The sequence below is a fragment of the Meriones unguiculatus genome, chromosome 1, assembly GCF_030254825.1.
Source record: "Meriones unguiculatus strain TT.TT164.6M chromosome 1, Bangor_MerUng_6.1, whole genome shotgun sequence".
Classification (NCBI taxonomy): Eukaryota; Metazoa; Chordata; class Mammalia; order Rodentia; family Muridae; genus Meriones; species Meriones unguiculatus.
Genome location: NC_083349.1, coordinates 176,589,316 through 176,711,211, shown reverse-complemented (window position 1 = coordinate 176,711,211; position 121,896 = coordinate 176,589,316). Strand labels below are relative to the sequence as shown.

Sequence of the window (121,896 nt, the reverse complement as noted above, 5' to 3'; positions counted from 1 at the left end):
TATGTGTATACATGTGCTCTCTGTGTGTGTGTGTCTGTGTGTCTGTGTGTATGTGTCCATGGAATCAAGAAGAGGACATCATCCCTCTAAAGCTTGTGTTATAGGCTTGTGGCTTCAGACACACAGTCAAGCATGGCGAGGCTCAGAGTGGCATAGTAACTACAGTGCTGTTTACTCATATCATGGAGGTCGGGGAGACAGAAAGGTAGGCCGGAGCTGGAGATGACTGTGACCTCCGGTGTCCCGTTCCCCATAGCCTGTGGAGACCAGCTAAGCACCAGGACCCAAAGGTTCCACAACCAACACAAATCAGCTGGAGACTGGATTTTAAGTGCAACAGCCAGGCAGGGACCTTCCGCACTTAAAACCTAATGGTAAGATCTTCCTTAATTGTCTGGAAAAAAAAATGATATCAAACAGAATCTTAGACTTTTAGACTGCAGAATAAAGAGTCACGTTGGGGCTGGAGAGATGGCTCAGTGGCTGAGAGTGCTCACTGCTTTTCCGGAGGACCCAGGTTCTAATCCCAGCACCCAGCGGCAGATAACAGCTGTCTGTAACTCCGGTTCCAGGGGATCTGATGCCTCCTTCTGGCCTCAGTGGGCACCAACACACAAGGTGCACAGACATACATGTAGGCACAGCACTCATACACATAAAAATAAAATTCATTAAATGAATTAAAGTATTTATCACATTTATATAATATATACATTTATTAAATAAATTTTAAAAGAATACTGTTTACATCTCAAACTGAGAGTCTATTCAGCCTTATCTTCACTCATGGAAACCTAGTCCAAATGAAAGAGTCTATCTCAATGAATGAGAGAAGTGAACCAAAACTGTCTATTTGCATATTTTAAAATGCTCATCAGGGCATATTTTTCTTAAAAACAAACAAGGAAGTTTTGTCTCCTGTCTGATTATTCTAGTGAGAGATTATCATCCTATAAGAGATGTTGAATACAGGAAAGACAGGAGGGAGAGTGAAAGGGTGGATAGATGAATTAGCAGATTGAAAGTAGGGTGTGCACATTTCAAAAGTGAATGAATGAATATATCTGATAACCACTAGAAATTGTTGTCCAAGTTAGAAATACAAAAAATCCAAGAAGCTTGGGCAAAAATTACCTAGCTCTTGTTTGCCTGATAAACTAGAAAAGAAGAAAAGAAAAGATGACCTCACCAAATAGGAACTTCCAAAGAGTTTTCTTAATCTTTCCTGCCCCCTCTCTGCCACAGAGTCTCATAGTCATTGGCTTACCATCACGACCCACTTGTGGCAGACCAGTGTTTACCACCAGCATCTCCTTCACACCTCTCCACAATGGACGTGACCCCTGTGGTCTCCAAGATGTTCCACCAGGAGGTGTTCTAGGGGCAGCTGACTAACAGGGGGCTCAGAGTAGGTGGACGAGGTGACACAAACAAGGTCACAGAGCTACAGCCTCCTCCCTTCAAAAGCCAGCGCGCACTTTAGAATCTACAGGAAGCTGTCAGAGAGTGTTTTCAGCACAGACAGTATGTGGTGGGGAGCTCTCAGCTTGCTGTTCTGGGTCCCGTTGCAAGGTAAGACTTAGAGCATTTTTGCTCAGCTGACTTAATGCTTTTGTCAAACCTACCTACCTGTCGGTCAACTGTGCTCACGGAGACAGCTCAGGTACTCTTGCCAATGCTTCTCTAGCTATACTCAACTCACACATCTGAGGGCAGTTACCGTGTCTATTCTGTCTTTTGTTCAGCTGCTCTTCAGAGTATTGGGGGACAGTATGGCATGCATCTGTGGGATCTGTTATGATGAAGGGTAACGGGCTTCCTCCTCTGTGTTCAGGTTAATCAGTTGGAAGGGCATCCATTTCAGATTTCAAAACTTCCTTGCTGTGTACGTCTTTGTCAAATACTCTAGAGAAATACAAATTTCTCTGAAATTCTGTTTTTTGCATCTTTTTAATTTTTTTTTTAAGTCCTGGCTGTCCTGGAACTCACTCTTGTAGACCAGGCTGGCCTCCAACTCACAGAGATCCACCTGCCTCTGCCTCCCGAGTGCTGGGATCAAAGGCATGTGCCACCACCAGGCTCAGGTTTTGCATCTTTCGATGAAGATGTTAATGAATGTTTGACCTGTCAAACTCCTCATTCTAAGAAAAATCTCAGATACGAAAACTCTTTGGCAGTGGTGAGGCACTGATCAATTCTAACTTACTTCAGAGAAATAAGAACCCAGTGAAAACTACTCACTTTTAGACACTCGTTTTACTTTCAGTTCTATTGTGTATGAGTGTTGTACCTGCCTGAGTGAGTGTACCATGTGCCTGCAGTGACCAAGGAGGCCAGAAGAGAGAGCTGGATCTTTTGGAACTAGAGTTACAAATGGCTGTGAGCTGCCCTGTGGGTGCTGGGAATGAACCTGAGTCCTCTTGCAAGAGCAGCGGGTGCTCTTAACAGTTGAGCCATCTCCCCAGCCCTGGAAGAAATCGGTTCTATTTCACATTTTGCTATAATTTGGTTCTGAAGTTTGGTTCTACTGTAGCATTAAGAGAATTGGAGAAAGATACAATGACCTTTTAAGCTTAGGTCAAATTATTCCTACCAGAGTGTGGAAGAAAGGGTGAAGGCTCATCCCCTGGTGTCCCAGGTCTCTGATGGCCCTTGTGTCTGCTGTGTAGGAAGGGACCACGGACAGAGCCACTGCTCAGCCTCACATACCTGTTTCCATCCAAATAGTGACTCTCTTGGTCTGCGTCTGGAAATGCTCCTATCCCTCTCATTTGTGCTCATTTCAGAATGGCAACTGAAGGACACTATTTGGGGGTGGGGGAGGAGGCATCAATATTTTTTATTTTACATAGTTTTATCAATTCCCTGATCTCTATACTTCAATCAGTGCCTTCCTTTCCATTCCCTGTACCCTGAGGCATTTAATAAGGGTTCTATTTTGCTAATGAGTGACATTAGTTTCTTCAGTAAGTGGCTTAAAGAACAGCTAATGCATTCTGAAAGGGTACATTTACACAGCCAAAATTAGTAGATTTCAATTACTCCAAGGTTTTAAGCCTTCAACTGACCTTAATTTTTCTAGGCTTCAAACTGTTCCTACATTAAAAAAAAAAAAAAAAGAAAGAAAGAAATACATTTTCAAATAAACAGCAAAAACAAAAGCATCCTATCTTAAGATGAACCTAATCTGAGTGTGACAGTGCACATCTGTAGTGTTACCATTTGGGACAGGAGTATCACCATGAGTTCAAAATCAGTCTAGGCTACACAATGGGTATCAGTAAATACGATACAATATAGCAAGACTGTCTCAGAAAATGAGGCAATAGAAAGATAAGCTTAAGACAAGTCCACTTGATTGTAACTTGATTGTATCTTAACATGGATGAAAATCTGAGAGTTGAACTGACTTAGACAAATTGAAAGAACCCAAACTGAAAATTCCCCCGTGCTGAGGACACAGGAGCTCAGCAGGATTTGAACAGCTGTTGCTCACACTGATCTAAGCCTCCTCAGTCCCCTCAGAGTCCCATGCAGGCAGAAGCTGCTCATGTTGCTTCCTTGTCGACACGGAGGCAGCAAAGCATCCACTTTGCCACAGCTGTGAATTGTCAGCCACCTCTAGCAAATTAGGCAGCAGGAAAATCATGGTGGTGGCTTCTGAGGCTTCCAGAGATTTGCAGACAAAAGAATTTCATGGTCTTGGACCATGCCCCTCTTTTCAAGGATCCTGCAATGAGTAATCTCTGGGGTGCATAAAATATAAGAAGAATGAGTCTGTTCTTTTTTTCTTTCCAAAATTCATTCTTCTTTCACTCACATTGTGGACGATGAAAAGGTTAAACCCAGCAAAATTTTCAACCCCCTTTTCTAGCTGCAGAAAAGGAAGGACCTCTGCAAACTGAAGAATTCTTTTGTTCTCTTGCATCAAGTCAGCCTCTTTGTGACAATCTGGAAAATGATTTGGCTTTGACAAGTATAATTTATTTTTATAACTATTTTCACATAGTTTTCTCTGCCTATTCTATCTAAAAATAACACACAAATCTCTTTTTGCAATGATCTTCACTGAAGTACATTTCTGCCTAACTCTCCACAAAAGCCATGGAAACAGGCCTCCAGCCTGAGAAGTCACTCACAATGTTTTAAGCCTTAAGTCAGTTCAAGTCTCCATTATTTGATGTCATAAGTACAGAAAAAATTAGAGTTCTGTTGAAATATTTATCTCTGAAGATTTACATTTGTCCCTTTTGCCAGTGAATTCAACAAATATCTTATTTTAAGAGTATGAATGCCTTGTCTGCATGTATGCCTGGACACCTGTATGCATGCCTGCTACCTCCAGAAGCCAGCAAGATCATTGGATCCTGCCATGTCTCCAAACCCAGGGAAGAATGTATCTATCTATCTGTCATCTATCTATCATCTATCATCTACCTATCATCTATCTATCTATCTATCTATCTATCTATCATCTATCTATCTATCATCTATTATCTATTATCTATCTATCATCTGTCTATCATCTATCATCTATCCATATATCTATTGGTTTTTTTGAGACAGGGTTTCTCTGTGTCATAGCCCTGGCTGTCCTGGACTCACTTTATAGACCAGGCTGGCTTCAAACTCAGAAAGATCACCTGCCTCTGCCTCCCTGAGTTCTAGGATTATAGGGGTGTGCCAGCTAAGACCAAGGATTCTTAAGAAGACATTGGCTTAACCTGTGTTGCTTCAGGAGGTGGGTCTGACTGCCACTTGCCCTTTGCTTGAAAGTTGGTCACACATACTTTAGTGACAAGCCATCCGCTGAAAGGAACAGTTTATTTATTTATTTTAGTGCATGGGGTGTGTGTGTGTGTGTGTGTGTGTGTGTGTGTGTGTACACTGTGTATGTTGGTGCGTTACAGAGGTCAGGAGAGAAACTGATGCCCTCCTCTCATGTTTTCTCCCTCATTCCTTTGAGACAAGGTCTCCATTAAACCTGAATCCCACTGTTTCAGTCAGATAGGCTGTCAGCTACCTCCAGGGATCTGCCTGTCTCTGACGCTTCCATCCCCCACACCCCAAACTTGGGTTACAAGCACATACAGACCACACAGACTTGCCTGGCTTTTTTAACTATGTGGGTGCTAGGGATTTGAACTCAGGTCCTCATGCTTGCAGAGTGTATGCTCTTACCCGCTGAGCCATCTCACAAGTCCAGGACCATTAGTTTAACCATGTGAGGAAAGAGATGACGAGCAGCCCAGGTTCCATTTTTATACAGTCTTGAACCATATGGTACTGGCTTGGTTGACAGCATACATCATACACTTTGGCCTATGAGATTACCATACAGTCTCCAAGTTTGTGTAAATACAAAGTACATAGGATGAAAAGGGGAAAGGGGGGAGCCTGGGGGATAACTCAGTGGGTTAAGGCACTTGCTGCCAGGCTTCCGACCTCCATTGGATCCCAAAGAGCCACATGGTGAAAGGAGAGAAGCAAGAGTTGATCTCTGCCCTCCACACGTACCCTATGGCATACGCACCAAATCCCTACATAAACAGAGAGAGAGAGAGAGAGAGAGAGAGAGAGAGAGAGAGAGAGAAATGTAGTGGGTTTTTTTGTTTTTTGTTTTTTTTAAAGAAAGGACAAGAAGAAAAACGTCAGCACCATGGGGTCACCCCCAGCACTGTAGAATAAGTATACTGCGTGGCATTTGCACAATGGTGAGATCTAACCGCACAGTCAGTAAGAAATGGGCTCCAACGGAGACCTCCTAACACATGGCCATTGGTGGCTGCATGCATCTGGTCACCGCAAAAACCAAACCCAGAAGCCAGTAATCCACTCAGTCAAGTACAGGGCAGTGAGACCTTACAGTCATTCATTGCCGAGCTCCATGGAGGACTGACCTGAGTGTTCATTCTCATCTCTTCATGGGTTGGCTTTCCTGTCTCGACACAGGCAGGAACACCCCCCCTACATACACACACCTAAACAGAGAGAAGCAGGAAGGGAGCACATGGCACTCGGGGCACGAGAAAAGTCAAGGGCAAGTGAGAACGTCAGTACAACTTTAGCTTCTGCGGAGAGGAAGTGGCAAGACGAAACAAAACCCCCACACCTCGTTGCTCTCTCAGCAGGTGAAAGTTTGGCTCCAAAGACAGGTGAAAGAAAAGTGAAAAGACGGCGGAACTTCCCCGTTAGCTTCCACCTGCACTAGGAGGACTACGCGTATCTCTGTCCTGGCAGGCTTCTCCCTCTAGAGACTGGGCACAGCGTTCCCTCTTGCTCCCTTCGGCGGGCCTAGGCATCCCGGATAATAATTTAAGTGTGACAGCTAAAGCAAAGCTGGGTGGGCCTGTGGCTTCACAGTGGGCTAGTCTTCCTTCCTACAACAATTTCCTGCAGCAGGATCAAACACAGGATCAAACATAAGCAGAGCAAAGCCCCAAGCAAGGAGTGGTGCTGCTCGCCACAATCTAACGGCAACATAAGAGTCTACTGACTTTATGCAATTCATGCCCATGAGATTCTTTCCCATGAGGACACCCAAGCAGAATTCTGGCTACAGGCCTCATTTTCTGTTTTTGAAAACACAGATGCCCTGATTAATTAGTTACTTAGTAATTGAAGCCAAGGTCTGTGGCATGCTAGGCACACATTCTACCAGCGGAGCTGCAGCTCCAGCTCCACAAATGAGTCTCTCTCTCTCTCTCTCTCTCTCTCTCCCCACGTATTTAAGTATGTGAGTTCATGTATGTGTGTGAGGGTGTGTGCATGTATGTGGAAGTCAGAGATGAACATGGAGTGTATTCAACATCAGTCTCTACCTTCTTTTTTTTGAGACAGGATCTCTCTTTGAACCTGGAGCTCCTCTATTCTGCTAGACTGGCTCTCCAGCAAGCGCCAGGGTTCCTCCTGTCTCCACTTCCCCCCCCCCCAGCACTGGGATTGCAGATGAGGACCCTGCATTTGTTATATGTATTTTAGCAGGTGCTGGGGTCCAAGCTCAGATCCCTCAGGATTGCATGGCCAGCACTTTACAGGCTAAACCATCTCTCCAGCTTCATAATCTGTCCGCATTGGCTGAGGGTATCGATGTTTCTCGATTGGAACTAAATTGTTTTCCCATGAAAGTGAGTGTGAATACAACACAAAAATCCTGGGAATTAAGGGCTAGGGATGGGATGGCACAGGAAAGGCTGCACTGTACAGCACTCTCCAAAGTGTTTTCCCTGGCACTTAATTTCTGTCTCAGGGACGCTGGGCACGGTGGCTCATATCTGTAACTGAAGCACTTTGGAAACTGAGGCAGGAGGGAGGATCAGGAGCTCACTGCCAACTTGGGCTATGTAGTGAGCTCAAGGCCAGTTTGGGCTACATGAGACATTGTCTCAAAAAAAAAAAAAAGATTCTTTTTCACAATGAATCACAAGGAAATAAACTTCCTTCCTGTTTTCTCCTCCTTCTTTTTCTTCACCTCCTCCCTCTCCTCCTCTTCTTCTTTTTGGGTGACGATAGGGCTGTAAAACATTTGCTGTTCATAATTTATATGTATAGTGTTCTTCTGGTTGGATAGTTTTTACAACCTCCTGGGTAAGAATTATATTATACTGAGGAAAAGCAATTTCTTCTAAAATGTGAAGCAGTAATGAACGATGATAAAATGCACCAATTCAGTAAAAACAAGCTTACTCTTCTTTTATTTTCTTCCTGGGACAATAAATTTGTCACTGCTTAGAGCTGGTTCTTCATCATTCTCTGGGGCATTGTGATTTGGGGAAATTAGACTCGTGTATTTGCTAGATAAATCACTGTGTGGTACTGTGTGGTAGAAGCTAGCTGGGGTGGGTTTATCTACTCGTGACCAACAGGAGCAGCATGGAATTGTGTGTGTGTGTGTGTGTGTGTGTGTGTGTGTTCCTATGTATGTGTCTGTGTCCATCTGTCTTTGTGTGTCTGTGTGATGGGGATACAACCCAGGCCTTCTCCGTTGCTAGAAAGCACTTTACTACTGAGCAACACCAGGAACTGCCCATTTTCCCCCCACAAGCTCATAGGTAAGCAATGAAGCTTGAACTTTAACTTGTAAGTCAACCATTTTATAAACTGAGGCCATGGTTCTGTGTCCTGGGGTTTATCACTCCGATAGGTCTATGTAGTTAACAGAGATGTGGAAGCCTACACCCCGATTCCAGTCCCATGACCTCTGTGACCCCTGAGCTTGATGAAGTCACCCATCTGTAAACTAAGCAACAGATCCCTTCTTTGGGGCCAGGTGACTGCTTTTGCTGCCGGGTTTGACAACTCAAGTTCAATCATGGGACTCACTGGGCAGAAGGACAGACCTGAGTGTCTGGGGTCGTCTTCTGACCACCACACCTCATGCACGCATGCGCCCTGACTGACCTTCCCGATCTCTCCCCCCACAGCAGCCTTTACGAACATGGAAGCCATCACGGTGGAGGAAGGCCAGACGTTCACCTTAAACTGTGTTACTTCTCTGACAAAAAACGCCTCTCTCCAGTGGCTGGCACCCTCAGGGTTCACCATTTTTTTAAATCAGCATCCTGGTAAGTGGGGTGGTGGGGAGAAAGAAAACGACAAACCTCAACTTAAGGGATTTCCAACTGCGGCAGGTTAGTGGGACAGAAGGCCCACATGAGTCACCCAAAGGGTGGGCTCAGGCCACCCACTGTTCCACGTGGCTCACACCTCGGAAGCCTGTTGTGTGACCCACAGCTGCTTTGGGGGAGACAGGAAGTGTGAAATGGAAAGCCCATCAGAAAAGTTGTTAAAGGGGGCTCAGATTACAAAGCACCTTTCCACACAGGCAGCTCACCCCCACATCACTTTTTGACTCTCAGTGACCAGGAAACACCCACAGCAAAGCCATAGGCAGGCAGCGCGCTGCCTTCCTGGACCTTCCTGTGGGGCTGACTTACCGTCTCCTGCCTAGATCCAACGGCAAGGTCACATTACTGAGCACCTTGTCTTTCCCTGTTGGACTTCAGACCAGGATTTCTAGGCCATGGAAATTGGCAGGATGCCCTTTAGTCAGGAGGCTGGTCATGCATTTCTCCATGTCACATATGACATGTTTGCTGCATGCTTGAGATAGAAAGAAAGGGACAAACGACACATCACATGGACCATGGACAGGAACTTACCGAAGACTTTTCATAATGAGACCATGTGATATCTCTGTGTCAAGTACTTGAGAAAATCAGAACCGGCAAGTTTCATTTATGCTCACAAACAGCCGCTAAAAAATAGATATGCTTTGTCAACACTGTTTAATTGTTAAGTACAAACTAGCCAAATAGATCGCTCTAAGCGTTACCTACTGTAATAACAGAGTCCAATGGACTAAGAAGATACAAGTTGAGAAAAGTTGTAGAGAAATAAGTAAGTAGGAATAGTTCTGTTAAAAAGTTTTTCTGTGGTTCTTGCTATGTTGTTTCTCTTTGGAAGAGGGGGTGAAATGTTCTGGGGTTTCTGCAGCTAAACCCCTTAGAAGGTTCGCATAGAAGGTTCTCCAGATGGACTCATCTTGCCCTCTGGCTGGCATTTGGCAGGGTCCGAGAATTGTTGGGGTTGTTACAAGTAGGGAGTGGAGATGCCGCTCTGGAATTTGGAAGTTGAGACCAGGCATGTGCTAAGCACCCCATCTCAAGCTGCAGCGGCGCAGTACAACAGAGAGCTCTTGGCTCCAGTGCCAGCAGAGATGAGGCTGAAAACTCGAAGTGCTGCTCAGAAGGCGTCAGATCTCAAGAGGCACAGCCATCCTTTTGGATGAGAAATATTCCCTGGGGCAGTCGGCCAAGGCTTGACTCTGTTCTCACGTGTGCACATTTGCACCTTTAACGGGGTAAAAGTGAATCAACAAACTGGCTGTTTCCAGAGCCCCTGCTTTGCCCGGGAATCTTTGACCTTACACAAAATTCCCAAGTCAGTGTGTAAAATAAGATGAAGAGGAACTCTCCATGTTGGGTTAAGACTTTCTGAGCTTGCTTTTTTTTTTTTTTTTGCTATTGGCTAAATCCCTGCAAGGAGCAAGTCAAAATCCACAGAAATCTTCAAATAGTAATAAACATTTTTTTTAATTAAAAATTGAAGACACTCAGCTGGTGTATCTCTCTTCCATTGCTGACATTTGTTGTGACAAGGCAAACCACACATCTATTGGGTTTCAAAGAAGCAAATCACAGCTGGGCGCTCATTAAAGCCACAGGAGCCAGGTGTGGTGGCACATCCCTTTAATCCTGGCCCTGGGGGAGCAGAGGCAGGTACTCCGTGAGCAAGCTTTCTTCATAACTGCTTCTTTTGTCTCTTGTACAGCTTTAAAGGGTTCCAAATACCAGCTTCTTCACCGTTCGGCTACACAGCTCTCCATCAGTGTGTCCAACGTGACTCTACAAGATGAAGGCGTGTATAAATGTTTACAGTATGGAAGTGTCGTGAGGGCGAAGCAAGTGAGAGTGACTGTGTTAGGTAAGTTGCCAGCAAAATAACTCCCCATGGGTGTGGTAAAGTGATCCACAAAATGCACCATTTTTATTTCTTTCTTTCTTTCAAAAAAAAATATATATATATATATATATGAGGATAAGCATTGCCATGGGGCTCACAGAGAAGTCGAAGGACAGCTTGCAGGAATCCGTTCTTTGCTCCCACTGTAGAGACCTTAAAGGCTAAACTCAGGTTGTCGGGCTTGGTAGCATGAACGTCTCTCTGCTGAGCCACCTCCCTCAGCCCACTTTAAAATCACCACGAGTCATTGGTAAGATTAATTTTATTTTTAATTATGTGTCCATGTCTGTGTGAGAGTAAAGTGTGGGTGTCCAAACAAGCCAGGAGGTACTGTCAGATGCCCTGGAGCTGACAGGTGATTGTGAGCCACACAACATGGGTGCTATGAACCTAACGCAGGTCCCGTGCAAGGGCAATACTCTCTCTTATCCGCTGAGCCCTCCCTCCAGCCCCTCGACTTACCGTGCTGAAGTTTGGCCTGTAACAAGGCGCTTCTAAGGGCATGTCTGCCAATCTCTTCTTGAAAGAAAACTAAAGAGGCCACTTTGTCTGGCAAGCTCTAGATTCCAACGTAAATTGATACATTTGCCTCGGACCTCAACTAAGTTTCCTTTTGAGGAAACTAAACAGAAGTAAGATTCCTCCTTTATAGGCTGTGTTTATGTGCCAGGCACCATACGAGACTGTAGGGAATCAAAGACGTAGGCATGATCTCTGCCCTAAAGGAGTTTGCCCACTGTCTATTTCTATGACTGAGCGACATCCTCAGCCATCTTGGCTGGTTATGATGGCTTCTGGACTGCCATGATGCGGTACAAACTCCCCTGGCATAGCCCTGAGCACAGGGTCAGTTCTGCGTTTCTTTTGATGCTACTAAGGATTGAACTCAATCCTTAGTATGAGCATGGTGGGCACGTGTTCTACCACTGGGCCACCACTCTGAGCACCAAAGCATGCTCTTCTAACTCAGTGGGCCTCAGCCTTCCTGACACTACAACCCTTTCTACGGTTCATGTTGTGGTGACCCCCCACCACCACTAAATTATTTTCATTGGCCCTTTGCAATTGTAATTTTGTTACTGTTTTGAAACATAATGTATATATCCGTGTTTTCTGGTGGTTTTAGGGGACCCCTGTGAAAGGATCATTCACCCACATTGGGTTGTGACCCACAGTTTGGGAACTGTTGTTCTAACTAAAAGCATAGGACTTAAGTCCAGAGCCAGACTATTAGTTCCTTGAAGGGTGTCTCTCTTCCATCTTCTTAGTGCTGACAAGTAATACATCTAGAGCCTGCCCGGACTCAGTCAGTGCTTTCCCTGTGTCTGGATGAATTCAATAAATGCAGACAAGTGCAGTTCTCCGTGAAAGCAAACGTAGAATTGAAGAAAGAAGTAGACCCAGCAAAAAATGATTGTCAGGGCAGAAGCACAAAGAGAGAAGACCAGTGAGTGCTTGAGAACAGAAATGCTCTTTTGATGGGAGGAAGGGGCATAAGACATTAACTTGGCCCTTATTCGCCTAGACTTATGAAAGCTTAGAGCTAAAACACCAACTCCTGTGTGTTACAACTGACATACCAAAAAGTTGGAGGAATTGTCGAATTTCCTACAGGTAGCTGGTGGCAGACATGGGACTAGGAATCAGGTCTCTCCTCAGCTAGCAACCAAACATAATGCTACGTCACATTCAGACTATTGTTAGGAGCTCTCAGGAACTAGTCACATACTCAGCAGCAAACATCCTAACTTCAGCCAGCTTGGTTCTTTGAAAGCATAACACGATTGGACTCCGGGGAAGGTTAAGCAAAGAAATATGCCCTGTGACTAAATAACTATAAATAATTATCCTATAGCGAACCCTAAGATGTGCTTTGCCAACATACACAGACCAGGTGGGTGGGGAGCTGCCTTGTTCAGAAAAGTGCTTGTCATGACAAACTGAGTTGGGATGCCCAGCCCGCTACCCACACAAGAGCTGGGCACAGCATCTTTAACCCCAGCATGGATGAAGGGACAGGTGCCTCCCTGCACCTCAATGGCCAGCCAGCCTAGCTGCATCCACACGCTCCAGATCCAGGGACAGTGATCAAAGAGTCTGCCTGAAATCTGCCTCTGGTCTCTACATGCCAGTGGCTACATGCACACCTACAACTAAGTACAGAAAAAATTGTCTTCTAGTGACTCCTTTCCAGCCAACTGTGGAAGCTCAGGTTCTCAGAAGGCAGAATGGAGAAAAACACGTCGTGCTGAAATGTTCCACGGAGAGAAGCAAACCCCCACCACAAATCACCTGGCTGCTGGGGGGCGATGTGGAGATCTCTGGTGAGTGGGGAGAGGTAGGGTTCTTTTGTTTGCTTTCTTCCTTACATTTCCAAAAGCTTTTTAAGTGTCATGGCGCCCTCTGGTGGTGGAATATGTCTAAAGACACCATTTTTTTTAAAGAATTTTATACATTCGCTTGTATACCAGCTGTAGCCCTCTCCCTCTTTCACTCCCAATCCTCCCCTTCCTCCCTCATCTCCTCCTTGCCCCCTTCCGAGTCCACTGAGAGGGGGTGTCCTCCTCTCCTTCCGTCTGGCCCTAGCTTATCAGGTATCTTCAGGATGGTTGCAATGTCCTTATCTGTGGCCTAGCAAGGCTGCTCCTCCCTCAGGGGGGAGGGAGTTCATGTCAGAAACAATTCCTGTCCCCCTTACTAGGGAACCCACTTGGATACTGAGCTACCATGGGCTATGTCTGAGCAGGAGTTGTAGGTTATATCCATGCATGGTCCTTGGTTGGATAAACAGCCTCAGAGAAGACCCCTGTGCTCAGATATATTTGGACCTTGTGGGGCTCCCTGTCCCCTCTAGGATATATTAATTCCTCCTTCCTTCCTATGATTCCCTACTCTCTGCCGAAGGCTTGGTTATGGGTCTCAGCATCTGCTTTGATGCACTGCTAGGCAGACGAAGGCACCTCTCTTTGCATCAGCTCCACTCCAGAGAAATTAACATGATAATAACCAATATTTTGTCTAACGTTAAAAAGGCTATCCCAAACCATGATTTCTTTTTAATTTATGGTAGACTTATTTATAATACTTCTTAAAGCTGACAGAATTCCCTAAAGTAAGTGTCACACTGAGCGTAGGCTTTGTCACAGTCATAAAATTGGAAACATGTTTAACATTGTATGAGTACATATGATATTCAGATTACCAAATGGCTGTGTCCCAAGAAATCCCGCCACAAGTTGAAATATTTTTCTTTTTAAAATTTTGCTTTTGTTTTATGCTCATTTGGTGTTTTGCCTGCATGTACGTCTGTGTGAGTGCCAAATCTTGGAGCTGCAGACAGTTGTGAGCTGCCATGTGGGTGCTGGGATTTGAACCCTGGTCTCTTGGAAGAGCAGTCAGTGCCTTTAATTGCCGAGCCATCTCTCCAGACCCCGTAAAAGTTTTCTTAATACTCCAATTCACTAAGCAACTTCATCAACCCAAGACACGCTTTGAACGCTTACGTTATCCTTCCTCGAGGCAACATCATCTATTACAAAGCCTGTATCATAACAGACTTCTGAGCAATGCACGTACTGTGTTCAGTTCTGTGCCGAGGTCAGTTAAAACATGGAACCATTGCCTGTTTCTGTGAGTGGCTATGTGTGTGCTTTTATACATTTTGAGGTTGAGAAGTCCTAAGCTGAGGCACGGTAACTCAGGAAGCGTCTATAATTAAACACCAAAGCCTTCCATATATATTGGATGCTGTGTTGCACACACGGAGACAGATGATAAAGTTATGAGAGGTGTGGGTGGGTGGGTCCTATGTGTATTCCCAGCCTCTGGAAGGATGGGGCTTGAGGGTTGTCTGTTTGAGGCCGGCCTGAGCTACATAGTGAGCCCTGGGCCAGTTTGAACTACTTAGTGAACCCCTCATTAAAAATGTTTTTAATACTATAAGGATAAGATGTTTTTAGTACTGTCTCTTCTCCTGAAACAAAAGAACGAATTGTGATTTGGGGGAAACGCTTGCATACTGCTTGCTGGCATTTCCGTACATTTTTACTAGCTGTACAATCCCCTCTGCCCCAAGAGCTGTGCACGGTCAAGAAGACTGAGGGCTAAATGGCGTCCTAAACAGATGTCAGACTCGGGCCTGCCTTCTAGTCCAGCAGAAATCCTCTTCATTATGAAACGCTTTCATCAATGTGACCTTCATTATGCTCTTGGGGCTTTGTGACATTAAGTCACCCCCTTGTGCAACCACCGTAAGCTTTGATCTTTTCCCCTGGTCGTAGAGGGTTTGCAGAGACTTGCCCGCTCTCCTTTACCCAGTGCAGGCTGCTTGTCCTTGTGGCCACGACCAAGCCACACAAGGCAGCTGGCTGAGCGTGAGACTGTGGTTCTGCTTGCCCTGGGACCTGCCCAATAGAGTTCCATAGCCATAACCTTTCCCGTCTCTTGAAACTGCTGCGTAGGTGAACTTCACCCTGAATTTGGACTGGATGGGAAGACATGTACCACCACCAGCAGCACCCTCACAGTCCACAGCTATGGCAAAAACTCAACAGCGCACTGCATTGTCCAGCACAGCGGCCTGCGAGGACAGAAGCTGGTTGCCCCCTTCCGGTTTGATGATTTGGGTAAGAAGAATGACTATGTTTAGTCGCCTTTAATTTGGCTTAATATGGCACTGTTGTCTTGATTTGCTTCCATGTTGCTGTGATAAAGCACTTACCGAAAGCAACTTACAGGAGGAAAGGGTTTATTTAATTGTACAGCTCGCACTCAGGTCATAGCCTATCACCGAGGGAACTCAAGGCAGGAACCTGGAGGCAGGAACTGAAGCAGAGGCTGCTTACTGCCTTGCCCCTCCAGCTTTGCTCAGCCTGTCTTCTTATAGAACCCAGGACCACCTGCCAAGGGGTGGCACAGCTTAACCTTCGGTTAGGCCTTCCCATATCAATCATCAGTCAGGACAATGCCCTATGGACACACCTGCGGGCCGATCTGATGGAAGGAATTTTTTACTTGATGGTCTCTCTTCCCAAGTGTGTCAAGCTGATGATCAAATCAGCCATCACAGCTACCTACTGACTCTCTAGGACCACGCCACATTTCCAGAAAAAATATTCAAAATGGGCCATGAGTATCAGCCATTGGTGGCTTCTATTTGTCTATTATCTTTTTTTAATCTTTTTATCTGTGAGTCACACAGGTAGTACAAATATTTTGTTCACCCAATCAGTTAAAAAACAAGCTTAGTAGCTGAGAAAGCTTTAAAACATGTTTACAGGTAAGCACTCAGACCTTTTCACCTGCGCTCTCTTCTGAGTGGGATGCAGGGAACATAAGGGCAGTCCTAGGAATGTGTCAGATCTAGGAATATGCAGATGTGAGAACAGAGAAAGAGGTGTTCTCTGGGGGACTGACTTGCTTCCTCTGTTTGGGATTCCAAATAAGGAACTTGTAGTGCCCATCGCTGATGTGGGGGTAGGATTTTACAGTATTGAGCCACAGCTCTCAAACGTTTTCATGTCAACATATCCCATACTCTGTGTGTGTGTTAATAATTAAAACTGAGAAATTTAAAATACATGGCCAAGTTACTTTACAATAAGAAATCTACTATATGTTAACAAATATTGCATAGTTTTATGAAAAATAACCATGGTACAAAAATTAGTGAAAAAATTCTATTTTATATACTTCTAAAAGATTGATTGACTGATTGATTATACAGCATTCTGCCTACATGTGTGCACCAAGTCTCACTACAGATGGTTATAAGCCACCATGTGGTTGCTGGGAATTGAACGCAGGACCTTTGGGAAGAACAGCCAGTGTTCTTAACCTCTAAACCTTCTCTCCAGCCATCATTTTATATTTTTTTAAAATACTCTTGATATCTGGCTTAATAGAAAACAACATGGTTCTCAGTAGTTTCTGTTTTTGGTTATTTCTACCATGTTCTCTTGCTTGAAATAAGTATATAATAATTCAGGTGAATCACCAGACATTCAAGCCAGCCTGGTCTACATGGCAAGTTCCAGGCCAACCAAAGCTACTATATACTATACTATACACTATATAATCGCAGGTAAAGGGAACGCCTGAAATATTTCCTTTAATGTTTTTTTCTGAAATTACTCAAAGTTTTTACCCACAATTCAGAGGGTTTTTTTTTTTTGCAACGGTTTAAAAATTACATATGCTTAATTCCTAAGATCACAATTTTGAACCACAAAAAAACTCTTCAATTGAATGAGCACTGAGAAGCATCCATAAGTTGTAGGAAATGATTCCCACCTGTCACATATTGTATTTTGGTAGGCACAGTTAGATGCCTAAACAGTTCATGCTTTCTGGATGCTGGCCTTTTCATTGACTGATGAAAATGATCCAAGTGGACTCTCTGGAAGTACCCACTGACATTTCTTTATGTTACTGAATAACATTTAGTGAGCATCTCTCTTAGTAAACAGGTATTGTACCAAACACCTTGTATGAATGGAGTTATTACTGCACACACACACACACACACACACACACACACACACACACACACACGAGGTAACAGCTAGCACCTGTATTTCACACATAAGGGAAAAAGTGCTGGATAAATTAAGCATTTGGCTCACATCACAGAGGATCATGCAGACAGTAGCACTGAGATTCAGCTCTGCCTGAGACTAAGAAATGGGTCAATGGCATGGAAGTGCATTTCCTCTGGAAATAGGAAAATATCCATAAGCAGATGGACAGACAGAGGAACTGATAGGTGCGTACAGAAGGACACAGCAAATGCCCTTTGCCTGCTACTGCCAAATGTCCTTGCACACAGGGGTCCCAGCATGCTGTACTCTCAGCCAGGTCACCTAGCAGATGGGCAAGCAGTGGGGGTGGGAGGGCGGGTGGGGGGGTGTCAAAACAGGAAGTTTGGGCTCCAGGTTTCAGCACAGCCCCCAGGAGTGGGTGGCAGGCAGGCTCTGTGCAGGGAGACACGGAGCGCAATGTGGCTAAAGCTGATCTCAGTGGTTGCGGAATTTTGTTTTTCCCCCTTTTTAGTTGCAGATCAAGAAACAGCTTCAGATGCCCCTGAGCAGAGCTCTCTCTCCTCTCAAGGCCTCCAGCAGCCCGAGAGTACGGGTAAGTCTCAAAAATCACTGAAACCTCAAAAAGAAATGCCTGGTTGTGAATACTTTTTTGTTGTTGTTGTTGTTTTGTTTTGTTTTTTTGAGACAGGTCTTCTTTGTGTGGCCCTGGCTGTCCTGGACTCACTCTGTAGACCAGGCTGGCCTTGAACTCAGAGAGATCTGCCTGCCTCTGCCTCCCAAGTGCTGGGATCAAAGGCATGCACTACCATGACCAGGGTGAATGCACATTTTCAATCCTACATTTAAATATTTTTAAAACTCACGTTTGTGTGTATACACATGAGCGTACTCACTCATATGCCCATGTGGAAACCAGAGGCTGATGTAAGAATTTCTTTCCCCAATCACTCGTTCTGCCTGTTTCTGATTGATTGATGATTGATTGATATTTGAGACACGGTCTCTTATTGAAGCTGTAGCTCACCATTTCAGTTTAGACTGGATGGTCAGCAAGCCTGTCAGAATTGTCTCGTCTCTGTTTCCCCGTGCTGGGGTCACAGGCATGTGTCGCCGTGTCTGACTATTGTGTGAGTTGTGGGTAGCAGAATTCAAGCCTTCATGCCTGCACGTGGAACACTTTGCCCACTACATGTCCCCAGCCTTTATACTTATTTTTCGTAAGACTGCGTAGACCTCTCTCCAGCTGCTCCCAGTTTTGTGGTGTCCTGGGATAGAGTCAGGTCAAGAATTCTTTATTTCACGAGCTTGGTGTCATAGGGCCTTATGAGGTCAAGAGATCTTTAGCTGGAGGTGTTTAAGTAAACACACACACACGTACACACACCTGCAGATATGACTGTGGTATGTGAAGTGAGCATGTAGCTGAAGTCACTTAGGGGACTTACTCTTGGTTTTCTGTGTACCTCATTCCTAATGTAAAGATTTCCCCCCTACAGCGAAAGAAGGGGCTGGAGCCGGAAGTATCGGCAATAACAATGAGCCCAATGAGCCCTCTCACCTTTGCAGGCACCTGATTGTCAAGAACGTGGTCACTTCCTAAGATTATTTATTATGTACATCGGTGTTTTTCCTGCATGTCTGTGTGAGGGTGCCAGATCCCCTGGGACTGGAGTGACAGACAGTTGTGAGCTGCCGTTCTTAACCGCTGAGCCATCTCCCCAGCCATGAGTCACTTTTGGCAGGGTTGAGCCATAAGAAGAATTTAGAAAGTCTTGTATTTTAGATAATGAATTCACTAGTTAACGGGGGGGGGAGGGGGAGGGGGAGGGGGGAGGGGGGAGGGGGGTTACCATGTAGCTCATTTTACTCTCCGCCGCCTTGTGTGAGGTAACAGTGGGTACTCAGAAAAGGCAGAGCAGGTGGTGTGTGAATGAATGAATGAATGAATGAATGAGTGAGTGAGTTTATCGGTGTTTTAAGTAAGAGGGTTATCTCCCCCAAGAAGATATGCATTCCTGAATGTTCTCTATAATAATTCCATCTGGTAGGGCAGATGTCTTTGGGTCATTACCATGTTCATAGTTTTGAGCATTAAAAAAAAAAAAAAAAACCTGTGTCCTGAACACTATTGAAAAGTAAATGTTTGGGGTAAACACTGAAAAATGCAATATGCACCGTACAGGTTATTTTGAGGAGCAGTGGAAATTGAGAGCATTACGAAGTGGGGCAACCACATCCTTGCTTTAATAATCTGGTATTTTTAAACGTGTTTAGAATCTGGCTGTTTTTAAATTGCCTGGCACCACCCCTGCACAACTCAATTTTCTGCTCCGCATTTTCATATACGATGTAGGATTTACGAGACGTGGTCTGTGAAATTCTTTCCAGCTTTCAATTTCTGCGATTGTATTACTGTTAATAATACCTGTTTTTGAGAACGGAGGCTTCATTCCCCTCGGGGCCACATAGTGGCGCTGTACAGTGGGCTGATAAAACCCCACCGCTGAGGGAGAGGGACCTGCAGGCGTAAACAGAACTCCGGAAAAGCTATCTTGTTGTTCCAGTCCATCTACAAAGGCCTCACAGTTCATCCTGTTTCTAAAAGAGGGGCATCCGGGCTTTAGACCGGCAGCTGAGACTCTAGCACAACACAAAGAGCCTTGCCGTGTGCATCTCTGGAGTTTTTCCCCAGAGAGCCTGGCTGCTGTCCCTGTCCCCCGGTGTGGTTCTCTTGATGCATTCTGTGGATGGTCCCTCCCCCTAATTGTCTTCACGAAAGAAGGCAGCATGAAATAAAGGCCTTGATTTACGTTCCTAAATTAGAAAAGTGGGAATTTTCTTGTTGACTCTGCTACTCAGTCGCTTCAGGACTAGGCCCGTTGCTAAACGCTCAAAACCTGTTCTCTCAGAACGGAAGTGAGATACCAGCACAACAAGCGCACACTAAACGGTCAATAAAGGCTTGCCCTTATCAGTAAAACAAAGGGAGTCTGGCCATTCAGGACTGCTTTTGTGAGAAACTGGTAGTTCAAGGCTGCGTGTTCTTCCTCATTTGTGAGAGCTAAAAATGTTGACCTAAAAGAAAAAGCAAACAGAACTGTAATTGTTATTAATAGAAACTCAGAAGGGGAGAGGGAGGAAGGGGGTTGGATAGTGAGTGCCAACAGGCAGTTGGAGATGGGGATTGAGTTCTGGGGTTCTGCAGCATGGTGGGGTGAACACAGTTTAGAGCAACCTCTCGCAGGGGCTAGGGGAACGGCCCAGTGGGCAAAGTGCTCCCTGCACAAGCCTGAGGACCTAAGTTCAGATCCCCAGCACCCACGTAAGAGCCTGCAGCATTCACTAACCTCAGCACTCGGGAAGCAGAGATGGGCGTTTCTTCACTGACCAGCCCAGTCTAGCAGGTTCTGTGAGAGAGACCCTGTCTCAAAAAGATGGAAGCTGGGCATGGTGGCACAGGCCTTTAAATCCAGTACTCAAGAGGAAGAGGCAGGAAGATTTCTGTGAGTTCAAGGCCAGCCTGTTCTACGTAGGGGATTGCAGGCCAGCCTGGGTTATGTAGTAAGATCCTGTCAGAGAGAGAGAGAGAGAGAGAGAGAGAGAGAGAGAGAGAGAGAGAAAGAAAGAAAGAAAGAAAGAAAGAAAGAAAGAAAGAAAGAAAGAAGGGAATGATGGAGAAGGTGACCCCAAAATCAAGGTCAGTCCATTAAGGGGCCACAGCCAGCAAGGGCCTGCCTGCTGTAGTAAAGAGAGAGCAAGAGGGGCAAAGTCACTTCCTTAAAATGAACCTGGTCTAGGCTGGAGAAATGACTCAGTGAAAAGCACTGGCTGCTTTTCTGGAGGACTCTGGTTCAATTCCCAGCACTCACACAGTGGCTCACAACCACATGTAACTCCAGGAGGTCTGATACCATCTCCTGGCCTCCTGGGGTACTTGGCACTCACTGTGATGCACAGATGGACATACATACAAAATACCCATTCACATGAAATAGACAAAATGTCAAAAGGAGCTTGTTCTCCTGTGATAGCATTAGTCCTCCCATGCGGATGGGGCCTTCTGGACCTAAACACCTCTTAAAGGCCCACATGTCCACACCATCACATCGCAAGTAAACGCCAACATGAGGTCAGAGGGACGGTCAAGCCGGAGCAGCTATAGGACGAGTCACAGATGTGTGATATGTATATATGTGTCTTCCTCTCACCTTAGTCTCAATGATGGAAAATTCCAGTCTACCCGAGACTGACAAGGAAGAGAAAGAACACAACTCTCAGGACCCTGACTTGAACACTGGTGAGTGCCACCCACTGCATTTAGAACAGATGACTTCTTAGCTGTGTGTCCAATGGCCTCTTCAGTCCTTGTTTTCCTTGACCGTCTATCCCGATGACAGGTTAACCACTCCCTTGTCCCATTGGACTTGGTTGTCTCTCGACTTCCTTAACCGGCGGCCTGGTCCTGTTATTTTTGCTGACCGCGGCATTTCTCCATCAGTCAACGAGTTCTATTTCTTCCCCTGGCTTCTTTGTTTTAAAAGGATTTCTTTTTAATGAACATGAGTGTTTGCTTGAATGTTTGCTGTGTGTACCACGTATGTGCCAAGTGCCTGTCGAGGCTAGAAAGGGACAATGGATCCCCTGAATCTGGAGTTACAGATCATTGTGGGCCACCATGTAGGCACCGAGGATCAAACATGGGTCCTCTGGGAGAGCAGCCAGTGCTCTTGACTGCTGAGCCATCCCTTCAGCCCCTCCTCCAAGTTCTTAAATATAGATGTCCTTGACCTCACTGCTTCACCTTGTCTTTGTTTAAAATTGGCCATTTGGGAATTAAACCCAAGATTTCACACATGGTATGCAAGCACTGACCACTGAGCTGCAGTGCCCTCCCTGCATCGTTTAGTTCATAGGAAGCTCGCTCATTCCTGACTTGTCTCTTGCTGCCTATATTTGGATGAGGTCCATACTAAAATGTTCTTCTGATGACCAGTCTCAACTCCAGTCCACGTTCCTTTTTCTAAAAGTTCACGACACGATTGCTTATTTGTTAACTTAGTTATTTGCTTAGTCGGTTAATTGTTTGTGGCAGGGGACATGCCAGGCATGTTGAGGCCAGAGGACAACTTTTGGGAGTTGGTTTTCCCCTTTTATTATATATGTCCCAGGAATCAAACTCAGATCATCAGGCTTAGCAGCAAGCACCCTGACCTGCTGAGCCATCTCACCAGCCCTTTCATTCTATGTTTCCCATGTCTTTAGTCAAACGTCCTCTCTCCGAAGTTCAACGTTTCTAAAAATTCAAGTAGCGTTCTTTTCCACAAAAAAAGTTTGTTCCAGGTATTGTATACTCCCAACCCTTCGTTTCTGTGGGCAAATGCAGATATGGATGCATACACATGCAAAGACATGTAGTCACCAATGGCTCCTGAGTTTTCTCTTTTAGGTGTTTTGTCGATGATAATAGTTGCTCCTTAAAATAGGCCCTCATCATCCTGTGACGTCAGCTCTTTCTCTTCTGGTTTTAGCACTATCAAAACATACCCTCGTAGCCTGCACACTTGTGTACTGAGGGCCTTTCTGGCCTCCCATATACCAACACACAATATAAGCCACATAAGTCCCGCTCTGCTCTGAAGGCACCATCCGGTCTCAACAGCCTTGCCCTGTCTATCCTTATTACCCCATGGCAGGAGAGCCTTCACCTTAATGGTCTTGCTTCAATAGCTGATGTCTATTGAAAGCTTTCCTGATGTATGCAGCCTCAGGGTCCTCCACTTGTCTCTGAATTCCTAAACACGATAGTCTATAAATGCACGTGATTCTAGAGGTTAGCATATATTACCTTCGTTCGCCATTTTAAATGTACTTATCCTTATGAACAGAAAATGATTCTCTAAAGCATATGGATTATGTCCTAAACAGAGTCAAGCACTATCTTCTCCACGTGACCACCATTCCTTAATTTGGAGCCTGATGGCCAAGGTAAAGGGCATTTAGCAAAATTAAAGACTAGTTTAGAAGGACTTTCAAGAGCTCATCAAGTGTATCTGCTAATGCCTTACAAGGACTGCATTTAACCTAGTCAAGGTACATGGCCTTTTGTTTTATTTGGATAGTTTTTTCCAGACTCCTTAGTAATCCCCTGTGCTACGGAGCTACACTGTGCTGAACAAGCATTTCTCAAAGCTACTTTAAATTCCTAGGCTGTCATTTAAGTCACCATCCTTGTGTGCTTTCTCTAGACATGAAAAAAGAACTAAATATGTCATTTAAAAAAAAAAAAAGCTTTTTAAGTCATATATGGGATTGCTTTGTCTCTGTTGCCCATTTGCTTCTTTCAGAATATGCAATTCATGACTTCTGGGGTAAATTTGGCTTATCTCCTGAGCTGAGCTGTCTTTTGGTCCATACTGCTCTAGAGAAGCACAGTATATGTTCTTTGTCCTGGCTGTAAACCCCACTGCTATGATAAGACACCCTTACACGGGCATCGTGAAGGGGGAAAGGACTTATTCAGCTTACAGTTCCAGGTTACAGTCTGTAAATGTGGGAAAGTCGAGGCCGTAACTTGGAGCAGCTCGCACCATTCACAGCTAGGAGCAGAATGAGAATGGATACCTGCATGCCTATCCCTCAGCTCGCTTCCTTCACTTTTATACAGTCCAGAACCCAAGCCCAGGGAATGGTGCCACCCACAATGGGCTGCATCTTCCCATCCAACTAATGTAACCAAGACAGTCTCCCACAGACATTCCCGCAGGCCACTGTGACCTAGTCACTCCCTCGCTGAGATTATCTATTTGCAGGTGATTCTACATTGTATCAAGCTGACAATTAACATTAAGCATCACAGCCAGGTGGTGTCACATGCTTTTAGACCCAGCACTAGGGAGGTAGAGACAAGATGGTTCCTGTGAATTTAAGGCCAGCCTGGATTTCATAGGAAGTTCCAGGCTGGCCAGGGCTGCATAATGAGATCTTATCTTTAAAAAAAAAAAAATATATATATATATATTTATGTATATATATATATATTTTTTTTTAACATAGAGAAATAAAGATGAAAACTAACCATGACATTCCACAGTGACCAAAACCAGAGGGAAAAGCCACAAAAGCCAAACAGCCTAACACTGTCTCATTCTCCTTTCAGAAGCCAGTGCTCTATACACAGGACTGACGAGGAGGAAGAGTGGCATTCTGCTGCTCACACTGGTGTCCTTCCTCATTTTCATCCTATTCATCATTGTTCAGCTCTTCATCATGAAGCTGCGTAAAGCACACGTGATATGGAAGAAGGGTGAGTGGCAGGGAACCCCCAAGAGGTCTGTAAGAGACTGTCAGTCAAAGCTCCTCTCTTAGCTGCTGTGCAAGCTGGCCAGTAAGGGTGGTCACTCCAATAAGCAATTATTTATTTCCTAACAAAGGCGGGCTGTGGACCTCCAGGGAACTTGCTCAAAAAGTGTCAGATAGACAGAAACTAGAGTAGCTGTGAGAGTTGGTGGGAAACTATACTCTCATTGACAAAGCCCTGAGGCAGTTCATCCATTCACTCGCCGAGCCTCAATGAGTGCTCACTGCATGGCAGCCAGCATTCCAGTTTCTTGGGCTAAGTGAGTCTGCCAGACAGGAGACCCCTGCTCTCCTTATGTTGTGGCTATGGATACATGTTTTGTGCCTTTCATATTTTCCGAGAATGTGCTCAGTTTCACTCATCCCTAAGACACCCTTTCTAATGAAAGAGTTACCATTAAAAGCAAAACAATAGCAACTATAATAATAACATGGTGATAACTAAATCAAAATAAAAATAGCTAGCAGAGAAGAACCCTATTAGATCTGATGTTTCATTTGTGCAAAAGGCAAAAGGCATAGTATTATTTCAGTCTTTCATTGATGATTGGTCACCATCATTCTGTTAGGGCTGCTGCAATTGTTCCTTTCTGAAGGACAGTGCTTGCTCCTATTCTGCTGTCATTTGGCTTTATCTCTTACAGTGGCCCTGGGAACCCTGAAAACACTGTAAGATGGCATATTGAGCTAATAAATACATGAGGCACAGGGGGGCATTGACGGTCCAAAAGTGGCCATGATGTCATCTTATTCAAACATCCATTTCTAATGATGTCTGCAATGTCAGAAATCAGTAACTTAGTTTCCTTCTCTTGCAGAAAGTGAAATTTCAGAGCATACTCTAGAAAGCTACAGATCAAGATCCAACAATGAAGAAACATCTTCCCAAGAGAATAACAGTCAGAGTAAGTCAAACCTGTGGCCTGAGACTTAAAAACAATGAGGCTCATTTGTGGGCTGCCTTAAGAGAAGTAGGGAGGGGACAGATTCAAAGCTTGATTTGATTTTATAGATTTTCATTTGTTTTACAGTTATTTAAGAAAGTTTGCCTTCAAAGATTAAATGGCAGTTAAATTCGTGTTGTGGCGGTGGAAGGCCTTCCACTTTCAGGAAGGCCAGCTCTGGCTCTGTTGTCACAATCAGGATCACTGTTTGGCTTGAGGTGTCCAGCATTCTACTGAAAACCTCAGCCAATGAAGCGCTTCCCATGCCGCCCTTCACTTTTGTCTGTCAGGCAGTAAACAGCCACTCATTCTGCATGATTTTCATTGAATAAATACATTCAAGGCTTAATTAATCCAAAGGGAAATATTTGGGACCTTCAGATGACTTCATTGCAATACTTCAAGCAAAATAGTGGCGAAGAATGCTCTAAAGGGGAAGGAAAGGATATGGGTGTGGCTGGTGGGTGGGAGTGTGGGTGTGCACAGGACACATGTATTTCTCAATAAAAATTATTTTTAGTAGGCAAATAGCAGGTCAATAGCAAGGCAAGAATTTTATAGCTCCACCTGCCATAAGTTCTCTGTGCAAATTGCCTTACTCTTCCAGGTGTATCAAGAAATGTATTGAGTTTATGGTTTGGTTCTGTCTGTCTGATTGAGAGTTTTTGTAAGATGGGTTAGTCTCTAAAAAAAAAAAAACAAAAAAACACCTGTGCAAAACTTTTTGTTTCCTTTTGACCTTTCCAAAGCATGAAATAGAGAAAATAGGCTTGTAGTGGGGAAAGAGACCCTGTGACCAGATGATGGGGAAATGTGTGGAAACTACCTACTGTCTGTTGGGGGTGTAAAGCAGAGGTGACCAGCACTGGGATGGATTGTGACTTGTGTAGATGCCTGTGGTGTTTTTCCTGGACAAGGGGAAGGTAAAACAGTGGGAGGAGAATCACAGTATTCAGCAGAGAAAGGAAGGCCCTCACCCCAGGTGCCGAGCAAGCCAACGGCCTCCCTGTTTTGGTTTTAAGAAAACAGAATAGAGGCCTGTGCTCAGGACTCCCTGCACAGACAGGAGCCATTCATTTTCATAAGCAGAAGGATTTTTCTCCTGGGCTCAGATTTCCATTTCCTTCCTGTATTTGTCAGGCCTATGGTTTGGTTTTTCATTACTATGGCCAATACCTGCCAGACAAAGGGAAGAAGGACTTACATTAGCTCACTGTGGTGGGGAAAGTGTGGTAAAATATAATGGTTTACATCGTGGCAGCCAGGAAGTGGGCAGAGAAAGAAAACCCATTTGCTCACTGGCTTCCTTGTTCTTTGATCCTTTGCTTCCCCCTGGGCCTTGGCCCGTCAGTTGGTGCTTCCCACATTCAGGATGGGTGCTTTCCTCCTACCTCACCTAGAAACAACAGATAAAACCATGCTTTACTGATCTTCTAGATGTTCATCAATCCAGCCATGTCAAGACAAGTAGTGCAATCCTCACTGTCTCCATGCCTCAAACCCAAGGCCATAGCCACTTTGTCTTATGCTTTCAAAGATCGGTGTCTGGGGCCATCTCCATTTCAAGGCTTTGTGAGTTCAGCCCAAACCTAAATTTTCCCACAGGCCTCGTTATTTTCTAGTATGTGGCTTGGCTGAAGGCAATGTGTCATTTTCTGCAATCAGTAGACAGCAAAATATCTATGTGTTTTATTTCAAGTTGATCAGCATATTATTTATGAAACAAATTGTTTCTTTTAATTAAGGCACAACAATGCATTTAGAACATTTGCGTATGCTAGACTGTTGTGGGTCAGGCTCTATAACTAAAACATGACCTCCAAGAAGCTTCAAATAAGTGAGTACAATGCTGTTCAAAACTCATCGTTAATATGTTTTTCTTTCAGCTTCCCAGTCTAAGCGTTGCATGAACTACATCACGCGGTTATACTCGGGAGCCAAAGCAAAGCATTGCAAACCAGAGGACAAGCACAGTCGTGTCCCAGAGAGCATTGTGTAGTGTTCCCTGCAATAGAAGATAGGATTTCGGGGCAGCCGAATCGGGCTCTGGGAAGGGGTGTAAGTACTGTGACATGGAAAAAAAATGTCCATTGAGTACAATTCAAGACCGTGTCTGTTGGGCCAAGGCAGCAACATGATGACCAAGCCATGGACAGAAAGCTCCTCATTGAAAGAAAAACATAGAAAGAACCTATTATGACTGACACTACCTCAGAGCTGGAGAACTCCGCTAAGTCTTTTGGATTAGGGTCACTATGACCAGTGAACATCTGACCTCGAGTTTTTAGATGTGGGGCTGCAGTGGAACTGTTTGAATTGATTGAAAATCTTTCCTTCTGGTCAAAAAGAACATAAGCCTGAGAAGCATCCAAAGACCTGAGATACCAGAAGCCTGCTTTCATGACAGGCTCTCAGGAAATTTCACATGGACAAGAGGGAAAAGTGGGACATCACAGCATGTAACAGACACGACTCCCCAGAGATTCACAGCTCTCAACAAAGACCTGCATTCAGCTGCCGAAAGGCTTCCTGACAGACAATTTTTAACCTAATTACACCATGGCAAAATCATGTAGAGAGCAGAACCATGAGTTTGACAAACTGTTGAACTCATGAATGGTTTTTGGAACTTTTTATAAAGACTAGAATGTGTCTCTTTAGAGGTTGTCGTGCTTCTTGACTATCTGGGTGAAAATGATAACTCCCTGTTATAAAAAAAAAAATCAATTTAGAGGATGTAGCAGACCCTGATGCTCTAAGAAAAGTTCTTTATTATTTCGATCTGAGAACACCAGTTTGAAAGTATTTCATGCACACACCTATGCATGTTTGTACACACCCATGCACACACCTCTACATACTTGCACACACTCATACATACAAACACATACAGACTCACACCCATATCATGAATGTGTTATTGTAGATACTAGCTCCTCCTGGTTCTATACATTCTGTGACATTTTTTTCATTTAACAAATCACAAAATTACAGCAAACTGTAAAGGCAGCACAGAGGACCTTCCTCACCTATTTGAGAGTGAATCGATGTGATGTTTAATACCCCTTAATTCCCCTGGGAGCCCCAACAAAGACACATATCACCACAAAGCAGCCATCTAAGTCAGGAAGGCAACACCGCTGTCTTCCCACTCATGGTCCACAGTTGCTGTGGTAGTTTGAGTGAAAATGGCCACTATCGAGTCATTTGTTTGAATGTTTGGTCACCCATTAGTGGGACTGTTTGGGAAGGATTAGGAGGCGTGGCCTTGTTGGAGGAGGTATGTTACTGGGGATGGATTTTGAAGTTTCAAAACCCCATACCAGACCCAATCTCACTCTCTGTGCCTGCTGCCTGCAGATCAGGATGGAAAGCTCTGAGCTACTGCTTTAGAACCATGACTGCCTGCTTCCCACCATGATGCTAATGGACTAATCCTCTAAAACTGTAAGCAAGCCCCCAAGTAAAGCCTTTCTTTTCTGAATGTTGCCTTGGCCATGATGTCTCTTCACAGGAATAGAACAGTGACTAAGGCAGACACCAATCAAGCTTTCCAGGTTGTCCCAAGTGTCCTGAAGGTCCCAGTTAGAGTCTCACTTCATCTTCACCTCTGTCTGTTGGGAATTATTCATCTGTCTTCTTTCTCTTTTCATGACCTGGATGTTTGCAATACAGGGTAATTATTTTATAGAGCAGCTCTCAAGTGGGGTTTGTTCAGTGTTTCTTTGGGATCAGGTTCAAATTACACTTGTACTGGACTCTCAAGGAAGCTCACTGAGTCTTATATTCTTGTGTATTATTTTATCCCACTTGACTTTTGATGCTCTGACTACCAAACTGATCCATTGCTAAGTTCACGGTCAAACTGTGGACACAGGCTTCTGTGTCCTCTTGGTAGGCATGCGTCCATTTTCAGGAATGCCGTTTGCTTTCTGACCCTAGACATTCAAGCTTCCACTGTGCCAGTCCTGTAGGCAGTTCTCTAAGGATTTCTAGTCCTGTGCGGTGGATGTTGTAAATTACAGAAGCACCGGAAACAGCAAGAAAGGAAGCTGAGACCGGCCGCTTCTCAGAAATGAGCTTTGTTAGGAGAGAGAGCCTTGCAAACATTGGGACCAGGAATGGGCTTTGGGGTGGGGAAAAATGAAAAGGGACAGCTTACAGAGAAAAAAAGAGAGCCACTGTGGACAACACTACAGGGGAACCTCAAGGAAGGATGGAGCGTGCCTTTGGAGAAATCACTTGAACAACAGGGATACCAAATTTTATGCTTTGGAGGGCCTGGCCGCAAATTCTACACTATATGATTTGGTCTGACACAGCAAACATGGCAAGGAGCCGGGTACTGGATAGGACTATGCATTTACCTTGCATCTTTCGGGGGGGGGGGGGAGTGGGCTTCAAGGCCTCAGCATGGCACAGCCTTATAACTCCATCCCAGAGAGGGATGGGCTGATTTGGGGGAGATGGAGAGAAGTTTCGAAGGGGTCTGCAATCTAACAGTGGACACGGGCGTTTAGAAACCAAGATTTGTGATAGCTGTCACCATTGTTTTTGGAGTATCATCATTGTCATGACCTCTCAACGTACAAAACTTTGAACTATTTTTACACCTGTATGTAAATGTGTGTGTGTGTGTGTGTTTGTATATATTTCAGTATGTCTCTTGAAACCATACACTTATTCTAGAGTCTCCCTTTTTGTATTCATGATTTCTTCCTCGGAGAGATGAGTTTTTTAATCCCTAATGTATTTGCCAACTTGATTGATTTGTCATCTCCCAGTTCTGCCACTAGTGGCCTGTTGTCCTTAGAATGTCCTTTTCCTGCAAAGGCTTCAACTTTTTTCTTTTGTTTTCTTTTTGTTTGTTTGTGTGTATGTGTTCGAGACAGGGTTTCTCTGTATAAGAAAGCCCTGGCTGTTCTAGATTTGCACTGTAGACCAGAATGGCCTCAAACTCACAGACATCTGCTTGCCTCTGCCTCCTAAGTGCTGTAATTAAAGGCTTGTGCCACCACTACCCACGGTTCCATTTCTTAACTTCTGTGCTTCCGTCCTCACTTCCTCCATACAGAGTCTCTGCCCACTAACCTAGCACTCTGACACCTCAGATCATGTGGCCCCTCTGTATGGAAGGCTTTGATGTGCACCCGGGTACACACACACACACACACACACACACACACACACACACACACTGCTGTGTAGCATTCTTCTCACCCGTTCAATCTGACAGTGTAGGCACTGCCTCCTTCCTAGGCCGGGGCTTGCACACCCTCTCTGGACCGCCACGTTCCTAACTCATACTCCTGTGGCAACCTGCTTTGTCTTCAGGGTGGAACTGTTTGGGGAAAGCACAGGGGTAGGAGGCTGAGAGAATGGGAGTGAGCGGGTACCTTGTTTTTCACAGGGCTCTCGATGTGAAAAGACACCTAGACCTGTCATGTCATTCATCGCTTTGTAGAATCTCTGTGCCAGTCATTCATCAAGCCACCAGCAGTTTGAAACTAGTCTGGAGGGAAGCGCTCTCCCCTCAGAGGTGGTGCTTGTCATGGCCGATTAAACGTATGTTGGCCAACTTTGAGTCTATGTTTGCAGCGAGTCCTCCCACAGGCTGCCCCCATTTCTCCAGATCCTTTACTAAGAACTGAATCAATGTGCTAACAATTCAGCAATGTGCAGAGTGGAGGAACGCTCTTATTGAACTGTCAGAACCCCCCTGAGAGGATTTCCTAAGATGGGGATCCCAGTTTATTGCCAGTGACCGGTGTCAGGAGACTTGGGGTAGAGTTTTACAATCAGTATTTTCTGAAAGATTCTACTGCAGCCTGGTAGGGGAACCCTGGTGGAGCACAAACCAAACATTTTCAAAGTGGAGCTGAACTGTCTGTCATTGCTTTGGGTGAGGTGATCACAATCTCCTGGTCATCACTTTAAAACATTTCTGCCAAGATTAAGTAAACTGAGGGTAGAAGTTGGGTCCAAGACAGCCTGGACTCAAGACTATGCCCCCTCTATTGCAATACTAAGATGACTTCAGGGGATATTTAAAATGAAATGAGATGTTGGGAGCTATGTATCTTTCATTTGCCCTAGGAGACTGATGATTTGGGTTATACCATCTCTCTGAGAGAATGTGAAGAAGCAACAGGTGAGCAGAGAGCACGGGGTACCCAGGATTAGCAGAACTGACTACATGCTGCAGCTAGATGTTGTAATCCTGGTCAGGTGTTTATCTATCTATCTATCTATCTATCTATCTATCTATCTATCTCTATCTCTGTCTCTCTGGTTCTGAAATCTACCTCCTTTCTTTACACTATCTAAGTGGACATTGCGGAATCCTGTGCAACCTTTTAATTTCCTCCAAAGCTTTGAATCTAGTTTATTAAATCCCTTACATTATCCAATCTGAGGGTGCCATCTGTGTGTACAGAGACACTGACCAATAAAACAGGTATGTTTATAGATTTCTCACATCCCAGTTCTTGATCTAGCTTTACAGATCAAATATCCAAATTAGGTAGAATCATGGAATATATGTCAAGCATTAAAATGTATTTTGAGGAAAACTAATGTCCTAGAAATACTAGTAGACATTTTGTGGGGGAAGGAAACATTTCCTGGGCTGGCAAGATGAGTCGGCGGGTAAAGGCCCCTGCCACAGACCTGAAGATTTGGATTCAGTATCGGACACCCACACGGTGGATGGAGAGAATGGACCCTTGAAAGTTGTCTTCTGACCCCCACACTCATCTATACTCACACAAACACAAAAAGAATGAATAAATAAATGTAATTATTTTTTAAAAGTTCCCTGGGGTCATATAAATTTGAGAACTATCAAACATTACCACTTCAATAAGATCTCCCTGAAAACCATCCCTCAGACCACCAAAATCTGAAGATTTTCAAGTCCCTGATATAAAACTGTGATATTAACTTATAAACCACATAATCCTTCTGAAAATGCAAATCACCTTCAGGTTATAAATGGTACTTAATGCAATATAAATGATATAGATATCAATTTGCAGCCTACTGTTTTGGGAATAATGACAAGGGTTGTACATGTTCAGTGCAAAGGCAACCTGTTTTTATATCTAAGATTTGTTACATCCATGGATGCAGAAAAATAGTACAATAAATGTAATAACATAAAACAACGCTGGCCCTTGAGACAGGAGTGAGTTCTTGGTAGGTTTCTAGAAAGTATTTTTGCTTATTTACGTATTTGAGACAGGATCTTACTATGTTGTAGCCCAAGACGGTCTCAAATGTACAAACTTCCTGGCACAGAAAATACCTTTCTTAGTGATAAAAAGAGAGGCCTTTGGAATCAAAGCATCCTTCTTGGAAAATGTAACTGCAAATGATGCCTGGAGCCACCATTACCTCTGCCATGGCCAGGCTATTGTGCCAAGGACACAGAAGGGACAAGAAAGGGAAATCCTGTGTCCTTACTGCTCTTGAGTTGCTGTGTCAGAATTATCATAGACTGGAGACCACGATGAATTCGATCTGCAGTTACCTTCACCTCCCAAATGGAGCAGCTTTAAATCCTAGAGTGGGTTGTTTTGTGCACAGTTATTATCCCGGAAAACACTGACCCGGAGTCATTTGCTTTGTTGATGGAGGTACAGTGACCCAGTCAAGCAAAGGTGTAACCAGTGAGTAAAACAGCTGGGATTAGGACCTTTAGCCTGAGGCGACATCCCGCCCTTTTCCTACTTAAGAGGTGGCTTCATGCTCTTGTCCTCTTCTCACTGCAAGATGAAGCCACAGAAGAACGAACAGACCCTTCTCAATGCTGCCTTCCAGGAAGTAAGTCAAAGAACGCTTATCATACTGCCTCATTTCAAGTATATGTATATTTATATATTTATATTTATATATTTATATATGTGGCTGCAAGTATCACCCATACCATCTGTCATTAGGTGAAAATAACAGAGAAAATGACAACCGCCCAACAGGCTGAGCACCCTGAAGTCACGAGGCTCCCTGCAGATGAAGAAGGTGGTTTGAACTGCTGACCGTTAATGAGCCCGCTAATTTAACCCAACAACATAATCTCCCATCCCTTCCTCTGGCTGAAGTCATGGTAATTTGCTATATTCATAAAGGGGTTTGATCTAGATGAAACGCGAATGGATTTTTTTTTAACATCCTGAACCTTCTGAGAGAGAAGAAGCCCTGTTCCTTCCTGTAATGCACTCACGAGCAGGTCTGTCATTGGGGTTGAAATATGTTAATTTCCCCCATCTTGTCTTCTCTGCTCCTTGTTTTCAGATACAAATAAACCTAGTCACGGGAATCAAAAGAGTCTAGTATTCTCTCCAAATGCACTATACAGTTTATGGTTTTGTTTTTTAAAGCCTTCCCACTTAATTTCTAGAAAAGTCTAAATTCATGGAAACAACTGTATTAAGATTTAAAAACAAAAACAAAAATAATCTGCCAGGGTGTTTTTGGCTTCACAAAACAATAGATCTTATTTATTTGTTTGTTTGTTTTTATGAAGGCAGGAAAGCTCAGGGCTAGAGAGATGGTGGCTCAGCAGGAACTCACAACCACCTGTGACTCTGGCTCTGGGAGGATCTGTTGCCTCTTCCCACCTCAGGTACTTGCAGTCACAGACACAATCATACACAAACACCACACACTAACACACACTCAAACCACACACTGATTAGCAGGCAGACAGAACTCCTGCAAACCATGTTTCTCCTTTCCCAGCAGACTTCTTGCTGGCTCCCCTGGTGATGGGCAGGAGAGGGAGGTGGCCTGGGTGAAGGAGGCAAAGGGACTGATTCCTCACTTTCTTACCATTTTTTCCAAGTCCTCTTGACAGAGTCTTTCCATACTCCTAGGGCTCAGTGTGCATTAGTAGCATTCCCATTTTGCTGTTCCCAAAGCCAGCTCTGTTAGTCCCATCTTACTCCCCCTCGAAGGCCTGGATCCTTGCTCCAAGCAGCCCTGTTCCAGGCTTCTCAGGTTTAATGATTTCAGGTTTATACCTGGGTTCCTCTAGGAGCATTCCAGGATAAGAGCCAGAGCTGCTTCCCATGGTCACTCTATCAGTGAGAAGTGTGTCCCCTTCCCACTTTGTATCCAATTAACTCCATTAAAACAACTGACATCATTTCTGACCCCTGACAGGCCCCACCATTTGTGCTTGTCATTCCAACTCTCAGTTACACCAAAGCGTAAGCAGGATGGTTGTTACAGAGTGGGAGGGCGGTGGGCCAAACTCCTGGGGTTCTTCACCAGTGACGTCTGGATCTTGACTCTTGGGGATCACACGAGGTCCCTGTTTTGTGGAAAGCCAGAAGAAATGTTCTTCAGATGCTGCAGAAAGCATTCGAAGGACCTGAAGACCCACAGTCACGAGTCGCACGGACGAGTGGCTGAAAAGGCAGGCACGTGTGTAAACGCTTCTCTCTTGAGTCCTCAGAACAACACACCTGGCAACTGCGTTGAAGATTGAAGACTTCAGCATGGGCTTCCGCCGCATGGTTGACGTTGTTGTAATGATAATTTGTGCAATGGACTGGGCAGAATAATACAAATGCTTCAGATAACTTACTTTTATTTGTCAGTGAACACTGGGGTCCGGCTGTGCATGTATAGGAGAGGTCCCTATTGTCAAAACAAAGTGGAAAAATAATCAGCTATAACAAGAACCAGACTGAAAAGTGGTAAAACTGGGTATAAGGTTATTTTCCCATTCTCTGTTTTCTATTATTAGTGAAGCAACTGGTCTGTAGACTTTATTGGCCCATTGAAAGCAGTTATTGAGGCCTACTTGTCTCTTTAATGTGAATGTAATTTCCAGCATTTCCTTTCTTCGTCTTTGAAAACTTTAGACAGCAAGCCATCCTACACATGTATAAGAGTATTTTAAATGAACATCAACCACTGAAGTCAAGAAATACAATCTCAAAAACACTCTCCTCACACTCTCTGGAGCCGGTCAGAGTCCTAACCTTGCAAAAATTTGTACTCAGCTTTTTTTTTTTTTTTTTTCTTCTAAGTCATTGGCTTTGCTCTGTGTGCACCTACAAACCATCTGAGTTGGATTTACCTCGTCTTTAATATTTATGTTCCCATAGTCTTCAGTTTGGATGCCCTGTGAGGTATCCTCATAGTTGTGTCAGTTGTCCCCTGATAGCAAGGGACGATTATTTCAGCTATGGCTTCAGTCCATCCGGGTGGGGAAGGGATGACAAAATATAAGGGACTAGCGTGGCACATGCTCTTGACATCATGGGTGACCGGAAAGCAGAGAATTCAGCAACGGGCTCTATCCCTCCAAGGCCGGTCCCAGTCAGCTACACAAAACGTCACCCCACCAGCTGGGAACCAGGTTTTCAAATCCACGAGCCCGAGCGGAACCTTTTAGACCTAAACCATCAAGATGCATGAAAACACGTGCTTCCTCCAGTGACTGTCTGAAGGCGAGGTTGCTGGGAACTAAGGTGTGCCTGCATATCCCAGAGAAGGCCAACCCGTTTCCAGCCCTTCACAGGTGGCCCTTGGAACCGGTGTGTTTATCTGCTTGCTGTTCCTTTGGGTGTTTGGGCTCTTTGAGACAGGATCTCCCTGTCCGGCCCTCTAGCCACTCCTCTGAGTGCTGAGACTACTTGGTGGCATCACCAACACGTGGCCGACTTTCCACCTTCAGATGCTTTGATTTTCCCTCCTCTGATATTGATGAATTAAGTTCCTTTCCAATAAAGGGCAAGTGCTTCTTGGCTACCTGTTTTCCTCCTCCCTCCCCCCTCCTGCTTCTTCTCTTCCTTGCCTCCCTCCCACTCACTAAATGGACTCCTTCTCCTGGGTGGGTAGGTGTCCGCCTACACCAGAAACGGGGCTCTCCCCTCCCTGCTTTTCCTCCTCCCCCGCAGGGTCGGAGCGGCCGGACCTGAGCATCCAGAGCCGGGGTCCCCCGCGCCGCCGAGCAGCGGGAGCGCAGGCCCCGCGGCCCCGAGCGAGCGGCAGGATGTTGGCCACGGTCTCCAGGCAGCGGCGGGCGGGGCGGGAGCCGCAGCGGGAGCCCGGGCTGCGGAGGTTGCGGGGCCAGGGGCGCGGCCGCCCAACAGCGCCGGCAGGTGACGGGCGGTTCCCGGCGGGTGGGAAGGGGCCGCGCGGGGCGGGGTGTACCGAGAACTCCCGGGCGGGCGCGAGGGAGCGATAGAGTCTGCGGTCCGGCAGGAAGGACCGTGCCCAAGAGGGACCGCGACCCCCAGGCCGGACAGCCCTGTCCCCAGCCTCCAACCCGCCACTTCTGGACCTTCAAGCCCCTGCAGTCAGTCCTGGCCCTTAGAAAGAGACAATGGCGAAAACCCTGCGATTCCCCACGGGGGCAACAGCCTGTCTGTTCAGAACAGGCAGGATCCTGTTGAGGTCCGCTGTTGATCCTAAACTGGCCTCCTTGTCCCCTGCCCTAGCGGATTTGTCCCCAAGTAATGGCAGACAGAAGGCCTTAACAGGATCCCAGAGAATTCCTTGTTTACTAAGAAGTGGATTGGTCAGGAGAGAGGACAGCCGTTGTTATGTTTTGTTTTGTCGTGGTTTTGGATTTTCTTTTCTATGGAGTATCACTAGGGAGTTACTTGTGAAACGGAGCCCACTTAGTAAATTAACTCGAGGGGTCAGCCCTTTTTCTATAATCCTTCTGTCTCTGTGCCCCCCCACTCCCCACCCACCCCACCCCCTTAAGATCAGGCTTACACTGAAAATACAACTTTGGCTTTCACATTCTTCCCAAATTCCTATCATTCTGTCAACAACTAAATTCTGATCATATGTGCCCATTACTCATTGCTACCAAAAGGCCTGGGTTCTCATTTAAGAAAAGACAGAACGAAGGAGCTGAATTATTGTATGAAAAACAGTTCTGAGATGAACTATGATGGTTTTTTTCTTGGTGGAGTTGTAGATTAAACCCCAGGTGTCATGCATATTCTATCAGTGAGCTACACTCCCTAGCCCTGTTTTTCAAGATTTTTTTTTCCAGCTTGTTTTTCAAGATTTCAAATGCAGTGAGCTTTGAAATAATAAAAATGGGTGTGTATAGAGACTTAGATGTCGAGTGTTTTCATGCTTGCTGCTTTCTAAAAAACAATCCTGGAAAGGTAAATCAGTATTAAAATGTGGCAGAATGCAATGTGTCCACTACACAGGAGACTTACTGCAGGCAAACTGATCTAAAATTAGACAGTGAGTGGCAGACCCTAGGTCCACCAGGAGGGAACTTGGAGTTAAGCAGTAATGCTCCATGTTTGTTTAAGTATGAACACCACCTTTTGTCTGTCGTGTTTGTAAAGGTGCTTTCATCCAAGGAGCAGACCGTGTCCTTGGAAACCCTAGCAACAAAGTCAATATAATAATTCAAGGAACAGGCATCAGGTCAAGGTATTTTTGATTAAAAACTGGATTTTCCAAAAGAACATGAGCAAGCCAGTCAAAATTTGAGCATATCCTCCAATGGTAAAGGTTTCTCTCTCTCTCTCTCTCTCTCTCTCTCTCTCTCTCTCTCTCTCTCTCTCTCTCTCACAAAACACAAAGTCAGTGAGAGAGAAGGTAAACCAAAAGAGAAACACTGGGTAGATGAGAGGAAATCCCATTCCAACTATCGTCCTCCAATCCTGTGCTGACTCAAGGCACTTTTCTGTAAACTGTCTCATGGGTCACGAGAGCAACCCTTGGAGACAGTAAGGATCACTTGGAACCATATAAGTTACACAGGACCCCACTAATTCCCAGCCGTAAAGCAGGCTAGTCTCCCACCTACTCAAGAGCAGCGTCTATCCCAGGTAGGTGGACACCGGCCTCTGCTTTGAGCCACTCAGGGACACAAACCTTTTGTTGAACAGTTTGGAATTATTATTATTATTTTAGATAGGGTCTCATGCAGCCCAAACTGGCCTCGCTTCGATACCTGATCTTTCTCCTTCCTCCTTCAAAGTGCTTGGCTTACCAGCATGCACTAACATACCTTGTTTATTGAACATTTTAACCATTATTCTTACATTGTTATTGTATAATACTGAGCTGAGATTGATCTCCATATAATGGCCACCAAACTACACATTCATTTCTAGCAACATCCTGGATAGCAAAAGCTTTTTCTAAATGATGGAGCCAGCTGACACTGGCCTAGGAATAAAACAGTCTGTGTGTTATAGTTCCCATTGGGGAAATAATGATTTTTCTCTCTTTTACTATCTAAATGATAAACCCTGAACCTGTTTGAGTGAGTCTGCTACTGAACAAGCTATGCACACACACACACACACACACACACACACACACACACACACACACACACTTGCCCTGGACATTTGAAATAAAGCCACCAAAAGCACTGCTCACAATTAGCCATTTGGCTTTGTTCCGGCTTGTTTGTAAGAAGCCCTTGGAAGCTGGAAACAGAATCCGCTTTCAAGCAGCCATTTGATTTCCTCAATAAAACCTCATTCAATTACTCAGGCTGCTTATGAGCCCTAAATCAGATGTGTTTCTGCAGAGAGAAAAAAACAATCATTTTTTCCAATAGGCCTTCCTTGCTCATATGCTCAAAAGGGTGCATTCAAAAGCCTGCAGATAATACAACAAGGTTCTCCTGCTCATTGACATTTTTTGACAAACACCACCATTATGATCTCAGTAGTCGCAGAATAACATAAATATAATTTTTAAGCAATGCTTTTGAGAGCCACAATTATAAATATCAGCTAACTGCTTCTGTTAACAAGAGCCTCCCTGTTCGTGTTTCTATTTTTCAGGATGAGGAAATATAAACAAATTCCCAAGCTCTCCAGTCAGTCTCCTGTCTATCGTACCAACCTGAGTACCCAGCCTTCAGACAGACCCTTTAACCTGATTTCAAAAGATTCCTTAGACTCGGATTCAGAAAGCCTCCCTCAAGCGATTAAATTTCAATCTGAAACTGAGGACCACATCCAGAACGAAGATATGGAGCCTGACAGCTTGGAGGAGGACAGCCCTGACAACCTCAGTGAGATAGGGGAGGCAGGAAGTGGAAAAGCAGCCCAGAGGCCCAACAGAGAACACCTGGCTGAAGGTGGTGGTGTGAATCACAGGTGAGGAACTGGCCTGCGAAAGGCAGTGAATGTTGAATAATTTCCAGTACCTTACCAGGGGAGAAAGGATGTGTTGTTGAATAACAATGTGCAAAAGCAGGTCTCTGAGCAGCTAAAGACAGTATGGCTCCTTGATTTTGCTACATTCCCCTCTTCTTCTCCTCCTCTCTTCTCCCTCCTTCTCATCCCTCTCCTCCCCGCCCTGTCCCCCTCTTCCTGTTTTCCTCCTCCTGCTGCTTCTTTTTTCTTTGTTTTGTTTTGTTTTTGTATGTTTTCTTGTGGGGTTTTTTTTTTGGGGGGGGGAGAATCAAGACAGGGTTTCTCTGTGTAGCCCTGGCTGTCCTGGACTCGAGTTGTACATCAGGTTGGCCTCGAACTCACAGAGATCTGCCTGCCTCTGCCTCCTGAATGCTGAGATTAAAGGCGTGGGCCATCATGCCCAGCCTCCTCCTCCTCTTTCATTAAGCAATGCAGTCATTATTGACTGGATATAGGAGCCGCAAGAACATGTCTGCGGATCAGGAGACACTTCAGTAGGTCATCAGGTATAAGCACCCATCTTAGTAACTCTTCTTGTGCTATGGCAAAATACCTGACAGAGGGGGAAAAAAGATACTTATCCTCATAGTTCAGACGGAACAGTCTGTCGTGTGCAGAAGATATGGAGGCTGAAGAGACTCGGCCTGTGGTGGAGGAAGATCAAGCTGCAGCTTCATGCTCAGCTCCAGCAGGAAGCAGAGTCCAATGGACCCTGGCGGGGTTCAGATTGTAAAGACCTGCTTTTCCCAGCTAGGCCACCTTTGCCAAGGTTCCACCACCTCCAAACACAGAGCTACTGCTGTGGACCACAAGCACATTTCATACCTCCAATAATTCCTCGAGGGAGTCATGGGGAGGTCTCTGGGAGCCAATATTAGCACCCAGTCCTGAGTCTTTTCCTTCTTTCTCTCCTTCATTTCACTAGAGAAATGAAGCTGAAAGAAACCTGTCTTCAAGTTAGGGAGTCTCAAAAATTCAGTAAAAATGATAAATGCTGTCACTGAAAGGATGAAGGCATAGAGGGTTTAGGATGGCTTTACCTAAGCAGATGGTTGAGTCAACTGGAGGGCAGAGTGGACAGCATGATGAAGCAATATTTCTGGAAGCTGGTGCCTTTATATCAGAGAGCGGATATTACCAACTATGGACCAAGAAGCAGCTGGCTAGCGGCGATTATAACATCAGTACTTCGGACATTTTTAAAGGCCCTTTTCTTTTTTTCTTTTTTCTCAGTTTGTCATTGTAGTTCCTCAGGGACAGTGTCCTGGTTCCTACATTAAAGTTGGGAGAAATGAGGCTAGCAGAGAAGAAATAATTTGTCTAAAGGTCCTAGTGGTTTGAAGGCATGTTTTTCTTTCGTTATTACTGCCATGTTTCATTGTTTTTGTTTGTTTTCTGGTACTATGGATCAAAGTCAGAACCTTGGGCATACCAGGCAAGCACTCTGCCATTGAGCCACACACATACCTGTAAGCTTTTAAACTATGAAAAATGTCTATCCTATAAAAAAAAAATAGAAGGGGAAAAATGACATAACCGTTGATGCTGTATTTATATTTGATCATTTTAAAGTTACAGTCATAAATATCACTTAACCATTTCCTTGTTGGGGCTAGAGAGATGATTCAGTGATTAAGAGTCTGCCCTCCTCTTTCAGAGGACCCAATTTCACTTCCCAGCAACCACACTGGAAAGCTCACAGCTGCCTGTACCTCTGTCTCCAGGGCATCTGACACCTCTGGCCTCCACAGGTGCATGCACTCGACTGCACATGCCTATACACAGATACACAGAGATACACATGTTTATAAAGGAAAAAGGAAAAAAAAAAAAAACCTAGTTTCCTTGTGCCCTTTTCATATCCTTTCCCCATCTTCCTCCTCAGGACTGATCAAAACATACTGATGTGGGCGCATATCCCTTCTACCACCCTATGACTCGTTCATTTCTTTCATGGGTGCCTATAATTTGGTGGTGATACGTATACAGCATCTCTATCTTGTTCAGTCAGCGTTACGTTTTGGACGTTTTCCTGTTACATTTTTTGCTCCTCTCCTAAAGAAGTAGCATTGTGTGGAAGGAGAGCTTATCCTCTTCCTCCCATGCGTAGCTTCTCTCATCACTGTGATCAAATATGTGACGAGAAATACCTTACGGGAGGAGGAAGGGTTTGCTCTGGCTCACAGTTCTGGGGATGCAGTGTGTCATGGCAGGAAGGTCATGGCAGCAGGTGCATGAGCCTCTAGTCTCATAGCATCGTGGTCAGGAAGCTGGGAAGGGTTGTCTACTGCTCAGCTCACTCACCTTCTTCTTTGTCCAGTGGTCAGGGTGGGTCTTCTCGCCTCACAGCCATGTCCAGAGGTGTGCCTCCTACTTGATCTGAGCTCCTGTCAACCATCATGTCTACTGATGAATATATCTAGATTGCTCCAGTTCTTACTTCATGCAAGAAGAGCTGTGTACTCTGATAGTAAATAGTAATAGTTTTACTTATAGAAATGAGGACATCATAAAGGAAATCTTTTTATTGTTTTTCATGTTTTTTATGTGTATGAGTGCTTTGCCTGCATGTATGTACCTTCCTCAATGTGTGCAGTGCCTACAGAGGCCAGAAGAGGACTTCAGATCCCCTGGAACTGGAGTCAGAGATAGTTGTGAACTACCATGTGGGGGCTGGGAATCTAACTTGGGTCCTCTGCAAGAGCAGCCAGTGCTCTTAACCAACTGAGTCATCTCTGCACTGCCCCTCCCCCAAATCTTCTGCATTGCGCAAAGTTTTCTTGTCTGACTTTTAGGATGAGGAAACCAAGACAAGACTCCACCTCATTATCCCAGTCATTCACTGTTCCCCTGTACCATGCTTAGCAGTCATGTGTCTTGAGCATTATTCAAACTGTCTAGGGACCATTCAATTGCTACATAATATGTCTCAAAATAAAGGATTGTATTTCGGAGAGTCAAAATTATCGCTAGGTTCTTCATCATCTGGCTCAGAAGCCCTTAAATAATTCTGCTTCCCTCCAGTTGCCCTGCTGTGGTAATGTGTAATGATAGACTGTAAAGTGCAGGGTGGGGTTAGGATGGATGGCAACCTTAGTACTTGTTAGAATGTAGTGGCCCCTTTACTGGGTGCAAAAGGACCAGTTTCACACTATAAAGGAAAACCAAACTGAAGGATTTGTCCAAATAATGTCTCAAAAATGTGATTCAAGTATGGCCGGTATTGATCTTTTCTCTGGCTCTGTGTATTCATTCACAGTCCTTTCTTAGATGTTCTGTCGCTCAAATCTAAAGAGTTATGAGCCATGTTACAAATAAATTGATCTCTGGTTCTCAACATTAAATTGAAGCACACTTTCATTTCTGCAAAGTAAATGGCATTCTGGGGATTTTAGTTCAAAAAAAGAAAAAGAGAGAGAGAAAAAGAAAGAGGAAGAAAGAAAGAAAGAAAGAAAGAAAGAAAGAAAGAAAGAAAGAAAGAAAGAGAGAGAGAGAGAGAGAGAAAGAAATTAGTTCAAGCCTGGCCTTAAACCAAGACAAACCTTTCTTCTTGCTTTTATAAACAATAGTCTTAAAAGCTGACTGACAAGTCACTTAGCCCCACACTTGTGTTTTGATGTTACTAGAACCTCCAGAAGTCAAAGCCACAGTTCAGTGTCTATGGATTAGAGAAAACCCTTTACTTAATGGAAATTGGAGCAGCAATGACAGTGGTGAACGAATCAAGAGTGGAGAGAGGATCATCATGTGATAATCCTTAAGCCCCACTCCAGAACGAGCCTTGTGACACTCAGCACTCACAAAGAAGCAGATCAATGTAATGCCCAGAGCATCAGAAATAATGTCTTTAGTCCTGAAGCCTTCTGAAGTCTTGTGCATTAAAAAGAAGAAGAAGAAGAAGAAAATCAGAAAGCAGCCATCTGGTACCTAGCATGTGTGCTTAACAAGGTCTTACTTATAAGAATATTTATATAATTCTTTCCATTTGTAGAGGTATCTGCTTCATACATTTTCTTTATCTTGGTTGGAGCCTCTAGATAGGCTTAATTTAATTTAAAAATTTAGTTCTTATTAGAGTCCTAGAGAGTGATCCCAGGACTTCACACATATGACACTCACATGGGAGCCATGCCTTGAGGCATTACCATTATTTCGCAGATAAGAAACTGAGGCTTTAGGACCTATGCAGAAGTCACTAGGTGACCAGCCCGAGTCTCTAACTGTGAATACCTGAACATGTACCCACGGGTCTAAAATAGCTTACCATCAAGTACTTAACACCAAGCCTGATGACCTGAGCCTGATCCCCAACACCCAAAAAGAAGGAGAGAACAGACTCCTACAAGCCATTCTCTGACCTCCATAAGTGCACCCACACACACATAAAATGAATAAATGAATGCCATAAAATGAAATATGCAATTGTGGGATAATCTGATAAAGGATTTCAGTTTACTAACAAAGAGTTAAAGATAGGGCTGTTGAGATGGCTCAGCAGGTAAAGGCTTCAAAGCCTGATTAAGCACTCAAAAACTGTTGGAAAGGGGTAGGGGACTGACTTGGTAATGGTAAACATTTTTATTTTTTACTGTGTTATATGATATAATCCTCCATTCAGTACATTAAAATATGTTGCTTCTAGTAATGATTCAAGAATCAGGAAAAGTATTGAATACTTAATTATAGGGCTTGAAGAGGAGTATTGAAGAGTCTAAACAAACACAGTGGGTAAAGAAAGTCTTAGTGATGATCAAATATCAGGAGTTTCCTTCCCTCACCGCCCTGCATTTCTCCAGCTGTTTTCCTTTCCTTTCCTTACAGCTGTTTTCTAGACCACTTGAAAAATATTTAAGCTGAGACTACACTACCGTTCCTTATGAGGGTTGTGTTTGTTTTGTTGTTGTTGTTGTTGTTTTTTCCCAGCAGTTGGAAAAATAAGAAAGACATTCAAGACTGGTAATCATGTTCTAGGGCTACGAAGACCATTCCAAAAGGTTCTGGGAATTAACTTTCATTCTTGCTCATTTCTAGCGGCATTCACCTATGCTGGTTTCTATCGTCTGTTAAACTTAAGATCATCGGTTGGCCAACTTCTTTAAATACGTTACCCTGTATACCACAGGCTTTAGGAGTCCTAACCTATCTGGGAGAATAGCAGCTAAAATCTTCTTCGTGGGAACGGTTATATCAAAGTGGTGCTTTTTGTTGTAGGGATCAGCTGTTTCTTTACAGTCATTCGTTTGCTCACTATATCTCAGTTAAACCCTGGTGCACTCCTCGGAGCAGGCGTGGTGCTGTCATGATAGGTGGGCTGTCAAGGAGGAAATAAGGAGTGTGTGGGAGCATGGACTGTGTCTATTAAAGGCCAACCTCCTGCCAGAAATGCTAGTCATGAACGCTCATAGGGGCTCTCCACTGTGGCCCCAGAAACTAGTTCCTTCCTTGGTTACTTTAAAAACTGGGGTATGTTTTTGTGTTCAAGTAAGTACACAGCCAGTTTAAAATATATATATATATAGAAAGCACAATTATTTACCCACAATCCTGTGAGGTTATCAAGGAGACGGAAACTAAAGGAATAGTTTAATTATTGCCCATACCTCTTTTGTTTCCACTTCCTGGCTTGTTGGGAAATACAGAAAACTTTGATAACTATATTTTTTCAGTCTCCTTTCTTTAAGAAAATCAGCTAATCTGTGTGGGGGAGCACACACGTCATGGTGCAGTCATGGAAATCAAAGGACAACTTTTGGGGATTGGTTCTCTCCTTCTACCACACGGGTCAGGAAAATAGAATGTCTTTATTTGCGGAGCCATCTGGTCATGTGACGCAGGGTCTCACTGCGTAACTTAGGATGACCTTGAACTCATGGAAGTCCTTCCTAAGTGCTGACATTCCCACCGTGAGTCATCAAGCCCAGTTTAATGCATTTTTAGTGTTAGGATTACAATGCATTTTAGTTAGTGTAAATTTTAGTGTATTACATTTAAATTAAGTGATTTTCCCAATACTTACTAACACTGAGAAGTTTTACCTGGTAAGCCAACCTAACTCATAAAGGTCAGCCAGTTTCCTCTTACATGAAAGGAGGAGCCATGAAAAATGAAGAGAATTGCTCAGGCTTACACCATTGATCAGAACCTGGTGTCTTAGTTACTTTTCTATTGCTGTGAAGAGACACTGTGACGGAGGGAACTTAAAAGAGAAACCATCTGATTGGGGATTTCCTTACAGTGTCAGAGGCTGAGTCCATGATCATCATGGTGGGAATCATGGGAGCAAGGAGGCATGGCACTGGAGCAGTATCCGAGAGCTTACATCTGATCCACAAGTTCATGGCAGAGAGACACAGGGACACAGAGACTGAGCCTGGCATGAGATTTTCAAACCTTACCACCACCATCACCCCCAATGACCTACCTCTACAACAAGACAACATACTTCCCAATCCTTCCCAAAGCAGTTCCACCAACTAGGAACCAAGCATGCAAACGTGAGCCTACAGTGGCCACGTTTACTAAAACCACCCCACAGGGGTAAGACCTGTCCATTTTTTTTTCACAGGATGTCAACTATACATTCCAATATCATTAATCTCACATTTAACATGTGAAGTGTACACTGTCTCAAGGAGGTATAAGTACCCCCAAAATCTTAGAAATTGAGGTCTTGGCTAGGAATGTGGCTCAGTTGGTAGAGTGCTTGCCTAGCATGCAGAAAGCCCTGGTTCCATCTCAGCACTTCATAAACTGGGCATGGTGGTACATACTTGTAATCCCAGCACTTAAGGAGTGTGACTCGGGGAATACAAAGTTCACTCTTAGATACATAAGAAGTTCAAAACAAGACATTCTGTAGTCTTCACAATTCTTTTGGTGAATTCTTTTGGACATCCAAACCTTCCATAGAAAATGTCTGCAAGTCATATCATAAACTCACTAAGAAAGAGAAACTGTGGCTCCAAGTGCTATGTCATAATTACTGGAAATTTGGGAGAGCCCCATCTTACAAATTAATATGAAGAGAGGGCCTGGAGAGATAGCCCAGCAATTAAGAGCACGTGCTGCTGTTGCAGAGGACCTGGGGTTTGAGTCCCAGAATGGACATGTCTCATAATCCTCTGTACCTCCAGTTCCAAGGGATCTGATGCCCTCTTCTGGACTCCTCAGGCACTGCATTCAAGTGGTGCACACACATACAGGCAAAACAGCACACATGAAATAAAAATAAATAAATATTAAAGACTTCCCTTTTTAAGTTAAGCATAGAGGTTCAGAGAGCAGCTATAGAAGAAAAGGGAGAGAGCTTCAGAGAGGTAGAAAAAAAAAAGCCCAAAGCTCCAGAGCAAAAAATAAATACCCTCTGGTCAACATATGAAAGAGATAGGGAGGGGGAAAGCAGGAGAGATGGATTGCACCTTTCTGAGTCAGGGCTCAGAAGTATGAACAGACTTAAGAAACCCTCATGGCAAGCTTGTAGTTACCACATGTACATCCAGATTTCTGGGAAGGAAAGGAACATTATCTCATTAAGGCGATAATTAATTCTTTTTATCATGGCATTAAGGGAATCCACCTTTCTGGGGTGTGGTTCCTTATCCAGTCAATCAACTGGATCGACTCTTATGTTTTGAGTAGCTTGGAATGTTAGGGTCTTACCCAGACCAGTAGTTGACACCATTCTTTTAACCAGAAAGAGAAAGCCTTCCCTTAATGGGATTCAGCAGAACCCTGATCAAGGCTACTATAACAGCACGACATTTCTTATGATGATGTAGTCTTTGTCCTGCGTAACTGTCACTCAGCAGAAGTGAGATGCTAAAATTTGACATTGTGATCACTAACATGAGCTCTTCAGTAGTTTATTTCTCTTTATTCACAGGTTGTCCTTAAATTGAGCTTGATCCTGGCAATTACTTGGGACAAACACCTGGTTATAACAGTCACAGATCTGTTCTTGAAGCCCATTGTATTATAGGCTCATTTCTTTAGTTCCAGCATCTGGGAGGCAGAGGCAGCTGGATCTCTGTGAGTTTGAGACCAGCCTGGTCTACATAACAAGAACTAGGGTGACAGGATTATGTGGAGAGACACTGTCTTAAAACAACAACAACAACACAAGAACATAAGTCTATTGTTGAAAAAAAAAGGGAGGGGAATCTGAGTCAAAATTACCAAATGATGTAATTGCTGTAAGCAAAGTTCACAGTAACAATTAACCCCTTCACTTTAGTGTTTTTCTATAGACAGGTTTTACCTTCAGTTCATTAAGCTATTGTTTTTCTATTAAAATGTTTAATTATTTAAGTAAAATAAATGCCTCCATTAAATTAATATTTATGGGTTATAAATAATCACCACAAAATGTGCCTGTGGAAACATTTTCTTTCATACCTATAAAAGTGAATTTTTAATCTTTTGGGTTTGTTGCATTTTATTTCCTTAAAAGCCATTGATAAGAAGAGCAGGATGAGATAGGATTTAGGAACCCTCAGAAACAATTGTCAGTTTTGAGGCTCTTTTAAAGAGCATCACAAACTCTACACTTAAACAAAAATTGAATTTGTTGCTCGTGTGCATAAAAGATTTAATGGCATATAAATTGGGAATAATTATTCTGTTTCAAAGGATTAAATGAAAACTAAATCAGTAATAATATGTGCAGTTTCAATCTAACTGCCTGCTTAACATAAAGTGGCAAATAAATAACAGCTAACTAACAGTGGGGCTTTGCTTCTATTCCCCTCCTCAACAGGCAAAATGGCCAGTTATTGAATATTTTATTGTGAGCGCGGAGGATGTTAATTGAACTAGAAACATGCTCTAATTTTAGTAATTTTTTTGATTGAATACAAACTGAGTATGAGGCTCTTCATTAAATGGAGATTTGATTTTATTTTGTTTGAAGTTATCACAGCACGGACTCAAACATGGTCCATTAAAGGCAGCAAATGCCCCACTGAACGCATGTGAGACTCCCCCCCCACCACCACTCCCTCTCCCCTCTGCATCCATTTCTAGCCCGGGGCCTCTGAAGAGGAGCCCCGACATCTGTTGTCTGAAGGGTAACAAAGGAGTTGTGTTCTCATTGTCTGCGTGACCTTCCCAGCGGATGAGGAGGAGAAGAGGTGCATGTTCCGCGTGCAGAAGAGTGCTGTGAAAGAGCACTTCACGCTCATTTTATCCCCGTGTGTTGACCCAGACTGCAAAGCACAATTGGGCTTCTTAGCACATGAGCTCGGTACAATGGGGTCCTTTAGTGTCATGTTCTGTTTCAACAACTCGATTCATCTCTGGGAGGCATTACAATTTTCCATGCACATGATTTTGAAAAAAAAAAAGGAAAAAGCCTCCCATTAGTTGCAACATGTCTTCCATTTGGAATGGTGAAGGGGATGTTTGGAGACAGCCATTGCCAAAATAGATGGGCCCACGACCATAAAGCCTTCACGGGAACCATGGTTGTTTCATTTGGGGGGTGGTGGTGGTGTTTGTTTGTTTATTTTTGTATAATACAACTTCTTTGGTGCTTCCTTCTGACAACTGCTTCAGAAACATGTTTCTCGGCAGCTCATCTCCTCTTGTTTGTCCCTAGCCCCTTTCATAGTATCTAGTTTCTGCTTAAAACTGCATGATGATCTTTCAAGCTGCTCTCTCTCTCCCTCTCTCCCCTTTTTCATCCCCCTCTCTCTCCTTCCCTCCCTCCCTTTATTTATTTTGCAAGAAAGAAAAAAAGTGAGTTCCTGGCTGTCCTAGAACTCACTCTGTAGACCAGGCTGGCCTCAAGCTCAGAGATCCCCCACCTCTGCCTCCCAAGTGCTGGGATTCAAAGCATGCTGCCATTTCTTTAAGAAGGGGAATCCATTATGAGGACCTTGACATTATGAGTTTTCGGGAAGGTGAAACATAATTTAACTCTCTTACTTGTATCTTCCTTATCACTGTTTAGTGGTTGTTAAAAATATTACATCATGTGGATTCACTGATTTTTCTTAATCCCATTTCTTAAATTATGGTTCATACATTCCCCACAGAACCTAAGTCATGTGTAAAAACTGGATTTTGTTTTTTTAATGAGTGTTATATCTTTCAGGCCACTAGGGTACCACTTAGCACCTCATACCATGGAAATATCTTAAGCCCCGGGGGAGAGAAGAAGCCCTTGAGCTTCGTCAGCAGGGAGCATAACAACAACTGTTGTGTCCCGGAGACTGGGTGCAGTAGGCAGTGAACTGAACCTGCTGACACGCTCTCCTGGCTGCTGTTTACTCCATCCTTACTCTGTCAGGCACAGAAATTAAATAATCTGCCCATTGTTCACAAAGTAATCAGTGGCACCAGGAACGAAGGGCAGGCAATTCTATTCTAGAGCTGTTTGTTGTCCTCCCACACTTGGCTGTAGTCTCTTCCAGAACCACAGAACTTCACGTCATTATGCAGACAAACAAAGCATCATGACCGTATGGATGACTACTGGCCATCGCCGTGTGAGGCTGGTTAAGCGCAGGGACCAGTCAGAGCGCCCCGTTTCTCTAATGCAATCACAGGAGTAAGAATAGGTAACTACGTTCGCTCCAAACATCGAACATCGAAGGCCTCTTTCCGTGATTGTGATGAAGTGCCTGAAATCAACACCTTAGCAGGAGGAGCAGTCCCTCTGGGCTCACACTTCCACAGGCGCTTAGCCCTGTCTCATTAGGCCTGTGGCAATCTCAGGGCAGACACATCTGTGAGAGGAGCCCTGTTTACCCCATGAAGGCCAAGAAACACAGAGAGAGAGCAAAGCTCCAGTGGCCCAAAGAGCATGGCTTCCTTAGCTACTTAGTTTCCTTAGTTACTTAGCTTCCTTCTCTGAGGCCCCAGCTCCTCAATGTTCCACCACCTCTCATACTGTCACAAGCTGGGGACCAAACCTTCAACACGTGGGCCTCCCTGAGGCATTTAAAACTCACACCATAGCAAATTCCTGTTTTTCATAAATACCAGATGTTGCTTGGTTACACCAGTAACTGGGTTATCTTAGGGTAACAGGATGACAGGGTCCAGGTGGATTTTGGGATATTATCGAGCAATTAAATATGGATCCCTTGGAACTGGAGATACAGGTGGTTATGTAGCACCCATGTGAGTCCTGGGAACCAAACCCTGGTCCTCTCTGGTCCTCTGTACAAGCAGCAAGAGCTCTTAACCACTGAGTCATCCTTCCAGCACAGTGATGCCAAGTTTGGTCATCAAGAAGACTGTTCTAAACGTCTTCAAAAGAATGTGAGTGTAAGGCCACCCCAAAACTCATCCCTTCAGCTGTTCTTGATCGGTGACCAGTCTTCTCTCTGAAACTTAGCACTTATATAATTTACCTAAGCCCAAACCCTTGCAGAGTTTATGAGGCCCTTGCATATCTGGCCTATGGTTAACCTTGAGCTCTGAGCCTCAGCTTTTCCCAGCCTGCAGAGCATTTGTTCTCCGGAGGCAAAGTTGTTCTGTCCCCTCCACTCCTGCTGTTCCCCTCACCTCTATTCTCTCAGCCTGGTGTTTCCTTAGCCTTGGGTCATGGGCACGACTTCCTGTAGAAAACTCTCCCCAACCTCCTGAGACACAAGCAAGGTCACTCCTGACCCCAGGTGGCCTTGTGGTCCTTGCCAGAGCAGGCATGGCTCCACAGTGTTAATTGTTTGTTTTCTTTGTTTCTCCACCAAGCTGTGAACCCAATGCTGGGCCACTTAACACGTATCCCCCAGTTCAGTAAGTGCTCAGTAAACACTTGTCAAAACAACTGTGAGCTAATGAGTAAAGTTAAATTCCGTTTTCCCTTTCAGTAAACTGTGGATATGGGAATAGAGCCTTTGTTTGTTTTAGAAAGTTGTATTTGCTTAAAGAAAATAACTGAGCTTTCTTCTCCATGTAAATAGCTGCAGTTAAACCCTAGGTCACTTAGTATATGATAAACTCTAAAATCATTCACTAATTTGCCCCAGTTCAAGAAGTGTCTTCATATTGAGATTTTAATTATGTTGCTACTTTTTTTTTAAATAAGTATCAACTGCTATACTTATGTCAGAGTATTTATGGAGATGCAGGTACTTACTCTAGAAACATATAACTTGTCTGCCCATAGAACACCACCTTGTATTACACAGAGATTAGGGAAGGAAGGCATACCTGACTTTAGGTGACAGCATCACTGAGGTGAAAAGTCAGTGAGCACATGAGCACAGCCCTTTAGGATACATGGCTTCCTGCCAGTCTTTAGTCAGCCATGAGAAATGAAAGAAAGACAGCATCCCCACTTGAGACAAACTGCCTCAAAAATGAAAGGTCAAAGGCCCAGTGTCCAAATACTGACTTTTGTAGGACAGACAACCCACAGGAGAGACCTGCCCATTATGGCCTTGAAGACAGGCCGTCTTGTGGTATCTGTGTGGGAGACACAGCGATGTCCCATTTCCTGACAGATGGACCACTCTCTCTCCAGAGTTTTGTTAGGGAAAAATCCCATCCAGGAAAGGGAACTGTTGCCTCTGTCTGAAAGTTTTCCACCCTCTTAGGAGAGCTGAAAAACTCACAATGACAATTTAGAAAAGCATATGAGTTCTTTGCTTTACATTGAATCAAAGATATCTAGGTTCACATTAAGAAGGGTAAATTGCCATCATGGGGACCATTAGTTTGTTTACCCAGCATAGAATTATGCCCTCTGTAAACAGGAATATCAAATAGCATAAAAAGCTGAGTGATTTACATTTTCTTTTTGATTAGAGGATTGCATCCACTGTCCTCAGCAAGGAAAAATCTCTCCCATTTAGCTTTTGAAGATCAAAGAGGCCATTAAATATGCCATATTACCAGCTTTTTTTTTTCCTTTCTTTTTCGGTTAAGACTGGGGGCTACTTTACAAATTGAGGCTGTTATGGCAGATGGGAGGACTTTATTTGAGGTCCAGTTTACTTTCCTCAGACAGGATCACGTCCTTAACCTTAATTTCATGAGACTGTCCTAGAACCCAAGACCCACAACGACCTGTCTACTGAGGTTCACGTGCATGGCTGTGACAGCCAGGGCCCTGAGCCACAGTCTGTTCTAAGCCTTGTGGGGTTTTCTGCAGAATGCTTGATAAACATCCACAGATAAGAGGACTGGAACCCAAAATCCCTGAAAAGAAAGAAGAGCCTCTGTATGCAGATATTCAGTCGGATAAAAACCTGACTTTCCTCCCAAGAGGAGAAATTCATCTTGACATTTTGTACTTCCTCCCTAGAGATAAGAACTCGAATATGCATAGAACTAACTAAGGCGTAAATTGTTAAGCTTTTCCTTTCTTTTCCTTCCCACAGCCCACCTCTCTCTCTCCCTTCTTTCTGTTTTTTTGTTTTGTTTTGTTTTTTTTGAGACAGGGTTTCATGTAGTCCAGGCTGAACTCCACACACCTTGTAGTCAAGGTTGACCTTGAACTTCTGATCCTTCAGCCACCTCCACCTCCCTAGTCCTGCCTAATGCTAGGGATAAAATATGGGGCTCCATAGATGGCAGGCGGACACTCTATCAACTGAACTACAAGCCTAAGCCGTCCAATGTGAATCGTACTTTTCTCTTCAGCAGGAGAAATAACAGATCGCCATTGGTATGCAGAAGCAATAGGACTCTACGAACCAGAAAGGCACGCTGGTTTAACATTGCAGACATCTGTTTTTGTTTTGTTTTCTTGCTTTTAGGATTTAGTTGGCAACCATTTTTACTACAGATTTCAGTGAGCTTGGGTAATTAGTTCTTTGCTGTGGTTCTAATTTGAGTCTTAGATGCACCCTCACCATCTAGAGAATGAAAGGGAAATTAAGAGTACCGGGTCTGAGATTGAATTTGAATAAAATGGTGAAATGAAACCGAATGAGGGAGTTAATTTTTTTTTGTGTGTGACCATTTTATTGGGTCTGTCACAGTTGGGGACTGTTACTTTCGGTGAAACCCACTCGGAATTTACTTTCATTAAAGACCTCTCGTTTCATTTTTGCTTCGGACAGCCAACCTCAGGTAGAAGACAAATATTCAGACCTCCGATATGATCCCAACTGGAAGAATAAGAAAGAGGAAGAGCAGCCATTGACTGTGGAAGCATTGCCAGGGTCTGCAGATAGCTCTTCGGAAAACCTGCCTTTGGCTCCACTCTACCCTTCCAGGGAGCCATCCCTCAGACAGCCATCCGAGAAAGGAAGCGAGAAGAGGAGCGCTCCAAGCGAAACTTCCCTACTTGGAAGCGAATTTCTAAGCCCGGACTATGAGAGTGACCCCCGCCAAAATGAGTCCTTTTCCGAACTAAGCGACAGTGACAAGGAAGAAAAATCCAGTGACCTGTCTCAGTACCCAAAGAGTTCAAGCTCACACAACGAAGTTTTCCTGCCAGGGTCCCTCGGACGGCGCAGAAGGAAGTCCAAGCAATATTTTGTAGAAAAAAACAAGCTGACTTTGGGATTACCTACTCCTAAAACAGACTCTTACCTTCAGCTTCACAACAAAAAGAGAGGAGACACTCGCCTCGAACAGGTGCGTAGCGGCAGCTTCAACATCTCTGCTGAAGCTGCCCTGGGTGGCTCTCCTTTCTGGGCGATGATGCCATAGTAAAGCTTCAACTGGGTAAAGCATCACCGTCACCTCTTTCCTCCTCCTCCTTCCTCCTGTCCTTTTTCTCCCTCCTGCTTTCGTTTCATTTAGTCGGGGGAAGGAGGGGGTACATATGTATGTATTTGGTCGTGTGTGAGGTCAGCTCACAAGAGTCGCTTCTTTTCTCGTGCCTTGTGGATCCTGAGGATCTACCTCAAGGCTTGGTGGTAAGTGGCTTTAGCGGCTGCACCGCCTTGCTAGCCCACCTGCTAAATAAAGCCCACCTGAGGTCCACCGTGCTGTAACCGCTACAACTCAATGGCTATCCCTAACGTCCCCATTCAAAGACCCATGGAATATTTTAAATGTTTATGCGCACAAGTATTTTGCCTGCTTGTGTGTCTGCATGCCGCCTATGTGCCTTGGAATTTATTTCTGCTGTGTGTTCTAATAGAGGAAGTGCAGGGCTGAGCGTTTAATTCCCTGTGTTGATTGTCTCTGTTCTCACCTTACTGTTGGTTGCCACCTCACTAAGCACCCCAGCACATTGGAGGTGACGTGACACATTCGCCCCTAGAACCACAGCTTGCCTCGGAAGTGGTTCTACACCCAGATTCTGTGTGGGTGCCGGGTGCTGAACCGGGGTGCCGTGAAGGGGCGTTGTGAAGCAGAGCACAGCAGGGAAGATTTTTCTCTTTAGTTCTTCAAATGACTCTCTCTCCTACCAGTTCCATCGATAACCACTGCACTGTCCCTCCTTGCCCTGGGCAAGTGGTGTGACATGATTACAGCTTAGACTCTCCATTACATAAAATTAGAAACATAATAAATGCGCTCTTTCCCTCATCTGATCATCTTGAGGATAAGTTATTTCCCAAATGCTGGACCTGTTGGCTGGACACCAGGCACGGTGGTGCACGCTTGTAGTCTCATCACTTGAGACACTGAGACTGAAGGATGGCAAATATGAAGCTAATCTGGACTATGTAGCAAGGCCTTGTCTGAAACAGGAACACACAAACACATTCACACACATATATACACAATTTACACACACACATATACACACACACTTCACATATACAACAACAACAAAAAGAAATGCTATTATAACAAGTAAATCTAGCTTTATTTCATTCACGCAAATAAGGACCCCATCAGCTCACCTCCTGATGAATATGCCATATATACTATACACTTGAGTCAAGAGCTTGGATGATTGGCAGTTTTACACCCCTACTCGAGAACACCTTGGAATTCATCACCTGCAAGGGTGGAGTCCCTTTTAAGGATTAGAAATGTGACATTTTTGCCTTTGTAACTAACAATAAAACATAGGAATGAGCTGGGTGCGGTGGCGCACGCCTATAATCCCAGCACTCAAGAAGGCAGGAGCAGGTGGATGTCTGTGAGTTCGAGGCCAGCCTGGTCTACAAAGAGAATCCAGTACAGCCAGGGCTACACAGAGAAACCCTGTCTTAGAAAAAACAAAACGAACAAACAAAAAACCCATAGGAATGGGTACAGAATATTAACTCAATTATCAAAACAGCTAAATGTCATTAGTTCTCAACATTTTTTTATTGTTTTGTTTCATAAAACTTATGTGAAATTTCAGCCAGGCAGTGGTGGAGCACGCCTTTAATGCCAGCACTCGGATAGCAGAGGCAGGTGTACCAAGTGAGTTCCGAGTTATCCAGAGCTTCACAGAGAAACCCTGTCTTGAAAAACACAAACAAGCAAAAATACTGTTGTGAATTTTCAATTTTCACTTGATTCATTACTTAAAATATAAATAAATCCAACAGTGAAAATGTCTGTTGCTGGTCATCTCTCCCAGCCTAGAATAATACTTTTCATTCTGCTTTGAATCAGTGTCTTGCTTTGTAGTTCAGGCTGCCCCAGGCTAGCCTCAAACAGCAATCATCCTGCTTCAGCCCCTTGAGTGCTGGGATTACAGCCAATTGTCACTGCTTTCAGAGGTGTCCCTAGACAAGCTGCTCGTGAAAGAGAGGCAATGGTGAGGCCAAAAGAAGGAATTCTATTTCCAGGATAAGGGAGAAAAGATTTACCATGAGCTTTGTGGCTAACCCCTTAACTGCTAATTTGCATAATAGTTACAGGTCCTCTTGGCAGTCAGTCTTGGGGTGTGTTGGTTGTCAGTGTTCTCACAGACTGGTTTTTCTTTTTGTTTTGTCACAGAAGAAACTATAAATTCACATTAGATTTTCTGTCCTTGAGCTCTTGACTTGATGTTTGAAGGAGATGTTCACTTTGCCCTGGGTTCAAATGTTTTTTTTGTTTGTTTTTTGTTTGTCTTGGCTGTTCTGGGCTCACTTTGTAGAGCAGGCTGGCCTCAAACTCACAGAGATCTGCCTGTCTCTACCTCCCCAAGTTGCTGGGATTACAGGTGTGCGCTACTGCACCCAGCAAGTTCTGTCTTAATTCTGGTTGCTTATAGCATTTGAAACCATTTCTTCATCATTTCTTCAAGATGGACTGTTTTTCCTTACTCTTCTTGTTCTTTTTTAAAGGGTACAAATGTATTTGGCCTAACAGTGCCATAAGGATATATGTGTCCACTTGTTTTATTGAACACAGTAATACAAAAATGTGTGTTATATATGAACATGTGACAGCTTCCCATTGAAGTCTTGCTGAGTTTCAGTTTGCTTGCTCGTTTGTCTTTGTTTTGTGTGTGTATGTGTGTGTGTGTGTGTGTGTGTGTTTCTTATTTTGGTTTTGAGACAGTTTCATGTAGCCCAGGCTGTCCTGAACTCTTTATATACCTGAAGATGGCCTAAAACTTCTGATCTGGTTTGTTTGGTTGGTTGTATTTTTAATTAAAGTTTTTAAAAAAATGTTATTAAGTTCATAATAAGCAAGTACAATAAAGAAAGCTGTGGAAATTAAGAGTAATGCTAGGTCTGGGGAGAGGGTGATGGCTCAGTGGGTAAGACAACTTGCTTTGCAAGTTTCAGGGCCTGAGTTCAAATCCCTAGGACCCGCATAAAAAGCCAAGCGTGGCTAATGTGTTCCTGTGACCTCCGCATGTGAAGCAGTAAGAAGAGACAGACCCCAAGAGCTCACTGCAGGCCCACCAGCCCAGACAAGACAGCAAACCCTAAGTTCAATGAGAGACCCTGTCTCAAGGCTATAAGGAAGGGAATAATGTAGAAAACATTCTAAGTCATGTGCTCATCTCTGCCTGTGCATAAACTGTTACGCTCCCATCTACCCATAACACAACACAACACAACACACAGGTGAGCAATGAATGGTGGAATCCTACTGGATATTATAATATATTACAAGTCAAATCAGAATATTTAATATATATATAGGCACAAATTTTGAATTGTGTGGCAAAATAAGAAACACTTCCGTTTTCCAAAGAGCAATCTGGGTAGCCTCCAGTGAAAAGAGTGAACTGAATCCAAATGCTCATCATACAAAATAACTTCCAACTAGGTAAACTTCAACTGTCAAAACACTAGAAAAAACATAGGAGGATTCTATCTAAACCCTGAAATATTTTTTAAAAATCTAGAAACCTTAAGCGATTACTAATTTGGCTTTGTGTATAACAAAAACAACTACGAGAGAAAACTATAAACAACATAAAATAGGAGAAACAAACCAGGAAAATTTTTTCCTAATTTATACCATAGGTAAAACTCTATTTCTAATGCATAAAGCTATCCTTCTCCGTGTCAATTAGAGGGAGACTGAAGTCCCCATAGAAACATACAGAAAAGCTCAGATTGTCACAGAGAAGTTAAAACAGGCGGCTATTTAGCGCTTTCTGAACATATTCAGCATCTGTCACTACAAGATAAGAACAAATTAATCCTACATAGAAATTCATTTCCACCTATAATTAATCAGCAGTGGACCTGTTGATAAAAATGCTCAGTAATGCCACGGAGAGAAGAAATCGGCATAAGCAGAATAAAGGATGATTTATGGCTATGGAAAATACAGTTACATGCCCAGAGAAACCACAACATAATGTCTAAAAGCAGCCACATTGCTTGGCTCTGCCCTGTACTAGCTGTGTGACCTTATGCGGGCTATTAAGCCTCTTTGTGCCACAGCTTTCTTGCCTATAAAGGAGATAATAATAGTATTTTCCTCATAGGGTGGTTAAGAATATCAAATGAGTAGGCTGATGTACAGAGAGGGCTTACATTAGAGCCTGACTCAGAGTAAGTGCTGCAAATGATTTTGTAATTAGTATTTTTATTTGGCCCAACATACTCCACTCCTAGGGATTTGTCCTAGCTAGATGTGTGCAGTCTTGAAAAGAAACACCTCTACAAGATGATTCATTTCTCCCTTGTTTGTGATATCAAATGATCAGAAGCCACCCAAATAGCCTTCGTTTTGGAGGGAGTAGTTAAGGAAGTTACAGTAGGTCCGCAGGAGAGAGACACTATGGCCGGTTAAGAAATGAAGACTCACTCTGAAATGCTTTGGTCAATTTACCAGGATTTATCAGTAAGAGAAATACAAGGAATGAAACAGGCAGATATAAAAGAGAAAAAAGAAAAGAAAAAAAAAAAAACAGACGGAGTAAAAATATATGTCAAGTTGACATGTCCCACACAGCTGTAGATGATGCAGGAAGATTATAAATTTTATGTCTAGACTCAACTGTACAGTGAGACACTGTGGAAAAACACTGCAAAGGTGATCAAGAGAGAGGCGCAGGAGGAAATTGGCAGAGCTTTCTACCTTGTGCCTTTTTATGCCTGTTGGTTTTTCTTTTTCTTTCTCTTCTCGATTGGCTTGTTTTGAGGCAGGGTCTCACCACATAGCCCTAGCCGTCCCGGAATGCACATAGATCTGCCTGTCTCTGCCTTCGCAGTGCTGGGGTTAAAAGCCAGCTGTGCCTATTGTCTTTAACCACACTTACATACTATGACTATAGCTTTTTAAAAGCTAAATCGAAAAATAGCATCAGATGAAGGTCAGCATATCTGAGGGCTGGGGGCCAGTGGGTAAAGTGTTTGCTGGTGTGCATGAAACCCTGGGTTTGCTCCCTGACACCCTATGGACCAGGCATGGTACCTCGTGATTGTCATGCTAGCACATGGATGGTGGAGGCGGAAGTGTCAGAAGGTCAAGGCCTTTGTTAGCTACGTAGCAACTGGAGGCCAATGTGGGATATGTGGGATCCTGTTGGGTGGGGTGGGGGGAGGGCAAGGCAAGGGTCATTTCCGATAGCAACTTCGTAAAGCTGATGTTAAGTTCTCACCCTATAGCTGCAGTAAGTCACCTACGTTGCTTTGTTTGTCCTCCTGCCTGCACATGATTCAGAAAGAAACCCCCGGCCTTAACTTCAGTTTTCCCATGGTCTTTCTTGCTTTTTTCTTTTTTTTTTTCTTTTTCTTTTTCTTTTTCTTTTTCTAATTGTTGGTACACAGTCCCACACATTCTTTCTTCCTTTTTTGAGGGTGGGGTGGGGGTGGGGAGCAGGGTTCTCTATTATGCATTCCTGGCTGTCCAGAAACTCACTCTGTAGAGCTGGCTGGCCTTGAACTCGGAGATCCATCTGCCTCTGCCTCCCCAGTGCTTAGAGGTAACACACACACACACACACACACACACACACACACACACACACACACATTTTTGACAAGGACTTCAGAGCAGGATGCCAGGAACTGATGTGAAAGGCAGCACACACTAGAGGGCACCTGAGCATCGCCATGCGGCTTCTGCTCTGGTGAGCACTGGGACTTATTTAGGAGCCCGGGAGTGTTTGAAACTCATTAGCATCTGAGTCAGATCTATGACCTACCATTAACAGAAGTTGTTTTGAAATGAACTGCCCTTCTGTCTTGATTTCAATAGACTTTGAAGATGAAGGTGAGTCTCGACTGAGGTCAGAAGTGCTCTGTGTGATTTGGCCCTTTCCTACTAATACCGTGAAAAGAAATTACAAGTATTTTACAACTGTAAATACAGAAAGGTTACGATTGCCTGTAATCCTCAGGACCATGTAAAGCCATAAACAGAAGCCAGTGTCCAGATCTGTGGGCCAGCAGCAGGCCAGTCAGTCAGCGAGTGCTGACTGAACACCAGCTATGCGCTAGGTTCTCTTCTCTGTGCTAAAGGATGCCGCATTCACTAAGGCGTGCAGACCGCCCATCTCTCCAGGAGCCCGCTTTTTAACCATATGACACAGACAAGAAACAGGTAACATCTCACAGAAAACCAAACAAGCTGCACATACTGAAGTAGTTTGGCGTGGCGGCGTCTTTCGAGCTGAGCCCCGAAGGGATGAATCCAAAAGACAAGCAAAGATCAGCAAAAAGTGTTGACTTGCCCTGCCTTGGTGGAGGAACAAGACCATGTGGTGGGGACGGGGGGGTAGTCTCTGCCCTGTGAAGACACCTGAACATGCTCCCTCCCTCTCCCTCCCTCACACCCGAATCAGTCACGGAACCCAGAGTGCTACCTCACACTGTGTGTGTGTGTGTGTGTGTGTGCGCGCGTGTGCTCGCGCGCGCACGCGCATTTTCATGAGGTCAGCCCTGGCACACAGAACAACTAAATATTAGCAAATAAATGCAATTTTAAAATAATTTCTCTTCATCCAAAATTTGGGAGAAAGGTGGAGAGGGAAAGAGAGAAGGTAGGTGATTATTGAGTTAAACAATGTAATTTGAAGTTTTAAAAAAAAGTATGATCTGGGGCTCTTTTTATTTCTGCCACATTTGTTTTTCTATTCTGTATAGTTTTGTGTACGTGTATAGGTACATGCGTGCCATAGAGCACATACATGCAGAGGTCAAAGGACAACTTTCCAGAGTCAATGTCCCCTTTTTCCATGTGGGTTCTGGGGATAGAGCTCAGGTCCTCCGGCTTGGTGGTAAGCACCTGTCTCTGCTGAGCCATCCTGCTGGCCTGCGCCCTTTACTTTTAGAGCCACTTGTTGCCCCTGGAAAATCACAAAAGCATGCAGAACCCTATTTTCCTGGTTAAAGTGAGGTTACAGACGTTTGCTCCCTGGGATTGGGGACATAGCTCAGTTAGCAGATTGCATACTACAATACACAAAGCTCTGGTTCTGATCTCCCAGGGCTGCATGAACGCAGCATAGTGGTACATGCTTGTCACCCTCACACTTAGGCAGAAGCAGTCAGGAGCTCGAAGCCATCCTTGGATACCCTGAGATCTCCTGTCCAGCCTGGGACTACACGATACTGTCTCAAAAAACTCAAACTCAAATGTTTACTTTCTACGGCAGAATCAGGATTGTTGGGATATTCAAATGACATTCTATATGGGGATGCTTCTAATGTCACATAGGCCCTATACAATGTTTATTATGAATGCTTCGATGTATTTACAGTTTCCTATAGATAAGACCACCCTCCCACTACTAAATTGCTCTCCTTTTCCATGGCTTTGAATTAAGAGAAGCTGTGAGTTGTCTGTAATATTTAGCTTTATCTCATCTAAGTTATGGGCATCTTTTTATAACTATATTTGGACTCTGCTCTTATGGAATGGTTCAGTTTAGTGCTGGTTTTGAGATCCGGCTCCACGGCACTTACAGAAATTATTCTTCTGCCCAGTAGGCACCGTGGGGGCTGTTCATTGATTGATAGATTTTCTTATTTTGTCCTATACTGACATAAGAGCACTTACTTATGACTATGTAATTCCAATTGAACTTTATGGTTTTTCCGATATGAGGCATTTCTGAGGCCTCCTTCTGGTGGCAGTGCTCGGCACTATGGAGTGACACTTCATTAAGTCCACGTGACTGAAGAGGGATCCACACAGAAGAAAACTTCTCGCGTAGCTTTCGCGTGCCCTTTTGAAAACCGGAAACTTAGCACAATTAATCATTTTTTAAGGATTAGTCACTTCTGAGCTTTCAAAGATGTACTTTAGATAATTCTGTGATGTCTTACACAGGGCACATTGCATCGATTTGAATCAAAGTCAGTGCATGCCACTTTTGCCACACTTGCATTAAATGACCCAGGCTGCTGTGAATCTGTGGCCAAGTCATGCCACTGTCTGTGAGCATCCTACCAAGATGTTATGGAAGAGAGGGAAGGAGACGCACAAACAATCAGAACTTACTAGAAACTGCTCTGCAGACTGAGAATCACTAATCCTAAACCCCAAATCTGAAAAGCTCCCAAATCCAAAATTTGAGCCACCAGAAAGTTCTACACCTGATCTCTATGGTAAGAAGAAGAGGGTAAGAAAAAAAAAAAAAAAAGGGAGGGTTGAACAGATACAGAGACATTGCATAAGAGGGTGTTGGACAATAGACATAATACTTTAGCACTGAGGGAAAGCTAAAGCCGAGCAGTTATCAAAAGCTTTGCCAGGAGGTTGCTGGAAATCACAATTTAAACTAGGTTGTGTGGCTGCATCTCTCTGAGAATGTGGGGGCCATGAGAAAACACGCCACACAAATATTTGGGGAAAATGATTTTTAACCAAACAAAACACATGGTCAGTTGGATACTTGTTTGGTTTGTTGTTGTTGTTGTTGTTTTGTTTGTGGTATTGGGGAGTGAATTCAATGCTTCATGCATACCAGGAAAGTGCTCCACAACAAGCCATGCGCCAGGCCCTGGTTGAACCCGTGGATATGGAATGTGTTTAAACAGAGAGCAGATTCTATCCACTCTGAGAACGGTGGGAGAGCTCAGGAAACAGCATGGTCAAACTCATCATGTAGTCTCTCTTTGTTGGCCATCTGTATGCCAGGCACATTCAGTGCCATGAGGAAGTATAAATGCACTGTGCCCTGACCTGTACCACACGGCAGCCCTGCCACAGCCCCTCCCTTCCACCATCATGAAACTTCAGTAGAGAAGGATGTGATGACAAGATATGTCAACTGGACACAAGCTGGAGCCATCTGACAGGAAGGAATCCTAACTGAGGAAACAATGCTTTGGCTACATCTAGCTCCTCTCCATGCATGGTCTTTGGTTGGTGCATTAGTCTCTGTGAGGACCACCTGGCTCAGAATTTTTAGCTTTGTTGGTCTCCGTGTGAGGCTCCTGCCCCCTTTGTGTCCTTCTGTACCCCCTTTCTTGTATAAGACTCCCTGCACTCTGCCTAAAGTTTGACTGTGAGTCTCAGCATCTGCTTCAATCTTCTGTTGGTGGAACCTTTCAGAGGACTCTATAGTAGGTTCCCATCCTGTTTCCTCTCTTCTGCTGCTTCTGGTATCTGTCCTGCTTGCCATTCTGAATGAGATTTAAGCATCCTCCCTAGGGTCCTCCTTAGTGTTTAGCTTCTTTAGCTCTGTAGATTTTAGTATGACTATCCTACATTATACTGCTAATATCCACTTATAAGTGAGTGTATACCATGTGTGAAGCCCAGTCTCCATGTGGGTTCTTGATTAAGGGGATCAGGGGCTGCCTATGTCATGAATTCGGTTGCCTGTTCTCTGATCACTTGCCCCTGGTGGTGTGATCTTACCAGGCCACAGAGAAAGAGGATCTAAGGCAGTCCTGATGAAAGCTATGGGCAGATGGCAGAGGAGGAGAACTCCCCCTTTCAGTGGACTAGGGGAGGGAGATAAGGTAGAAGAGGGAGGGACTGGGAGAAGACAAGAGAGGAGGCTTCAATCAGAATATATAATAAATAAATTGTAAAGAGAGAGAGAGATTCAGAGAGAGAGAGAGAGAGAACAATGCCTCTATAAGATCCAGCTGTAAGGAATTTCTTAATGATAGATGGGGAAAGGCTCATCCCATTACGGGTGGGGCCATGGGCTGGTGGTCCTGGGTTCTATGAGAAAGCAGGCTGAGCAAGCCATGAGAAACAAGCCAGTAAGCAGCACCCCTCCATGGCCTCTGCATCAGATCCTGCCTCCAAATTCCTGCCTTGTTTGAGTTCCTGTCCTGACTCAATGATGAACAGTGTTGTGGAAGTGTAAGCAGAATAAAGACTTCCCTCCCCAGGTTGCTTTTGGTCATTGTGTTTCCTCACAGCAATGATAACTGAAGCCACAGTGTGTTAGAAAAAAAGAAAATACACAGTGGGTCTATCGCCGCTTCCTTTGGGAATCAGGGAAGACTTCATGGAGGAAGTTACATTTGCACCAAGGCCAATAGTATAAAATAGGACATGGTACAGGTCTATTATCCCAGCTACTCCAGAAGCTAAGGCAAGAGGATGATGAATTAGAAGCCAGCCTGGGTAACTTTCATGAGATGCTGTCTCAGAAGGAAAAAAATTTAAAGGATAAGATTCTAGCTTTCCTAGCATACACAAAGCCCTAGGTTCAATCCTCAATAAAATAAATAAATATGGGTAACAAAGTGAAGGGTAGTTTCCAAGCAGAGAATGAGCTTCACACAGACCATATATATATATGGCTGGGTGTTGGTGGTGCACGCCTTTGATCCCAGCAGTTGGGAGGCAGAGAGAGGTTGATCTCTGAGTTAGAGGCCAGCCTGGCCTATAGAGAGAGTTCCAGGACAGCCAGGCCTACACAGAGAAACCATACATACATACATACATACATATTCATGGAACTCAGTATCAGGTTCATATTGAGCACACATGTTCTCAGGTGTTCTATAGAATGGAGGCTGGCTGGCAACAGAATACAGATATTTCACATGCATTGTCTCTCAACAGCTGAAAAACGCAAACCCCCTTGATAATTTAAGCAGCCATGCTGAGTGTCAACGAAGCCACCCCACGGCAACAAAACCTGAGTCCGTCTCTTTTGCTGGCCGTGGAAACGTAGGCAGGTGTAAAACAACCCAGGGCAAGCGCTTCCGAGCACTCATTAGTCAGATGAATAATGAAAACCTTGATAGACCCAGTGACTAGGCCCAAAGGAGAGCGTAAATAGCTGATATAGCAGAACAATGGTGAGACAGCAAAGAACCTGACTCTGGGCTCTCCAGATAGCTCAGCAGGTTAAGGTGCCTGCAGCCAACCTGACCACCTGAGTCTGATGCTCAGGGCCTACGTGGTGGAGGGAAGAAGAAAGTCCTCCAGTTGCTCTCCGGTCTCCACCTGTGCACCATGGCATGCACATCGCTCGTGTATGCATGCATGAACACACACATACGTATATATACAACAAACATAATACTTCTTTAATCTGACACTTTGGCTCATTAAATTTTGCCATGTGGCTAGTTGCCAGTGCATTACCATCAGGAACCGGCATAACAAAGCCTTCTCAACTAATGTGAAGCCCCCCACGGCCAATAACACTAAGACAGTAGAAAAGGCAGTATGTAAGGCGAAACATGGGGACAGCCCGCGGTGATTGCAGTCTAATATTAGTGTGTTCATGAGGCACGTGTCGTTGTGTGTTATGCAGATCTGCTGTCACACAGCTCTGGGCGAAGCCTCAGCTCTGCTCTCTGCAGCACTGTCTTAATTCTCTATGAACCGCGGATGAGTTTCTTTGAGAGAGAAGCTGCAGCCCAGTCTAGCTCAGCTGTCCTCAATCTGAGTTGCTTTCCTCCCTACAAACCTTCACTTCAAAGCAAGGAACATAATGTACAATTTTTTAATGGCTCTAGACCCAAGCACTCAGACTCTCTGCTCTGCGCCTTACCTCAGTGTAAACACCTAATCAAGATTGCCTGCGCTTCAACAATAGCAGCCAAATGCAATTTGAGAACCACGAGCCTTTGAAGTCGTCCCTGCAAAGGCCGGTTTTCTAGTCTGGGATAATGACATGCCATGATTGCTGTCTTTGTTGTATCTTTTCAGTACAGAAGCAATTATAGGCCCCAATTTAACAGAATAGACATTACACAGCTTACGATGCTCAAAATGCAATTTCATTTGATCATTTTCTCGATTTGATTGGTATTAATAGAATGGTTCACAAAAAAAAAAAAAGAAAAAGAAAGGAAGAGAAAAAAAATAGCTGGCAGAGGTTGTGTCCCACTCCACTTTCAAAGAGCTAATGTAGAAGTATGTTTTACCTGCCTGGCAAGCTCACAGGGGTGATGCAGCCAAGCTTCACCAAAACAGTGTGCACAGAGACACTGTGTATCCCTCGCTCCCTGGCAAAGGAAGCAGCCACGCTCTGTTAGCAATATGTAAAGTTTTTGACAGATCTACGTAGGTAAGCATGGCTGGCAGCAGAAAATTAATGTCGCCGATGGTGAACCCCATTACCTGAAGCACATCCTGTATTACTCTTCGAGCTTGCAAACAGAGGAGAATCTATATCCCTCTGGTCCTCTCCTGTTCCCCCCAGAAGTCATGTTAAGCCTCTTTGAGATTAAGAGTATCATCGTTGCCTGCTCAGACACTAGAGTTGGAATTTTTCCCTCTCCTGACCATCGTTTCTCATCCTGGACAGACTTGGGTTTTTTGTTTGTTTGTTTCTTTATTTGTTTGAAACACGTTGTGCTTCTGTTTGACTTATGATAATGAGAGATAGATGCTAGCCAGGCATGGACACCTGTGCCTGGAATCCCGGAGCTCAGGGGGCTGAGGCAGCAGGAGGGAGGCCAGCCTGGGCTACTAAATATAAATAGCAAGACCCCGTCTCAAAAATTCAAAAAGCAAAACCAGAAACCTTTGCAATAATGCCAGTAACTATTGTGAAACCTACTATTCTGTGGTTCAGGGTGTTTCAGGGAGCAGCTGTGTGAGGGAGCCCTCATGTAACTTTGAGAAGTGGTTCTCTGCCTTCGTTGATCCCTCTAAACTTTGGAGTATTTCATGATGGGAGAGGTCTTCCACTTGCAGGGGAGGTCATTCATTCAAAAGCAGATCGATCCTTTTCACTTGGAAATCGGCCATACTGGAGAGGGTATATTTTTCTTCCCTGTTTTAGGAATAAAAAATCAAGCAATTGTTTCTTAGTTTCCACTCTCAGATCAAGTTTTTTAAAGTGTATCATCATTATTGTGCATGAGTATGATGAGGGAGTACGGCCACGTGCAGGCCACAGCGCACGTGTGGAGATCAGGGAACTTTGCAGGGCCAGGGCTCACCTTCAGCCTTTCCATAGAAGCTACTGGGAGTGCACAGCAGTCACCTCGCCCTGTAAGCCAGCCGTTCTCAGCCTGTGGGCTGTGACCCCTGCGGCGAACCTCTGTGTCCAAAAAAACGTACATAACAGTATACATAAATATTCATAACAGTGGCAAAGTTACAGTTATGAAGTAGTGACAAAAATGTTATGGTTGGGGTCACCACAACATGAGGAACTGTATTAAAGGGTCACAGCACTGTGAGAACCACTGTGTCTAAGCCATCTCACCAGCCCTAGATCAACTTTCACTTTAAGCTTCCATGTTGTCTGCCTTCCTTTCCTGGGGTGTGTGTGTGTGTGTGTGTGTGTGTGTGTGTGTGTTTGTGTGTAAATGTGCTAGTTATTTCATGGACTCACCAGGGACACTCAAAGACAAGGAAACACAATATTATCTCTCTAGAGCCACAGATGTCATCCTGAAAGGGCTGAGATTACCAATTATTTACTTAGCACATAATAATCAACAAATATGTTCCCCTCTTAGTCCTGAATGAACACTACACTCCACTGGTAAACATAAGCAGCAGAGGGAGAACTTGAACTCAAGCCTATCAGATCCTACACTCTTGCACACAGCCACCCCACACTCCACAAGCCACCACATGGAATCTAACAAGATAAGTGCAAAGCCCTAAACTACATCTAAAAACTGAATTTCATCTATTCAGAAGGGAGGAGACTTGGCATTTGTAGGTGGAGAAGCAGACAGTAGCCACCAGAGCCTAGCCGGAGCTCCAGGTCACAGTGGGAATATGTGAGGAATCTTGAGACAGAAACCTTTAAGAAAAATGTGTAGGAGAGATTTCTGAATCGGTTGATACAAGATCTGCTGTCTGAAAAGCAGGGAGTCCTCTAATCTGTTACTCCAAAAAGCAGAGGAGAAAGACAAATGAGAAAAAAAAAAGTGTCTGTAAGAGATTTCTGACATTAAGGCTACTCAGTGATGGTTGCTCTGCCCATCCATGAAGGAATTCCTTTTTCTTCTTCTTAATTCATGGAAGGCCTCTAAACGTAGCCTCCTACGGACCAGAGGACACCAACTGCCAGGAGATGCAGGCTGACTAGATGAATGTCTGTTAGAGTCGGCGTGGATGTCCTGGAGCTTGAAATGTCTTCTTTCCAGGTTCTCTGCCTACACTGAGATAGAGAGCTTTAGGTCTGCTTTCTGCCGGATGCCCTAACAGGTTCTGTAGAGCTTAAACACATGGGATTTTTCTTTTCTTTTCTTTTCTTTTCTTTTCTTTTCTTTTTTTAAATCTTTGTAAAATTATATACATTACATCCCGACCACAGTTTCCCCTCCCTCCACTTCTCCCCTTCCTACCTCTCCCCACCTCCATCCCCAGATCCACTCCTCTTCTGTTTCCCTTTAAAATATTTTTTTTGTAAAAAGGCCATCCAGGGTTAGCTTATCAATTGAACATGGCATAACAATAAGACTAGGCACAAACCCTGTTATCAAAATCGGATGAGGCAACCCAGTAGGAAGTAAAAGGTCCCACACACAGGCAAAAGAGTCAGAGACCTCCCACTCCCACTGACTACTAGGAGTCCCAGGAAAACCCCAAGTTACACAAACAATGTATATGCAGAGGACCTAGGTGAAACCCATGGCTGCCACTTCAGTCTTTGAGCTCCTGTGTATAAGCCTTGCTTAGTTGATTCTGTGAGCCATTATTCTCCTGGTATCTTCAACCTCTGGCTCCTTGAATCCTTCCTCCACCTCTTCTTCCAGGCTCCCCTGGCATCACCTAGTGTTTGGCTGTGGGTCTCTGCATCTGCTCCTATCAGTGGCTGTACGATGTCCCTCTGATGACAATTGGGCTAGGTGCCAATCTGTGAATACAGCAGAATGCATTAGGAATCAGTTCAGTGCCTTCTTATTTCCGGTCGTATCTACTTCTATCCCGAGTCCCTGGGCTGGCCAGCTTCTGGTTCTTGGCCATCTCCGCAGTATCCGGGGTGGGCTCCCTCTCTTGGTGTGGGCCTCAAGTCACACCAGTCTTTGGTTGGCTACTCCTACAAGTTCTGCACCACCCTTACCCCAGCACTTCCTGCAGGCAGGACAGGTTGTAGGTTGAAGTTTTTATGGCTGGGTGGGTGTCCCAGTTCTCACTGCTTGGAGACTTGCCTGATTATAGAAGATGGCCAGTTTTTGATATAAAACCAGTGGTGAGTGGAGGGCTGTTATTCTTGCATAGCTGTGATCAAAATACTTAAGAAAACAGATTGAAAAGGAAAGATCTGTTTTGTCTTATGGTTTCAGAGGTTCATTCTGTAGTTAATTTGGTTCTATTGGTCCTGGGCTGTTGGTGAGCTGGAACACCATGGTTTCAGCAGATGGAGGAAAATGCTGTTTACATTGGGTAATTGGGAAGCAGACCCAGTATGGCCTTCAAAGGCACCCTCCAGTGGCTTGTGTTCTCTAACTAGTACCCCACCTCCGAGAGCCCCCACCCCTTCTCGCCGTCTGGCCATCCCTCTGCCTTAGGTTTCCAACCAGGGAATGACAGCTGTGCACCACTGCACCTGCCTCTTTAAATGGGCCTTGTCAGATGACCTTGCTCAACTGTGTGGGCACAATTGGAACAGGCTAGGCTAAGCTGTGGTGCTCAGTTGGCTGGGAATATGTCTTCATTGGGGTTTTTGTTTCTGTGATAAAACAGCATGACCAACCTGGGGAGAGAAGAGTTTAGTTCATCTTACAACTCTTGGGTCACATTCCATCTCTGAGGGAAAGTCGGGACAGGAATTCAAGGTAGGAACCTAGAGACAGGCACTGAAGCAGAGGCCACAGCATAATCCTGCTTACTGGCTTGCTCAGCTTGCTTTCTTCTACAACCCAACACCATCACCACAGTGGTGACACTGCCCACAGTGAGCTGGCTCCTCCCACATCAATCACCAATCAAGAAAATGACCCACAGGCCAATCTGGTGGGGGCATTTTCTCAGTTGGGGTTCCCTCTTTCCGAAAGACTCTAGCTCATGTCAATTCGACAAAAACTGGTCAGCATAGTGTATTAAGTGCGTTTTTAAATTTGTGATGGGTTTATCAGGACATAGTCTCCATTGTAAATGAAGGGAATGGTATCATGTTTCTGTTTGATGGGGCGTTTGCAGTATTCTTCTCTAATAACTGCCCTATAGTTGAGTTCACTGACAAGGGTTGGGACATTGAAACAAGGAGTACTTGGAATATCACAGTGATGAAAAATTGACTGACGTAAGAGCCTGAGAACTATAACAATGTGCCCTTGCACTAAGCCAAACATAAAGCCTGTCTTTGCAGGACCTCTCTCTAGAGTACACAGACAGGAGCCCCATGACTGCAGGACTGAAACGAACCCACGTAGGGTGCAGTACATGCCACTTACTGTCCTATGTGTTTTGCCCTCTTAGATTTCCTACACCATCAAACGTACTGGCACGACGACGACTGTCCAAAATGATAAAGAAGTTGAAAACACATCCGTGGAGCTTGAAGACAAATGGCATCAGAGAGCAAAACAGCTTAAGGTCACCTGCTAGATTGTGTGCTAAGTGTGCTTCAAGTGATACTGCTGGGTATAAGTAATGTTTGTCACCGAGTTCTTGTCATTTAAGGGTTATATGATGCCTTGAATACTTACCTACCTGTGCTGAAGATTGCCTTCTGTCCAGGAGAGCCATAGCTCCATGCTTGCTCCACCAGCAACTCTAACTGCTTTTGAAAGGTCCCCTTTCCAGAACACCATCATTTTACACTCCAAACAGAGACAAGACCTCTCACAGAAGGCAGGGGTGGGGGGTGCAGAGGGAAAATATTGCTTTCATTGAGAGCTAATGGCTACCCAGTCAACCCAGGTAAAAGTGTTCCTGAAGCTAGATGGGATCCCTCAGAGAGAATGTGCAAACTAACCAACTGGTATCTTAGTATGATGGCATCTTTCTTGTCCATTAGCACTCATGAGTGTAGTCGTGGGATGGGTAATTATCCCACTATTTCTAGAAGAAATAGAAAAGTAATTAGCAGCTGATCTTTTCCTGAGTCAGTGCATGGAATTATATGGAGTCGTTCTTGGAACAGGTTGCATCCCTGTTTAAGAAAGGATGAGCATGGAGATATACCTTTAATTCGAGCATTCCAGCATTCAGAGGCAGGAACATCTGTTAGTCTGAGGTCAAACTGGTCTACATAGCAAGTTCCAGTCCAGTCAGTGAGACCTTGCCTCAAGGGAGTTGGGTGGGGTGGTGAGCCTTTTGAAATTGCCGAGCCTAAGGAGCCTGTTAACATCACCAGTTAAATTCATACATGAAGCAACTGTAAAGTTAAGAACATTAAAGTTCCTCCAGGCATCGGAGAAGTTAGAAAAGACAGACCTGAACTCTGAACCCTCTCTTGTCTTCACTGGGTCTCCAGGCTGCCAATAGGAAATAAGTGAACAAATCAACAGTCACTCACCCAGAGCTTCCTGAAAGCTGACATCAGGAGACCACAACAAAAAGCTGAAAAGCTGGGGACAGATGCATCTGCTGGCAGTGGGGCATGGTGGACAGGATCCACTAGTCCACCTGATGGAGAGCTTTGGGTCACAATGATTTTTATGTCAGATCCCCATGCCTTCTTAGGATCTTTGCTTTCTGCTTAGGCCTTATTCATGGACCTTTCCTCAGACCGTATTGGCCTGCAGCGTCCTGTGCTCACCTGTGGGTCCTCACAGGTTTCTGAGGTCCCATTTCATTGTTGTGCCCAGACTGAAGACATTGGTTTCCTAGAGGTAATGCAATATGGCCCTGGCCAGAAGACCTTCCAGGTGCCCTAAGGGTTAAATAAGGTCTTCCCAGACCTAGAACAAGACCAGCAGTGATGGCAGCATGAAGCAGCACATGGCTCCCATCACTAGTCACCATCAAGTGCCTATGGTCAAACCCATCTTTCCAAAGAGCCTTGTTTTTGGTCTGGTCAACACCAGCAGTAGATCTGCATTGCTTCTGTTTATCCAGCCTGAGTCTTTCTTTGCTGACAATGAGGGACTTCCTTAATAATTTTCAATGGATGTTTCTTAATAATATTAGATAGGTGCTGGAGAGATGGCTCAGTGGTAAAGAACCCTCCCTGGCTGCTCTTCCAGAGGACCTGGGTTCAATTCCCAGAACCCACATGGTGGCTCACAATCATTTGTAATTCCAGTCCCAGGGATCCAAAATCCTCTTCTGGCCTCCACAGACAGCACACACACATACTTGGTGCACAGACATACACACAGACAAAACTCACATATACATAAAATACTATTAGAGAAATTTTAGAACCTAAGCTCACCTTTTATCCTGAATGCACACAGAAGATAAACGGAACACAATAGAAAGTTCCCTGGGCCAGAGGTTATCTTAGAGCCCAGGGAAGAACTGTCAGGACCCCAGGGCCCAGTCAGGGCAGCTAAGGGCAACAGTGGCCTTGATGTTAGAGGAGATGGGGTAAGGGTGTGCCTTCTGCTTTCTGCTTACGACACATGAGCAGGCGAGCCACAAGTCAGAAGCAGCCAGCCAGTGCTCTTCAGGGCTAGAGTGATGGCACAGTATGGGTGGACACCGTGACTAAGGATGAGTCTCCCTGTAACACTCTCATCTCAGCTTTAGGCATGGAGATTTCCCAGCGCTGACACTCCACATGTGACATGAAAACCTACTGCCATTAAGCCGTTAGTTTGAGTGCACGGAGGGTATACCAATTGCCAGCGAGCGTAACAAAAGAATCCTAGTGAGAACAGAATGAAATCTCGGATTTCCTCGCTGATGGAGATTAAATAGGCTGAGAATGGCTTTGTATATTAACTTCAGGGAACTCAGGTCTCACCACCTAAAGAGTGACACCTGATGCCTCAATTGTAGGGTAATAAATATCCAGCCAGCAGCAGATCTCGAGTAGGCTACTTGGAAGGCGAGAGAAATCATATCAAGTCCGCAAATGTCTTCCTTTCTGAGGACTGAAATGCCATCTCTAGGCACTTATGTCTATGTGAATAGAGGATTTAACACTTGAGACAATTCAAGTTTTGTAAAATGATGAGTCTTTGGCCTTTATTGACATAGCACCCTATGAGGAGGGCTGCTGTGATCTGAATCGTCAGCTCCAGAGGTGACAGGATGGCCAGAATCAAGCAGCTTCCCAGAAAACGAATCTCTCCTGGGGTTCTTCTCTTTTTGTTGTTGTTGGAATAAAGAGAGAAAACTAGGGAAATGTAGGTCAGGTGACGACAGAAAGACTATCTAGTTAGTCCTCTATCCCCCTAAAGAGCTGGGCAAATGTTGAAAAGAACACCATGATTGGTCAGTAGTAATAAGAGTTTATAGATGATAGCAAAAAGAGGCTCGTTTGACCTTTCCTAACATGACAGCATGAAAAGAGCCACTGGGCTTCCGAAACACTCCTGTCGGGTAAGAAAACAGCAATTTCTGGGCCAGCACGATGGCTCAGCAAGCAGAGGTGCTCGCCACCAAGCCTGACCATACGACTTCTATCCTGGCGAGCCACATGGCAGAAGGTGAGAACTGTTGTGCACACAAATAAGTGAATGTGATTAAAAATTCAGGTAACAATCTCGGGACAAGGGAGAATGTGGTTGGGGCCAAGTATCGGGACAGTCTTTTTACCCATGCTTCCCCTTGCAGCTTGATAAACCGTGTGGAAGAAAACATTTTTCTTACCTGGATGCATAAGGGAGGGGTTTTGTTTGTTGTTTGTTGTCAGTTTTCTAAGGCGGGGGAGCACTGCAGATGAAAAATAAAAATTTAGAAGAGCCAGTGAGAGCCTGTTCAATCCTCAAATGGCTCAGATTCCAAAGAAAATGTGCTACATTTCGAATAGGAGTCATTCTTTACAAACACATACTTAAAAATCTGACGTTACAGGCGATACTGCATATTACTATTGTAAATTTAAGTCTTGTCCTTAGCGTCCTGATGGGGTTTCATGAGAAATAGGGAGCATGACTATCATTTGGTAACATGCAGCGGCTCGTGTTGTCAGCCTTGCTGATTGTATCGGGGAAGCGAGATAAAACCGAAAACCGCATCCTCGTGATAGGATCTTTCTTCCCAAAGAGATCATAAACAAATCAAATCTGAACAAGAAAAAAGCATGCTTTGCCAAGTTTGAGTATTTTCATTGGCCTCCAGTGAGCCACCTAATGGTTGCATTTTCTTTTTAATTAACGTCACATAGATGCGGGTCGTGATGACTTCTTTTTTTACAGGGGAGTCCTGAAAGGGACAAAGAGGTTGCAGTTATATAACACATCGGTGCACATGGTCATCTTACTGTTTCAATAAGCAGTTAATCATTCCATCCAAAGGCCTCTTTACTCTGCTCATTTTCCACAAAGTAATGAGTGCTCTATTCCTGGGGAAATACTCTTAAATGGCTGCACACACAATACACTTACACAGTGTATCTGTTGTACTGGGAGTACATTTTGTTGTTAGTGGACTTAGAAAAGCATCAAGTCCGTTCTGGGATTGAAGTCCCTTCCCCCAGATGTTTGATTGCCTAAGTGCAGGCTATATTAAGCAACAGAAAGCAAAACAACTCTTGTGGTTTCACGGAGGCCCTATCACAGCTCTGCCTCTTTCATAGCCCTCTGAATAAAATCTAATTTGTTTCATCTGGTGAAGAGGTCATTTCTAGCTGCTGACCTGTGTGTGTACGCACAGCTGATGATCTGAACTGTGTCTCGTATTGAACTTGGACTTGTTTGGCTCCAACAAACCGCTGATGTCTTCTGGGTGGGATTTTGGAAATACTCTGTTCTTTCTCTGTGCATCTCTTTGGAGGTAAAGCTTCTCTCCATACAGCTCTCCGTTTGGTGACACCTCCCCCACTTAGCTGGCCAGTCAGAGAGCTAACTCAGAGGCTGTTTTAAGCTCTCAAGATCTTTCTGGGCTCACAATCTATCATTTCCTTGACCACTCTCCCTCCAGTTGCCTGCAGTTAGGAGAGGACTCTCTCTACTCCCTCCATGGTCACTTTCCTACAAGTTTCAACCCCTGTTTTAGTTTTTATCTAATTTTATTTATATATTTATTTATTACAATTTATTAACTTTATATCCCCGCTGTAGCCCCTTCCCTCTTCTCTGTCCCACCTACCCTCCCTCTTCTCCTTCTATGCCCTTTCACTAGTCCCCGGATAGGGGAGGACCTCCTCCCCTTCCCTCTGACCCTAGCTTATCAGATCTCATCAAGGCTGGCTGCATCATCTTCCTTTGTGGCCTAGCAAAGCTGCACACACACACACACACACACACACACACACACCCCAGGGGGAAGTGATCAAAGAGCTGGCCACTGAGTTCATGTCAGAGACAGCCCCTGTACCCCTTACTGGAGAACCCACTTGGATACTGAGCAGCCAATGGGCTTCCTTTGAACAGGAGGTCTAGGTTCTCTCCATCCATGGTCCTTAGTTGGGGTATTAGTCTCTGCAGGACCCCCTTAGGCCCAGGTATTTCGGCTCTGTTGTTCTCCTTATGGAGTTCCTGTCCCCTCTAGGTCTTTCTATCTCCCTCTTCTTCCATAAGGTTTCCTGCACTCTGCCCAAAGTTTGGCTATGAGTCTCAGTACCTCCTTTGATATCCTGGTGGGTAGAGTCTTTCAGAGATCCTTTGTTGAAGGCTTCAGTCCTGTTCCTTGTCTTCTCCTACTTCTGATGTCTATCCTGTTTGCCCTTCTGAATGAGGATTAAGCATCTTTCCTAGGGTCCTCCTTGTTGTTTAGCTTCTTTAGGACTATAGATTTTAGTATGTTTATCCTATAATATATGGCTAATATCCACTTATAAGTGAGTATATATCATATGTGTCTTTCTGCTTCTGGGTTACCTCACTCAGGTTGATCTTTTCTAGTTCCCACCATTTGCCTGCAAATTTCATGATTTTCTTGTTTTTAATTGCTGAGTAGTATTCCATTGTGTAAATGTACCACAATATCCATTCTTCAGTTGAGGGACATCTGAATTGTTTCCAGATTCTGGCTATTATGAATAAAGCTGCTACAAACATTGTTGAGCAAATGTCCTTGTTTTATACTTGAGCATCTTTTGGATATATGCCTAGGAGTGGTATAGCTGGATCTTGAGGTAGCACTATTTCTAATTTTCTGAGAAAGTGCCAGATTGATTTACAAAATGGTGTACAAGTTTACATTCCCACCAGCAATGAAAGCAGGTTCCTCTTTATCCACATTCTCTCCAGCATGTGTTGTCATTTGAGTTTTTTATTTTAGCCATTCTGATGGGTGTGAGGTGAAATCACAGAGTCGTTTTGGTTTTCATTTCCCTGATGGTTAATGATGTTGAGCATTTCTTTAATTGTTTCTCTGCCATTCCATATCCTCTATTGAGAATTCTCTGTTTAGCTCTGTACCCCATTTTTTAATTAGATTACTTGATTTGTTGCTGTTTAACTTCTTGAGTTCTTTATATATTCCGGATATTAGCCCTCTGTCAGATATAGGCTTGGTGAAGATCCTTTCCCAGTCTGTAGGCTGTCGTTTTGTTCTAATGACAATGTCCTTTGCTTTACAGAAGTGTTTCAGTTTCATAAGGTCCCATTTATTGATTGTTGATCTTAGAGTCTGTGCTGTTGGTGTTCTGTTCGGGAAGTTATCTCCTGCACCATTGAGTTCAAGGCTCTTCCCCACTTTTTCGTCTAACAGGTTTTGTTTGTCTGGTTTTATGTTGAGGACTTTGATCCACTTGGACTTTAGTTTTGTGCAGGGTGATAAGTATGGATCTATTTGCATTTTTCTACATGTAGATACCCAATTAGACCAGCACCATTTATTGAAGATGCTATCTTTTTTCCATTGTATGGTTTTGGCATCTTTGTCCAAAATCAGGTATCCATAGGTGTGTAGGTTTATTTCTGGGTCTCTATTCAATTCCATTGATCTACCAATCTGTTTCTATGCCAGTACCATGCAGTTTTTATTACTGTTGCTCTATAGTACAGCTTGAGATCAGGGGTGGTGATACCTCCAGAAAATCTTTTAGTGTAGAGGATTGTTTTAGCTATTCTGGGTTTCTTGTTATTCCATATGAAGCTGAGAATTTTTCTTTCAAGATCTATAAAGAATTGTGTTGGTAATTTGATGAGAATTGCATTGAATCTGTAGATTGCTTTTAGTAAGATGGCCATTTTTACTATGTTAATCCTGCCGAGCCATGAGCATGGGAGATCTTTCTATCATCTGATATCTTCTTCTATTTCTTTCTTCAGAGACCTACAGGTTTTTTTATACAAGTCTTTGATTTACTTGGTTAGAGTTACACCAAGGTACTTTATGTCTTTTGTGTCTATTGTGACCGGTGTTGTTTCCCTAGTTTCTTTCTTAGCCCATTCGTCTACTGATTTTTTTGTGTTAATTTTGTATCTAGCCACTTTGCTGAAGGTGTTTATCAGCTGTAGGAGTTCCCTAGTAGAATTTTTGGGGTCACTCATGTATACTATTATATCATCTGCAAATAGTAATACTTTGACTTCACCTTTCTGATTTGAATCCCCTTGATCTTCTTTAATTGTTTATTGCTCTAGCAAGGACTTCAAGAACTATATTGAAGAGAAATGGAGAGAGTGGGCTTGCCTTGTCCCTGATTTCAGTGGGATTGATTTACATTTCTCTCTGTCTAGTTTGATGTTGGCTATAGGCTTGCTGTATATTGCCTTTACTATGTTTAGGTAAGTGTTTTATATCCCTGATCTCTCCATTGTCGGATTTTATCAAATGCTTTTTCAGCATCTAAAGAGATGATCATTTGTGTTTTTTTTTTTCTTTCAGTTTGTTTATATGGTGGATTACATTGATGGATTTCCGTATATTGAACCACCCTGCATGCCTGGGATAAAGTCTACTTGGTCATGTTGGATTATATCTTTGATGTGTTCTTGGATTTGGTTTGCGAGTATTTTATTGGGTATTTTTGCATCAATGTTCATAAAGGAGATTGGCCTGAAATTCTTTCTTTGTTGGGTCTTTGTGAAGTTTAGGTATCAAGGTGACTGTGGCTTCATAGAAATAATTTGGTAAAGTTCCTTCTGTTTCTATTTTGTGGAATAGTTTCAAGAGTATTGGTGTTAGCTGTTCTTTGATGGTCTGGTAGAATTCTGTGCTGAAACCATCTGGTCCTGGGTTTTTTTGGATGGGAGACTTTTGATGACAGCTTCTATTTCCTTAGGGGATATGGAACTATTTAATTTATTTACCTAGTCTTTGGTAAGTGGAATTGACCAAGAAAATTGTTCATTTCATTTAGATTTTCAAATTTTTGTGGCATATAGGCTTTTGCTTGGATTTCCTCAGTGTCTGTTGTTATGTCCCTCTTTTCGTTTCTGGTTTTTCAAACCCTGTTTAAAAAAAATAAATAATTGAAAATTTGTGAAGAGTACTCATATGGTGATATTGCCTTAACTATAATATCTTTTTTAGAATTACCAAGAAAATTTGTCTCAGTATGAAGATACAAGATCAGGCAATGTCCCAAGAGGTCAGTCTTCTGATACAGCCAATGGCCAGCAACCTTCCAAAAGAACAGCCAAAGACAGGGGTCGGAAACAGAGGAAACACCAGCATGGCCTGAAATCTCTTGGGACCAAAGAGCTTGTCATTAGTCCAAAAAATCAGAATAACCCTCTCCAGCAACCACAAGACCAAAGGCAGACTATGGGTGCTTCAGCAAAGTATGAGCCGGCTGCACATATGAACGCTTTTAACACCAATTTACAGGACTCCAGAACGCTCACCCACAGTCCTAAGGTCACCCTGGACACATTTGTTCCACCCAAGAAGGCTTTTGACAAAACATTGTATAAAAACTCTGTCTCAGGGATGAACACAAATAAAAAAAGCAAACACAGACAGAAAGAAAAGAAAAGATTTTTGTATCAGCAGGAACCCATCTACATGCTTTCTGATATGGATCTGCATGATTTTAATGAACTTTCTTCCAGACACGTGAGAGGCCCTCAGTCTGATTATGACAAGAACACACACAGGACAACGAAGACCAAGAAGCCATCCAAAAAGCCACAGGCAGAGACAAAATATAAGAACATAGAGATGCTCTGGTGAGAACTCTCTTTAAATTTTTTATTCATTTTTTTAATGTGCATGTGTTTGTGTGTGTGCAAATGTGCATGTGAATACACACACACACACACACACACACACACACACACACACACGGGAAAGAGGGGGTGAGAAAGAGAGAGAGCTCTAGCTTTGTCGAGCATGTATGGAGGTCAGAGGACAATGGGTGGAACTGGGGGTTGCCTAAGGGTAGTTAGGGCTTGCATAAGCACTTTTACCACAGAGCCATCACAGATGCCTGGAATTTCCTGATCTTGAGTGGTGTCTCCTGAGTAGAAACAGGAGGCTTGTAGAGAAAGAAAAGAGAAGGGGAAGTCACCACAGGGGGGTCACTGGGTGGGTGGGGCTAGAAGAAAAAGCCGACTAACTCCTCCCCTGCCTCCAATTCCTGCCTGATTTCTGTGTCTTCCTTCTTCACTTCCTGGTCTCCTTTACGGTAGTGAAACTAGAAGTTGGAGCAAGGGGAGGGCACAGGGACCCAGCCAAAGTAAATTACCATGCAGATTTGAGTAATGATGGGGGGGGGAGAGTTATCTTCAGCCTGGAGTGGCCTAGCCTAGAGAGCTATGTAGGCACAGAAATACCATCACTTATAGAAATGGCCTAAAAATCCAATGGTAGGGAAACTGTGGTATTTAGTCCCTTGTGACCATTAATAGGTATGTCTCTGAGGAAATGCTCCTGTAAAAAGAAGGTAATGAGGTACAGGGCTACCCCCAAGGACTATAAACTCTACTGACCTAATGTGAACATGGGAAGAAAGTCCACCTAATTGAGGAGTGATGGTTATCTCTGGCTTAGCAGTTAAGAGCACTGGCCGCTCCTCCACATGACCCAGCACCCACACACTGGCTCCCAGCCATCTGCAGCTCCAGTTCCAGAAGGTGTGATGCTCTGTTGTGAAGGCACCAAGCATACATGTGGTGAACAAACATACATGTAAGCAAAACATCCAGACACATAAAAATTGCTGGGGATGGTGGTGCAAGACTTTAATTCTAAACTCAAGAAGCAGAGGTAGACACGTCTCTAGGAGTTCAAGGCCAGTCTGGTTTACATAGCAGGTTCCAGGCCAGCCAAGGCTATGTAGTAAGATCCTGCCATAAATGAATGAATGAATGGATGGATGGATGAACAAATGAAAGAAGCTTAAATTTTAAAAATCTTTAACAGAAATAGTGGCTATCTCTGGCAAGATAAAAATCAAGGTTATTTTTTAATTCTTTCTTTAGAGTTAGAATTGTTCAAGTTTCTATTACTTGTATAAACAAGGGGGAAGAGTCATTTTTAAGTCATTTCAGGAGACTGTTCCTGGTGCTCCTTAACCAAACATGTTTTCTGAACACTTGACCTGTCATGACATTGTTGCTAATATGCAGTCTGGTACATGGGGTGCCTTTGAGGGGCTTGTTTTCAAAACAGAATGGGGAAGCAACTTTCCATATTAAGTCAGAAGAGAGCTACATCAGATAGTCTGGGATACACATTTGCTAAGATTCTTTGTCCGCTTCCCAGAGAGATGGCGACGGCTGGTAAGCACTTTTGTAGTCTTTTCTCTGGGGTCAGGGGAACGACTTTTAACCCTTTTGTTATTATAAATAATATTTAAGTTGGGTGTGGTTGTGTGTACCCCTGTAAAATCTCCCCCCCCGCAGGAGGTTGAGGATGAAAGATACTGAGTTCAAGGACAGCCTAGGCTGCATAGCGAGAACCTGACTGAAAACAGGTGCGTCACGCAAGCCTAGTGACTGGACCTCCGCACACGCACTGTAACACATGTGTGAACGTCATCATTCACAAGAACATATATTCATACATCATGCATACTCTGGTGCATGCATTTGTGCATGTGCGCGTGCGCACGCGCACACACAGGCGCACAACCACGTGCGTATACACAATAATAAAAATAAATTATTTTAGCCAGGTGTGGTGCTGTACACCTTTAACCCCGGCACTTAGGGAGGCAGAGGCAGGAAGATTGCTGTGAGCTTGAGGCCAGCCTAGCCTAAAAAGTGAGTCCAGGACAGCCAAGACTACACAGAGAAACCCTGTCTTGAAAAATCAAAAAACCAAAATATAAGCAAATAAATAAATTTTAGTTTTTAGTAGATAAATATATTAAAAAAAAATCCTTCCTGTTCCTATTTTCCTTTGCAAAGAACTTTTGTAATAAATGTGCTTGAAGCCTAATCAGATATGCGACATTAATCCTATCATGTAATGAACATGCTACTTACCGTGATGCCGTCCTTTGGTCCCTAAGATTAACCCAGCTTGTGGTATTAGTCTTCTGTTTGTTGTTTCGTGATGCTGATGATGAAACCCAGAGCCTTGTACATTTAGACAGGGACTCTCCTACCGCATGCTTTATCTCCCAGCCCATCATACTGGATTTTTAATAGATTGTTCAATTTATTTGTTTAAGATTTAATGACTTTCATTTGTATGAAGGAAAATAGGCCTATATCTTTCCTATCTCCTGCTGGCCGCATCCAGATGTGTTATCAATCTGCTACCAAACCATGGGTGGTGGCCCAGGTCTGCATCCTAGTACTGGGAGATAGAAGCAGAAGCATCAGGAGATAAGTTACATTTGAGTTGTGACTGGTCAGACTGGGCTGTAGGAGGAAGGGGGACCTGAACTTTTTGGGAGAATGGCAGATTTATAGATAAGTGGAAGACTGCACTCTCTTTTATATTCCCGGGACAGGTGTTCCGTAAAGGTTCGGTAGAATTCTCCTGTGAAACTGTTTGGATCAAGGTTGTTTCGTCTGGCCTTGTTTTTGTTTTTGTTGTCTGTGACTTGAACCCCCGGCTTGTTGTTATAATGACATTTAGTTTTTACAGTTTTTCTATCTTACCTTCAGTCAGTCTGATGAATTGCATTTTCTAAAAATATTTAACACTTTTCCCGTGGAAAGTTTTCATATCATTTGTTCATATTATTTGAGATCTTGTATATGTGTAGGCAGGTGCTGATTTTCTCTTCGGCTCTTACTGTTTCCTCCTTTTGGGTGGTTAGGAGGATAGAGTTTTGCTATGCAGCCACAGCTAGGGCCTAGTAGTCAGTGTGTTGCCCAGGCCGCCTCTAAACTCATGGCAACCTCCTGGCTCAGCTTCCCAAGTGCTGGGGTTGCGGGCATGCACCAGCCATACCTGGCTAACATGGCTTAACAGTTTTTTGCTGGCAGGAAAGACTGATGCATAGCCGGCCTGAAAACTCCTTGGCCTTTCTCTGGACTGGATTTTCCTTATGACATCTCACCTTTCCTTGTTTTGTTGAACTCATCCTCTGGTGTTTTTTCTTGGAACAAGAAGCATGGTGCAATGGCAGAGGCAGGTGTTTCTCAGCCTGTAGTGTCTCTATGGCAAGACCTACCATGAGGATGCCCCTTACCTCACCACAGCTTCCCTTTGCCTTTCCCCATCCCTCCTTCTCCTTTGTGCTTTCCCTTCTCATTCTAGGAAAGAACTCTGCTCACTGCCTGGAAGCGGAACATTCTGGGGCCTGGCTTGTCTTTCTTCCTTTTCTTCTTCCCCTCTCTCTGAACTAAGATAGCTGGCAAAGTATTGCAGAATTCTAGGTGAGACATCACTTAACCTCAGAATCATCTTCTTCCTTCCACTGTGACGTTTGCAAAATATGAAGCCACCTGATTCCAGATCCGTTTCACAGGGCTGTTCATTTTTTTTTCTTCAGAAGCTGTAAAATCACTGTTTTTGTAGATTTGCCCCAACTCCTTTAAACCTGGAGACTTGCCATTCTGGGAAAAACAGAGAAGGATCTCATGGATCACCTCTTCCCATTACCTCCACCTTGTCTATCTGTGCTTCCTAGTAGCATGCTTTACTTAGGCACAGCCTTCTGGGATTGTTCTTAGACTCTCTAGAGCACTATGTCAGCTGGTGTCCACCCTCCCCACTGCTCTCATGCTTTTTGAGGTGTACCTTACCTTTGCCTCTCTACTGTCCTCTGACACGCCTCTTAGCCTCTTACTGGGGAAGCAGCATCCTACATTCTCAACAAAGGAAATGGCCTTTCAGTTTTGGTTGGTGCTAGTGGGGTTTTGTTTCTTTGTTTTGTTTTGTTTTTCTCTCTCATCAGATGTTTTGCATCTACATTATGCCTAGTCTCACTTGTCTGACAATCTGAAAAATCTTATTGGGAGCTGAGTGACAGGCCTGTGGACACTGGATTTCTGTGGGGTGGTCAGTCTTGACCACTTGATGGAAGGCTCCTCATGCCAGTTCTGAGTCTTTTTTCAGGTGGCCTGATTAATTTCTGTCCCTAATACTTAATAAGTATAAGATTATTTTTCTTTCTTCAGAAACACACTCTCAAAGGTACAGAGCTTCAGAAAGGACAGCTGCTTCCTAACATGAAGCAAATCCCAAGATTCGCTTGGTGGTTTGTTTGTGCCTGGCATGCAGTTCACCAAGTGAGCTACATCCCAGCCTGCCTGTATTAACTCTTAAAACTCAATTCCTTTACTCAAAAGTCACACACAAACACAAAAAAAGCCATATCTCTAGCTAGTCCAGAACCTACTTTGGCTTTCATTCCATTTTTTTTTTTTCCATCCCTGGAGATTCCCAAAATCTCTGACATTCAACTATGTATTTAAAGAACATTTGTTTAATTTAATAAATCATTTCTGGCTGTTGTGCAATGGGAAGGTCTTTGGTTTCCAAAATGGTGTTTTGGTTTTTGCTGTGTTTTGTTTGCTTGCTTGCTCGTTATACTATGCTTCACATATTAACTGAAAGTTCTTAATGAGACTTTCCTGTTAGGGGCTGGAGAGATGGCTCAGCAGCTAAGAGTAGAATACTATTTCAGAGGACCTGAGTTTGGTTCCTAGCACTCATGTGAGATGCCTGTGACTCCAGGTGTGGGGATCTGACACTCCTCTGGACTCCAAAGGCACCTGCACACACCTGCACACACCTGCACACACACACATAGAGAGACACAGAAATAAATGAAATGTTTTCAAAAAGGTGTTGGAATGTCCCAGAGGAAAAAAAAAGGAAAATTTGAGGACAAGAAATCCATGAAAAGATGAATTGTTCCTAAAGACTTCTACATAGAAAGCAGTGCTGTGAATTCAAGTTTTATTTAAAAACACTTGTGTTCTCTCCAAAGGAAATTGCACTCTTTCTCAGATATGGAGCCTGCTAGAGCCTCTCCAGACTCCCGGCTTGCCCAGATCATGGAGCAGCACCAGCAAGCCTTGGTGCAGCTGGCAGAGGTGCAGCCCAGCGAGGGTTCCTTGGCCAGCACCACACTCCCGCCCATCCTGTCCAGGGTAGAAAGCGAATCCCAGCTCAATTCAGAGAGAAGCCACAGCTACCAGACGAAGATGGCTCGCAGTAATTCCGAAGGCTACCTGCTTCAGCTGGAAAGACGGAAAAAACACAGGAAGCGAAGCAGCACAAAGGTGATACAGCTTGGTTGTTTAGCCACGAAACTTTTTTTAATTTTGATGACATAGATTGGCCCAGAATAGGGCTGGCCATTACATAGCTTCTCAAAAAGAGAGGTGGTCTAGCAACCAACCCCTCATTCCCCCCCCCATCCAGCCCTTGCTAATCCTTGATTTTCCCTCCCTGCCTTTCCAGAAGTTTATGTTGCCAAGGATGCCCACTTCCACTTCCTTTTCCAGTTATCTCAGGCAGTAATAATCCTATCTTTATCCTCAGTTTAACCTACATCACTTTTCCTCACCCAAACCCCTCTCCTAAGCTGAGTCTCATATTCTTCCTATCTGAAAAGAAAAAGTAAGGCTGAGTGAGTGAAAGCCACATTGCCAGAGGTTCTGTAAGAGGGCAGGCTGAACAAGCAGTGAGCAACGAGGAGCAAGCCAGTGAGCAGCCCCCTCCGGAGTCACAGAGACACTAGGAGATGGGGCTGGACCAAGGACTTTGGAATGTCTGAATCTACCCACTTCCTCCCAACCCAGCCGCTAGGAACCCAGTTCAAAAGCTCTTGTTTTGAACAGCAGGAATGTTTTCTTCTGAGAGGCTGTGTTTGTCTAAAATTTTGTCACTGTCCACTCCTAGTTCCTCAGCACCAGAGTCCTCTTGGTACATATCCTGTCTCAGCTCCACAGCAAAACATCCAGGCCGGTCAGCGGTCTGAGCTGCTCTCTACCGTGTGGCAGCTGGTTTTTACTGAATTCTTTATCTAAGGTTTGGGTCAAAAAGTGGTCGGCACTTTTGTGCAATTCAATCTCTTTATTTACTTATTTATTTTAAATTCTCAGGAAGATCACTTGCTTCAGGGTGGAATACTGTTCTCGTTTTTCGTTACTATAATAAACTACGAGAGGCAGGTCATTTTATGAAGAAGTTGATTTAGTTCACGGTTCTGAGGCATGGAAAATGTGCCCATTCGCTCTGCACTGAAAGGCCCCACTTCCACTGAGTTTCAGGAATCACCGGTCTCTTCTTTTCCCAGAGAAGCATCATTACATGGCCGCTGGGCTCACAGCAGACTGGGAAGCAGACATCATATGCATTATTTCCATGGAGATATGCGGTCAGCCTTTGCACCCACCACTTTCTGTCAGTGTGGAGACTGCCCGCTCACTCCAGAGCTTAGATATCACAGAGGGCTGAGAATTAGAGAAACACAGCCTCTTGGCAGAGAACTTTCCTGTTGCTGAAAACAAGAGCTTTTGAGCTGGGTTCTCAGCAGCAGGGTTGGGAGGAAGTGGGTAGATTCAGAGATTGCAAAGTCCTTGGTCCGACCCATCTCCTAGTGTCTCTGTGACTCCGGAGGGGTGCTGTTCACTGGCTTGCTCCTCACTGCTTGCTCAACCTGCTTTCTTATAGAACCCAGGACCCCCTGCCTAGGGCTGGCCTCACCCACATGGGCTGAGCCCTCTCTCATCAATCGCTAATTAAGAAAGTGCCCCACTGTCTTGCCTACATCCCTATCTTATGGGGCATTTTTTCAACTGAGGAGTTACTGGCTTGCCCCAGTCCCTGATTCCTCATAGGAACAATCAGAATCATTCATTCTTTTTTTTTTTTTTTCAGATGTGGTAAACAAAATAATATAAGATAACCTCAGCTTATTCCCTAGCAAACATTATACACCAGTTAGATGCCATTTCCTTTTCCTTCCTCTTCACAAATTGAATTCATGTTGAGCTGAGAAAGGACGGAGGAAAATGTTCTGGTGAAAGGATGTAGCACCAGGACTCTAAAGGCCATGGAAAGGTGGGAAGAGCAGAGACGATTTTCTGCTCCTGACCACCCCTCCCCTATTTCTTCGAGGGAGGCTGCAATCCATACACATCCATTTTCTCAGCCCAGTGCCTTCCGTCTACATGTGACGAACACACAGGAGCCCTCTTTGTCCCTTAAGCCCTTCCAGAAGCTGAAGTGACTTAGAACTGAGTGATTTGTATAGGACAGCAGGTAGTCTGGGCACCAGACAGAGGGAGTCATTATCCACGTCACGCCCATTTGCTGGCCACGTCAAATCTCCTGGTTTCCAAGGGAATCGCCCTGGATCACGGTAAAAATTTTGAGGATTTGTAAAGATAATAGGCCCGGGGCCCCCTTCCTTTTCTGGCAGTGCCACTGAGAGTGATTTCAGAATACAAGGCCTTGTCCACGTCATTAAATCCAGGCTCAAGACTAAGAAATTAACACAGCACACGGGATTCCAAATTATCAAAACATACTTCTGCTGTCTCTGGCCACCACTGCATAGAGTTCCCTGGCAGACGAGGGTTGAGCCTCTGTAATTAACTGGTGTTTGTTGCCACAGACAATCTGGAGCTTGCTGCCTGGCTGCCCCTGAGAAGAGCTTTATTCGGATTAAGTTTAGTGACCACAGAGCACATATCCTTGGCTCGCCGCTCCCCCACACCCAAGGCCTTGTCTCTATCTCGTTTTCAGTAACTTTCAGTCACGCATCTGAGAATAGGCGTGCAGTCTGTCTCCCCGCCCCCGGCAGATGGCAACAGTTCCGAAGGGAAACAAGTCCTCACAGACCAGTGTCATCTCAGTTCGGGCACAGTGAGGGTCACACACGGTGCATGAGAGGATCATGAATGACTAGGAGAAACCTCACCCCCAGGAAAGCCCTATGCAGCCTCTGTCTGACTGGGCAAGGCTAGTAAATGTCATGGAGTATGTGGCTTTGTTTGTTTGTTTGCTTGTTTTTGCTTTTGTTTTTGTTTTCTGTTTGCTTGGTTGCTTGGTTGGTTTGGGAAATTTTTTTGAGACAGGGTCTCACTCACTTTCTAGCCCAAGTTAACTCATGGTGGTCCTCCTGCCTCAACCTACCATGTGCTAGCAGTACAGCTGAAAGCCACCGAACCTTGAGTTTGTGTGAACTTTACACAAAGACGGGTGGCGAATGGGCTTACAATCTGTCGAGAACACGCCTCTATAGTCTAATGTTTGATCCCTGTGTTCGGAGACTCAACGGGATTGGCGGTGCTGATTTCTTATAAGTGTCATTGTCATCACCATCATTATCATCGCTGTCCCCAGCATCATGGTTTTGGCATTGTGCTGCTTTTTAGTCTTTTAGTAACCAAAAAAAAAAAAAAATAAGTAAATGAAGATAACATCTAAGGATTGTAAAAGAATATTGAAGAAGCATAAAGTAGCTTAGCTACTAGAGCTAGACTTCTGGGGACTGGGCAAGGCAAGGAAGGGTAGACGGGGATTGGAAGTTTTTTGTTGTTGTTTTGGTTTTGGTTTTTTTCAGAATGATGAAAATGTTGTACAATTAGATTAGGCAATGCTTACACATTTGTTGACTGTCCTAAAAACCACTGAATTAGACAGCTCTAAGTGAGTGACTTCTGTGGCGTGAGAATTACCTCTCAACAATGCTGTTAAGACTTTAGATGAAGAGAGATCAAACAGAATTACAGCACTGAGCTCTTCCTGATTACTTGTTCCAAATTCAAGCAGATCCAAGATTCTCACTGCCAGTCACCCGGAACAAACTCCCCCAGGAGCCACCCCTGTCCCCTGAGAAATGTCACTGTGCTGTGGGCAGCTCATCCTGTAAAGGGACCAGCAGCCATGGGGGTGGCCCATTTGGACCACTTACTCTCCCTTCGTGTCTGTATGGAGTGCTAGACCCTTGGCTCTGGGTTTTGTTGTTATTTTTTTACACTAACCTTGGTGCTTACTAAAGTTGCTGGTGAGAAGCATGGCTAAAGATCAACACGCAATTATCCATGCTTCCTGGCACACCCTTTGTGGCAGCATGATTAAAAGTTAAGCTGCACCAGGCTAAGGATGAGATTTCTGCCCACTGATCATTTCTTTCTCATCATCTTTGGACAAATTGGATTTATGGCTTGAATATGAGTGGTGGTTTATTTGGATTTAAAAAAAAAAAAACTTTTCTGTCTTTTTGGGTTTTTTTTTTTCTAGTTTGGCAAATAGATCACAATTTATTGATTTTTGAAACAGTGACACACATGGCACATGTGAAAAGACGGGGTTTGTAGTCACGAGCATAGGTTGTCTTCAGTTCACTCACTTATTAAAAAAATAACTGAAGAGTTAGAAGTGTGATAATACCCCACCTGTAACCAAGCTTTGAAAAAAAAAAAAAAAAAGAGTCATCTTATCACTGCAAGGTTACAGAGCCAGAGCCAGCCCCATCCTCCCTCTGAAAAAAAGAAAGCTGCAAACAAACACAGACCAGACTGGAAGCCGATGAGCAGATGCGGTACTTGTTATCTTGTCAATGACTGTTTTCCTAAAGAGTTATAATTTTGGAATGCCCCTCCATAGGCAGTAACTCCCCTGTCTAAGTGTAAAAAGCGAGAGAAGTTTTAATGATTTCAGAGCAAAGCTTCCTTAAAATAGAGTCTTATCTTCCCTTGCATTTTAGACTCAGATGCACTGAGAGTTTTTGACCATAAACGTTTAACATCGTAACGGAGCCAGTTCTGTTTACAGAGCCTTAATCCTTGGAGTGCAGAAGGGTTGCACCTGTGTGGCACATTATTTTGCTCCTCTGAATACTGACCCTGGAGCCCTGGTGTGCTGGGAATATTGCTTTCCCTAACGGTGGCAGGCTGACCAGCAATTTCAAAACCATGGCTTCATTTTTCTTTCATACAACTAACCCAGAGGTAGGCAGTTGCTGACACTGAGGTTTCCACAGCTCAAAACATCAGAGCCAAGAATTGTGTGATTCTCCTGTTTCTCCCCTGCCTGAAGAGTGCCACTCCAGCTCCAGGAATACCATCTACTCTGGGGGTGGGGATAAAAATAAAAATGAGATGGGAGGGGCCGTGCCAACCTGAATAAAAGCCTCCAAATGTGAGTGCTACCCACCAAACTCAATCATAGCTCACGGGCCAGAGCTCTGTGCTGGGGAGATTGGGTCCTGGAAACAGTGCACCTGTTCTAAATGGAACAGACTTTTCTAAGTCATTGTAACATCAGAACGACTCTCCAAGTACTGCTTACGTCATGTCAGGTATTAGTAATCCAAGAGGAAAGCCTGCAGGCAGTGGGCACAGGTTACAAGCTGATACTACTCTTTATATAAGGAGTATGGGCACCTTAGGCTGTGACATCCACAACGTGGATGCCCGCAGGTGATAACGGACAACTAGCTGCAGTGGCCTTGGGGGCTTCTACAGTGGGAGGGGTCAAGGAAAAAGCCAGTGCAGCACTGTAAGCAGAAAGCACATCATGATGGCTGACACAATGTGTGCCCAGTCCATTCCTAGATCGAGTTACACAAGGTAATTCGATCTGATTTGATAAAGCGGTTCCATTCATCTGGTAACCACTGCCAAACTCTCTCAGAAAAGGCTCAGCACATACACAGCCCATCAGGATGGCATGGTGCTCAGTGGTTAGAGCACTGGCTGCTCTTACAGAGGACCCGGTTCAGTCCCAGCACCCGCAGAGTAGCTCACAGCCATCCGCAACTCCAGCCCTGGGAGATCTGACGCCCTTTTCTGACTTCTTCCAAAACCACACTCACAGAACAAAGCGAATTTCTCAGTGGGTCCTGCCAAGACTCAAATGTTTTTTTTGTTTTGTTTTGTTTTGTTTTTTTAGTATTATCAATGAATGACAGTTGTTTTTCATCCTTAAAATGATCCGTTATTCCAATAATGAACTATAAAAATTTCAAGTTGCAATCTCATTGTCTTCTGAGGTGTCTGTGAAAAGCAGGATTCACCTCACTGGACAGGGACTTTCTGAATCTCTGTATTAACTGCTATTTGTGAGGAGTCATTTGCTTATGCAAACTGCTCAAGACTGGACATCATGGTAACAGTTGCAGGGGGAGAGTTGCATTGTACATGCTTCGGTTAAAAATGTTAACCAAAGAGCAAATTATTACCTTGAAATTGCTTATTATTTCAGAATTTCAAAATTTTTTTTAATCTCAGAAGTGAAAAAGTCAAAACACATTAGCTAACCAACAACACATACCCAATAGACTCCGATCAGTCACTACCATGAAAACAGCACCATTGCCAAGAAATGTCCTCGCCCTCCCGCCTCCCACCAGGGCTTCTGGCCCCTCACTGATCTTCCTTCCTAAGCCCCTATGACTTGGAAGGGACAGCGATCCTTCAAAGGACCCATTTCTGTGGTTGTGTTTTCAGAGTTCCAAGCTGAAAGGTTATCAGAAAAGAGACGTGAAGCTTGGAGGCCTGGGACCCGACTTTGAGTCTGTCAGAGACAAAGTAAGTGGCACGTGGCATTCTCAGCCTTGGTATTCTCTGCCATGTCCTTAGCAATGTGGGGAAAAGATGCCCCCAGCATCACATGCCAGTGCAGACCTCTGGCACCGAGTAGACAGCCACCCCTCAGAAACAGCCGGGCTGACATAATAGAATCCCGGGTACGCCTGCTGCAAAATAAAAAAAAAAAAAAAAAAACATTCATAGCCTGTGTTATTTTATGCCCTGCCTTTCAGTTAGGTTTGAAAGCCTCCCCCAGAAGAGTGGGGCACATGAGTGTGCAAAGGGATGCGTGTGCCGTGTGGTTGTTGGTCTCCCTGATAGAGTTGTCTTGATAACTTTGAAGTGGCTACAGAGAAGACACTTAGGCCTCCAGTTCTCCAACCCCTAGGAAGTGCATCCACTTTACTCTCTTTCCTCTAGTGAAAGGAGATCTTCATTTAATGTGTTTGAACTGCAGTTGCACTCAGGAATAAAAAGAGTATAGTTCAAAGTTGGAAGCAAAAATGAAAATAAATTGGGTAAATGCAACAAAGAAGAGGCTGAATAGGATTTAGCCACTGTTAAGAGAACGCTGGGAGTGCTGCTACACTCACAGCAGCTTCTCTGGGGAAATGTTAACCAGTTCACTGCTGCCACCTCACACAGGTCACCCTCCTCCTGAGCTAGCCGCCCACCCACCTCCAAAAAAACCAATGTCACTGAAAGAATTAGCAGCGGTCAGCTCACTTCGCCCCTCTTCTTTGAGCAGATGCAAAAATTAATGCAGCAAAAAGAATATGCAAAGCAAGTCAAGGAAAACAACATGAAGACCCTGTCTGCTCTGTCCAAAGTACAGTCAGAAAAACCTGAAAGTAAATCAGCGATTTCTCGGCAGAAGGTAAGAAGTTCGCATCGGGCATTTATCGCTTCAGTCAGAATCAAAGGGCCACTTTGGTCACCTCCTCGCCTCAGAAGATGTGTTTGGAACATAGGAGACATTTAGCAACAGCCATTCCTGCACTTAGATGTTATCCACAAATACGGGTGTAAGCACACACATGGGTCAGTATGCTGTCTTAATTTTGTCAGGTATAGAAATAACAAAGTGGTTTCTCAGTAGGCACCTGCAGCCTGAATCAACGATAGGTTTCATTCTCGATCATTAAACAACCTTAAAGGGAATCAGCATCCTCTTACTGTTCACGTCAAACAAACAAATCAATTTCTCATTGTTTATTTTAAGTTCATTTCTCTATACTTTTCCAGAGAGATCGTGTGGGTTCCTCTGGTTTAAAAAAAAAAAAAAAGAAAAAACAAGATTTAAAATTTCAGAATGCCCTACTCTCAGATGCCATGTCACAAAGAAAGAGTCAGGATGTGAATGGAATGTGTGCCGTGGAGACACTCCGCCGCTTGCTGCCTCCGCTGATTTGTTCGTTGCTGAACAGCCATTGGGACTCCTGGCAGGAGGAAAACGCGATGCCCTGGCGCCTTTGGGAGCGTGCGCTGCGTGCTGTTTTTCGCTGGCCATCATGTTAACTCTTCCTCAGACCTTGACGACTTCATCCTCCTCACTGAGTGTCCATTTCTTTCTCCCCCCAGCCAATTATATTTTCATGAAGATGTCTACGATGACAGAGATACTGGGAATTCTCATAGCCTTCTCTTACATGCATTCAGAACGTGAACCTGTTTTGTGTTTTCAGTTTGGGGTTTCTTTTTTCCTTTCTGATGCTTAAAAATACCATCCATTCCCATTTCCTATGACAATAAATTCTTATTAAAATACAAAGTTTAAGCTGGGCGGTGTGGTGCACTGCACACCTTTAATCCCAGCAGTCAGGAGGCTGAGGCAGGTAGATCTCTGTGAATTTAGGGCCAGCCTGGTCTACATTTTGAGTTTCAAGGCAGCCAGAGCTACATAGAGAAACAAAAAAAAAAAAAAAAAAAAAAAAAGCTGGAGGGGGGCTCAAGATAAAATCACTCACTGTTTTCACAGAGAACCCATGGAGTGGTTGTCAACCATCTGTAACTTCAGTTCCAGAGGAACTGAGCAGTTCCAATGCTCTCTTTTGACATCTGAGGGCACCAGGCATCTAAGTGGTACACAGACATGCATGCAGGCAAAGCAGTCATATACATAAATAAATCTAACAATAAAAGCTTAACATGCAGAACTAATATAAATCATCCTTAATTCTCTCTCTCTCTTCCCCTCTTCCCTTCCTCTTCCCCATTCCCTCCCCAACCCAAACAGAACCCAGAGTCGTGTGCATGTAGGCAAAGACTGACTCTATCATTGAACAGCATCCCTCGTCTGACTGGTCTCATTTTTATCATAACTGAACCTTTAAAGCTTGGCATCATTTAAAAAAACATACACTTTTTAGTATCTATTCTTTTCCTTCAAAGAACAAATGGATGTAATGAGCAAAGTTCAGTTTTCATCAACTAAAAGTAATGTCTCCAGTCTCCAATTACAAGTTCTCTCTGGGTAGAATTCTTTTATAAGTTTGGTTTCCAACAAGACTCTCAGAAAGCTGCCAGATTAAGCACATGAGAAATCTGTTCACAGACATTTAAAAGAATCTTTGTCATGGTAAAAACATCCAAATAACACAACAGCTGTCCATATCCCTCTCCAGCTACATTTCGCTCCATGGCATGTTCTTTAGTGACTGACTTATTTCATTTAAATTATGTGTTAATAATATGTTATCTGCATTTTCCATTTGATTGCCATTTCTGCCCACATTATAGGCACTGTCTTCATCTATATCAGTCTATAACATAAGACTAACTTCTCACTTTAAATGAAGTTTTTCTCTTTTTTTCTCCCCCTTAGGCTTTGGAATATGCTAAGACCATCCCCAAACCCAAACCGCCAAATCTGGTTGACCAAGCAGCAAAGAAGAATAAGAACACGAGGAACAGTAAAAAAGAAGGACTCCTACCAGACATTTCCCTGCTGGAGATCCTGCAGAGCAGGCACGAGCGAGAAAAGCAGGCCGTGGCTGCTTTCAAAGTCCTTCACATTGTCTAGACAGCGTTCAGGGGGAGATCAAAAATGTGATCAAAGGGACACAGAGGGAAAAAAAAAAAACCTAACAATTCTGTCTACACTGAGCGGTGACCTGGCACAGTCAACTGCCTGCCTGCCACCTTGCCTGCCCTACGCAAAAGTTAAAGTGGGGCCCAGTCGGCACTGGTGGCAGGTTTAACCTTCTGGAAAGAAAAAGGCATATAATTATTTATGTTTCAAATCTGTTAGAATTTGGGCCGGTAAAAGGCTAGACAATAAAGCCTTCAGTTTTATATTGGATCCTCTGATTTGTTTAAACCACCTCTGGCCCTTCTTTACACATGATGGAAATTTACAAGTACCGCCGAATAAATTTGTCTCCTTGTCTTTCTCCAACTCCCCTGAGACAGAGTATACGTGCTTCAGTTTTTCCTAAAATGAGTTTGGCTGACCTCGTCACTGAGGTAACATATCCAAAATAATACTTTCGCTTTCAAGTTTCAAAAATGCCTTACTTGGAAAGCTGAAAAGCTGAAGATACAGCTAGATGTGCATTTTGAAATAGGAAAAAATAATCCTAATTCCATTCCAACAGGACACTTAAGACTAAGGCATTAATCACACATCCCACGAGTGTAGGGAAACCCACCTCAGATCACTCTATGGTCAAAGCTACTCACCTCACATCTGTCAATTTACTGGGCATCTTTCCATGATTGTGGTTATCTTCAAATGTTATCAAATCCATGTGCTTCAGAGTTTATGAATGTAAATATTCATACTCAATTTTTATTGTTCTCTTTTGAAGCATTACTGAGATTCTCAGTGTTAAAAGTATGAAAGAGCCAGGAGTGGTGGCATGTGTTTGTAATCTCAGCACCTGGGAAGTTGAGGCAGAGAGGGTGGGGGTATACTTCAAGGTGGAGGCTAGCGATAAATAATGATGGTCTGCCTCAAAAAACAACAACAGCAGGTCTACTAAAGGACTCACATTTTACCTCCCTGCTGGACATTGCATCCTTTGATGAGTATGTCCAGAAATGGGTCATTTTAACAACCTGGAGCAAATCTATGCATGTGACATGTGGATTAGCTTTGGAAACTCACTTTAATGCCAGGCAGTGGCGGCACACGCTTTTAATCCCAGCACTTGGGAGGTAGAGGCAGGCCAGTCTCTTAGTTCCAGGACAGCCAAGGCTACACAGAGAAACCCTGTCTCAAAAAAAAAAAAAAAAAAACAAAACAACAAAAAAGAAATTGACCTTGAAGTTGTATGTGTGCTACATGTGTCATGATAGGTACAACGCTGCCTGCATGACGCCTCCTCTTAAAGCGGAACCAGAGCTGATGGTCAAGAAATCCATTTGTTTGTGGACAAGCCATGTTATTATGGATGCCAAATCTAGCACCTCCACATTTACCTTCAAAAGCCAGGGCTCGGCTGGAGCAGGTGAAGTGAATTGGCAGACTGCGAATGCCACCTGACAGGATTCCCCCAAGACCAGGCTTTACCACCCAGCACACAAGACCCTAGGACAGAGGTTCACAAGCTGTGGATCCTGACCCCCTGGGGTTGTGCATCTGATATCCTTCATATCAGATACTTACATTATGATTCATAACAGTAGCAAAATTACAGTTATGAAGTAGCAACAAAATAGTTTTATGGTTGGGGTCACCCCAACATGAGGAACTGAATTAAAGGGTCTAAGCAATAGGAAGGTTGAGAACCACTGTCCTAGGACATCAGAATTCCTTACTCAGAGCCTACAGAAATAAAAGAGTTGCTCCAAGTTTGAGGTTGAAGTCAAAGAATGAATCCTATGGGCCTTCCTGTGTCCTCAAACCATCCCACAGTGCTAACATCCAGTGGGATGTCTCTAAGCTACCATGGTCCAGACACAAAGAGGAGTCAGTACAGTGAAGGACAAATGCTTTTATATCCTTTACATTGCACAATATTAATTTCATAAACCTAAGTGATTATTTTTATAACATTTGTTTCAGGAACTTAAAAAAAAAAAGACCTGCCCATTGGAAGGCAGCCATGTGCACCACAATACAAAAATGGCATCAGAATCTTTTATTAGAAAACCTGGAGGGCTGGCAAGAGCTCGGCAGGTAAAGGTACCTGATGCACACGCCTGGCAGCCTGAGCTCAACCCCTGAAGCGCAAAGTGGAAGGAAACTGACTCCTGAATGTTGCCCTCTGACCACATGTACTTTGGGACGTGAGTGTACACACACACACACTGAGTAAATAAATAAACAAACAAACTGAAAATACCATGACCTAGGAAATCCTTGAGTTTTGACAAAACAAGGCAGTTGGTTACTAGAATGAAAGAACAGAATCAAGCCAGGAAGGAAGAAAGGAAGCAGGCAAGAAAACAAGGAAGGAAGGAAGGAAGGAGGGAAGCAAGGAAGAAGTTCAGACTTGAGTAACATCATGAGGAAGACGGCAAGGGGTCTGGGAAGGAGGATGCATTTGACCAGATGTTATATGAGCATATGAAAGGCATAGGATAATTTTGCCTGGTCTCTGTGAGCTGGTTCAGATAAAGGCCCTTTAAGTCATGCATTCTCCCCATTACAGCCTCCTTTTTACAGTGTTTTTTCCATCTTAAGTTTCAACAAGAGCATCCTCTTACATGGAGTCTTTTTTTTTTTTTTTTTTTACAAGTAGCTGAATTTAATGACAGCTGTCTTCTTGATATTGTTTTGTGTAGTAAGGAGTCTCTTGGGTCTTATCCAGGAACCAAGTCAAGAAAAGACAATATTGAGGAGCAAAATGAAAGGTAAGCCTTGCAAAGGCAATGATGCCTAATGGGTCCAATTGGGGCTTATTATTGGTTAATGAATCATTGTCAAAACATCACAGCAAGCACGAGCGTGCACAGTCTCATCTACAGTGAGAAAGTGTCTCTTCATCCCAACAGTTATTAACTGGGAGTTGTCTGAAAACACGTTCAGTAATTACAACAACACTGGAGCTAATTGAGAACTTTGAGTTGACAGCAAACAGCCTACAACCGCAGACTCGGTCAACTCAGGCGGGGTTTCTTTTCTAATTACTTACTGAAAAATAGCAGGGAAGGAAATTGCATTTGGGTGTCAGTCTGCAGATACCAAGTTTAGCTAAATCTCCCTGAGTTGTTATTTGTATATACATACGTATCATGTACATAATCATTATATATATATAATTATGACATTAGAAGTAGCCTTTGAAAACAAGAACTTTTTAAAGAAACAAATTACAATTGCTATCCCCGGTATGGTCTTTTTAGTATAACTGTTACCTAATGTGGTGAAACCATAGATATATGCACTTCAGCCAACACACAGGTGTTCACAGGCACGGGGCATCTCGTCTCTAGGGCACGGTATGGTTTCATAGTTTCTGTTTCCAGTGTGCGGAAACACACAGAGAAACCCAAGTGCTCCGTCTGCCTCTCCTGTTATTTTCCCAGGAAGGAAAGGATTGAAAACTGTAGAAACAAAATGAAGTCTCTGCTTTGGGGCAGATTTTGTTGGTCCATGGTGCTCACTCTACACCAGTGATTATAAGAAGTTGTCTATAACATCAAAGAAAACAAAACTATTTCTATACTATAAAGGGAAAATTAAGGGGAAACATGCACTCTTTGTAAAGTTACGTTTAAAGAGAAAAAAAAGAGTTACATTTAGGGCCAGGGAAGATGGCTCAGTTCCTAAATTGAGGTCTGAGTTTGGATCCCCAGGACCCACACATCAGTGAGCCTGGCACTGTCATGTGACAGAGCCCTGGAGGTCAACAGACAGCCAGTCCAGCAGAGTCAAAGAGCTCCATGGTCAATGAGAAACCAGAGCAACTGAAGAAGATACCCAACATCCACCCTTGACCTTCACCAAACACACACACATACACACACACACACACACACACACACACACACACACACATACACACACACACACCTGCCAGCACACTCAAAGTTATAGTTAGTTTATTCCACTTTTAAAATACTGAGAGTCACTCAACATGGTTGAAAGCCAGTGGTATTCAGAACTGTCCCCTTACCCACTGCTTCCATGTTGAACATAATGTCCATTTCTGCTCGGTGGCTTCCTTAAGTTAGAGCATATATGCTTCTCACAGAGGGCCTGAGAAAACACAAATACCAATTTCTCAAGCGAATGGCTTTTGTTGCCAGATTTTTCATCTCTTCACCTCACTCCCTAAATTGTACCAGTTTGAAACACCCACAAACTTCACTGTTGATGACTTAATTTCACTCAGTAAAATAACTGGAAAGCCGGAGCTTCCCAAAATATTATAAAAAATTACCTTGTAAAACTCAGTAAGATGTGAAATAAATATATTTTTTTTTAATTTCGGTTCTCTATCTAGCAATAGAGTGCTCTTTAGAAAATCTGAAGAGAGGGAAAAAGAGAATTTGGTGGATAGGCTTGTGTCTCTTGTTGCCTCTCTATTACCTTTTTATTTCCCCCTTGGAAACCTGGGTCACATAAGTAATTAATTTTCAATAAGCTGGATAAATGATCTTTGCTATCACATCGCTCTAACAGGTTACAGAGAGGGTTACAGCAATGTGAGACTTCTAGGCAGATTTATTTAGTAAGGTCTTGGCATTTCTCCTAAGACCTTATATACCATCTTTTATTGGAATGCTAGTGTGTAGAGATCAACCTTGGTCGTGGGACTGCTGACCTGACTTTTAGTTGATCTTTTGTTGTTATAGTCCCAAACTCTGTGTGAATTTGTGTATCCACATCCATGCTCACGTGCAAGATGCTAGAACAAGACAATGAGTGTCTTTTTCAGTTGCTTTTCACTTTGTTGCCTTGAGGCATTGTATCTCACCGAACCAGAAGCTCATAAATGTTTTGGCTAATGTTTTGCTTAGCCAGTAAGATCTCTAGGGGAGCTGCCTGTTTCCACTCCCTAATGCTGAGGTCACAGGCACAGGCAGCCATGCCTGGCTCTTTATGTGGGTACTGGAGATTTGAACTCAAGTCCTCATGCTTGCAGAACAACTGCTCTTGTCCACCAAGCCATCTCCCCAGCTCTGGATCCCAAGTTTGCACCCACACTCTGAATGTGAAAGTAGAAGAGAAGGAAAGAAGAAGAAGAAGAAGAAGAAGAAGAAGAAGAAGAAGAAGAAGAAGAAGAAGAAGAAACCCTGTCAAAAATATTAATCTTTCGAAAAATGTCTACAGAGAGAAAAGCAGAGAATACATTGAACAAACTCGATGAAGAGGTTTATATGAATAATTTGGGCCCCATTTTTTTCCTTCATGGCAAATTCTCTCCCCATTTAATATTTCACTATGGTCTTTTACATCCAGGCAGTGGTCAGAATGAGTATAATAAAGCCCGGCTGGCCCTGCCTCCTATTCCCATTCTGTCACCTGGCAGTGAGGTCCAACCCTGTTTTCCCTGTACCCACACAATGGTGATACTTTGAAGTGGTGCAGATGAGGTCCCTAAATTTGTTGTCCCTGCTTAAAATTGATAATCTCCTATGTTACAAACCTCAAGCACCCATTTTTAATGAAAGCTTTAGATGAATATCAAAGAACTATTTAGCCATGTCTAATATTTTAATTAGATTATAGTCTCAATTTAACCCATTAAATCTCCTTTGATGATCCCCATATTTAGTGTTTAGCCTCAGATGCACGAGGTAATGAATACTGGACCTTTTGATTTAATGAGGATTTCGGCTCTTCCAGTCTGCACCTCTTTTTATGTACCTTTTATTTTGCTGGCTATAGAATTCAGTTAATTGAAGGGGTCTCTCACCATCACACATTAAGGAGTATAAATTAGCATCCCCATTCTGGCTGAAAAATGCAGGCGGACAGTTCTGCTTTGATCTGAGGATTGAGCTGAAGAAGGCAGCAGCCCCCTGAAAATGAGCTGATGGCCTTGTTATCAGAGCCAAATACAGATGCGTCCATGTGTCACAAAACACTTAATGTCTTAATTGGTCACCTTCCAATTCTGCCCGTCTCGTTCATCTTATTCTCCTGAGAGCCTGCATATGCAAGTGTGTCTGTCTGTCCATATCTCTGTCTGCTCTTCTCTTTTCTCCTGTTTCATCCTCTCTTTTCTAGGCTGCTTACCTAGATTTTAAATTAACCTCGATTCAAGAAAAAGACTGTACAGCCACCCCTCAGTATCCAAGGGGTATCTGATCCAGGACACCCTACGGATATGACAACTCTGTGACTGCCCAAGCCCCTTGATTAAAATGACATGGTGTTTGTGTCTAACTTGGGCATGTCCTCCCAAGTCCTCTACATAAGCTCTAGGTTATTCGTGACAGCTAGTACAGCACACTGCAAACACTATGGAAATGGCTGTTAGACTGCACTGTTCAGGGAACGGTGACAAGAAAATAGAAGCAGAACGTGTTCCCGCAGAAAACATATCTTTCCAGATATTTTCAGTAGCTGATTGGATCCACAGCTGCAGACACTGTCATCCAAATGCACAGAACCAACTTCAGTGAAATGCCCTCCCTTGTTCTCTGTGTACGTATGTGTGTGTGTGTGTGTGTGTGTGTGTGTGTGGTGTGTGTGTGTGTGTGTGTGTTCTCTGCTTCTACCCTGTGAGTCCTGGATTTGGAACTTAGTTCATCAGGACTGGCCACAAGAGCACTTACCCACTGAGTTACGTCACAGACCCACTCCTTGTAATTTCTACAAACACCTGGAGCTATTCAGAGCCTTCCACAGACACAATGCGCGAGCTCTGTGCTCTCATCCTCACAATTCCCAAGTCATGGGTGCACGTGTCTTCCTTTGGTGTCAGAAGAGCTAGTCTGTATTTTCTTCCCCCTCCACAAAAGAGGGAACACACTGAACAAGATTTTGGGTTACAATACTTTGGGCCCTGTATACACTTGTTCTTGGTGACAAATTTATGCCCCATCTTAATTTTGTGCTTCATCTTAACCATCTAAAGGGCAGTCAAAAGTCACCTTGATGAGCCTGGCTAGCCTGTCCCCACCCTGTTATCTGGCTGTGAGGTCTTTTCCCACATCCCCAGCTTAAAATCTGTTCTAGTGATAATGTGACTTCCCCAATATCTCAACAAATTCATTTCGTCCTTGGGAAATACAGATAAAGGATCAATTCAATTCCAACAGCAAGACAAATAAAGGCAAAAAAAAAAAACAAAATAAAAAAAACCCATCAATTTCAGATGGTAAAACTTTTGGATAAAAAAGATACACTGAAACCACCCCCCCACACACACTCATAATCCACACAATCTCGCTTCATTTTTGAGATGAATCATAGGAAACAGTTGTGTGACAGTCTTCCTGGGCCAGATCAAAGTACAGATACCACCAAACGTGGTGAGCCAATGAATTTTATGGGGGTTATTCACAGAAATGTGGCTGAAGGTTTACTTACAGAAGCAGAAATGACCCAAACACAGCTACATCACCAAAGCCCACTCCTGGATAAATGGCAGCTCACAAAGCTGGGACCCTGGAGCACACTGCCCAGCTTTTACAGGTAGCTCAGCACGCTTGGGGGTGTCCTTTCCCAGGAGCACAGTTGGGCTGAGCCTTTTCCAGGTAGCTCAGCTGGTCTTTGTTTCTCTTTCACAGGCAGTTCATCGGCTTGACTTGGCTTTGCTTCCTCCAGGCTGCTCAGTCTGAGCCTCACCTAAACACAGCTTGTCCGAGAGTGATTCTCGGCTGTCTTTACAGCCTAGGTACATGCTGGGAAAGTAAGGAACCTAGTGAATCTGGTCAGTTTCAGGGACTTCCTAAAGCTCCTTTTAGGTTTTTAATGTCTTTTTTCAGGAGTTTCTCTGCAGGATGGAAAGTTTCACCGCTTCATGAGACTATGGGGTTGTTTCACCTCCCTGGAAACATCATGTATCTTGATGAGCTTTCCTCCAAGGAGGAAGGTTTTAATCTGAAAGAAAACCGCTCCACAACAATAAGTCTAAAAAAGCCCAAGGAGAAGTGACAGTAGTAATGAAATTTTGAAACTGCAAACAAGTGAGTGCTACACTTCAGAAAACCTGACAAGCTCTAGAAGTTTATCAGTTGCTCATGATAAAGCTCTCAGCCCAACCCCTCCAGTACTCTTAGGTTCTCATCAACCTGTTCATCTTTCATTTACATAGGGTGAAAGAATATTGAAATTCCCAAACATCTGAACCAGGAGAACCAGGAACTTTAAGAGAGACCATATGAGTCAGAGACATTACAGCAGAAATCAACTCAAACATAAAGTTAGAAAAATAACAGAAAGCAATTTCCCCAGAACTCAGAGTAAATATATGAAGGGACAGGAATAAAGCAAAGAGATTAAGAAATGTAGGGACTGAATGTAGTGGGTAAAAGTCTAAAGCATAGCTGTCATATAAGGAACGGAACAAACAGGAAAAAAAGGGTGAGGCTCATCAAAGAAACTACTCAAGTAAACTGCTGTTTGTTTGTTTGTTTGTTTGTTGTTTGAGACAGGGTATCCCTGTGTAGCCTTGGCTGTTCTGGACTCACTTTGTAGACCAAGCTGGCCTCGAACTCTCAAAGATCTGCCTGCCTTTGCCTCCCTGAGTGCTGGGATTAGAGCTGTGCGCCACCACTCCTTTAAAAGCAAACAAACAAAACATGGTAAAGCAAGAAAACTGCTTTTAACTGAAAGACCAAATGAATTTTCAGACTGACAGTGCCTTTTGAAGACTGAAGAATAGATGGAAACAGAGCCAAAGCAAGATGCATAACGGAATTTTCAGTATACTGGCTGCAAAGAGAAGATCCTTCTGGCTTCAGTAAAGGATACAGAGAAACAGCATAGCCACAGTCAAGAATGAAAGTGGTTTCGATTAGCAATTGCAATTGGCAGCTAAACCAGTGGAGTTTAACATTCAGAAGTACTCATAAATTATTCCTGCTTAGAAATGCTAATAGCAATGCTATTGGAATAAAGATGTGCTTTAGACAAGGATGATTTCAATACTTTTACCCATCAGGCACCAGTTCTCAGAAAACACAATAGATTTCTTTCCCAAAACAAGGGAAGTAGCTCTGTGGTAGAGCTCTTGACTGATTGATTCTTAGTTCCAAGTACAAAACAAAAATCCAAACAAGAGAGAGTAACACAAGAAAGAAGATAGTATGAGAAAAATAGAACGAAATGAAAGGAATTCCCAGGATGATAGAGAAGGGATGATGAAGTCTGAAAATAGAGCAGACTCCATCAGAAGGTTCTGTGGGACAGATTTTTAGGAGAAATGAAATGTTAGATGTATGTTGGTATAATGTTCTTTTGGAATGTATACACTTTACCCTTGTTCATTCAAATGCTGATTTCTCTCCCCCACTCTCTGGTTTCAATCCGGACATTGCATTATGATACTTATTCTAAGCATCACCTGTCTCAACCTTGTGTAAACATGCCAAAATAAAGCAACCAGCCACAATGTTGAGCAACGGAAAGGAAGCAGGAAGAAAGGGAGGAGCCAGAGGAGAGGAAGGTGTCAGAGGCAGAGGAGGAGAGAAGGGCAGGAGAGAGCAGAGAGCAAGGCTGGAGAAGAGGTCTTGGAACGATGTGGAGAATGAACTGGACCTAAGATTTCACTAAAAGCAAGTATAATGTGCAAAATCTAAATGTTAGGAAACTATGAGGGCGTGGAGGTTTAGGATGGAGTAACTATTGCCCAGCATTGTGTTCTAGGTTAATTAAATAAATCATAGTCTCTGTGTGGTGATTTGGTTATACAGCTGTTTAGGATTAACAGCAGCTTTAATAAAAGATAAACCAATAGTAAATAGTAATCATTTCCTACAACTGATGTATGTGAGTAACTCAAGATTGGGGGACAGACAGAAGAGATTAGAAAAAGTACATTAAGAAAAAGTAAGTTTAAAAGTACGTTGAACATTTTAACACAATGAGATAATCCAGTCAAAGGAAAATGAGCCCTACAGAAAAGTCATTGGCTAGCTGGCATAGCTGGATATTGCATGTGTATGCCATCAAAATGATGTAACTGACACTACACTCTTGAGAAGAGAAATGCAGAGAGTACACATGCGTAACAGAAACAGGGGGAAAAATATTTCCATCTTTTCAGGCCTAAAGCTCTGGGAAGTTCTTAAACCAGAAATACTAAAAAGCAACAATTTAATGAAATCTTCTAGAAACACTGAGACACAGTAAAATCATCAGCCCAAGATTGGAGATGGTTAGTTGTCTCTGTAGTTGAAAGAAAGAAAGAAGGGGAAGGAAGAGAGAAAGAAAGCTGCTCAGTGAGATGGCTCTCTGGTAAAGGAGCTTGCTGTCAAGCCTAATGACCTATGTTCAACCCTAAGAACCCACATGATAAAGAGAGAGAGCCAACCCCCACAGTTGTCCTTTGACATCCACACACATGCCATGGTATACACACACACAACACAAACATATGAACATGCATCCATACATACAACTACATTCATTTGCTTTTGCTCTTAGCTGATAAATTCCCATTTGAAGTCCCAAGTCAAGCACTGAGGTGGCAAAATAAAGACTAGCTGAGCAGCCAGGAACGTAACTCAGTTAGTGGAGTGCTTGTCTAGTGTGCATGAGGCCTCGGGTTCAGTCTCCAGCACTGGGTGAACTGAGTGTGGCTGTGCATTCCAGTAACCCCAGCCCTGAGAAGGTGAGGTAAAAGGATCACAAGTTCAATCAAGAGGGAGGACTCTGGCTAAAATGCTCAATCCCCATCCAGAAAGGCAAAGAGGAAGGACATCAGAAGAAGGAGAAAACAGGGAACAAGTTAGGAGCCTGCCACAGAGGGCCTCTGACAGGCTCTGCCCTGCAGACTATCAAAGCAGACGCTGAGACTTATGGCCAAACTTTGGGCAGAGTGCAGGGAATCTTATGAAAGAAGTGGGAAATAGTAAGATCTGGAGAGGACAGGAGCTCCACAAGGACAGCAACAGAACCAAAAAATCTGAGCACAGGGGTCTTCCCTGAGACTGATACTCCAACCAAGTAGCATGCATGGAGATACCCCTGCACAGATGTAGCCCATGGCAGTTCAGTGTCCAAGTGGGTTCCATAGTAATGGGAACAGGGACTGTTTCTGACATAAACTGATTGGCCTGCTCTTTGATCACCTCCCCTGAGGGGGGAGCAGCTTTATGAGGCCACAGAGGAAGACAATGCAGCCACTCCTGATGAGACCTAACAGACTAGGATCAGAAGGAAAGAAAAGCAGCCCTCCCCTACCAGTGGACTTGGGGAGGGGCATGTGTGGAGAAGGAGGAGGGTCATAACCACCTGTAATTCTAGCTCCACAAGACCCCATGCCCTTTCCTGGACTCTGGGAGCACCTGCCCTTACATGTGCACATGACCCCACGAGTGTACACAATTTTAAAAGAACAAAAATAAATCAGTGCAAGCCAAGGAATGGCCTGAACTGGAGGAAATTATTGGCAAGGACACTCCTTCACTTCATCATTATTTTAACTAATTTTTTTAAAAACTGATTCTTCTTTAAAAATTCAGTGTGTGTGTTTGTGTTCTTTTAATTTAAAATGTATTATTTTTGTCTCGGGTGGGGGGTAGGTAACACAAGCCATGGTGGTTATGTGGAGGTCAGAGGATAGCTTTATGGAACTGTTTCTCTCCTTCCATGTTTACATGGGTTCCCGGGATGGAACTCAGGTGTTCAGGCTTACATGGTACATTCTTTTCCCGTAGAACCACCTCTTTAGCCCCAACAAATTGGTCTTATCACTTCCTCCATCCACATTTTTTTTTGAGACATAGTTTTTGTCTCCCAATCTGACCTTTTTCTCACTACATCAAGCCAAAAGAACTTGAATTTCTTTCTGATCTTCTTGCCTCCACCTCTCAAGTGAAAGGAATACAGATATGACCCATCATGCCCGTTTTTGTTTCTGCCTTTGGAGACATTTGTTTGTGGCTTTGTGCTGCTAGAGGACACCTTAAAGATTCAGCTAGAACCTAAATTCTGGCTTTCCCTGAGTAGGTGAAGACTGCAGGCAATTCCTTGTCGCTTAAAAAGGTCCCTGTGAATTTGAACCTCCCTCTCCATATGCCTTATTGTCGCCAAACCAGAGAGCAGAAGCCCTTGGGCAGAATGGAGCAGGCATAGGTAAAGGGGAAAAGGCGTGATGTCTGCAGGCCATTCTCCATGAAGCCTTCTGGGCCATGTTTCTCTCAGGGCACACAAATCCTCTCTGTGAACAAAAGGTAAGGCAAAGTGTGAAGAAACCCCACGCAGGCTCCTTTGAGATATTCTAACCCCTTTGTAAAGAAGAGGTGAAGCCCAGGTGTCTACTCAACCATGGGAATCATACAAATGAGTGAGATCCCATGTGGTCGGATTTTCTGGCCCACGCGGGAGTCTGCTATGTTCCTCTTCCTGAGACCTCACCGCAGGTCCTTGCACATCTCTTCTCTCACTCTGTCCACCACTCTTGACTCATTTATGGGGCATTATCCAACCAATGTCTATGCTGCCAGCTCCAGCTGTGATTCTCCAATACCCCACAAAGAGCGCAGGATAGAGACAGGGGTACGTACAAACGAAATCAGGGAGGTTTGTCTGGTGCATTCTCTAGAAGCTCAGAGAGGTAGGAGGGGAGGGAAAATGACAACTGAAACTATAAGAGCCCTGGGCATGGGATGCAAGCTTGTAATCCTGGCACTTGAGAGGTTGACATAGGAAGATCATGAGCTCCAGGCCGGCCTGGGCTACACAGTGAGACTTGACTAGAAAAAACTCTGACAGCCATTTTGAATTTTCCTCTCACTCATAAACATTTACTAGAATTTTCTCTGACCAACAAGACACATTAACTTTACTCCCCAAACAAGCTATAGGACACTGAGCATGTCTCCCTCTGTGTGTCTGTGATGACTGACTCCTCTGTAACTAGATTAGCTGAGGTTTTTGGAAGAGAAGGAGGATCTGTCCCGTCCTATCAGATGCAGGAGTGACTATCTTCTGAAACACCTCTGTAAGTGGTTTCCCCACCTTGGCTTGAATGAAAACAATGTGAAGGGATCAGAACCCCCCAGGAAAACTCATTCCAGGTTCAGATTGCTAATGGCCAGACAACTTTCCAAAAGTTGACCTAAGATTTTAATAGACAACTGCCAACTACAACATATTCTTTTTTAATTCTTAGATCCAGTTTTGCTCCAAAAAAAAAAAAAATCTCTCCTCCGAATGCTGCAATACCCGTAGACCTGGTGTCACTTACCATCAGAGCTTGAGTGGCCTGTGAGATATTATTGAAACCAGTTTCTAGTCTTAATCCTGTGGTCTTGAGACTTGGTTTCTTCCACATATTAAGTATAAAGTGAAGGGCTTAGAACTCACTAGATGTGTCTGCCAACACCAACGACTTTTCCCTGAAAGCTTTGTTCTTCAATTGGTAAAAATGCTACTTTGTTTTTATGTACTTTCTAGAATTAAGTGTTGGAACTTAATTAATTAAAACCTGTACTCTCCTCCTCTTCCATTTCTCTTAAGTCTTCTAATTGTTGTGGATCTATTTATTTAAATTAGGGCACACAAACTGAAGTCTTCACAAACCAGCAGACTGTCTGAATAACACGAAACCTGCAGTTCCTTTCCTACAGAAAGAAAATATGATGGCGGAGCTTAGTGTTTAAGAACCACATGAAGGCTGGAGATGGAGTTCGCTGGTGGTGCACTGCCTAAAATGCAGAAAGCTCTGGGCTCAATTCCCAGGAGGAGGAATCTAGCCCAGCTTTGCATAGATAAAGAAGCCCAGGGGGCTGAGGAGATGGCTCAGTAGTTAAGAGCACTGACAGCTCTTTCAGAGGACCCAGTTTTAATTCCCAGCACCCACATGGCAGCTCACAACTGTCTGTAACTCCTCCAGGGGATCAGACACGCTTACATAAACATGCATGAAGTCAAAACAGCAATGCTCATAAAATAAAAAAAAAATAGATTAATTGATTTTAAAAAGAGAGAGAAAAGATAAGTCCACACTAGAAATGCTCTGGACTTGCCCTTGCTTAAGTCTTCCTAATGAGAAGGGGCTTAGTGGCTTGTGGACTTATTCTGTTGATCTAAAACCTTTGTTCCTAGAGCCACCCTCATCTTCAGCATGGCAAAATAGGTCCATGTGTGGCTACCACAGCTAGCCCCCTCCTCACTGCCTCCTCCTCACCTCCTCCCCAAAGCCACATAGCAATAGTTTCTGGGCTTCGGCATGCTCACTAAATGTTAGCTTGTCAATATTCTCTTTGAAGTGTGTTGGCAGGAACACATAAAATAAACACACAAGTATCTCAATTAATTCATTATTTTGTAGATTGAGCCAATTTCAGGGAGGGAGACCCCGGGGAGTTATTGCTTCAACTGAACATGTTTATTGCATGACTCTCTCTGCTCCAGGAAGCCCTGTTTCGTGTGCCTCTCTACGTTGCTGCCTTTCAGAGAACCAGTCCTCTCTAACTGGTATCATACATTCGAGTTTAGTATTTCTTAGTGTGACAGTCAGATAACACTAAGCTGAGAAATATTGCCAAAAGTGTTTCTTAGAAGCTTTGAAATCAAGTTCTTCAAATGTAGAGTCTTGGGGACAGAAACAGGTGGAAGACCCCATATGAGATTAGATGAAAAATTATTTGCCTTCCTTGGCTACTCAAAGATGTTTGTTTCTTCAAAATCAGGTGTGTGTGTCTTTCTATAATATAATGGGCATAGTTTCGTAGGATCTTTACTAAGAAGTGGAACTGAGTTGAGACAAAAACCTAGATCATTCCGACAAAAATACCTTTTCAGCCCTATTGAGGATTTGATCAATTTCAAAGGTCAAAAGCAAAAATTGCTGTCATGTTACATTCAATTGAGACTAAATTGTGGCTGTTTTTTAATATCATCACTGATCTGGAAGAAAGGGAGACTAGGAAGAAAGAGAGGAGAGAAGAGAGGAGGAGAAGAGAGGAGAGGAGGAGAAGAGAGGAGAGGAGAAGGGAGGGGAGGGGAGGGGAGGGGAGGGGAGGGGAAGGGAGGGGAGGGGAGGGGAGGGGAGGGGAGGGGAGAGGAGAGGACTTTGCTATTATTTTATTTAGCACAATTCCAGGGCTAGGTTAGGTTTGGTGAGAAAACTGTGCCTTGGTCATATGTCTGGTTCTGCATTCAGAGTTTCCCCCTCTCAGTCTTCCTAGTAAAGTCCAGGGTGAGTGGGAGGGACATCTTCCCAAGCAGGCTCTGCTCCTACTTCAGACCCCAGTTTCTGGTGCTCCAGACTGGCTGTGTCCCAGCCAAAAAGAGCCATTAGGAAGCTAGAAGCTTCTCTGTTTACCTGCTTCTTCAAGACAAAAGCTCATAAAATACCCCCACTCCAATCTCTGTAGAGTAAGTCCCTAGCATCTTCTGAAGGCACAAGAGATAAATGCCCAGTGCTTTTGACTTTGTGTTCACTTTCTAATTTAAACTCTCTCTCTCTCTCTCTCTCTCTCTCTCTCTCTCTCTGTAGTCCTAGGACTAGAACAATTTGAGTTTTTCCCCTTGGCTCTTGGCTCCATGTTGTTATGAGGGATATCTTTCTCTTATTAATAAATCACACACTTTTAACGCATGGGTTTTTTTGTTTATTTTTTGTTTGTTCTGGTGTGTGTTATTGTTAAGCATTTTCTATAAACTACTTCCCTAAAAAAGGTTATGTGAGGCTGGAGGTATGGTTTGGAAGTAGAAGACTTGATGGAAAGACTCTGGATTTGAAAAAAAAAAAAAAATACTGTCATTATCTGAACAGAAGAAGAGAAACCTCAGCCTGGATTTGCATCATTGGCCATAATACACAAACTAAAAAAATAAGGGTATTGTTCTAATAAAGCCAGTAAACAAACAAAGGGGAAGAGCAAACAAAAAGAAGGGAGCAGAGGTAAAAGAGGTCTCTCTGTATCCATCTTCGGCTGTTAACTAGCCCGGATTTCATGGATAAGTTTGTCACCTTTGTCAAGCCTCGATTTCCTGATCTGCGGCTCACAGCCTCTTTGACTATTAAGTCCAAAGGCTACACAGTGCTTCTGTTTTGAAAGTGGTGGTTTTGCCTCCTAAACGATGCAGACTGGGTAAAGCTTGCCTTCTGCATCATTTCCTACATTCAGAGTCTCAGAACTTTCACCCAAAGGAATCTTGAGATTCATGCCCTCGTTTGGGAAAAAAAAAGAAAAGATTAAGCAACCCAAACTCACTTCATTGCAGTCTTTGTAATTATTTATCTCTGCCGGAGGATGGGGTGTGGGGGGCGGGGGAAGGAGATGCTCCCGCTAAGGTCACTTCATTTCACTCTTCCCGGGCTCACTGATCTAAAGACAGCCAGACTCCAAGGCAGATTGGAAGCCGAAGCCTCCTCCCCACCCCACACCCCACCTCTTCTACGTCCACTAACTGTCCTCACATAGTTCATTAGCATAGTTTCACATTCCAAATACCAAAGGCCCGGTTCCCTTCGGCGTTTTGCAGGGACAAAGTACAGTTTGCGGTGACCTTTTTCTCGTGCGTGAGACTCATTCATCTTCGTTAATCAAGCGATTGAAAACAGAAGAGTCGAGGTCAGGGAGAATCTGTTAAGGTCATTAGCCAAGTTCATTGGATAAGAAACTGTCTGGGCCGAGGGAGGCGACGTACTAGCAGCGGGACGCGACAACAAACGATTCCCGGGAAGCCACGCTCCTTCCCATTTTTGCCCCACAAGTCCTTTATTACCTAACGAGACTGCAGACCTGGGAGGAGAAGAGAAGGCCTCCCAGGGGCAAAGGAGGAGAGTGACAGCTTCAAAGCCCCCCACCCCCAACAGGTGCTCTCTCACAACCTTTTTTTTTTTTTTTTTTTTTTTTTTTTTTTTTTTTTGCCTTAACTCGGGAGGCGACTGTGGCGAGCCTAAGCCTTGCTAAAACGCTGCACGGAGTGAGTGAGTGCGTGCGTCCGCGAACCCGAGAACCATCGCTTTTTAAAATCCCTGTAGCCTCTGGGACGTGGAAGGGTCGACACAGCGGGACGACAGTGCATGTTCGAGAAGCAGAAACTGTGCTGTGGATTACTCTCCGCCCACGATTCTGTGGGGAGGAGGGTCGTGGGAGTCCCCCGGGCCACCAGCGCTGGTAGCGCCGGGAGAGGGGGAGGGGGGCGCCCAGCACACCCAGGACCACTGGGACCCCAGAGGATGGAAGCGCAGTCCGTAGAAGGGGTTCGCCTAAGGAGAGATGTGGGGTCCGGGGAGAGGGGCGAGCAGGCGCAGTGACTCTCAAGGCCGACGGCCCTGTCGGGACCCTGGAGGTTTCAAGAGTCCGGGGTGGCTCCGCCTGGATCCCCCGCGTGGCCCCAGGCAACCTGGTCCCTTTCTCTGCGAGCCGCCGAGCTGCTTGAGGGACAGCGACCGTCGGAGTGGAGAGGCCGCGGGGACAGAGCGGCAGAGCTGGCGGGGGGGACAAGGCGCCGAGGGATGAGAACGGAAGGGTTCTGCCTTGGCAACCCCGGGGGCGGGGTGGGCCGCCCCGTCGGATTGTGCAGCTGCCGGCCCGGGCGCACGTTTGGGCAGAGGCGCGGGACGGGTCCCGAACGCTGAGGACGCAGGGCGCGGGGTTCAGCGACCGCCCTGACGGTCCCCGACGACGGGGACGCGACGGGGACGCGGCGGGAACGGGGAAGAGGCCTGGAGGCGAGTCCCAGCGTCCGTCTGTCTTTCTGCCGGCCCGGGCCGCTGGCACCGAGTCTACAGTCTCTCGGAGAGCCTCCCCGCCCGGGAGGGACGGCGCCTGGCTCCGCGGCCTCCTCCCCCCGGGTCCCCCACCCCAACCCCGGCCCCAGCCTGGCCACTCAGAGCACGTGCGGCCCCGAGCTGAGCTCGCCTTCCTCCCCAATGTCCACCTCGTCCTCGGGTTCGGCGAGCACGAAGGCGCCGGCGGGCAGGCTCAGCCGAGCATCGGCGGCGGCGGAGGCCTCCGGGACGCGCGGGCTGCCCTCGGGGCTCTCGGGCCCATCGGCGGCTTTGGGTTCGTCCTGGCTTTTTCTCAGCTGTTTTTTGTGCTTCATCCGCCGGTTCTGGAACCACGTTTTCACCTGGTTTCGGGGGAGACAGACAAAATCATTGTCGTTCCCGAATGGTGACGGAACCAAGGTCTGGGCGATTGTTGGAGCGTAGGGAGGAGAAGGGGGGAAAAAAAATCCCTGTCTGCTGAATTGAACTGGGTCGCACTGCCAAGGTCGCCTCACGCGTTATCCTTTTAGGCTGGATTCTAAGAGCGATTTCCTCCGAATAGTAACGAAGATCAGTGGCGTGGGTGGTAATTAATAAGGGTGAGCGCCGTACGCGCAGGGTCCCCTTTACACTCCGTTTATGACCCTGTGATAGAGGCCCCTACCTCGCGAGTCCTGTTGGGAAACAAGCCTGGAATGGAGTGAGTGGGGTTTTCTTTGGAGGGCCTGTTAGTCTCCGCTCGGGATGGCTAATGATTTCACAGCACGAGCCTGAGAGGGGATAAAGGAAGGGGTCGAGGGCAAGAGAGTAAAAATGTAAGGGAGGCTTAAACTGCAGTGAGGGCGAGCCCTGGGGTGCCTGTGAAGGCTTGCTGCTGTGAGTGACCCAGAGGACGGTGGGGAGGGGTGAGAGGAGCACAGAGCCACGGTCTAAACTGGCTGTCTATCCGCACCCGGAGGTTGAGGAGGAAGATTGGGTTCTGGGCCAGCCTGGGCTACACAGTGAAAGCCTCTCTCAAACAAAACCAACCAAACCAAAACGGTTTAAGCTTCTCCCCAAGAGAGAATTTCCCCTCCCACCCGGCTTGTCACACCCTTCGGTGGAAGGGCAGAGGAGGAACAGAAAGAATGGTGAACTTGGAGGGGACAGCCGAATCATTCCAAGTGACCCTCCCCACCCCCCATCCCCAGTAGATAAGTCTAATGTGAAAATTGGGTATAAATTCTTTAGGAGCTGGAGGGAGCGGGGAGCCCGGGAAGCGAGGAGGGAGGATCATTTTTACTCGGTGGACCTGAAGCTAGCTGCTCGGAGTTGAGAAGGGAGGTGGGCGAGACGCAGAACCCGGGACCTGCTGCCTACCTGAGTCTCGGAGAGGCTGAGGGCCGTGGCCAGCTCCACGCGCTCTGGGGTCGACAGGTAACGCTGGATTTCGAACCTCTTCTCCAGGCCGGAGAGCTGCGAGTCAGAAAAGACCGTGCGGGCCTTGCGGCGGCGGCAATGCTTGCCCGGCAGCTCGGCGTGCTGCGGGTGCGGGAACAGCGCCGGGACCGGCACCCCTGCAGAGACGAGAGCAGCCTGAAGACGCACAGAACCCGGTCCGAGCAACCTCCAGCCTCCCCGCTCCACTCCGCCCGCGTGCCCAGCGGTCAGGAACACCCGGCCCCTGCCTGCCCCAAAGCTCCTGGAGCCCATCTCCCCATAACCCTAGGACAGCGGGAAAGGGGACGGCAAAATAGCGCTTGGAGATCTTTATCCTCGAAGGCCATCCAGAAAGACAAATAATAAACGGCGAGTAAAACAGAAAAGAAAAATAGAGCAGTGATCCAGATGGCTTTTTTTTTTAGAAAAATCATCTTCCTGGGAAGATTTCCTCCAGCCTGCGCCCACTTCCAGGGATCGGTTGGGTCTTGAAAAGTTTTCTTGTAAAAAGTCCGAAGGTGCCAGAGCTGTCCACCCTCAGCCCTCCAGACCCCTACCAACAACGAGTGCCATGGGGTAGATTCGCCTTTGCCTTCCCTGCTCTGCAAAGCCCATTCCCCGGCGCTCCCTCACCCTTCCAGCAACCAAACTAAATGTTGAAAAAAAAAAAAAAAAAAAAAAAAAAAAAAAAAAAAAACCGCTCTTCCGGAGAACCTGCGGCGCTCGGCGCTCGCCTCTGACGTTTCCTTGTTAGTAGCAGGGTCCTGGCATGCAGGGGAGGAATGCTTCCATTTGGCGACCCTCCCGGCTTTACTTGGTGCTTTAGGCGCCCCAAGCATGCAGGCCTCAGACACCCGTAACTGCCAGTCCCCGGGAAAGAAAAATGAAAATCGAGCTCTTTCCAGCGCCACCGATTCTAGCCAACACCAGTCTCCGGGGAAGAGTCCTTCCTCGGCCGTGTGGCGAAGCCAGGGAACAGTGCTGACCTCCACGGAAGCCCTAAAATCTCCTCTCTAACCTAACGCTTGAGAGTGGCTTCTCCCGCTATTGACTTTCAGCATCCCCCACCCCACCCCCTGGATTCCAGCGCCTGTATTTCACACACTGCCTGCTCCTTTCCTCCGCTCACACCGGAACAGGTTTACTATTGTACTCAGCAACCGGACTAGAAGAATTTTCCTAAGTCGCTGGAACGAAAATGCTAGGGAAGAAAGTGTGGGTGCTGCCTGAGAGAAACGCAAACAGCCCAACAAAATCCAGATTATTTCCGCAGCATTTCCAGGCCCGGTCTTACTTTACTAATCCCCACTCCTTGCCAAACAATAAATTTGAAATGCTTCATCACCTAGTTCCAGAGACTCCAGCAATTGGGCCGGAAGAAGGAAGACAAGCAGACGAACTATGAATTAAATGTTGACCGCTGGAAGTCTGTCCCTGTCCAAACCCTACGTGGTCTTTCATCAGACTACCCCCCAAATCCCCCTCAATTCTAGGTCTCCTGCAAGAGTTCCTGTCCCAACCTAGCGGAAAGAGAGCTGGCCAGTGAAGCCTTCCCATTTTCCGCACTGGAAAGTTCAGAGCGATTTCCCTGGGACAAGATCATTGAGGATCTCCTTCTGAGATGGAGGAAGTTAAGAAGCGGGGTTGAGAGATGAACCATAGTGGCTGGGAAGAGCGGGAATAAGACATCAGGAATAAAATCACGTCAGGAATAAGATCTCGTCTCTTCACTCCCGCTGCTCGGGCCAGACACAATCCCCATCCCGTTATAAAAACAAAACTGTGAAGTAATCACAAATTGTTCTCCTCAGCTGGCGTGCCTCAAGGGAGCTCTCAGACACGTCCCCATCCTTCTACTGCTACAGAAGAAGGAAATCCACCCTGTCAAATCTGGTCTCTGCTCTGGAGGCTGGGGGGGGGGAAGGCCCACTCCCCCTTTCCCTACTCTTAGAGGCCTGTTTTACTTACCTGAGGTGGTCAGGAAATAAGGATGGTGGTGATCCCCCTTATGCAGAGGGTGATGGGCATGAGGGGTGAGGAGGGTGGGTGTGGGCATTAGGGGGTAGCCATAGTCTAGCAAAGGCACCCTGGAGGCCAGAGAACTGGCGAAGTGGTCAGGGGCCACCTCCCTCAGCGGCTTGGGCTTGTGTAGCAGAATGTCCTCAATGAAAAACGACGTGGGCCTTTGAGAAGATGCCGGATGGAGAGGGGAGGTGAAGTTGAGATTCATCTTGCGGAGCGCCTGTCACAGGGCGACGGCCGGCCGGGACAAAGTGGAGGAAGCAGACAGCTTCGCGGTGGGCCTAGTCAAAAGGATGCACCTGCAGCCCGGGCTCAAAGCTCGGCTGCTCTGCGGACCTGGGCTATCCCCGGTGCTTGTCTTCCTGCCTCTCCAGCACAGGGGGGAGGTTGGTTCTGTGTGTTGAATTGGCAGCTTGGAGAGGGGAGCCGGGAGAACCAATAGCAAAGCTGCGGAGGCAGAGGGGAGGGTGGGGTGGGCTCGGGGCGGGGCGGGGATCTGTCCGCGGTGCTGAATGCTCCTGGCCAAACAGGGAGCGCTGAGTCCACTGGGTTCGGTTCCTAGCAGGTTTCTGGGCCCCCATTTATACCTCTCCCCTGCAAAAGCTGCTTGCTGTGTTCCGTCTTCTTAAAAGTCTGAAAAATGAATTTTCGCTGTTGTTTAACAACCTGCCTTTTAGAGAGAACACCAAAAGAGCCCCAGCAGCATAGGAATAAACCACATACTCAAGCATTTGAGCCAGTTTATTGTCTTTTAAAGAGTTTCAGTAATCGAAAACAAAAGAAGAGAAGTGAGGAAATGATGATGCAGAGTGGCCGCTAACCTCACATTGCTAGAGTCAGATTAAATTGGCAGCAGGGATGATTGGGCTATTGAGGGAGATAAAGATGATGGTGGAAGATTCTTTACCTGGAGTTTGGGGGGTGGGCAGAAAGGGTCTGCCTCTATTCACCCAAACGGCTGGTCATTTTAAATGTCTACAGCCACCTTTGCTTGTCATCATCCATGCTGCTCTTCACTTCAGTCATACGGGGTTTTTTGTTTGTTTTTTGTTTTGTTTTGTTTTTGCTATTTCTACTACACTGCCAGTTCAAATCTTAGTCTCCCCCTTTCCCTATCTTTTTCCTATGCCTCTTTCCTTACTCTTCCTTCCAATCTGTTTCCCCCCACCCCCGTTTGTCTTTTTCTAATCTGTCACATTTATTTCCCTGGAGTCAATTTGCTAAAATTAAGGTGATCATCTACAGCACAGCAGGAGTAATTTGGGCTCGCATCTCTGAAAATTGCTCTAATTATTGATGTTAAACTCGGGGAAATTAAAAGAAGCCACTTCTCTTCCATCTCCCCATTTTTAAGCTCTAATTTGTTGATATCTAGTCGTCATCACAATTCCAATCACTACTGCTAATAGCAAAAGTGTTTTAACAGAGACTGAGTCCTCACAACCCATGCTATTAGATAATTAGAGGAGGCGCTGCAAAGTCAAGTGTTAATCCTCAGGCGCTGCCGCCGGATTTCCATCTGATCTGGCAGGTAGAACAAATTCATTACCAGAATCAATTAGGCCCCAAACTTCAGTGCTCCAGGAAGTGGAAGAGTCCTGTTCCACACTGGTGAGAGAGCACATAGGTCAGGGAGCAGAGGAAGGAAGCATGGCGGGGAGACAGTGAAGAGAGAGCTCGGTACGCAGGCGTGCAAACGAAGGCAGAACTGTTTCTCTTTGCCTGCGAGGTGACTTGTGTTTTAAAGTTTATAACAGTAGGAAGAGAAGGCGTCAGAGGAGATAAACCACCGAAAGTAGACTTTGCAGAAGTTCCCAAATCCTTCCCCCTTGTCCAAGTCACCGTTTATGGGACGGAAGGGAGAGGGAGGAAAACGTTGAAGGGGCGCTGGGGTGATGGTCCACACAATGGAAGTCCGCCCACCTCTGCTCGCATTGTGGATGTAGCAAATGGATATCAATCATCCCCACTCAGCAAATGGATATCAACCTATTCTATGTCCAAACGCAGGGCTGGCAGGCTCTTGAGGGGAGGGCCCCTTGCCGCTAGTGGATGTCAGTCTCAGCCCCTGACCTAGGCTCCCAACCAGGGTTCGCATCCTCGCCCGGCCTCCGGGGGGCGGGCTTTCAGCTTCCTTGAGTAAGGGACTAACAAGTGACCGAATGGCACTTGGGGGACAGTTTCTGTGCGGTGACAAGGCGAACTCTCCTCACACGCCTCTCAGTGGGCTTGAGGAATGGCAGGGGGGAAGAGACGGACCTCTTGATCGTTTGGTCTCTGACAGCCTTTGCACCCTGAAACGGACGCTGCGTTCTCCACTCACCCTAGAGAAAGCACGGGCGACGGGGGAAAGGGTGTCGGCGGGGGGAGGCTCAGCCTCCAGCAGAGCTGTCCAGGGAGAGAGGCTGGAAGGCGGTTTCTCTCGGAAATCCGGCCGTCCCGCCTTCTCTTCTTTAGGTCGCTGCAGGAGCCTGAGAAGTTGGAGAGAGCTGAGGAAGGAAAGCCGGTAGCTGGGGAAGGAGCCGGACCTGGGGCGCTGGCGTCTTTCCCTTTCCTGGGAGCGCCGCTAGCGAACCGGGCTAGCAGGCCGGAGGAACAGCGCCGCCAGGACCAAAGCAGAGCCCCGGGGACTCTTAGGCATTCTAGATGCCTTCTCGGTGACAGAAGAGAGACCCTTTCGCCTCCGGTCCCAGACACACTGTAACCGAGGACCCTGTGGGGCCTGAGCCCAGGGCGGAGAAGGGAGGGGAGTCCGGATGCGGACGGTGTGCAGATGTTAGGTTCTCAAAAGGTTTCTGACCCAACCCTGGCCTCAGATTCCAGGCTGGGCTATGTCCCAGACTCTTGACGAAATCCGGAGGCAGGGAAGTTTCTCCAATTGGCCGGGTTCCTTGAGCTGAACCCCGGGAAAACGCTAGAGTGACCAAAACCAGCTCTGGCCCAGCCCTACCGGGTCTCTGAGGAATGCAGGGTACCAGGTGTGCGGCCCCATCTGGGGCTCAGTCCTGGCTTCTTCTAAGGTAAGGCGCGCGTATTGAAGAGATAAGCAACAGTAAGCAACAATAAGCAGAGCAGGAAGCTCAGTTACAGCCTCATCATCAACTCCACCTCTCGCCCGGGTAAGCAAGTGAGTGTTAGATTTTAAGTAAGAGGTAAAGATTATGGCCTGAACGGAAATAATTTTCCTTTAAAACAAAACAAAACAAAAAAACAGATGTGTCCTTGTCTGGCCTAACCCTGAAGCCTAGAACAGTAAAATGGTGTGTGACCCACAGAGATCATTTTAAATTGCACTCGTCCAATTTTCAAACAAGACCCAGCCTAGTGGAAACTGACTTTAATTCAAGCGCTAAGGAAGCGAAGGTGGAGATCAGTGAGTTTAAGACCCTGTCTAGTTTACATAGCTGTTTTCAGGACAGCCACAGATACACAGAGAAACCCCATCTCAAAAAAAAAAAAAAATTAAAACATGGAAATATTTCTGTGCTGTATTTTATCCCGATATATCTCAAATATTATTATTCAACATATGATCAATATGAATATTATTTGCATCCTTTTTCACTCTAAATTTTTTGTTTCATTTTTTAGACGGGGTCTCATGTAGTCTATCTAGATTGATCTTGAACTCAGTATGCAGCCAAATATTACCTTGGATTCTTGATCTTGCCAATTGCTGGGATTACAGGTACACACGGCTTCACACTAAATATTCAAACAGAAGTGTGCAATTTGCATTTACTGCGCATCTCAACTCACAGTGGCTCTGTTTCGAGTGCCTTGGAGCCACACTAAAGTCAAGACTATTGTTTTGTACAGCACCTCCTGAGGTTCGCCATCACCCTCTCTTTCACTTCTTTCAAATGTAGACAGACACACGGGGGTGGGGGGGGGGGAGAGAAGTGCTGGCAACACCTAGTATTCTCAAGGCTTGCCTTTCATTCACTGCAATGGTTAATTATTGTGAGGTTTCACTGAACATCTACTATAAAAAGTCTACTTTCTCCCAGCCCTAGAAAGTTCCACAAATGCATCCACATTACATTTCTATTTTATTGTATTCTCACTCGCTTGGTTAAAAAGTTTGCCACCGAGGACCAGCAAGCTGTAGCTGTAAGACTGACTCATAAACCCAGATGCTATATGCTGCCCGCAGTAAAATAATGACAACAATAATAATAAAGATCAAATGAGCTTCTCTCTCTCCCCGTCTAGGATTCAGTGACATTCCTGCTTGGGTTTTCACTGGAGAATCATTAATTTAAAGAGAGAGAAGGCATGCTTTTCAAGGAATGGATAATTAAACAGCCCCTCTCTCTTTCATGTCAGCCTCAGCTAAAACTACCATCTGAGATGGGACTTAGTTTCCCAAAAAGATGGCCCTATTGACGATCAAAGGAAGGGCTGGTTCCATTAGCCAAGTTGCCCTCAAAATAAAGGAGACATGTATTTTCGAGGGATCTGAGTAACACACTTTACTCATAACAGTTTGTATTATATTGCTTGTCTGTTCCAGCCTCCCTGCTATCTGAGTACTTTATTTTAAGCACTACCAAAGTGGATGACATGTCTACAAAAAGAACTGGAGTCGCTGGCTGCTTCTAGCAAATGCATCTTCAAAACAAATGCTTTTGCACGGGAAATTAGGATGTGAACCCTCATGAGAAACACATTCAAAGATGTGGTATTGAAAACCTGGCATTTCTAATGTGACAAGGACTAAATCCACCCGCTTTGCTCACTCGGGGTGGGGGTGGGGGGCGAGGCAGTCTGCAGGACTCAAATCTTCTATCTGTCTCCTGAAGTTCTGTCTCCTGAAGTGCTGCCTTTGGTGAGCTCAAGCGAAAGGCTTCATGATCCTCTAGAAAGGCAGGCTTGGAAAGGAGTGTTCAGGTTCAAATGGGAGAGAGCTGCATATTGAGTTCAAGATCAATCTAGATAGACTACATGAGACCCGGTCTAAAACAATAAACCAAAATTTGGAATGAAAAAGGATGCAAATAATATTTATATTGATCATATGTTGAATAATAATATTTGGGGTATATTGGATAAAATACAGTACACAAATATATGTCTTTTTTTTTTAGCCCTCTGAAAGATACACAGTGAAATGAGAATAGCCTTTAATCTCTTGCTAGTATCTCTACATTTCTCCATCATATCCTGAAAGAAGAACCAGATATACTACTGGGGGCTGTGGACGGACATTAATGAACTAAATCCCAGAACTCAGGAGGCAGAGGTAGGCGGATCTCTTTGAGTTCAAGGCCAGCTAGTTGACCTAGTGAGTCCCAGGACAGCCGGGCTACACAGAGAAACTGTCTTGGGGTCAGGGTGGAGGGTGGTAAACAAATAGCTCTTTACATATATCCTATCATTCTAGGCATGGTGGTGCATTTGAGAGGTAGTGACAGGAGTATGAGGAACTGTTAAGGCCAGCCTCAGATAGCTAGTGAACTTGAAACCAGCCTGGGATTGAATGAGACCCTGTCTCAAAAAACACAACTGAGTTCTGCCAACAAGACAAACATCTAACCATATTACAAAGTTATATATGTCTTGTTTTTTTTAAAAAATAAAAAAAGATTTCATTCTTTTTAATTATGCATGTGTCAGTGTGTGGGTATGTCTGTAAGTACCCATGGAGGTCAGAGATATCGGATCCTCCTGGGCTAGACGTACAGCTAGTTGCAAGCCATGTGGGTGCTGGGAACAGAATTCTGGCCCTCTGCAAGAAGAGTGTGTGCTCTTAACACCAATCCATCTCTCCAGCCTTAAGTTACTCGTGTCTTTGAAAATAAACAACAGAGTTGAATCTCACTTCTTATTTAGTTGGGTTTACATGATATATATATATTTGTATGTGTGTTTATTTTTCATAGACTGTAAGCTTCTGCTGTTGTAAACTGGAAGACCCTTTCAAATCCTGTTATCAGGAACAGAGATGAGCTTGTGAAGATTCCCCAAAGGAGGTTCATGCCTGAAGGTAGATTTGTAGTACATTTTTTTCAAAAATTGCTTAGTTGTTATACACTGTTCAGAAAGCCAACTTGGTTTCTCTTCCTTTAACCCTTGTTGATACTGGATGAAGAAAGGAAATACAGGTCTTGTCACTCTGAGGGATAATACTGAATTTGTTTTCTAATGATCACAATGATATATAATCCTAAAATACTGAGCAGAAGGGAAAATATTAAAAAAAAAAAAAAAAGAAAGCATTGTCCAGTAAAACTAAAACTTTGCCAGGACTGGTGGCACACACCTTTAATCCCAGGACTCTGGAGGTAAAAACAAGTGTATTTCTGGGGGTTTGAGGACAGCCTTGTGTACATAGTGAATTTCGAGGTAGCTAGGGCTACTTAGAGAGAAGCTGTCTTCAAATCAATCAATCAATCAATCCATACATAAATAAATACATTAAAATAAGGAATTGCATTCTGTGTGTAACATAAAAATCTAGAAGCCATTTTTAAAAAACAATAGTGCAAGTTGTGTTAATTTTTTCATAAATTCTACATCTTAAACAACATAAGAAAGGTGAGCCACAAACTGGAAGACAGTATTTTTTTTAATTATTCATCAGATACCAGGGTTCTTTACTATGTGAAAATTCCTATAAATCATTAGGAATATACAGGTGTGTGTGTATGTGTGTGTGTGTGTGTGTGTGTGTGTGTGTGTTGTCTTGTCTTGTTTTGAAACAGGTGTCCCTTGTGTATCCCAGGCTGGACTTGGACTCACTCTGTAGTCAAGATTGG

General features: G+C 44.5%; 3 protein-coding genes across 4 annotated transcripts; 2 read left to right on the top strand and 1 right to left on the bottom strand.

Moving 5' to 3' along the window:
• The first annotated feature begins 1,498 nt into the window (after positions 1-1,498).
• Crtam (cytotoxic and regulatory T cell molecule) lies at positions 1,499-28,023 on the top strand. Its single transcript, XM_021643056.2, has 10 exons — positions 1,499-1,572; positions 8,424-8,564; positions 10,333-10,485; positions 12,705-12,848; positions 14,985-15,149; positions 17,575-17,655; positions 21,277-21,360; positions 24,220-24,366; positions 25,238-25,324; positions 27,250-28,023. Exons 1-10 carry the CDS (start codon positions 1,527-1,529, stop codon positions 27,360-27,362), a joined length of 1,161 nt encoding a protein of 386 aa, XP_021498731.1. The 5' UTR covers positions 1,499-1,526; the 3' UTR covers positions 27,363-28,023.
• Positions 28,024-36,176: 8,153 nt separating this feature from the next.
• Positions 36,177-94,341, top strand: Jhy (junctional cadherin complex regulator). 2 transcript variants are annotated; one of them, XM_021643055.2, is made up of 9 exons: positions 36,178-36,477; positions 39,157-39,474; positions 53,529-54,048; positions 70,525-70,641; positions 78,589-79,226; positions 84,395-84,689; positions 90,873-90,953; positions 91,702-91,830; positions 93,778-94,341. In XM_021643055.2, the coding sequence occupies exons 2-9, from the start codon at positions 39,158-39,160 to the stop codon at positions 93,973-93,975; spliced, it is 2,295 nt and encodes a 764-aa protein (XP_021498730.1). In that variant the 5' UTR covers positions 36,178-36,477; position 39,157; the 3' UTR covers positions 93,976-94,341. The 2 variants fall into 2 exon arrangements, with proteins under 2 accessions (XP_060228016.1, XP_021498730.1); XM_060372033.1 differs by lacking the exon at positions 90,873-90,953 and having other exon boundaries at positions 36,177-36,477.
• Positions 94,342-111,716: 17,375 nt separating this feature from the next.
• On the bottom strand, positions 111,717-115,494 carry Bsx (brain specific homeobox). The gene is made up of 3 exons (XM_021643046.2): positions 115,082-115,494; positions 113,054-113,250; positions 111,717-112,056 (listed from the first exon to the last, which is right to left on the bottom strand). Exons 1-3 carry the CDS (start codon positions 115,341-115,343, stop codon positions 111,814-111,816), a joined length of 702 nt encoding a protein of 233 aa, XP_021498721.1. The 5' UTR covers positions 115,344-115,494; the 3' UTR covers positions 111,717-111,813.
• Positions 115,495-121,896: the final 6,402 nt, after the last annotated feature.

Excerpts from the sequence above, each read along its gene's own strand:
- Crtam (XM_021643056.2), top strand. The coding sequence starts at position 1,527 with ATGTGGTGGGGAGCTCTCAGCTTGCTGTTCTGGGTCCCGTTGCAAG. Across the intron at positions 12,849-14,984 it reads GGGCGATGTGGAGATCTCTG|GTGAACTTCACCCTGAATTT; the intron begins GTGAGTGGGGAG and ends ACTGCTGCGTAG. Across the intron at positions 17,656-21,276 it reads CCAGCAGCCCGAGAGTACGG|TCTCAATGATGGAAAATTCC; the intron begins GTAAGTCTCAAA and ends CTCTCACCTTAG.
- Jhy (XM_021643055.2), top strand. The coding sequence starts at position 39,158 with ATGAGGAAATATAAACAAATTCCCAAGCTCTCCAGTCAGTCTCCTGTC. Across the intron at positions 54,049-70,524 it reads GAGACACTCGCCTCGAACAG|ATTTCCTACACCATCAAACG; the intron begins GTGCGTAGCGGC and ends TTGCCCTCTTAG. Across the intron at positions 91,831-93,777 it reads CAGCGATTTCTCGGCAGAAG|GCTTTGGAATATGCTAAGAC; the intron begins GTAAGAAGTTCG and ends TCTCCCCCTTAG.
- Bsx (XM_021643046.2), bottom strand. The coding sequence starts at position 115,343 with ATGAATCTCAACTTCACCTCCCCTCTCCATCCGGCATCTTCTCAAAGG. Across the intron at positions 113,251-115,081 it reads TTATTTCCTGACCACCTCAG|GGGTGCCGGTCCCGGCGCTG; the intron begins GTAAGTAAAACA and ends TCGTCTCTGCAG. Across the intron at positions 112,057-113,053 it reads TCAGCCTCTCCGAGACTCAG|GTGAAAACGTGGTTCCAGAA; the intron begins GTAGGCAGCAGG and ends CCCCGAAACCAG.